At 33.8% G+C, this 144,179-nt stretch overlaps 2 protein-coding genes across 18 annotated transcripts; one reads left to right on the top strand and one right to left on the bottom strand.

Annotated features, from left to right (window-relative positions):
* Window positions 1-25,185: 25,185 nt before the first annotated feature.
* Window positions 25,186-51,836, top strand: Znf711 (zinc finger protein 711). Of its 13 annotated transcripts, none has more exons than XM_074063324.1 (12): window positions 25,186-25,355; window positions 25,604-25,796; window positions 27,072-27,123; window positions 28,246-28,334; window positions 28,699-28,803; window positions 35,790-36,335; window positions 42,733-42,888; window positions 43,523-43,660; window positions 45,829-45,966; window positions 46,825-46,872; window positions 48,586-48,729; window positions 49,154-51,836. In XM_074063324.1, exons 5-12 carry the CDS (start codon window positions 28,725-28,727, stop codon window positions 50,329-50,331), a joined length of 2,427 nt encoding a protein of 808 aa, XP_073919425.1. In that variant the 5' UTR covers window positions 25,186-25,355; window positions 25,604-25,796; window positions 27,072-27,123; window positions 28,246-28,334; window positions 28,699-28,724; the 3' UTR covers window positions 50,332-51,836. The 13 variants fall into 13 exon arrangements, with proteins under 13 accessions (XP_073919425.1, XP_073919421.1, XP_073919420.1 ...); XM_074063320.1 differs by having other exon boundaries at window positions 28,079-28,334; XM_074063319.1 differs by having other exon boundaries at window positions 27,072-27,162; window positions 28,079-28,334.
* Window positions 51,837-55,108: 3,272 nt separating this feature from the next.
* Window positions 55,109-136,030, bottom strand: Pof1b (POF1B actin binding protein). 5 transcript variants are annotated; one of them, XM_074063332.1, is made up of 17 exons: window positions 135,943-136,030; window positions 135,500-135,829; window positions 121,057-121,131; window positions 116,352-116,432; window positions 106,086-106,187; window positions 100,010-100,192; window positions 86,279-86,409; window positions 83,155-83,182; window positions 81,798-81,872; window positions 75,193-75,285; window positions 74,243-74,356; window positions 73,279-73,431; window positions 72,736-72,855; window positions 71,310-71,438; window positions 70,452-70,534; window positions 59,319-59,433; window positions 55,109-56,967 (listed from the first exon to the last, which is right to left on the bottom strand). In XM_074063332.1, exons 2-17 carry the CDS (start codon window positions 135,788-135,790, stop codon window positions 56,962-56,964), a joined length of 1,779 nt encoding a protein of 592 aa, XP_073919433.1. In that variant the 5' UTR covers window positions 135,791-135,829; window positions 135,943-136,030; the 3' UTR covers window positions 55,109-56,961. The 5 variants fall into 5 exon arrangements, with proteins under 5 accessions (XP_073919433.1, XP_073919434.1, XP_073919435.1 ...); XM_074063333.1 differs by having other exon boundaries at window positions 83,155-83,179; XM_074063334.1 differs by having other exon boundaries at window positions 100,010-100,147.
* Between the last annotated feature and the right edge of the window lie 8,149 nt (window positions 136,031-144,179).

The raw sequence follows: 144,179 nt of genomic DNA, 5'->3' as shown, positions 1-144,179 counted from the left end.
AATTATCTTTGTCAGGGGTTGGGGATCCTATCCACCACACCTCCTCAGGCACTCATTCAAATAGTCATTCCATAGCCCTGATCATTACCCACTCCACAATCTCAGTTTTAAACATACCAGTATCGGTTCACCATCTCCTATTACTCTACCACACTCCCTTTAGCACCTGAGCTTATATAATTCTTCAGCCTTAATAGGATTAGCACTTATTTGATACTATCAGGTTTTTATGGTACCTCATAATGCTCATGTCTTCACTCCCCCTTTATCTAATGGAAATTCTGTGGTTCATCATTATAACCACCCCTTTGCACATGCTCATACACATCTGACAAAATCAAATCCAAGTTAAATCCAACTCTTTAGCTACTTTTACTCACATCAATTCAAGTTAAGCTGTTTTAAGAAAACCATGCAAACATACCGATTTGTCTTATTCTTAATTATTGACCATGAATCACATCTGTGCTGAGTGCTACCCAGTAATCATACTAAATTTATCTAGGCCAATCACGCTCCCACTTTCTTAGATATCTATTTCATACTTTTTTCTACTCAAATCTCAACTATGTCCTCTTTGTATTCACTATAGCTGGTGAACATCCTATTTCACTGAGAATATAAAAGAAATCAAAGCAAAACTTCAAATTGTACACTACTATAACCTTATAAAGAATGCAGAGATGTTTCCTTTTTTAGATATATTCTTGCTAGTTTCAGAAATCTCTAATGAATAATATATCACAAGGAAACTCCTAAAATATCATTTTTTTTCCTTTACAAAATCAGGGAATAGGAGGGATGAGCAGGTACAATATGGGAGGTTGGTACCAGTGGGAAGAGGGGAGGAGGTGGGGAAAGAGTGTAGGAGGGTGAATATAGTACAAATACTGTGTACACATGTATGTAAATTGAAACACGATACCTGTTGCAACTATTCCAAGAATGGGGGAGGGAGGATAATGAAGTGAGGAAGAGGGTTAATCAAAGTATGATATATTTGATACATTGTAAGAACTTTTATAAATGCAACAATGTATCCCCAACCAGCACAATAATAAAAAATAAACCTACAGGTCTGGTGCAGTGTCTCAAGTGGTAGAGTGCCTACCTAGCAAATATGAGGCCCTGAGTTCAAACCCCAATACTGCTAAAAAAATTAAATAACAAAATAAATAAATAAAGCTGGAAAAATTTTTAAAAATAATCTTTAGCATCTGATGTAACAGCTTCAGAAATAAATTGGTCTGAAGGAAAAAAAATAGTAGACTTAAGCAAAAGTCCTCAATGGCCACTAGCATTACAAAAGACAAAACAAGGTATTAGGTGTCTTCTGATGGAAATATGCAACACCATCTATGAAGTATTATTTCAAAAATAGAACCCTTATGTCTTTAACTTTTGTGTTGCCATAGCAGACTATCACAGACTGGGTAATTTGTAAGCATTAGAAACTGATTTTTCAGGTTCTCAAGGCTTGAAAGTACAATGTCAAGGTGCTGGCATTTGACATTTTTGCTGAATTATTCTAAGACAGAAGGTGGAAGAGCAAGAGAGTTCTAGAGAGAAAGCCACAAAGAGGAAACCAAAATTACTTTTATTATAAGCCTGTTCTCACAATAATTAACCTACTTCTACAATAGTGACATTAATCTACTAATGAGAGTAGAGTACTCATGACCAAATCATCTTTTTAGGCCCTACCTCTACACTGTTGCACTGGGATTAAGTTTCTAACACAAGAAATTGGAGAGCATATTCAAATGATAGCACTAGGTATCATAAAAAATCTAGATAAGGAATCACAGAGAAAATAAATTAAAACTCACCAGAGAGATGCAATCATCAAGGTTTAGGATATAATGCAATTTTAGACCCCTTGCCTAACATGCATGAGGCTCTGGGTCCAATCCCTAGCACCATGTGTACACACACACACACACACACACACACACACACAAACAAACACACACCAAACTATGGGAGACTCCAGGACAAGTTTAAGTTTTTAAAAAATAATAAGTTGGAGAAAACACATGGAAAGAAAACCTACCAATCAAAAGTGACTTAAGAGGCACACAAACCAACTGAAGAACTTGGTCCTTATTTGGAACCTGATTCAAACAAACATTCTAAAAAGATAACTTAAGAATTTTGAACATTTATTAGGTATTCAGAGACATTAAGAAGTTATTTCTGGCCCCTTGGAGCTGTAAATGCAATTTTTGGATCTTCTGAGGTTATAATGCTAAAGACAGAGGTGACTGGGAAGTCCAAGGAATACTATCAGGTCACCTTCACTTCTCTCTTTCTTCTGTTACCTCCTGTCTTGAAAATGACTTTTTACTGTAAAAAATGGTGTGGGGAAGCAACTGTCCACCCCTCACATGCTCTTTTCCTCTCCGCCATCTGGTCTGTGAAGGAACGCATGGTGGTTACCACCAACTCTTGACACCCATGCATTCCCTCTTCATCAGTGTTGCCACCATGATAGGAGAGATCACTGCTGCTCTGTCTTTCATCTCCAAGTTGCTTTACTCCAAGGGGCTTAAGAGCCATAACTGCAGACCTTCAGTCAGTGCCTGCACGAGCAGCTGGCAGAACTTTCTACTAACCTACCTGCAACAACTTATACATAGCAAGGCATACCCTTTCATTTGTGCACTTACCTTCTCACCTATCTAAAGATGACATTTTACTTATTCTTTTTCTCAGCTACATTATTAATCTAATTTCCTTCTCCACTGGGTTAGTTCCAGTGCATAAATGTGCTATAATTTCTCATATTAAAATATAACAGCATAGAGCAAGAACAAAATGGTGGCCAAGTAAGATATTCCAGTGATTGTCTTCTTACAGACATGCCAAGTTGAGTAGTTATTATTGAATCAAATTATCTTCAAAAAAGCTAAGAAATAAGGAAACTTTAATGCCTGCTTTTAGTGTTTTAGTGTGTCCGAAATGGGGAAGGAGATAGAATTAAGTCCATGGATTCCTTCACAGATGGACCTTTAAGAGCTGGGGACTAATGGAAGGTCTTAGGTCATTGGTGGTGTGCTCTCAAAGGGGATTGTGAGGCCCCAGGTTCCCCACTATCACCACCTGCCCAAGAGATGAATGGTCTTTTTGCTTTACCACACACTCCCACCTTGATGTGGTGTCACAGGCCCAAAGTAACAGGGAAATCAATCTTGCACTAAAACCTCCAAAACTATGACCCAAAACAACACTACCTTTTAGAAGTTGATTATCTCAGGTGTTTGTTATAGTAACAGAAAGCTGACTAATACAAGGTTTTATAGTTGAAAATAAGTACCAGGTCTGCCACAGTGAAATCTGGTGCGAGGCAGAGCCCTATAACTCCTACTGTGAAGTTAATACTCGCATGATGAGCCACTAGAAGTGCAAAAAGGAGGCAATAAAGATAAAGACTTCACCCACTGGGGAGCAAGATGCCAAAGCTAGTATAGGACTTTCTCTTGGAACTCAGTGTCAGGCCCACTGCAGTGAAATCCATCACTGAGATGAAACCAGAGGTCCCATATGCAGGCTAGAGCTTACAAAAGTAGCTTCTAGACCTGCTCCAATATCAGGCAGAGACCTGCACATCAGCAAGGCAGACTTGACATTGGGCTGTATGAATAACAATCTTAAAGTGTGTCTGGAGTAGTTCTCCTTAGGCTGTGAAGGTCTTGTGGCTCTGGGACTCAACTGCAACCTAGCTTAGTTAGGTTGAAACTGTCTTCACCACCCATTCCTCAAACATTGGGCAGCACAGCTAACAGACAGAGCTCTAGACATGTCCTAGCACAAAGCAGAGACCCTCATCCTGGAAGTGGGCTTGTGACACAGCCCAGCATCAGCCTAGGTGGTCAAGGCACTGCTTTCACCAACACTACCCTAACCTAAGAGAGTACAATGTGGAGTAAGACCCCATTCACTAGGTGTAGGGTGAGGTATTGAACATAAGACTTACTCAGGAATGTAGTGTGGGACTGGAAACCTAACACTGAACATGTTCTAATAGCTTCCATCATTTCCACCTGCCTGCAGACAAAACCTCTGGAACAGCTCTTGTGCCAAGGTAATATACACAATCCCAGTCTACTGTACTTTCTAGTTATCATCACCTATGCCAATTTACAACCATATTGGGCCATGAGTCCACTTCACTAGTAATATCATATCAGGGTGAGCCTTGATTATACTCTACTTTGTACTGGTCTTGGTGGGCTGCAGCTCAGTGTGTGACACAGTTTGGTTGTATTGGTGGCAATGGGCATGACATAAGAGCTCAGTGCTAGTACATCCATGGTGATTCTGCCCAGAGCTAGACAGTACCTGACCACAAAGTTGTTGACTATGGCCAAGTTATCAGTGCTTGTTCTAGCCTCCAGGAGAGGCACGCAATAGGTACTACACTCTTTAGGTCCTCCCTCAATTCATGCTTTACAACACACCAATTGGAAATTGGGGACAATCATAGCCTTGGGGCAACATCTAGTGCTAAAACAGAGACAACACACTAACAATAAACTCATGGAAAATCTGGACTTAGATGCCATTCAGTGCTGAAATAATGGAAGTGACTACAGACTCAGAGAAAATAAGCAGTATTCTTAGAATTTTTGGAAAGACAGGCATAAAGCCAGATTACAAAGACTGGAATAATACCCAATCATTCAATGTCCATATACTATCACATACATTAAGAGCCTACAGGAAATAGTGAACTCACCTGATAGTCAAAATAAGGTGCCAAAAACTGACCAGATAATAATGGGAGCATTCTCAGAGATGTTGAAACATCTGTTTTAAAGAAATTCAATGAGCTTCAAGAAAACACAGAAAGTCATATCCGGGTCCTCTATTCTGTTCCACTGGTCTTCATGTCTGTTTTCACGTCAGTACTTGCTGTTTTTATTGCTATTGCTTTGTAATATAGTTTGAAGTCAGGTATCGTGATACCTCCAGCATTGCTCTTTTTTCTGAGTATTGCCTTGGCTATTCGCGGTCTCTTGTGTTTCCAAATGAACTTTAGGGTAGATTTTTCAATCTCTGTGATGAATGTCATTGGGATTTTGATGGGAATTGAATTAAACATGTAGACTGCTTTCAGTAGTATAGCCATTTTTATTATGCTGATTCTACAAATCCATGAGCATGGGAGATCTTTCCATCTTCTCTAGTCTTCCTCAATTTCTTTCTTCAGGGGTTTGTAATTCTCCTTGTAGAGGTCATTCACATCCTTTGTTAAGTTTACTCCTAGGTGTTTGAGTTTTGGAAGGGCTGTTGTGAATAGAAATGTTTCCATATATTCATTCTCAGTTTGTTCATTGTTGGTGTATAGAAAAGCTAATGATTTTTGTAAGTTTATTTTGTATCCTGTCACCTGACTGTAGCTGTTTATGGTGTCTAAGAGTTTTTGGGTAGAGGTTTTTGGGTCTTTAAGGTATAGGATCATATCATCTGCAAATAAGGATAGATTGACAGTTTCTTTACCTTTTGTATTCCTTTTATTTCTTCTTCTTGCCTAATTGCCTGGCTAGAAATTCCAGTACTATGTTAAATAGGAGTGGGGAAAATGGGCACCTTGTCTCATTCCTGATTTTAGAGGGAATGGTTTCAGTTTTTCACCATTAAGTATAATGTTGGCTATAGGTTTGTCATATATAGCCTTTAAAATGTTGAGGTACATTCCTTCTATTCTTAGTTTTCTTAGAGCTTTTATCATGAAGTGGTGTTGGATCTTGTAGAAGGTTTTTTCTGCATCTACTGAGATGATCAAGTAGTTTTCATCTTTGCTTCTATTGATGTGCTGCATTACATTTATAGATTTGCGTATGTTGAACCACCCCTGCATGCCTGGGATGAAGCCAACTTGGTCATGGTGTATGATCTTTCTGATATGTTGTTAGATTCAGTTTGCCATTATTTTATTAAGGATTTTTACATTGAAATTCATTAAGGAAATTGGCTGGTATTTATCCTTTTTAGAGGTGTCTGTGTCTGGTTTTGGGATGAGAGTTATGTTGGCTTCATAAAATGAGTTAGGCAGTGTTCCTTCCTTTTTTATTTCATGGAACAGTTTAAGGAGAGTTGGTATTAGTTCTTTAAATGTCTGATAGAATTCAGCCGAGAATCCATCAGTTACTGGACTGTTTTTTGGGGGGAAGACTCTTTATTGCTGCTTCAATTTCTTTTTGTGTTATAGATCTATTCAGGTGATTAATATCTTCTTGGTTTGGTTTTGAGTGGCTGTGAGTTTCTAGAAATCTGCCCATTTCTTCAAGATTTTCAAATTTGTTAGAGTATAGGCTCTCGAAGTAAAATCTCTGATGATTTCCTGGATTTCCATGGTGTTTATTGTTATCTCCCCTCTTGCATTTCTGATTTTACTGAGTTGGGTTTTTTCTCTCATTTTAGACAGGTTTGCCAGGGGTCTGTCAATCTTATGTATTTTTTTCAAAGCACCAGCTTTTGGTTTTCATTGATTCTTTACATGTTTTTGTTGTTGTTGTTTCTATTTCATTGATTTCAGCCCTTATTTTAATGATTTCTTTCCTTCTTCTTGTTTTTGGATTTGCTTGTTCTTGTTTTTCTGGGAGATTGAGATGTGGCATTCAGTCATTAATTTGAGATCTTTCTGTCCTTTTAATATATGCATTCATGGCTATAAACTTTCCTTTTAGGACTGCCTTTGCTCTGTCCCATAGGTTCTGGTAGGTCGTGTTTTCATTTTCATTAACTTCCAGGAAACTTTTAATTTCCTCTTTTATTTCATCAATGACCCATTCGTCATTGAGCAATGTGTTGTTCAGCTTCTGAATATTTGCATGTTTTTTACTGCTGTTTTTGTTGTTGATCTCTAGTTTTAATGCATTGTGGTCAGATAGAATGCATGAGATTAGAGGACCCAGATATGAATCCACACAACTATAGTCACCTCATTTTTGACAAAATTGCCAAAAACATATGATGGAGAAAAGACAGCCTCTTCAACAAATGTTGCTGGGAAAAGTGGTTAACCATCTGCAAGAAACTGAAACTAGATTCATGTGTATCACCTTGTATTAGTATCAACCCAAAATGGATCAAAAACCTAAATATCAAACCTGAAACTTTGAAGTAACTACAGGAAGGAGCAGGAAACACTGTGGAACTAATAGGTATAAGCAAAGACTTCCTCAATAGAACCCCAGTAGCCCAGCAACTAAGAGAAAGGATGGACAAATGGGACTTTACAAAATTAAAAAGCTTCTGCACAACAAAAGAAATGGTCTCTAAACTGAAAAGACCACCCACAGAGTAAGAGAAAATATTTGCCAGCTACACATCAAACAAGGGACTGATAACTAGAATATACAGGGAACTTAAGAAACTAAGCTCTCCTAACATCAATGAACCAATTAAAAAATGGGCAATGGAACTAAACAGAACTTTCTTTAAAGAAGAAATTCAAATGGCCAAAAAATACATGAAAAAATGCTCACTATCTCTAGCCATAAAGGAAATGCAAATCAAAACTACACTAAGATTCCACCTCACCCCTGTTAGAATAGCCATTAACAAAAACACCACCACCAACATGTGTTGGCGAGGATGTGGGGAAAAATGAACACTTGTACACTGCTGGTGGAAATGCAAGCTGGTTCAATCACTCTGGAAAAAAATTTGGAGACTTCTTAAAAATGTAAACATAGACCTGCCATATGATCCCGCAATCCCACTCCTGGAGATATAACCAAAGGAATGCAACACAGGTTACTCTAGAGGCACCTGTACACCATCCATGTTTATTGTGGCACTATTCACAATAGCCAAGTCATAGAAATAACCAAGATGCCACACTATGATGAATGGATCCAGAAAATGTGGTAATTGTACACAACGGAATTTTACTCAGCCATGAAAAAGATTGAAATTTTATCATTTGCAGGTAAATGGATGGAACTGGAGAACATCATTCTGAGCCAGGTCAGCCAGGCTCAGAAGACCAAAAGTCCTATGTTCTTCCTCATATGTGGACTTTAGATCTTGGGCAAATGCAGCAATGTGATTGGACTTGAATCAAATGACAAGGGGAGAGCACATACGGGAGATATAGGAATAGGTAGAAAACCCAAAACATGAAAGCATTTGATATCCCCACTCCAGAGGAACTAATACAGAAACCTTAAAGCGACAGAGGTTATCATGAGAAGGGGATCAGTAACCAGTGTAAAGATCAGTTAGAGATGAATTAACATGGGTCATAACACATGTGTACACGAAAGCAATGCTAGGAATATTTCTGTATAGCTATCTTCAACTCAATTAGCCAAAATGCTTTGTCTTCCTTATTAGACTTGTGCCTTTTCTTCAACAAAATTAGTGATAAAGGCAGAACAGGACTTGCCTGGAACTGAGGAGGGGAAGGGGGAGAGGGTAGGGGAGAGGGTGGGGGGAGAAATTACCCAAACAATGTATACACATGTGAATACATGAATAGTTAAAAAAAAAAGAAAACAGAAACAATTCAATACTCTAAGAAATTTTATAAAGACAGAAAAGCAATTTTTCAAAGCCCATCAGAAACCCTTGAGCTGAAATATATACTAAGTGAAGTTAAAAACACAAAAGAAAGAATTAGTAAGCTGGAAGACAGGCTGTTCAAAATCCACAGTAAAAGGAGAAAAAAGAAGCAAGACAAATGAAGAAAGCTTTCAGGAACTTTGTGACAATATTAAAAGAGAAAATATTTAGATTATTGGTGTTCAAGAGGTATTTGAGAATTCTAAAGAAGGAGAAAACTTATTCAAAGTAATCATAACAGAAAACTTCCCAAACATAGAGAAGAATACAAATATCCAGAAACAGAAAGATCAAAGATTACCAGTCAGATTTGATTCAACCAACTTTATTCTGAGACATCTTCTAATCAACCTCAAATGATCAAGAAAAGATTCTTAAGGCTATAAGAGAAAGGAAACAAGCAATACATAAGTGTGTTCCAAATAACTTAACAGGAAACTTTTCAGACAAAAATTCATAGGCCAAGAGAGAGTGGCATGAAATTTCACTTTACTTAAAGAATAATTTAACAACCAAGACTATTATACCCAGCAGTGCTATCCTTTAGAAATAAAGGATTGGTGAAGATATTTCCAGGCAAACAAAAACTGAGAGAATGTATCTCCACTAGACCCAGTCAAAAGATATGCTAAAGGAATTCCTTAAAACTGAAAGAAAGTGATATCAATGACTGAAAAGAAAATGTGGGAAGGTACAAATTCACTGGGAAGAGTAACTACACAAATAATTTCAGATTTCTATAATATTACTGGCACAAAAAAAGATATGAAGACCAGTAGAACAGAATAGAGGACCTAGATATGAAGGCACACAACTAAAACCAACTTGTCTTTGACAAAGGTGCTAAAAATATACGATGGAGAAAAAGCAGCCTCTTCAACAAAAACTGTTGGGAAAACTAGTTAGCAGTCTGCAAAAAACTGAAACTAGATCCATGTATATCACCCTATACCAATATTAACTCAAAATGGATCAAGGATCTTAATATCAGACCACAAACTCTAAAGGTGATACAGGAAAGAGTAGGAAATACTCTGGAGTTAGTAGGTATAAGTAAGAACTTTCTCAATGGAACCCTAGCAGCACAATAACTAAGAGACAGCATAGATAAATGGGACTTCATAAAACTAAAAAGCTTCTGCTCGACAAAAGAAATGGTCTCTAAACTGAAGAGAACACCCACAGAGTGGGAGATAATATTTGCCAGCTATACATCAGACAAAGGACTGATAACCAGAATATATAGGGAACACAAAAAACTAAATTCTCCCAAAACTAATGAACCAATAAAGAAATGGGCAAGTGAACTAAACAGAACTTTCTTGAAAGAAGAAATTCAAATGGCCAAAAAATACATGAAAAAATGCTCACCATCTCTAGCAATAAAGGAAATGCAAATTAAAACCACACTAAGATTCCACCTCACCCGTTAGAATAGCCATCATTAGCAACACCAACAACAGGTGTTGGTGACGATGTGGGGAAAAAGGAACCCTCTTACACTGTTGGTGGGAATGTAAACTAGTACAACCACTCTGGAAAAAAATTTGGAAGCTACTTAAAAAGCTAAACATTGATCTACCATTTGATCCAGCAATACCACTCTTGGAGATATACCCAAAAGAATGTGACACAGGTTACTCCAGAGGCACCTGCACACCATGTTTATTGCAGCACTATTCACAATAGCCACGTTATGGAAACAGCTAAGATGCCCCACTACTGACAAATGGATCAAGGAAATGTGGTATCTATGCACAATGGAATTTTATGCAGCCATGAAGAAGAACAAAATGTTATCATTTGCTGGTAAATGGATGGAATTGGAGAACATCATTCTGAGTGAGGTTAGCCTGGCCCAAAAGACCAAAAATCGTATGTTCTCCCTCATATGCGGACATTAGATCAAGGACAAACACAACAAGGGGATTGAACTTTGATCACAAGATAAAAGAGAGTGCACACAAGGGAGATATGAGGATAAGTAAGACACCTAAAAAATTAGCTAGCATTTGTTGCCCTCAATGCAGAGAAACTAAAGCAACTGAGGCCAATAGGAGAAGGGGACCAGGAACTAGAAAAAAGATAGATCAAAAAGAATCAACCTAAAAGGTAACACACATGCACAGGAAATTAATGTGAGTCAACTCCCTGTATGGCTATCCTTATCTCAACTAGCAAAAACCCTTGTTCCTTCCTATTATTGCTTATACTCTCTCTTCAACAAAATTAGAAATAAGGGCAAAATAGTTTCTGCTGGGTAATGAGGGGGTGGGGGGAAGAGGGAGGGGGTGAAGTGGGTGGTAAAGGAGGGGGTGGGGTCAGGGGGGAGAAATGACCCAAGCATTGTATGCACATATGAATAATAAAAAAATAAAAATTAAAAAAAATAAAAAAATTAAAATCTCAACCAACAAAAGAAAATAATAATAATATTGTAAAAATGAGTAAAATCATACATATCTTTAGCATGAAGGCTAAAAATAAAATATTAAAATAATAACTATATTAATATATTAAGTAATAGACACTACAGAAGACATAAAATGGGATATCAAGAATTAAAAATGTATAGATAATTGCAGTGAAAATGTAATTTTCTTATTAATGTATTTTCTCCCTTTTTGTTTCTTATATTTATAATCATGTTAAGTTACAATCATTTTAAAATAGCTTGATATAACCAAACAATATTTGTGTAAACTTCATGGTAACCACAAAGCAAATAGAGACACCAAAAATAAAAAGCAAAGAATCAAAACGCATTATCAGAGGAGGATTTTGTGAGAGGGAGATAAAGAAGAAGAAACTAAAATAAAACTAGAAATTAAATTACAAAAAAATGTCTGCAGCAATACCTTATATATCAGTAATTATCTTAAATGTAAATGGAATACATTTTCCAATTAAAAGACCTAGAGTGACTGGGTGAATAAAAAATAAGAACCAACTATATGTTGCATACAAGAAATTCGTTTTATGTCTAAGGAAACTTACAGGCTAAAAGTGAAGGGATGAAATAAGATATTTCATTCAAATGAAAGCAGTATAAAGAAGCAAGGAGAGGCTGGGTGTTGTGGTACATGCCTGCAATCCCAGCACTTAGGAGGCTAAAGCAGAAAGACTGTAATTTTGAGGCCAGCCTCATCTACATAGTAAGTTCAAGGTTAGCCTGGGCTCCATAGTTATACCCTGTCTCAAAAACAAAACAAAAATCAAAACAAAACAAAAACAAGCACAACAAAACACAGAGAGAGAGAGAGAGAAAGACAGAGAGAGAATCAAGGAAGCTCATTATTATCATATGATAAAGGGTAAAGTCAGTCCAGCTACAGAAAAATAACAATTCTAAATATGTTTGCACCTAATATAAGAACACCTAAATATATGAAGCAAATACTAATAGACCAAAAGGGAAAGATTGACTCCAATACATAAGAGAGTTACACTGCACCTCAGGCCAAATAGATCAAGCAAATATCTACAGAACAGCCCTTACGATAGTTGCAGAACAGACATTTTCCTTAACAGCATGTGGAACATTCTCCAGGATAGATCATATGGCAGGCCGCAAAACTGGTCTCAACAAGTTCTTGAAAAGTGAAATGATAGTGAAAATCTTTTTTGATCACAATGCAATAAAACTGGAAAAATAATAGTATAAAAATATTAGAAAAACTATATAAATACATGGAAAGTAAACAACTTACTTTTGAACAACCAACATATTAAGGAAGGATATTTAAACAATAAGGATATTTAATAGTTCTTTGAAACAAATGAAAATGGAGACACAGCATATTAAAACTTATGGGATACAACAAATGTAATACTAACATGAAGGTTTATAGCAATCAACACCTACATGGGAAAAGAAGAAAGATTTCAAATAAACAACTTATCAATGAATTTCAAGAAACTAGGGAAATCAGAACAAACTAAACACAGTATTAGTAGTAGGAAATAAATAATAACATTCAGGGCAGAAATAAAGAACAAAATAATACAAAAACAATGAAACATCTGTTTTTTGAAAAAATATATGAATCATTAGGTAGACTAGTAAAAGGAAAGAGAAGACTAAAACAGCAGAGATGAAAAGATAAACCTTACAATTTACACCACAGAAATTGGAAGGATCATTGGAGATGGATGTGAACAATTATATAACCTAGAATACATGGAAAATTCATAGACATATACACTTTATCACAATTAAATTATAAAGAAATGTAAAACCTGAACAGACCAGTAACAAGTATTGAGGTTGAATTCCTAGTTTAGAAAGTCTCCTATCAAAGAAAAAACCCAGAACAAAATGGCTTCACTGAAGAATTCTACCAAGAAGTTAAAGAACTAATAGCTATTTTTCTTAAATTACTTCAAAATTAGAAGACAAAGCAATTTTTCCAAATGTATCCTATAATGCTAGAATATCCTGATACCAAAACCAAATGAGAAAACAAGAAAGATAACCATAAGCCAATATCCTTGATGAACATAGATGCAATATTCTCAACAAAATACTGACAAACCAAATCCAACAGCACATTAACAAGATTATTTGCCATGAAGTAATAGGATTCATCCCAGGAATGCAAGGATGTTTCAGCATGCCCAGCTCAATAAATACACCATATAAGCAGAATGCAGGACAAAAACCATATGGTCACTTCAATAGATGCAGAGAAGGCACTTGATAACATTCACCATATCTTCATGACAAAAATGTTGAACAAATTGCCTAGAGAAGGAACATACCTCACCATCATAAAATCCATTTATAATAACTAAAAATCTAATGTTATACTGAATGGGGAAAAGCTGAAAGCTTTAACTCTAAGATCTGGAACAACCCAAGGACAGCTACTTCCACTACTGTTATTCTGCATTGTGCTGGAAATGAAAACCTGAGAAATCAGGCAAGTGAAAGAAATAAATGAGAAACAATTTATAAAAAAGGAAGTTAAATTGCCTTTGTTTATAGAAAACATGATCTTGTATGCATAAACCCCCAAAGATTCCACCATGAAAATTACAAGAAATAAAAATAAATTCACCAAAATTGCCGTACACAAACTTAACACACAACATCAGTACCATTATTATATGCCAGCATGGGGTTATCTTAAATAAAATTTGAGAAAACAATCCCTTTCATAATAAGTACAAGAATACACCTGGGGATAAATTTAACCAAATAAGTGAAAGAGCTCTGTAATGGATCTTATAAAAACATTGGTTAAATAAATTCAAAAGAACACACACACAAAAACTGAAAAGACATTCTGTGTTCATGAATTAGACATATCAACATTGTTAAAATTAGTGTACCTCCTAAAGCAGTCTACATGGTCAATACAATCCTTGTCAAAATACCAGTGGCATTCTTCATAGAACCAGAAAACAAAACAATCTAATGACTTTAAATGGAAACACAAAACACCTCAATTAGCCAAAGCCATCTTGAGCAAAAAGAACCAAGCAGGAGGCATTATACTACCAGACTTCAAAATACACCTATACAACTACAGTGATCTAAACAGCATCATGTTGGCATAAATATAGACAAAAATATCAGTAGAACAGAATAGACAGAATACAGGTAAATTCATACATGTGCCACAAACTGATTTTCTACAAAGATGCTAAGAGCACATATTGAAGAGAGAAAATCTTTTCAATAAATAGTTCAGGAGAAATTGGGTATTCACATGCAGAAGACGGAAAGTAGAATGTATATTTCATCAATTACATTAATGTAACAAAAATAATATAAAGACTAAAGTCATTAATGTAAGAAATGAAACTATGAACTATTCAAAGGAAAGGTAGGGAAAATACTTCAGGACACTGAAATGGAACCAGGTTAAAGTACAAAACTCACAAGCAGAGTAACATATATATGGACACATACAGAATATTGTGATTCTGTAAAGGTGGTGTGCAAATCAATTTTAATCTTAATATGAAAGTTAAAGGACAAAAGTATTAAAGATAGCTACAACCAGAAAAATATGCTAACAGATACATATTATAAAAGGTATAAATTGTGACATCAATAACATAAAGTGTGTGTGTGTGTGAGAAACAAAGGCATAGAGCTGTTATATATAGTTGAAGTTAAGCTGCTATCAGATTAAAAGATTGAGCAGTGTTATGTTTCAACAACGTTTAAATGGGTGACAAAGGAATCAAAGCTTATTACTACAAAAATAAATCAATGATTCACCAAGGAAGAAAGCAAGAGAGGAGCACTTGGCAAAAGAACTAAAAGATAAGACAGGAAGCAATTAACAAAATGATGATATCAAAATTTTCCTTATTAATAACAAATCTAAAATCAGTGAATTTCCCCACAACTGATGAATGGATTATGAAAATGTGTCATATATACATAATGGAGTATTATTTAGCCATAAAATAGAATGAAATTGTGTTGTTTACAGGTAAACAGATAGAACCGTAGAACACCATGTTAAGAAAATAAGCCAGGCTTGGAAGGTTAAAGGTTATGCAATCTTTTCCCTCATATGTGGAAGCTAGACGTAGAAGGTAAATGTAGACATAAATACATGTGTGAACTTGTATACATATGCATCTTATATATATACATGTATATATAGATCTTATATACATATACATATATATATATATTTAGAGAGAGAGAGAACACATGAGTATTAATGGATTTGTCTGAGGTGACTACAGGGAGTCAGGAGAGGGAAAGAGAATGTTAGAGAATAAAAAATACTGGAACACTGCATTTATGTATGAAGATAATGTAACCCAACGAAGCTGCTGAATAATAGGGGAGCAAGGAGATAAAGAAAGAGTAATATAAGGGGTCAATCATGATATATACATGTTTGAAATAACAAGGCAAAACCCCTTTGAACCATCAATATACACTTAAAAAATGAAGGACAGGAAGGTAAAACAGATCCTGTCTGGGGGTAGGTACCAGTAGGAGGGGGAGGGCAAAAATAAGGGTGAAGAAGGGTGAATATGGTGGATGTATATTGCATTTGTGTATGAACATAGAACAAAGGAATATCTTGAGATTGTTCTAAGAAGGGAGTAAGGGAGATGAGGGACAATGATGGATGGGGTGAATCTAATTAAGATATATTGCAAGCACATATGTAAATGTCACTATATATCTGCTCTGTACAACTATTATATGCTGATAAAAAAATAAAAAAGAAAAAAGAAATGAATTAAAGCTCCCAATCAAAACACATAAAATGGAAGAATTGATTAAAAAATAAAATAAATTAAAACAAAATTTAAATATCTAACTATATGCTGACTATAAGAGATTAACATTTATTTGTTTATTTATGGTGGGACTGGGGCTTAAACTCAGGGCTTTGTGCTCGCAAAGCAGGTGCTCTACTGCTTGAGCCCCACCTCTAGTCCACGAGAGACTAACTTTAGATTTAAGGCTACACATAGGCAGAAAATGAAGGAATGAAAAAATATACTCTATGCAAATGAAAACAAAAGGAAAACAGGGGTGGCTACACTTATATCAGACAAGATAGAATTTAAATAAAAATTATTGTAAGAGATAAACACAGTTCTTACGTAATGATAAAGGGAAGATATAACAATTATAAATACGTATGCACCCTACCTCAAAGCACCTAAATATACAAATCAAATACTGATAAAATTAAAGGTAGAAATACACAGCAATATAATAATTGTATAAGACATCAATACCTCACTTTCAATACTGGGTAGAACTTTCAGACAAAAAATCAATAAGAAAAAGAGGACTTAAATAACATTATTGATCAATGTACCTAACAGACAGAGAACATCCTACCCAAGAGCACCAGAATACACATTAATCTCAAGTGTCCAGAGAATAATCTCCAGGACAGAACACATACTAGATCACAAAATAAGTTTCAAAAATTTAAGAGAGACTGAAATCATATGAAATATCTTTTCTGAATACAATGAAATAAAAACAGAAATCAATAACAGAAGCAAAACCAGAAATGAACAAATATGTGAGAATTAATTAAACAAAGCCATCTTGAACAAATAATGGATCAAAAAAGAAATCAAAAAGAAAATTATACAGTATCTTGAGATGAGTGAAAATGAAAACACAAAATACAGAAACTTATGGAACACAGCAAAAGAAGTACTGAGAGGGAAGATTATAATGATAAAAATCTACATTAAAAAAGAAGAAAGATCACAAACAATCTAACATTATATTCTAAGGAATTAGAAAAAGAACAAACAAACCCAAAGTTAGCAAAAGAAAGGAGATAAAAAAAATCAGAGGGGAAATAAATAGAACAGACAACAGATAAGCAATAGAAAAAAGTCAATGAAAGGAAGAATTGCATTTTTAAAAAATATATAGAAATTGACACACTGTCAGGCAAATTAAGAGAACAAGAGAGTGAGGACTCAAATAAATAAAATACAAAACAGTGTTTGGGGGTGTAATTCAGTGATAGAGTAATCTTGTAGTATGTTCTATCCCCAGCACTGCACGAAAAAAAATCAAAAATAAGAAAGCAGACACTACAATTAATGCCATAAAAACAAAAAGTATTGTAGGAGACTACATGAGCAATTTTATACCAACAATGTGGATAACCTACAAGAAATAAATTCCTAGAAACATACAACATGCCGAGACTGAATCATGAAGAAATAGAACATTTGAACAGATCAAGATGTACTTGAATTAGTAATCAACTACTCCCAACAAAGAAAAGTTCTCGATAAGTTAGTTTCTCTGGTGAATTCTGCCAAACGTTAAAGGAAGAAACAACAAAACTCATCTCATATTTTCAAAAAGAATGGAATACTTCTAAACTCATTTTGTGAGGTAGCATTACCCTAATACCAAAGTCAGACAAAGATACCACAAGAAATAAAAACCACAAGCCAATATCGCTAATGAGTTTAGATGCAAAAATCCTGAACAATATACTCACAAGTCAAATTCAATAGCATACTAAAAGGATTACACACCATAAATAAATGATATTTACCCCTGGTATGCAAAGATAGTTCAACAGATGCTAATCAATTATTGTGATGCATCACACCAACTGAATAAAACATAAAAATCTTATGATAATCTCAACAGGCGCAGAAAGAACATTTGACAAAATTGAGCACCATTTCATGATAGAAGCTTTCAATAATTTTTTTAGGAATTTACTTCAGCATAATAAAAGCTGCATATGATAAGCCCATAGCTAACATCATAATGAATAGTGAAATATGAAAGTTTTTCCTTTAGGGTCAAGAACAAAGCAAGAATACCCACTCTTAGCACTCCTATTCAATACAGTACTAGAAGTAGTAGTCAGAGAAATTAGGCAAGAAAAAGAAACAAAAATTATCCAAATCAGAGAGGAATAAATAAAATTACCTGTTTTCAGGTAACATATTTATCTACAAAATCCTAAATATTCCACACAAAACCTGTTCAAACTAATAAATGAATTCTGTAAAGCTGAAGGATACAACATGAACATACAGAAATCAGTTGCATTTCTATACACTAAAAATGGACAATTTTAAAAGTAAATTAAAATAGTAATCCATTTAAATAGCATCTAAAGAATGAAACACTTAGGAATTAACAAAGCAGGTGAAATGTTTTTCAACTTAAAACTCTTAAACAACGATGCAAAAAATTGTAGGAGACACAAGTAAATAGAAAGATATCACATTTTCATGGAATGGAAGACATAATATTATCAAAATATCCATATTATCAAAGCAATGCTTGGATTCAAAGAAAATGCTATCAAAATCTCAATGAAACCCTTTTAAAATAGTATAAAGATTTGAATAGACACTTCTCTAAAGAAGACATAAAAATGGCCAATAGATATATGAAAATATTCTTAATATCACAAATCATCACGAAATGCAAATCAAAACCATAGTGAAAAAATCATCTCATATCTGTTAGCATTGCTGTTATGCAAGATGCAATGTGCTGGGGTGTAGCCTAAGTGGTATAGCACCTGCCTGGCAGCCACGAGGCCCTGAATTCAAGAAAAAAAAAAGCAAATGATAAGAAGTGTTGACTTCTACACTGTTAGTGAGAAAGCAAATTGGTACAACTGTTAGGGAAAACAGTATAGTGTTCCCTCAAAAAAAAAAAAAAGAACTATATATGATTCACAATTCCACTTTGGGTATGTATCCTAAAGAAGGGAAGGGAAATCTGCACTACCATGATCATTACAGCTCTACTCACAATAGCCAAGATATGAAAACAAGCTAAATGTCCACCTCCTATAGAATGGGTAAAGAAAGGGTGGTATCTAGATACAATAGAATACTATTCAGTCTTGGAAATGAAGAAAATCCTGCCATTTGTGATAACACATTGGTATATGGATTTCATTCAATGTGACTTTCCATATAAACTGTAGTGTCAACTTGTGTGTATGTACAAAAATCCTGCTGGGATTTGAAAGCCAATTGGAATAAGACAGATACAGAAGGACAAATATTGCATGATTCTACTGATATAAGGTATCTAAATTAATCAAACTCACAGAAACAGAGTAAAAAAGTATTTGGCAGGGGCTGGAAAAATGGGAAGTAAGGAGTTGATGTCCAATGGATATAAAATTTCAGTTAAGCATGATGATTAGGTTCTAGAAATATTCCATATAGCATTGTACCTTTAGTTCACAATAGTGTATTACACAACTAAATATATTTTAAGAGAGTTGGTCTCATGTTAAATGTTCTTACCACAATAAATAAAGTAAAATAAAATAAGCTTAGTGGATCCTAAATGGGATAAACCCAAAGGAATCTAAGCCCAGACATATAATATTCATCTAAAACTAAAAAACATGAGGCCCCCATGGCCCAGGCCTGTAATCCTAGCTACTCAGGAGGCAGAAAGCAGAAACAGTTCAAAGCTAGCCTGGGCAAATAGTTTGTGAGACCCTATTTTGAAAAAAACAATCACAAAAATATGGCTGGTAGAGTGGCTCACAGTGTAGGTCCTGAGTCCAAACTCCAGTACTGCAAAAAACAAAACAAAATAAAACATATTTTTAAAAAACCCTAAAAACAAAGGAAGAATATCAAACTTAAGTTTCAGAAAAGTAACATTTTCAACAGATCCCAAACCTGAAATATTTAGGTGTAAATGTAATAAAGTATGTATAGACTGTTTATGTTAAACATAGCAAAATGTTAACGAAATAAATCCAAGAAGACTTAAATAAATGGACATGTCATATTCATTAAATGAAAGATGTTCATTTTCCCCAATACATCTATACATTAATACAGCATAAATTCAAATTCCATCAGTATTTTTGTAGATATAGACATATACTAAAATTCATATGAAAAGCCACAGGAAATAGAATGGTTAATATTGTTTTGAAAAAGGAAAGCAAAGTTGGAGGAATTCCACTACCTAATTTCAAGAGTGGCTGTAAAGCTAAAGTAATCATGGCACAGTGTGGTATTAGTGAAGGGATAGATACACAAATAAATAGAACCTACTAAATAGAACAGATATATGTTACATGAATATGCCCATATGGCCTTTAAAAATTTTTTTTGGTGGTATTGGAGTTTGAACTCAGGGCTTCATGCTTACTAGATAGGCGTTCTACCACTTGAACCACTTTGCCAGATGGCTTTTTTTCCTTTACAAAGGTATGAAAGCAATTCACTGGAGAAAAGATGATCTTTAAAAATGCTTTTGGAACTTTTAGTCATTCATATGTATAAAAATAAGCCTCAACACAAATCTCATATCTTTTATAAATACTAACTCAAAATAAACAGTAGAAGTAAATGTAAAAGCTAAATACAAAACTTTTACAAAATAATAGAATATTTTTGTGAGCTGAAACTAGGCAAAGACTTCTTAAAATTGACCCCAGAACACGATGTTTACAAGAAAACATTGACAAATTGTACTTTATCAATTTTAAATATGCTTGCTCTTCTCACAACACTGTAAAGACAATGAAAAGACCAGATAATGATGTGTAGTGAATATATGTGAATCACATAATTATTAAGAGCTTTAATCCAGAATATGCATTTTTGAAATGATCAACACTGAACAATAAAGAGGTACCATATTAAAAGATTGGCAAAGAACTTGAATAGACACTCCACTAAAAAGCCTCAGCAAATAAACTAACAAAAAGGTTTTTTATAAACATCATTAGTTATTAGATAAATGGAAATTAATCCAATGAGAAATCACTATATAGCTAATAAATCAGATGAAATAAAAAAATTAGTGATAATACCAAATTCTGGTGAAGACACTGATGAGATATTAGAGGATCCAGATGATGACAGTCTGAATTCCATAAAGTTTTTTCTTTTATGTTTTTTTGGGCGGCAGTACTGGGGTTTCAACTCAGGGCTTCATGCTTGCTAGGCAGGTGGTTTACCACTTGAGTCATTCCACCAGCCCTCCCTTAAAATTTTCATTAGTTTTTCATTTTATATTTCACCAAATCAAGATTGTTGCCTGGATATGTTACTTCAGTAGATATTTAAAATGGCGATCTTGAAACACTTATTAATTGTACTTCATGGAAAAAAATGTTTTTCTCAATAAACTAGTGTTATTGAGTTGTGCTAAAATTGTTTATGCAGGACAAAAGCAGAATAAAATACTGGGTTCTTTTCTTTTTATTGCTAATTGTCAGAGAACTGAGGCTGATGTTCTACATTTACAAGAAAAATGGCATCCAATGAGTTTTTCTTTGGGAGTTGGAGGATCTCTTTATTAGCATCCTTACTCAATTCATAAATATCTATCTATTCAATGGGTTTCCATCATTCACAGTTACAATTATTTTTTGAGGCTGCTGAAAACTCCTGACATGATCACATTAGTCTTTGATGGTTTCCTTGCTCTTTCACACAACAAAATCTAACTCATTTCATATCTGAAACCTGGAGTTAGCTAGTTCACTAGTTCACCCAAGGAGTACTCACATTTTTTATGTAAGATAGTATTTAGACTTTTATTGTGTGTGATTTTATGTTTTTAATTGTACATGATTTTTAGAAGAAAATATGTATTCTTTAATGTTAATTTACATTAGTTTTATTATTATGTTACTTAAGTATGAACAACAGTAGAGCAATGTAGAAATATATTATTTGGGCTTATGATACTTATAAAATTATAAAGCCAACCAATAAATTACAAAACTAATAAATTAAGAGCATTAATTGAATATTACACATTATATTGCTTTACTGAAGCTAAAGTGCAGCTTACTATAGGAATATGACTGCAATGGTATATTGAATGTGGTTTGCCCTATTGTATGCTCTGGGAAGACTCACTTCTCTCTCCACTCTACCTACAAAGAAATTTAATTATGCATAGCACACTTGATACAATCCTATAATTTGCAGATGGAGATTAACTCCTTTATTTTAAATCATGCCAGAACAATTAAAGTAATAGTATTTGGTGTCAGTGTGTACTTGTAAATACACATATGAATGTGAGTGTTGAAAATGTATGACAGTACATCTAGAAGATGACTTATATTCATTTATTTTGTATTATTTCCATGGGGATTGCCTAGGTTACAGTGACAGCAAGAAGGGGAATTGAGTTTTCACCGTTGAGACTCAGATTAAAGAGAGTATAGCTAATGACAAACTATGACTCCAGAATTATATGAGGAAAAAGAGACAGCAATATTTAGGCTTCTAAATGTACCATATAAATCCATTATTAGTTGACTAAGATTATTGGGGGAAGCAGAGGGAGTGAACTGAACAAGCTGCAAACAAGGCAAGCAATAAATTATGGATTTATAGCAACTAATTAGCATTATTGGTCTTAGAGCTAATATGAAATTGTGCAAACGCTAAAGTATGGATATAAAAACAACACTAATTATTTTTAAAATAACATAAACAGAGATTCTTAACATTTCTTCTTCCACATAGTAGTCATTTTCTGCCTTGAAATAATTAGTGACACACTATCTATAGTACATATGTTGAATGGTATCTCCCATTGTTGCCCAGCTACGATTATCACAGCTCTCCTGTCTTTGCCTGGGTGTCATTCTTGAGTTCTAGTGGTAATTGAAGGCGATGGCAATATTTAAGCACAATAGTGAGATAATCATTTTTATTTGCTTTGTTAAACACATGAACTCTGTGGCTTAGACTCTACTCTGTAAAACATATTATGCGAAGTAGAGAGACTTGCAGCATAGAAATTAGTTAGAAGGGTATTGCAACAGTCCCTCAATTGCAGGGCAAATGGAATAGGGAGGCTTCATTTGAGATATCTTCCTGATTTGCCAATTTTTAATTTTGGGACTTGGTTAGTAGATGGACACAGAGTAACTAGTTAGTTGTAATGCCAGTTAGAAGGAATGTGAATTTAAAGTAATAATGTTAAGAATGGGAGGAGGCAAAAAGGATGAATTCCACACTTATTAAGAAGGTAGAATTTTCAGGATTTTTTTTTTTTTTTTGCGGTATGGGTTTTGAACTCAGGGCCTTTACTTTGAGCCACTCTACCAGCCCTATTTTTGTGAAGGGCTTTTCAAGATAGGGTCTTGCAAACTATTTCCCTGGACTGGATTCAAACCATGATCCTCCTGATTTCTGCCTCCTGAGTAGCTAGGGTTACAGGTGTGAGCCACCAGCTCCAGGCTAGGATTTTTTTTTTTAATAGACAGTGTTTGGAGAACGGGGAGCAAGGATGATGTTCATGGTTAAAATTTTTTCTATCACAGTGTCCCATTCGTAATGACCAATGTAAAACATCAACATCTTTTGTAAATAGAAAAAAGACCATTACATGGTGTTTAGAAGGATATATGATACAGAAAATGCCATCCATACACTCATAAAAATGCATTTTTTCATCTAGAAAGGAAAAAAATGCAAATAAATGATAGCTAAAGGGGTGGGCACACTACCACTCACAGGTCAAATGGAGATGATGCCTATTTATTTTTTTATGAACTGCAACTAAGAATGCTTTTACATTTTTAAATAGTTGAAAAGATCAAAGAAATAATCATTTTTTGACATATTAAAATGAAATAAAACTCAACTGTCATATACATAAAGTTCTATTACAACACACTTATGTTCATTTGTGTACTTATTATCTATGTTTTTTGTTGTTTTTTTTTTTTTTTTGGTGGGACTGGGATTTAAACTCAGGGCTTCACAATCACAAAGCAGGCAGTCTACTGCTTGCCATACCTGCAGTTCATTTTGCTCTACTCATTTTGGAGATGGGGGTTTCCAGAATTCTTTGCCCAGGCTGGCCTCTAATTGTAATCCTGCAGATCTCAGCCTCCCAAGTAGCTAGGATTACAGGCATGAGCCACTGGCGCCAAGCTTTGGCTGCTTTGGGACTACAATAGCAGTGTTGGGTGTTGTGATTGGGACCTTTTGGCCCTCAAAATATTTTATTTGGCTGAAGATGTATCTCAGTGGTAGAGCACTTGTGTAGCTTGCAGGAAGCCGTGGTTTGAGCCCCAGTACCACAAGAAATATGACTATTTAGCTTAAAAAGTGAAGTATTTACTACCTGATCCTTTACAGAGAGGGTTTACCACCTCGTGATCTTCTATGAGCCAAATACTGTAGTAGGAATTTCACATTTTATCTCCTACAATGCTTCTCAAAGTCTCTAGAAGCATATTAAATTACAGAGATCTGGCAAAACTATCTCTATGATGTAGGACAATAACGTGTTTTAACTGCAAATATTCAAATTGTTTACACAAACATAGTATCAGGAATACTGGTAAAATACTGCTATAGATCCCAAACGACCATACAATTAAAGCTGAAGTCCTGGAACATAAATTATTTTCAGTATGCAATCTAGTCCCCACCTCCTTTTTTCCACATCTACGGGGTTTCTCCCTGTTCTCTTACCTTATGCATGCAGAAGCTCAAAGTGACACATTGAAGAAGTGTTTAGTGTTCACTTCATTTAGGTCCCTTGTGTACCTTTGCCTTCCATGCTTTTCTTCATTCTCCTTTACTTTCTTCATCAAACTACCATTACGAAATAAAAAGAAAGAAACAAACAAATAACAACAATAACAACAACAAAAAACCGGGAACGAAAGGAGAGAGGGAAGGAAAGTGCAAAAAACACATAGGTTTTATTCTTATCTCTATGGTTAAATTTCTCACATCCTCTAGGGTGTGTTTGTGTGTGTGTGTGTGTGTGTGTGTGTGTGTGTGTGTGTGTAGTTTAATGCCATCCAACATCTATTAGAGGTTCACTGAATGGTCATTCTGTCATTGATTTCCCCTCCTTCCGGTCTTCATCTCCCATGGGAAACCTGGAAAACAGAAAATCTTCCCACGGAAACTCCTCAGGGGCGCCCCAAGATCTGGATTTGCGCACTTGCACTCCGCCGGCGCTGCAGCCCTGGCTGCAAGTCCGCGGGGTCTCCAAGCACAAATCCAGCTCGAGATCCAAGAGCTCAGTCGCGCGCGCGTGCGCGCGCTCCCCTTTTGGCCCCCTACCCTGCAGCAAGGGTAGCGTGACGTAATGCAACCTCAGCATGTGAGCAGCAATATAAAGGAGCACAAGGCGGCGCGCCTCCCAGACGCAGAATAGCTTGTGATTGGTTCGGGCTGCTGAACCTCGGAAACCCGAATGTGAGGACCTTACAGATGTACAGCTGCCGCCCCCCGCAGCAATCCCGAGCGCGGTCTTAGCCTGACTGGCGGCGGCGACGGCGGCGGCGGCGGCGGCGCGGTGACAGGTAAGGAGACTCCTGAGGAGAAACTACAGAGACTTGGGTCCGCCGTGCTCAGTGTCTCTCCAGGGCGGAGAGGAGAGGCTCACACCCAGTATATAGTATAGGATGAAGGGAACAATGGAAGTGGCGTCTAGTCCCTAAGCCTTACCTCCTCCCCGGGGCGGACAGTTTTTCTCATTAGCGGTAGGCGAGGGTGGAGGAATTGAAGAAAAGTAAGGGTTTCCCCCTTAGTCAAGCCCTTCTTCCCCTAGGCCAGAGCGCCGGGAAGCTAGAGCCGTCGTTGAGGCCGTCGGTGGTTTAGGGTGACAGGAAAATGGCGGAAAACAAAACGGTGAAGTGAAGAATGCGGCGTCCCCTTGGCATTTTCTCACAGCGACCCCCGCGTATTCCTTTCACTCGCATCCCTACCGCCGCGTCGCCCCTGTCCCCCTCCCGCCGCTAAAGGTAACCTTTGGAATTCGCGAGGGATGGCAGTGTTTTGTGAGGAAGTGGCATTACCGAATCGGGCATTTTAGGGAATAGGGAGCCTTCAGCGCCTGGGTGTGTGTATAAGGGGGGCGGGTTGCTGTGTGAGGCAACTGTCGCCTCCACTAAAACACCACCATTTTGGTTCCCAGCCGTCTCCCATGTAGCGGGGCAGAGGGAGCGGGAGAAGGCTGAGGGGCTGAGCAGTGGGTAGCAGCGGTGGTAACCGCTGCACCAAGTGACAAGAGGGAGGAGGAGAAAGGGTATTCTTGTCTTGTTGGTCTCTTCTTTTCCATTGCGAAGGTTCGCTTGTTCGGTTTCAGATTCAGTCAGATAGGTAATATCTGAGAGGGCACGTGTGTGCGTTCTGCTTGAAATGATTGAAACTTGGCATGGTCGTGGGAAAGGGAGACTTCTGCGGGAAGAGGGCTGCGTCCAAAGCTGCAATACTGCTACTTGCCAGGGCTCCTTTGTCTCCTATCTCTCAAATACTACTTTCGGGTTCTCTTGCTCGGCTGTTTTACCGTTTCTCTTCTACCCTTTATCCTGTTGACATCACTGAGAATCTTAGTCCTGAATGAGCTGATTAAAGGACACAGATTCGAGTTATATTTTATTTTACTGATTTCTGCTCGCCGTGCATTGATGAAAAGATGTTTACCTGAAGCTTACTTGGTAGGTTACCTCCATTTGAGTGTGATACACTGTTCAGAAGACTAAGAAGCCTAGCTACTTATTAGTTATCAAATACTTAACACACTGCTGTTCTCTTATTTATTATTGATCTTTTAATGTAAGTTCCTATATGAAAAAACGGCTCCAGTTTATTTATTTGGTATTCATACAGTGTGATACTTCCCATAATAGTTGTATTTTGTGTTATAATTTTTACATTTCATGCAGGGATAAGGCAAATTTTTTTCTGTACAGTGCGATTTGGCAAGGATAAACATTGATGGTTCTTCTTTACTTTGCAAAATGGTGTTGCTACTAATCTTTAAAATATGATTTACAAAAGATTTTTTAAAATCAAGTGGTCAAATCTTAAGTGTAAAAGAATTGCTTTTGTTGCAGTAATTTTTTTCTGTTGGCATCCCTTTGATTGCTTTTCAGATAAATACAGATTTGAGCATATGAGTCCTTCCCAATCTCACCCTAGAAGTTCAAGTGTAAAGGGAAACACTCCTAAGTTGTGTAAGAGATTTAGTTGAAATTGTCTTAAAATACCTAATGTTGACTGTATTTTTACCATAGGTAAAGAAAACGTTTGCCGGAAGAAAATGACATAGTTTGGAAGTTACAAAATGTAAGGAAATCTACAATTTTCTTCAAATCACTTATAAAGGTGATTAACAAATTACTTAACATTTTATCTTACTTAATATTTAGACTAAATAAAAAATTAAAGCATTTTAAAACATTTGTGGTTGTTCTATTAGTTATGTGGTAAAGGGAACAATTGGTCAAATTAAAGTTCAAATAACACACTGTTTTAAGTGTCAAAAATAAGTCCTTATGGTATTTTAATTTATCTTGTGTGAACATACAGGTAATTTATTGTGAACTCTCTTGGCCTCTTGACCTTATTTTGCATAACAGCAAGGCAGAAAACAATGTGGTTTTTGAAAAAATAAAATGCAACTAAGAATTTCTACCAAATATCTATCTACTTTTGGTCCCACATAATTTTTCCTCATTTCTTTGATACATAGAAATGACAGCCACACAGATGTAGCATACTTGCGTTGATGAGGAGTTACTTGTGAAAATTTTCTGCCTCATGTACATGTATAGAGCTTTATGGCAAGGAAAGAAAAACAAAACAAAAATCCTTAGACATCCCCCAGTACTTAAAAATAGCTTTCTTTTACACAGAAACTTTCTAAAAACTTCATTAAGGATGTAACCTCATCTTTTGTGCAGTATAGCCCATTTTATTAAACACTTCAAAGTGAGAATGAGATAAATGCCTTATGCAATTAGCACCTTTTTGGTTGATTTACTTAGAATCTTATGTTTGTACATATGTAATTATAAATGATATATTGACAGCATCTGGCTTTTTGTTTCATACTATCTGATGATCTTAAATATAGGATCTTGAATTCAGGAAATGAAACAGGTTTGAGCCTTTGCTTTAAAAACTCTCATGAGTTAATCACTACTGAAAAAAAATCAGTTGTACAATTGCAAGTGATATGCTGAAAGAAACATTTTGCTAAATGTTTGTATGTGATTGATCTTATCTTTACCATATTTAGGAAACAGTCATGTTTCATGAGTCCTCAAAACTGTGAGACAAGAGAATGTAGTACAGTGAGGCCAGAAGTCCTTTCTGGTTCAAAGAACTCCAGGGAAACTGGGATAGAACATTTTACATTATAAGTAGAATCCCAGGATCCAGAGGTGAATACAAGTTTATCTGCAGAGCTCCGCTGCAGGGCTGATCTGGGTCTGGAAGAAATGGATGAGAGCCACTGGATGAGATTCACTAATACTAGACATCTGAGTCCTCTAGTAATGTATAAAAATATCCCAACTATTGTCTGTTGTCATCTTGTTCTTTTTCTTCTTTTATAACTGGAACTTCAGTGCTGCAGTTTTGTTATTTTGCTTGTTTCTATCACTTCTCTATGGCTTATCACCCTAACTGTGTCTCATTCTCCATTATTTCTGTTTTACTTCCACCTACTCCTTCTTTTATTTATGGTTGTCACATAAAGCATCTAATCAAGGTTTTGGTGGGTTTTGTTTTTGTTTTTGTTTTTTGGTAATGCACTTTGCATACCTTGTTGAGAAGCATATTTTCAATTGCATTTTTCTCAGAACAACAGACTTTAGGCTAAATATTTAATTATTTTAAAAACAATTTCTTTTACAGATATTGGTGAATGAACTTTGCTAAGTATGGATTCAGGTGGTGGAAGTCTTGGATTGCACACATCAGACTCTAGAATGGCCCATACCATGATTATGCAAGATTTTGGTAAAGCATTTTTTCGTTGTATTTTTTTCAAGTGAAAATATGCTAAAACTCAAAAATAAATTAAGGAAGGAGAATTACAATAAAATATTATTCTCTCAGTTGGAAAATAAATTTGTAGAGTTTATTTTATTAAAACAAAGATACACATCAGTGATCTACTTGAAATCATTCTTAGGATTTGTGGGAAAATTGAAATAAAGAAACAGAATATAGAGGTGATATGTTACAGGAAAAGAAAAAATCACTTTACATAAGTAAGTCCGTAATTGTATTCCATTTTGATAGTATTTATCAGTTTCCACATGCAGGAAATGTTAAAATTTCCTTTCTAAATTACATTTAAGTTGCATTGCTAAAAAGATGGGAAAAGAAATGTTTCCATCAATTCAAAGGCTCTAGATGCTTATAAAGTTATATAGGCAAAATCATATACTTGGTAATTAATTGTATTCTGATGCTATTTATTTAGAAAATTGTCACCAATAGTACACATCTCTTTTCCTTCCTTCCTTCCGTCCTTTCTTTTTTCCAAAAGAAAAGACTCCCTACTTGTGTCCAGTGATTTTGGTAGTGTCTTTTTTTGATGGTACTGGGGTTTGATGTCAGGGCCTTACTAGACAGAGGCTGTACCACTTGAGCCACACTCCAGTCCTTTTTGCTTTATTTTTCAGATAGGGTCTTATGCTTTTTGCCCCAGGGACTTGGCCTCAGACCTGGATTCCCTAACCTATGCCTGTCACGTAGCTGGGAGTACAGGACTCACACTGGGCTTTTTGTTTGAGATGGAGTCTGGATAACTTTTTGTCTAAGCTGGCCTTAAATTGTGATCCTCTCGATCTTCACCTCCTCTGTAGCTGGGATTACAGGCATGTTTAACCATGCTTGGCTCTTCAGTAGCCTGTTAACAGTAGTCATTTTGATGAAGATACTAAGACTCCACTGATAGTCAACAGAGAAACTGAATTTGGATTAAGTTGATCTGAATTGTAGGGGAGACAGATATCTGAAATAAAAAAGGCAGGGACAGTATCATAAGAGTTGAAGTTGTGATTGGAGTGAAAGGATAAAAATGGCAAATTGTGAAAAAAATAAACAGGATATATAAGATGCTATGGAGTAATAGTAGTAATAGGGACCTAGAACTCATTAAGAAATGCTCAATTAAGAAAATGCTACTACTGTTCTAACATAATGTGACTGAATATGTCACTTGGTCCCCTATTTTAAAGCCCATAGTAAGAAGAATCAGAGGAACTGGATTCTTGCCTTGGTTGTGCTGTTAACTAGCTGTTTAATAAACTTGGGTAAACTACTGAATCCACTTTTCTAATGAGGGGGCTGGACTAAATGACATTTAAGGTCCTCTCCAATTCTGTGATTCTTTGACATTTCTGATGGATGAGTAAAGTTGGGTGCATCAAGAGTGAATGTGAGTCAGGTGGTAGTGGTTCATGCCTATAATCCTAGATACTTGGAAAGCTGAGATTGGGAGGATTGTGGTTCAGGGCCAGCCAGGGCAAATAGTTCACAAGACCCCCATCTCCAAAATAACCAGAGCAGAGGCTGGAGGTGTGGCTGAAGTGTGAAGCCCTGAGTTCAAACCCTAGTTCTACCAAATAAATAAATAAATAGGGATTCTTTCCAAAGTGTGAAAAATATCTGATTGGTACACCTTTCTTTTTCATTGCTCCTGCTCAGTGTCCTGAGGTTTGATCAATCCTTTATTACATTTGATGTTTTATTTCCTTTTAGTTGCTAAGGAAGTAGAACATGCATATTGAGCTGTTTTTATATACAAGTTTCTTTTTTATTGAGACATAATTCAGTACCATACTATTCACCTATTTTAAAGTTTATAATTCAAATACTTACTAGAATAGAGAATTGTGCTATCATCATTACTGCCTAATTTTAGAATTTTCTATCCTAAAATAGCCCATCATTCTCATTAACAGCTATCCCCATCTTCTTCCATCCCATTAACCCTAGGTATCCACTAATTTATGGATTTACTGCTTTAAATACTTCTTATAAATGAAATGATATAATGCATGCCTTTTGTGTTACATTTCTTTCACTTAGCATGTCTTCAAGTGTCATTCATGTTGTTGCGTGTGTCAGTACTTTGTTCCTTTCTATGACCAAATGATAGTCAAAGAATAGGTGAATCACATTTTGTTTATCCATTCATCTGTCAATGCATATTTGGGTTGTTGAAATATTTTTCACACTTCAGAACATAAAGCTCTGCATCTTAGATCCCTTTCCTTTAAGCATGTAGCAATGTGCCAGGGCAAACTTAAAACTACAGGATAAACAGCACTTCTTCTTGGGGTACCTTTCATATATTTACACACAATTACAGTTCCATAATATAGTATGGGCTGAAGGAAAATTTCCATTCCCTAGCTCTTATTGTTTTAGGAATAGTAAAATGGAAAAGTCTGGGAATGACTTCCAGTTTTTCATGTTTTCATAGTATTTAAATCCTTTCCTGCAATGAATTTAATAGGGTAAATACACTTATTTATGCTAAAAATGTATAGCCACTGTTTTTTGTTAATACAGTTATTTAACTTTGTGTCCATATTTTTGTTATTTTAAAAGATATATTCTTTTAAATTCCATTTTATGCTCTCTTAATTTGAGGCATGTAAATCAATGTCAGCTAAATTGTTTTTATATTTTGATAAGATTGTTTTTCTTAATTTCCAGTTTAATCAAGAACAGCTAAAGTGAGTAGTGCTCACTGATTTGTAGTTTGTGATGACGTTGACCTAAAATATGTTAAGATTCCATTTATCCTTGGTAAATGTATTTTGAACCTTTAGAAATTAGCAGCTGTCTCTATATTTGATGTATAGTTGTAAGCAAAGCTTCATACATAGGTGTTTTCTTTTTGTATGATATTTTATGAAATGCAAAAGTTTCAAACTGGTCCAAACCTAAAAAGACCTTTATTGAGAAGACTCTTGGAAATTTTAATTCCAGTAGCTTAGATTTCTTCTAAAGCAGTGTTGTGTACTTAATTTATCCCCTTGTTAAACTTTCTAAAATCTAAGATTTCTGTAGAAATTAGATATATTGTCTTTGAATTTCTGTTCACATTAAAACTTAAATGTTTGTACCGCATAAATTAGCAGTATTTGTGAAACAGAGTTTAGCACGGTGCAGGTAGAGCCACCCAAATAAAGTACACTATATGTCATAAGATTTTCAAATCCTATAAGGTTTCTGGTTGGGAGTATGAGATATCTACTGTATAGTGAATCTGGAACATTAATCTAGACTTACCAGATCAATTTCTTTTTGAAGGTAGTTGAGGTTTAAACTTTTACAACATTTTGCTTTATGTGGTAACTTTATTGGTGTCTAAGAATAATGATTGCCCTTGGAGTCTGAGAAAATTGTAATGTGTGTTTAAGATTTTAATGTTGCAAAAGTCTGCATTGCCTTGGGACTTAAATAGCAAAACATCTTTAGATAGTGGTCCAAGACAGACTCACCAAAAGCAAATTTTATGCTGTCACTCTAGTGAAGTTCTAGATACTCACATTTTAATTAAATAACTTCAATAAAATGGGAAATACTTGAAATCTGATTTGTTTCTTATCATTATGTGGTAATCTCATTGATTTTACACTTTTGAAATAATTTTTCTTATCATTTATAATTCCCTATGCTAGTAAGATAAATTCTAAATGCCATTTTGTGCTGCTTACTAAATGCTTTAAAATTCAAATGAGTTCCTGTGTGATAGGACTTTTTTGTGGTGCTAGGAAAGGATCCCAATTCCTTGCACATGCAAGGTAAATGCTCTAATACTGAGCTGCATCCCCAGCCCATGATATGTCTTTTTATGCTTTTCCTCAAACTATTACTTTGCTAGTGCCCCACATGGTTCATCCTATAAATCTCTTTTAAATTTAGTCTCTAGAGCAAATAAATGAATTTCATCCTGCTAGGCAAGTAGAAAAAAGACAATCTGGAGTCAATGCATTCAAGTTTCCAGATTGAGCCTTGGGCAAGCTTATTTAACCCTCTAAACTATAATTTCTCCATATTTAAAGTGATAATAGTAATACTCACCATATATAGTTGTTCTGAGGATAATATATATATAAATATATATAATCAGATTGACACATTATTAGTGCTTAATAAATATAGCCAAATAAATGGCTCTGTTTAGGAATTCAATAGACTCTAACAGATAAACTTGTAAGAGAAAAGAACAAAATTTAATACATGACATTTTGCATCTTGGTCTGAGTAATCTGACAGTACTCTCATTCATCAATTCTTATTCTAGGATCCTTGAGATCATTTGGTTTAGGGTGAACAAGGTTTAACAAGTATGTTCATGTTTGTTTTTGTTTAGAGCTGATTGTCTTTTAAGTTCCTACCAGAGGCTAGGTGAACTTACAATCACTTATTCTATCTTTATAGAATTCACCAGGCCAGGTTAATCTGAACACAGGCCAGCACTAGCACTATTCTGTCTTTCCATCCTTCTCTGTGGTATACTCTGAGGAACCAAACCAACCTCTAGAAGTGCTCTAAAGTGAATGGTGTCTCATGTCTTTTAAATCTTTTATGGGATTTTTGTGAAATACTAATTTTATTGTCAACATAAAAAGGATTCCAGCACTGTGAATTTTACAGGCTTACTATTTAATTTTCCTTGCTAAAACCCATCATATTTTCAGTCTGGTTAAATGCTAAATTTGAAACCGCATCCCTGACCAATGGAGGATATATGAATACAAAGTACTTGTTTAAGGACAGGTACAGTGGCTCACACCTACAATCTCAGCTACTCAGAAGGGGGAGATAAGGAAGATCATAGTTTCAGGACAGTCCTGGCAAAAGTTAGTGAGACCACGTCACAAGAAGAAGAAGAAAAAAGCTGGTCCATGGTGGCTACCATGCTTGTCATCCCATCTACACAGGAGGTGTAAATAGGCGATTGCAGGCCAGCCAAGGCAAAAAACACAAAACAATACCTGAAAAGTAAATAAAGCACTAAGGACTGGGGATGGTGCTCAAGTAATAGAGTGGCTGTCTATCAATCACAAAGGCCCTGAGTTGAAACCCTAGTACCTCATACACACACACGCACACACACTAGTTCTATACATACTACATTTGTCTACCAGTTGTGTTCTTTTGATGTAAATTTGGTGGTTTAGGTGAGAGTTTGAGAATGGTGAAAATAATTCAGAAGAATTAAAAGGAAGATAATCTCAAGAGGTCTGTTGAAAGCTCCCTTTTTACCTTATTCTTTCAATGTGTCAGCTAGTTTTCATCCTTAACTCAATTCCTAATGAATGGGTTAAAAATAGACAACATTCTATAACTCTAATAGTACAATAGATTGCCCACTTGGCAGTCCTTCAGGTACTACTTTATAGAAAGTGATCATTAGTTGAAAAAGACTTTATATTGGATAATTTCATGTAGATAATTTATTATAGTCAGCCCCACAAACTTTATTGTTTACCACCTCAGGAAGGCGGAATTTAAAAGAATTCCCCATGAAAAGAGTTTATTCTCATATAACATTTATAAGGCAGATAGAAGTTGTTGTTTACTCTGTTGCTCAAGAAAAACCTTAACGTTTTGTTCCTGTTTTATGTTTACTATTATCGAACTAAATCTTAGCTTAAAATAAGGTGTTAAAAATGTTTTTCACTTTGAGATGTAATTATTCTTATTACTTAAAAGAATTTTAAGGACTTTCATGTTTATAATATTTTGTAATATATTTTATTAATTCACTTATTTGAACATATTAGTATTCTTTTATGTCTGTATACTTTTGTTTTCACTTTAAATGTTGTGAAATAATTATAGCTTCATAGAAGTAAGAAAATGTAGTATATCGTGTTTTGAGTATACTTTACTCATGTTCCCTCAACGGTGGCATCTTATGTAACTGTAATACAATATCAAAACCAGAAAATTAACATGGGTGCATTATAGTTTACTAGAACTACAGATCTCATGCAGTTTTCATCATTTTGCCATACACTTTTGTGTATATGTGTGTGTGTAGTAGCTACACAACTTTATTCCATGTGTAGATTCATGTAAGCACCACCACAGTGAAAGTACAGAATTGTTCTGTTACTATATTTATGCCACCCCTGTGTATTCATACATATTTCTACGTTTGGAGGCCACTAATCTGTTATTCATCTGTATAATTTTATCACCCTGACAATGTTTTATAAATGATTCCATTTATACATTATAAAGTATCACGTCTTTATAGATTGGCTCTTTACACACAGCATAATTTTCTGATTCATTCATGTTGTTGAATATATCAGTAGTTTATTCCTTTTTATTGCTGAGTGGTATTTCCTGGTAAGGATGTGCAGAGTTGGCTTAATCAACCGTTCACCTGTCGAAGGACATTTGGATTTTTTCTAGGGTGTTTTTTTTCTTTATATGATGAGTAATCGTTACTGTGAGATCTTTTGAATATTTATGTGCAGTTTTTGTGTAAAAATATGTTTTAAGTTTTCTAAGAAAAATGCCCTAGAGTGCAATGGTTGGTTTATATAGCAAGTAAATGTTTAGTTTTATAAGAAACTGCCAAGCTATTTTCCAAAGTGGCTGTTAACTGTTTTACATTCACATCAAGAACATATAAGACATAGAGTTTCTTCACATCTTCATAAATCTGTTTTATATTTTACTTGTTTTAATTGGGGTTTAGTGATGTCTCATTATGACTTTTATGTTTAACTTGGAATTATTTTTAAGGTCTTAATTTAGATTTTACTAACATTTTTCACCCTCGTCTACCCCAATTCCTAGTTACTGATGGTTTCTATTGTAGTTATGCTGCCATCAGTGTTTTGAAAATGATATATTTTATGAACTAGTTAATATTTAAGAAGCATTTATAGCATTTTGTATGGCACTTTTAATTAATAAAATAACTTTACCTTTTTTGATAATTGTTTGTTTTATAGTGGCTGGAATGGCTGGTACTGCACATATCGATGGAGACCATATTGTTGTTTCAGTCCCTGAAGCTGTATTAGTTTCTGACGTTGTCACAGATGATGGGATAACTCTTGATCATGGTCTTGCAGCTGAAGTTGTTCATGGGCCCGATATCATTACAGAGACTGATGTAGTAACAGAAGGTGTGATTGTTCCTGAAGCTGTACTTGAAGCTGATGTTGCAATTGAAGAAGATTTAGAGGAAGATGATGGGGATCACATCTTGACTTCTGAACTAATTACAGAAACTGTTAGGGTACCCGAGCAAGTTTTTGTGGCTGATCTTGTTACTGGTCCTGGTGGCCACTTGGAACATGTGGTCCAAGATTGTGTTTCAGGAGTCGACTCTCCCACAATGGTATCAGAGGAAGTTCTTGTAACTAATTCAGATACTGAAACTGTGATTCAAGCAGCTGGTAGTGTTCCTGATTCTACTGTTACTATAAAAACTGAAGATGATGATGATGATGATGATGTCAAGAGTACTTCTGAAGACTACTTAATGATATCTTGTAAGTGAAACACAAAGTCCTCAAATCACTCAGGAGATAATGTAATGTAAAGGTTTTCTGGGATGTGGGATATATTTAATGAAAGTTGCGGGGGTAACATGTTTGAAAAATAATTTTTTACAAAATCGTGTTGTTGAGATGCTTTTTGACTTTACCCATGTTTCTAATTTAATTAGTGAAATTTTATAGCCAAAGTGGTGTAAAATAAGACAATGTATTAACATCTTAGAATAGAAATACAGATTTGTAAAGTTCAACAAGAATTTTAATGATATGTGTGTATACAGATACATATATAGTTCAAGGTGGGGACTCATGTGTATAATCCTAGCTACTTGGGAGGCTGAGATCCAGGAGGAATGTGGCTTGAGGCCAGCTTGAGAAGGGAGTTCTTGAGACCCCATCTCAACCAATAGCTGGATATGTGGTGGCACACACCTGTCATCCCAAGCTACATGGGAGGCTGCAATCCTAGCTACTTAGAAGACTGAGATTTGGAGTATGGTGACTACTGGCCAACCCTGGGCAAAAAAGTTTGTGAGACCCCCATCTCAGTGGAAAAAAAATTGGGCTTGGTGATGTGCACTTGTCATCCCAGCAATGATGGGAAGCATAAAATAGGAGATTTGTGGCCCAGCCATCCTGGGCAAAAAATGAGACCCTGTGTCTAAAATAAGGGCTGGAGGCATGGCTCAAGCATTAGAGCACCTGCCCTCACAAGTGCAAAACCCTGATTTCAAACACCAGTACTGCCCATGTATGTGTGTGTGTATTTGTGTGTGTGTATACACATATACATTTATATATTTTTTCAAAACAGAAGTAACATTTTGCCACCACTGTTTTCTTTTTCAATGTGACAGGCACTGGAGTTCTCAATTCACCTTTGTGTTGGAATTAAACATAACGCATTAAGAAATGTCTTAAGAGATTTTCAAATGCTTGAGACAAAACTCAGTTCAGTTCATGGTCTCCAGTTCTGTTGGGTTTCTGTTCTGTTTGACTGTATGTAAATGTATGTGTGTGTGTGTGTGTGTGTGTGTGTGTGTGTGTGTAGTCTACACAATACTGTTTAACACATTTATTTCAGACTGCTTTGTGAGATTCTTAAAACATTTCGTCTGAAGAAGAAAGAAATATTTTGTTCTCATTTTAAGTGATAGGTTTGCCAGAGCATCAGAGATAAGTCTCAGGATATGTTATTGATGGAGTTTTAAAAAGAAGTGAGTCTATACTTTATAAAATTTAAAGGGATCATGCTACAAGTAGTAAAGACTAGGTAAAGACTTTACTTTCCCAGGGAGAATTCTGTTCTTCTTTTTAAAAAAATACAAAAAAATGATTGAGAAAAGAATCTACATTTAGAGTGTATGTGTGTGTGTGTTACTGTACAAAATGATTGTATGTTAAATGTGTGCTACTGAATTTAAACTAAAAACAAACTAGATTTATTTATTTATTTAATTTGCAGATATTATTCTAAAGTCTAGCATGTTAACCTTTCTTCTATCAGCACTTCTGAAGGCAAATATTTACATTTTTTAAGAGAATGAGTTAAGCCACTAAAAGATTATGCAAACATTTTTATCTTTTAAGAAAAAAATCCACGTGGATTACCAAAGCAACTCCATATTTACATCTTAACCTGACATTATAACAGCATAGTTATCATTTAAAACATTCTAGTAATATTTTATATTCTCTCTGTACTAAAAGTCAAGATGCCTTTAATAGGGTGTCCTTAAAATTAAACTGTTTGGTACTAAAATGGTCTAAATTTTAGACATCACATATTGTGAATAGTCATGCTTTACATTATCTTCTATGATTTTTCTGTAAAAGTTCTTTTCTTCCAAAAAGCATTTCTGAAATATTTTAAGTTAGAGTATTTATCTTCATAATTACCACATATGTATCAAATGCAAGGAATTCTGTCCTTCTATTCTAATAGAAGTAGACTGAATATTAAAGAGAACATTTTATTGTTCTATATTATTGGAAGAACTATGGAGTAACTTTAGGGGAATCTAGGCTTGGAAGTACTGACTTTTTAATTATTACTAAGAAAATAGCATCAATGATTTTTAAATGCCTTTTAAACCTATTTTGTGTTATAAAAAATGTGTACAAATACACAAAAACTAAGTATTTTCTCTATTATACATTATCCCAATACCCATATCCTTAACTATTTTTATAATGGTTATAATACTCAAATTGGAACTATTCACTCTTGCCATTTCTTTTTGTTTTGTTGTATTTTCTCTTCATCTCTTCCTTGATCTTCCTCTCAGTTTCTGTTGGCTGTTGAATCTTTCAGGAATTAGAATAAATTTCCTTTAAAGACCTCCATGTTAAACCAAGAGATCTTTTTCTATTTTTTTCCAAAATAGAGATGTTCTAAACATCTAAGAGTTAAAGTTGAGGAATTTAAACCGACCCTTGTCTTGTTCCAAAATTCCTAAAAAATTTCTATAAGGAATCTTTATCAATAGGTGAGTTTCAGAGTTAGGGATTTTATCTTCTTTCAATTTGAGCTGCATCTGAATTCAATCCACATTCAGGCTAAACCTCACATACACTTTATCCTAGCAGATGGTTAGGCTCTACCACTTGTGCTCAGTAACTTTGAATTTAATGCAGGATATCCGTATCTGTCTAATGTTGTCCCAGATGTACTTTTTAAAAAAAATGTCTAACGCCCTTCAGACATTTCAGGGTGATTATTTCTTTCATGAAAGGCTTCACTAGAATAGGAAGGTTCCTTTATAAATGAGCCACTATCATTTATTTAAATGACTTTTTACTTATAAAAATTAATTCATATTTTCTTCAGGGACATAATTTTATGTACAGTAGACTATCTTGATAAATTTCATTCAAACATCAACAGTTTTGGTGGTAAAAGAAAAATGTTAAAACTTTTATAATGCTCTTATATAACCACTTTTTTGAGATGCAGTTTACATACCAAACAATTCACCCATCTAAAAGTTTTTAAATTGCTGTTTTAGTATATTCACAAAATGTAAAACCATCACTACAATCAATTTTAAACCCTTTTCATTATCTCAGTATTAAACCCTACAACCTTTAAAAGTTACCCACTATTCCATCCACCCCCAGGTAAACGTTAACCCAATTTATAGATTTGCTTATCTTAGACATTTCATGTAAATAGAATTATTACAATATGTGGCCTTTCATGTCTGATTTCTTTCACTTAGCTCAATGCTTTCAAGGGTCATTTGTGTCATAATATGTATCAGTACTTCATTCTTTTTTATTATCAAGTCATATTCCATTACATGGATATAACACATTTTTCTTATCCATTCATCAGTTGATGAACATTTTTTTGTTTCTACTTGTTGGCTATTATGAATAATATTGTCATGTAAATTTGCATATAAATTTTTGTGGGGGTATATGTTGTCACTTCTTTTGGATATATACCTGAAGGTGGCACATTTTTGAAAATTAAATGTGACTATTTTTGGGTTTTTCTACATTATGAAATAAAGGTCCTTTGTTTATTGCTTTAATTCCATCCCTGTAGTACATTAGTACACTGTGTGGTTATATTGTGCTCATAATTTTAATAGATATAACATTAAAGGAATAAAGTAAAAAGCTTACATAGCTTTAAAAAGTAATCCCCTTGTATTATTAACATTTGCTAATTCAAAAATAAAATTAAAAATTTAAATATAATGTGTAGTTTGCTAAACTGGATTTTTAATCAAATTATGAGGATGAGCTATAAAAAATATTGAAAATTATCAAACTTTGCATTATTGACAAACAGTGCATCTTACTTTTTTGTATTTAGTGCCAGTGGAATTTTGTGGTGAGTATCAATATTATACACTTATTGAAAGGTTGAGAAACAACACTGTGGGGCTTGAATACTGCACACTTTACTATAAGCAAAGATGTTAAGTTTGAGCTGTAGACATTTTAAGTAAGGTTTGCATTAAAAAGAGTCATTGAGAGCCAGGCATGGTAGTTCATGCCTGTAATACCATCACTAGGGAGATTGAGGCAGGAGATTCACAAGTTTGAGACCAGCCTGGGGTACATAATGAGCAAAACTTAGTATTAAATTTAGTTGATTGCCTATTAAATCTTTGTTAGCTTTCTACTTTCTGTAACAAGTTGGTGGTGTACCTCTTCAAACTTCTTCAAACTGCATGTTAACATCTTTATCATCTATAACATTAAAATAAAGAACAAATTGAGTTATTTAGTTCATTTCAAAATTGTTCATTCTGAGGACTTTAATCTAAGTAGAAAATAATGGATACATTAAAGCTTGGATCTTAATAAAAGGCAGAAATGGAATCAGAAAGAATAGCAACAGAATAAGTAATGAGAATAGAAACAGTAATTTCCATCCTTAAAGCTAAAATTATGGTATGCAATTTGGATGTGTTCAAAAAAGTGTTATTTCATAAGCTTTGGTTTCATGAATTACAGTTTAATTCAGAGGGAAAATAGAAAAATATTTATCAAATGAGTATTTTTAGTGTCATTAATTTACTGTAAGTTATTTCAGCCTTAGAAATTCAAATTTTGCACATTTTTTGATGTTTTTGTGTATCTTATATCTTTACTTCCATGAATAAATAAGTACTTTTTTTCCTGAAAACAACTTTCTTTTAATTTTAATCATACTTTTTCTTTCATCTTAATTTGTGTTATTCTCTCCCCCAAAATTGCCAAAAAATATTGTTGTATAATTAGGTGCTATGGTGGAATAAAAATATTTAGTCTTTTTTTTTTTAAAGCTGTCCTGGTGTTTGAACATAGGGCCTCATGCTTGCTAAGCAGGTTCTCTACCTTGAGCCACTCTACTTGCCCAATATGTATTATTTGGGTCCTGTCTTTCATAGACACTAAAGAATTCAAACTGTAAAATAGAATGGAACTTTTATATTTAAACAGTTTAAACATGAAGTTAAAGTAGCTTTGCAAAAGTTAATGTGTATTGAATTTTAAAATAAATTAGGGAAATGTAGACTTTGACCCATTTAGATCTTCCTGAAATTTTCAAGAGTACAAAGTTTTTACCTTTTTAATGCATTTTATTCTGTTTTCCCTAGTTTTAGAATTGTTAGAAATACTTAGCAGTTTCAAGATTTTATGTTTCATATACCATGATATATGTATGTGTGTATATATATACATACATATATATATATATATATATATATATATATATGGAGGATCAGATTTTCTAATTTAGATTTAGATTATATTTTAGTTTTTATGTGAAGAGCATTGAAGTTAAAAATAGTAGGCATAGAATATTTAAAGGAAATGCATTGCTTGGATATGACTTATGGACATGGTAATGCTTATTAATAAGTTAACTGAATAGTTCACATGTAGCATGCATGTGAGATTAATGTTATCTTTAAAGAAAGTAGAGCAAAGAACAAAAATTTGTAAGTAAATTTAAGTAGTAGTCTCAAACACTGTTGCTTTATTTTTCTGTATGATTTTTTTTCATATGTGTTGAACCATCAGGTTTTTAATAAGGGAAAAAGAAGTACCCATTTAGATATTTCCTTCATATGTGAATTTTAAATAAAGCATACACTGCTAAATTTACACTCACACAAAATTTGTAGTCTGATGGCCCTAGGGACTCAACAAAAATTAGAGTAGTAAGGTTCTATTTTTATGATTCATGAAAACTCCTTTTTATAAAATCATTTAGATGTTCTCTGTGTTTCACTTTTTAAATTTTAGATGTCACATGCTAATTGGTTTTAGAAGCAATTGCTATTTAATTTGAGAGTTGTTTATGTGAGCTTATTTTATTGCTTATTTTATGAGCAATACATATGCTTTGTTTTAAATTTTTCTGTTACTGATTTTAGTGATAGGATTTAACTTAAAATGCAAAGTGTGCTTTACTTCAAAATCATATATGAAGGAAATACCTAAATGGATTCTTCTACTTTTTCAGTTATACTTACCAAATTTTATTTTCTGCTCTACAGTTTTTAAGGATGGCATTAATCTCACATGTATAGAGTACATAACCTGTGCAATGAATATGTTATAAACTTTGTCATGGTAATAGTCATATTCAAGCAATATATTTCCCCTAGATATTATGTGCCTACCATTTTAAATTTCAATGGTGTTTCTATAATAACATCATTTTGGTGATAGTATTTAATTTAAAACAGTTTCATAATGTAGTGTACCTGGTCTTATGTACTATTTTTCCATGAAATACAACATTTTTAATGACTGCATAATAGTTAATCAAATTAATATACTAGATAGGTAGTTAACACATTTTTTTAACTTTTGCAGTTATGGTTTACACTCACAAAATATCAGTGGTACATTTTGATTGAAATGGCTTTATATTTTACAGTGGATGATGTTGGAGAGAAATTAGAGCATATGGGAAACACACCGTTAAAAATTGGCACTGATGGTTCACAACAAGATGTTAAAGAAGATGAGTTTGGTTCAGAAGTGATAAAAGTGTATATATTTAAAGCAGAAGCTGAAGATGATGTTGAAATAGGTACAAAGACTAATTTATTGTTACAATAGAAATTAGAAAAAAGTTTATAGATCTTTTAGATGTTATATTTGAAAATTTTACTTGAATATATGAATATACAGCAGGAAGATGGGCTATATCATTCTTAGATTCTTTCAGACATCAGTAGAATATTGTAGTTAAAATATCAAAACAAATTAGAGGATTTGATTAAGAGTAAGAAACTGTAATGAATATTTAAGAGCATGTATTCTAGTGGCAGGCTGTTTGGATTTTAATTCTAGTTCTGCCACTTAGCTGAGTGACACTCAGTGATTTCCATAATCTCTGTCTTCCTCTATTTCTTCACCCATAAAATGGCCATAATGAAAGTAACTACCTAATATGGCTGCCCTGAGAAATAAATGGGTAAATGTATGCAAAAGATTTATATAGCATTTGGTATATAAGTGTGATATATGTGTTAGCAATTATTGTTATTTCTCTGAGCACCGAAAACTTAAAATGCAACTTACATGAACATTTTTATTGACACTTCGCAGCTTTTTTGGATTTTAAAAAAAGTTTCTAAAAGAAAATATTTCTTATGCATCCTTACTAATTTGGGGTTATTCCATGATGCTTCTCTATTTTGATATGCATTTTAATTTTTAAGGTGGAACAGAAATTGTCACAGAGAGTGAGTATACCAGTGGACATTCTGTAGCTGGAGTGCTTGACCAGAGCCGAATGCAGCGAGAGAAGATGGTTTACATGGCAGTTAAAGATTCTTCTCAAGAAGAGGATGATATCAGTAAGAAAAAAAAGGGTTGCTGTAGTAACTTATAGGTAGCAATTATACAATTTTAAGAAACAAGCAATCTCAAAAGATCAAAGCACTGTATAAGAATAAATGTTCAATAAACTAACATTGGGAAGGGTCCATGTATACATGATAAATGATTATTCAGATCAGCAAACATGAAATCTATATCTCAAATAATTTCTTATCAGTAGAGAGATGAGCAATATATAGGCTCTGACTTAATAGAGCTCATGAATATACCGAAAATTCAATATTGCCGTGTATGTTGTTAGGTATGCTGCGTATATTATCTCATTTAATCCTCACAATTCATCTTCAAGGTAGATGGTATTATCCCTGTTTTATAGAAAAAAAAGACTTAGGGAAAATAATTTACCCAAGATCAATCTAATATTATGTAAGAAGTCATAATTTGAACTCATATCCAACTCTGCTGCCAATGTTATTCCTACATGGCAGCAAGCACTGTTAGCCTCTCTTTGGATTTAGCAGTGGAAAGGCTAACTGGTTGTTCTCTATCACTGAATAGTTAGATGGGTAAGTATTCATTCATTCAAGCTAATCTGCCAGGATTCTGATTTATTATGCTTTCAATGGTCTCTGAGTAGTTGTGTCTTAGGGTTTCTTCAGTCTGAGGACCATAAGGTAAAAAAGCTCCTCAGACTTTCCTTCCTGTCATGTGTCATGTTTCTTTATGAAGACATTTTACTCTCAATCTACTTTCTCTTTACTTAAGTGTACAGTTCTTATTTAAGGCTACTTTTGTCTCCTTGCGATGCTGAGAAAACACAATTTTGTTTTGCCTTAGAAAGGCAAGAGCCTCCATTTCACAGCATTACCCTGAAAATGTTGTTCTTTACCTTATGCTGCACTTTGGTAGCTATTCCTCAAGTCTCCTTCTCTAGAAGCCATGGGGAGGTAAAGTCTACCCCCCAAACATGAGTAGTATATTACAGCTGAAAATATCAAACAAATGAGTAACAACAACAAACCCCCTCCCCCCAAAAAAAGAAAAGTAGAGAGGACTTGGGTTGAGAGGAAGAGTTCAATGAAATAATTTCTATTTGGTTTCTAAATCCTTTATTTTTATTAACTAGTCAGGAAATGGAAGACTGAGGCACAGGTTACCTGATGCCAGCATTCTGCGAGGATGTGGAAAACGTAGATCTACTGTGTCTTTTTCTGATTAATAGAGAGAAGAGGATCTTAGTTGAATAGGGACACATTTTTCCCACATTTATTTTCATGTATCTTCTATAATAAACAGAAGATTTCAGTATTTAAACCAAAAGAAAAGCGTATATTAAACCAATTTTATATGTAACAGGTTAAACATAAAACTATTTTTCACATAAAGTATATAAAGTGGCTCTTAGGTTTAAATAGTTTTTTGCCACGTTTTTAAAAAATGAGACTTACTACATCTTTTTTCTCCTCAATAATAGTCTTAAAATCCAGCTTCTTGAAAGGTGGCCACAGATTTCTTGTACATCAACATTTAATACTTAGAGTATTATAAATATATACAAATATAAATATTTTTAATTGTTTTTGTTTAACTTTATTCAACTACTAGTATTTCGATTAGTTTGCATTACACATGTAGTATTACAAATAGCATGTGGGATAGCATAAATAATTTTCTAGTATTGTTTCTATAGAAAATGTTTGCTGAGTTCCAAAGAACTCAGGCAAATTTATGGAATACAACCCCCTTTATAATTTTATAATGCCCAATGGATTGTAAAATCAGCCAATATATTTCAAGTGCACGTTTTATATAATTAAAAAATCATTTTGAGACTGGGCATTATGGGACATACCTATAATCCCAGCATAATCCCAGCACCCAGGAGGCTAAGGTAGGAGGATTCCAAGTTTGAGGCTGGCCTGAGTTACATAGTGAGACCCTCTTTTAAAAACAAAAAGCCATTTTTATAGGAATTGATTTTAGGAAGAGGATAAGAATTTTGGGAAATGATTTTCTCTGAGTAGCACTAGCCTCCAAAGGTACCTAATATAAATTTAAATTAAATTTATAAATTTTTAAATTAACCAAACAAATTCTGAAAGTTAAAAGATTTAAATTGTTTGGAATTTTTACCCATTTATTAAATATTTAGGGTAATAAACAAGCAATTATTTCTAAAATTTAGGTTGCGCTGAAATAGCAGATGAAGTTTACATGGAAGTCATTGTAGGGGAAGAGGAAGGAACTTCTCTCCCTGAGACTCAGCTTGAGGACTCTGATGTTAATAAAACAATTGTCCCTGTTGTCTGGGCTGCATCATATGGTAGGACACTGGCATTTTTTCACCTGATAAGTACATAACATATGTATTTACTTGGCCTTTAGGCCATTAAATATGCTTTGCTAATGCCACAGCGAGTTGGCTAATATAATAAAATGTTTTGCTACAGACTGATTCATCTCTAGTTACTTTACATAATTTTTCTATCACATATGTTATACTATTTAATATAAACCTTGCTTAATGCATTTCTCATTAAGATCTATATTAATCCTACCGGTATAAATGAGTGCCATAAAACATTTTATTTTCCTAAAATAGTAATATCCTTCCATCCACTTTGAAAATCAATCCTCCCCCTTTGGAAAAATTTATTTAAATTATAATACCACAAATAATAAATTTTTAGCTTCTGAATGGAAACAAATTCAAGTGTGCTATTTTAGAAAGTATGTAATGGAAGGTTATTTATCAAGTTATTTTTTCCTATTCTGTTTGTTTTTATCTCATTCCTAGTCATGAACAAGATGGACCAGGTATACTCTTTACTTTGAAAACTTTTGGTATTCAAATATGTCAATTTATCCAAACACAGTTCTCCCAAGGCTTCAGTCATTCAGCAGTCTTGTACTGAACATCACCAATTCTGGGATACTCTGAAGAAATAGCTACTTAGTTTTTATTTAAAATTTAAATTTGCTTTAGATATTAACAATTCCAAGGATGCTGACAGTAGCCTTTATTTTCAATGTATAAGACTTGTCTATAGGAGTAGAAGAACAAAACAAAAATTTTACTTAACCCAAGGAATGGTGAGAATATAAGATTGTATATTAAGATATGATCTGCTAGTAATCACTATAATCAGTGTATCAGTTTGTAATCAATCTTCTTTTCTAGGAGATGAAAGAAGAGTTTCCCGAAGGTATGAAGATTGTCAAGCATCAGGTAAGAGAACATTACGCGTGAGATGTCAGTTAAATATATGATTTTATATACTTCTTGGTAAGCAAAGAGTAGTTAGGTTGTATCTATAGACACATTTGTTGGACTGTTAGTTGCCTGATCATAGATGCTTCATAGGAGCTTGCCTCTTCATAAGCAATTAATTTATGCATAGAAATAATGTGCATTAATCTGTAAATGCAGTTCATTTTAGATTTCCCTGAAAAATCTCAGGCACTTTTCCTTATGGGCTATAAAAGATTGCTATGGAAAAAATTATAAAATATAAATTATTTGCAGAAACATAAAATTTGCTCATGATATCACCATTTATTAATGCCTTTCTTGAGGTGCAACTCTTTTCTTAATTTACCTGGCAACTAGTTGGTTTATATATACAAAACTTACATAAAATCTATGTGTCATTTTAATTTCTTTTGGTTTTAATGTACTCTATATAGTGTTATTCCATGGTTGATCTGATTTTTTTTTGGTGGTACCATGGTTTGAACTCAGTGCTTTGTACTTGTTATGCAGACACTCTATAGCTTGAGCCATGTCTCTAGTCCTTTTTTTTTTTTTTGCTCTGGTTATTCTGGAGATAAGGTTTTGCTTTATGCACAGGCCGCCTTGGACCACAATCCTTTGATTTAAAACTTCTCAGTGTCACTTGGATGATAGGCACACACCACTAAGCACAGCTTTTGCTTTTCCTTAGTTGAGGTTGGAGGTCTCAAACTATTTTTCCCAGGCTGGCCTGAAACCAGGATCTTCTGGATCTTGATCTTGGCCTCCCACATAACTTGGGAATGACAGGTGCATGCCACCATGCCAACTTTTGGTTGAGATTGGGTCTTGCAAATTTTTTGCCCAGGCTGGCCTTAAATCACTAACCTCCTGATCTCAGTCTCCCACGTAGCTAGGATTATAGGTATGAGTCAATGGCACCCTGGATTGATGGATCTGTTTTTTTTTGAGCAAGGAGACTTTTTGTCATGACAAAGTATCTGATTGTTGTGTTTTTACCCTTGGGAAGTATGTGGCTCTCCAACTTAATCTTAAATATAGATTTCATAGAAATTAATAAGAGCACAGCATATATGCTTAGTCAACAGTTTATAGGTATCATTTTTAAACTACATTTTATAGCAAAAGATTTGTGAGAACCGGAGTTTTATTTAGAACATTATTTTGTATGAACTGATCCTACTGAAATGACAGTAAATTTTCTGCCACATCTATTTTAGTCTCTAAAATTAATCTAAATACCTTATATCTTTCACATCATGTATATTATTCTAAAGTATATTTATATGATGTCTTATTTTTACATTTACACATAATAAACATGACTTTATTGTTTCACTGATATATGCATGTCTTTTGCTAAATCCCTTTAATTTCATCACCTTCAATTGGTCAGAAATTGGTCTGATGCCAAGATTTTATATAGGGTCATAAAATTTTCATATGTTAAATTTATCTATCAGTTTATTCACTTAGGATGATCACACTGAGATATTTTGATGTAGATTTAATATGATATCCTAGTCAAAGTGTTTGCAGTGTACACATCTGAGAGAGAGAGAAAGAAGAGAATTAGAATTAACTACCACAATGGCAATGTGGTAGCATGTTATCTGCAGTATTTCATCTAACGAAACAAAAAAAGTGTAAGTTTATGTAGTTTAAAAAGTATACTGATATTTTTTTCAGGAAATACTTTGGAATCAACATTAGAAAACAGAAGCAGTACAGCAGCACAGTACCTTCAAATTTGTGATACAATTAATACAAATAAAGTACTTAAACAAAAAGCCAAGAAGAGGAGAAGGGGAGAAGCAAGGCAGTGGCAAACAGGTAAAATGCTCTGTTTTATCAATATTATAATTTGTAAAATTACTTTTATAACTAAAGAAAAAATCATTCGTTTATAAGGTCATTGTATTCCCCTTGTACCTCTCTGTGTATTATATAGATAATTCTGTTTTCTTGCAATCTATAACTGGTACTTTAAAAAACTAAGCTTGTTTATTCCTTATACAGAATGTGATGATAGCATTTTGGCAAGTGGGTAACTACCATTCATTACTTTTTAGTGAGACAAAAAGTACCATAAATTGTTTCATAAATTGTTTTTATTGTGCATTTTTATCTTGTAGGATTTTATTCAACTAGTATAGTTTTCACATAGTGAATGTCAGGTAGTTTTGGCAACTTGTTGTAAAATCCTTTAAAACATTCTGACCACATGTCGCAATTTCCTTTATTTTTTTTTATTTAGCTGTTATAATAGGTCCTGATGGACAGCCCCTGACAGTATATCCTTGCCATATTTGCACAAAAAAGTTTAAATCCAGAGGATTCTTAAAAAGACACATGAAGAATCATCCTGATCATTTGATGAGAAAAAAATATCAGTGTACAGATTGTGACTTTACAACTAACAAGAAAGTAAGTTTCCATAACCACTTAGAAAGCCATAAGCTTATAAACAAAGTTGACAAAACCCATGAATTTACAGAATACACACGAAGATACAGAGAGGCTAGTCCACTGAGTTCAAATAAACTTATCTTAAGAGACAAGGAGCCGAAGATGCACAAATGCAAATACTGTGACTATGAAACTGCAGAACAAGGACTGTTGAACAGACATTTGTTGGCTGTTCACAGTAAGAATTTTCCTCATGTTTGTGTTGAGTGTGGGAAGGGTTTTCGACATCCTTCTGAACTCAAGAAACATATGAGAACCCATACTGGTGAGAAGCCATACCAGTGTCAGTATTGTGTCTTCAGGTGTGCAGATCAATCAAATCTGAAAACTCACATTAAGTCTAAGCATGGTAACAATTTGCCATATAAATGTGAGCATTGTCCCCAAGCATTTGGTGATGAGAGGGAGCTTCAACGCCATCTGGATTTATTTCAAGGACATAAAACACACCAGTGTCCTCATTGTGATCATAAGAGTACCAACTCAAGTGACCTTAAGCGGCACATCATATCTGTCCATACCAAGGATTTTCCTCACAAATGTGAGGTCTGTGATAAAGGTTTCCATCGTCCTTCAGAGCTCAAAAAACATAGTGATATTCATAAGGGTAGGAAGATTCATCAGTGTAGGCACTGTGACTTTAAAACATCAGATCCATTTATTCTTAGTGGTCATATCCTTTCAGTTCATACTAAGGATCAGTCATTGAAGTGTAAAAGGTGCAAGAGAGGGTTCAGACAACAGAATGAGCTAAAAAAGCATATGAAAACCCATACTGGAAGGAAAATTTACCAGTGTGAGTATTGTGAATACAGCACTACAGATGCATCTGGCTTTAAACGACATGTGATTTCAATACATACAAAAGACTATCCACACAGGTGTGAATTCTGCAAGAAGGGATTCCGAAGACCATCAGAAAAAAATCAGCATATTATGAGACACCACAAGGAGGTTCTTATATAGTAAGATCAGTATAAAGAAAGAAGATATTTAGAAAATAAGATATGCTACTTGGGAGGAAAATTTCACTGTTTCATCTGGTTTCAAGCCTTGATATCAAACTATAACTTTACATTTTTTTGTGTTAAAGATCTTAAAATATTTGAATTGATAGGGAAATCTCTTAGCCCTTTGACTATTATTTAAAGAATTTAAGAAGCACCATAGAATGGATGCAGAAAAACATAAGTGTCTAATAGTCTTAAATGTATAACTAAACTACAGAGGAGAAAAGTAAAGACAAATATCTTATTTGTTTGTTCAGACTAGAGACATGTTTCTGAAAAAACTACATAATTGAGGGATTTAAAATCAGCAAGCAAGTCTCACTTTTATGCAATTTTAGAAATAGGGTGAGAAAATAAAATGCAGTCATTCATCAGTTACTAGTCATGGAGCCTTTTATATTGTATCTGGACATTGAATTCCAGAAATGGCAAAAGTTTTGTGTACTCATTTAAAGAAATCTTACAGGAAAACAAGTTAGATTAACTCAGTGCTATTAAAAAAAGAATTTCAGAGCTGCGAATATTTTATCACAGAATAGAATGTTTAAAATATAGCATTCTGTGCTGAAATCTGAGGTGAAATCTAAGAACTAAAGTTCCCTTTTTTCAGATGTTCATGTAGATTGTTCAGTATGGTATAGATGACAAAAATATATTTGAGGCAAATGTGGCTTTCTAAAATGGATGCAGCTGTAGTGTTGCAAACAAAATCAGCACTATATTTCTTAATGATCTAAAGATTAAATTGAGAGAACACAGTTTTCCTAAATATTACAATGTTTAGAATTTTTTAGGACAGTCTTAACAAGTATGATTGTTCTAGTCTTACTTGCTCTAATGTTTAAAGGTGCAATTTTATGCCATTATTGAAAATTTTGATTTTTAAAATCTATATACCATATTATTAACATGAATTTTCAATATGAGGCAGTATTTATGTAGTGTTTAACAGAACAGTATGCTGCCAGTAGAGTTTGGAGGTGGATATTCAGTTTACAGTGTATAAATTTAAAATATGCATCCCTTTAACAACGCTTTGTGTTAGCATGCTGCAAATCAAAATGGCGCTTAATATTAAAAGCTGTTTTAGGGAAATTTAATGAAAATCCTGTTCATAAATGTAATGCATATGATGGGTACTTTTAAGTTTTAGTTTAATTTAGTTTACATTCATCTGTTCAACACAATTAAAACGTAATTTTCTTTATGCTATATTGTGACTTTGTGTTTTAAATACTCACTTTTCTGTTTTTGCACCAGGTAAGAATCAGTTACTTGAAAATAAATTTTTTATCTTTCTTAACTTCTGAATATTAAATTTGGGAAATCTACTAAAATTGTGTGTTATGTGGCTGTAAATGATGTACACGCTGTAAAATAAGATTGTCACTGTTATGTGGAATTATTATTTCTAAATGTTACTCATAGAAATGAGCATACAATAAAAAAGCATTTATTGCACTTCAGGGTTTTATGACTTTATTTAAAGTTGTGTTGTAATGTTTGCTCCGTGCTAAAAGACATTTCTCTTAAAATTTCTTTTAGGCAGTTTAGTTCTTTTTTAACATCTAGGAATTTAAACAGTTATGATGACTATGACATGTTTGTTCCTAAAGAATGTACATTGCTTGCTAAAAGAATGAGGAAATACTGTAAATAAAGGTGCCCACTTTAAGACCTGAGATTTAGTATTATGGAGAAAACTAAGGAGTGTTTAAGCTGTTTTATGTAGCACAGTCCACAGAAGCAAACACATCTAGTTATATCCCCAATATACATTCAGAAAGGTAAGTGTTCAGGTATTTTGGAAACAGTTCTAAAAGTAAGCATAATAACAAGTTGCTATTTCTCCAACTAGTTAGCATTTAATAGTATTCATATACCTCAATATATAGCACTATTTGTTAAAACTGTCACTTGAATTATTATTCTTTAATAATCATTAATGGAAAAAATCTATTAGCTTTACATGTTAGACCAGTGCTTCTCATATTTAATGTTCAGAAAATTCAATTAAGAAACTTGTTAAAATGCATATTCTGATTCAATTGTGGGGCCTATAGTTCTGTATTTCTAGCAAATTCCCATGTGTTTCCCCATGTGAGTAGTAACATTAAAGAAAAGCAGCCAATGTAATTCTGTCATACTTTGGTGTCCTTGCTGAAGCATAACTATGGATAAGTGAATAGAGGGAACCCTTATTAGCAACATGTTATTTGAGCTGAGACATGAGTGGCAATAACCAGTCATATATCCTCTGAAAGAGCAAAGGAAAACTTGCAAATGCAAATAATCTTAGATGTAAGAAGCTTTGGATAGACAATGGTGAGTAAGGAGGACTGAGTTTTTTGGGTGTTTTAAGGGAGGGAGTAATGTGCTATGGTTTATGTTTTGAAGATCACTTTGGAAGCTGTGTGAGGGCTATATCATAAAATTGCTAGGGGAAGCAGAGAACCATGTTAAGTTATTACAGGGCTGGAGGTGTGGCTCAAGTGGTAGAGCACCTGTCTAGCCAGCACAAGGCCCTGAGTTCAAATTCCAGTACTGCCAAAAAAACCCAAAAGAGGTTCTTCCAGTGGTTTATGACTCAAATGGAGTTGGAGAAAAGTGGATAAATTTCTTTTACTCATAAATTGGGTCTAGAAAAGTTCATCCCAGGTAAAATAGATAAGAATTCAGCCCATGTTACAAATGAAAGAGTATCTTCAATGGATTATTACTGGTACAAGGCTTTCCTATATTACAAAACAGATCCCATCTAAAAATGGACTTCTTTAGGTCAAAGTACATTCACAAGAAAAAGAAAAAGTGGGAATTACTGAAAAATTAGTTTTCTCTAACAGTTTGGGGCCTTTGTGTACAGGTGAATTTGTTCATCTGTCACTTTTAAATGGCCTATGGTTTGGTGTAGAAAAAAGTACTTAAGAATTGTTGCCTGGATAGGCCCATTAAATTCAACTCCTCATGTCTCATATAGGACAACCACCAATTTCAACCTTGAGCTTAAAGATGTGCACACACACACACATAATGAACCTCTATATAGCCATCATGCAGCTTCCAAAGTTATCATTTCATGACAAATCTTGTTTGATTTATAGTCTTCTTATTCTCTTCACCCACTTACCTTTGATTGGTTTAATTTGAAGCAAATTCCAGGCATCTTTTAAAGAATTTTTATAGAAGGTATAGAAAGCAACTCAACTATGAAGGTAGGGCAGCAAAAGAACCCTCTTTTTCATCTCAAGAACCAAATAGCAAAAAAGCTGGCTAAACTTGGAATTTTATCAAGTTGTTTCTTAGAATTAACCCGGCTTCAAATAGAGAAAATGCAGGACTAGATTAGAACCCTAAAGTTTCATTGAGTTAAAGAATCTTCCCAATCTTCCAACTTTGTGCAGCCAAATCTTACCCTTCTAAAAGAAAGTGGAAGTGGTTGTGAATCTGGAGCTGCTTGAAAGCGGTGCAGTAGGTTCAAGGCTCTAGCTTTATCTCAAACTAAAACTGCCTGTTCCAGTTATTATGCCTCTCTTTGAACATTACCCAAGTAGCTACATTTTTTAATCTGAACCAATTCAAAATATTGATACTCTGCCATTTAATCTCTAATGTAAATCCAAGTTACCTCTATGATTCCCAAACCTTGTCATACTATATTTAAATATCTCCTGCCTGTCATAGGATGACTGGCTCATCAGACTCCTTTAGGAAACTGCATCAAAAGCCCTATATAATCTCTCATTTAAAAAATTGGTTTGCTTTGTTGGATCTTGGCACATTAACTAGAGTATTCAACACTGGTTGTGTTAGCATACCAGCTATAAAGTCAAAGCATTACATTGCAAAGGCTATAACTTCAATGATGTCTGGAACAGGTACTTCAATAACAGAGTATTATTTTCAGTGTGGTAGTATGAGAAAACAAAGACCATGGATTTAAGAAGATGAATCTAAGGCTATTGTGTAATTATGTCATAAAACAATTGCAATGCTCATTTTTAGACTGAAAATGGGTATGTTTTTGTCCTTGAGTAAATACTGTTAAAATTTTATTTATAAAAATGTGTTTATTATACTCTTAAATGTTTTCTGTTTACTGTTTATCTTAGGATGAGCTTAGATACTTTGTATTTTCAACTAGACCAAAATTATTATAGAAGTCAAAAAAATTAGTCATGGCATGTGGTGGGGAAGATGTATTATTTGAGAAAATGTTTTCAAAAGATATCATTTAGTATAAAAAGAATTTTTACTTTCAAAAGAAACATGATATCTTTGTAAATTGCAATAATCAGAAAGAAGTGTGAGGATGGCTTTTTGTTAAGGTGATCTAAATTGAGTAGAGAAATAAATTTTTAAGATTTATTGTGTACCGTTTCTGCCCATGTAAAGTTAAAGCACCTTAACAGAGATGGGAAGATTATTTTATGGAATCATGTTTGAAACAAGTGTCTTGGGTAACTTAGAAAACTAGATTTGTAAGCAAAGTAATTTTAATTTGATGTAGAAACTTGCATCAGCTGGAAGTCGAACTTGTGTTAAAGTGACATCTTTACTAGTCTACATTGGGAAAACTTTTTTTGAGTCTTTTTGTTGTTTTATTTTAATTAGAGTGGTGCTTGTTTGTTCCAACATAAACATTCAGATGATCATAACTTCCTGACAAAAATATTAAGCTAAGCTAAAAATCCTTCCTCCATATTTCCTATTTGGACTTCCATAAAGGCCGTACAGATATTTAACATATTTTATTTTGACACATGAACAAATGACTTTGCATTCTGTTGTACAGTCTCCATTTTATTTGACAAATCTAAAGTGAAATAGAAATTAAACAGGCATTTCATTCCTCACCTGACATCTTTGCAGTTTTCATAGATAAGCTGCATGAAATCAGTAAGAGGAAAACATATCACTCCTACTTCTATTGATCTTCACAAATTTGAATCAAAATATATTTTGAAGTATAAAGAACTACTTTTATATTAGAGTCTTAAAATTGTTAATTATAATAATGACCTTTTTATTATACCCATTCACTATCCCTAGATCAAGTGAGCCAAGTAAGTGCTGATTTCTTAACTTCTCCCTAATTTTGGATAGTATTATTTTTTAGTATTTTGGAAAAACCACACCTTTTCTCATTTTCAAATAGTAATGGTGGCAGTTTTCTATCAAGCTTGTAAAAACTTGCCCTTATATAATTTGTAATGGGTGAATAACATAATATACTTTTATTAGTTATATATATGAGTAGTAAGCAGAGGAGAAACTACTCAGTTGTTTCTATACCAAAGGAAAAAATGTAAAAATATGAAGAGTATTCATATTTTATTTCATAAAATAGTGATAAAATTTGAATTTTGTTATTTTGTGTTATGGAACTTAACATTTGGCCAAAGTATTAAAATAACATAAGTAAGACTTTTAGTTTCATATCAAGACCTATTTGAGTATTTCTGTTAAAGAATATTAAAAGCACTTTTCCTCATAGTTTCACTTCCTATATATTGCCTCATCTGTGCCAATCCTAACAGTTTCTCAGTATAATGAATAATTATTAGAATATTTTTATAAAGCATTTCAGAACTTTATGTGAATACTGGCAGGTATTTTAGTGCAAAACTTCATTCACATATAGCCCAAATATATTTTCTGCCTTGATCTAAACCTTAACGAGTACAAGAATTTTTTTGTTGTCTTGTCTTTAGCCAGACGGGTTGAAATTTAGAAATTTAGCTCTTAGTTAGCAACACTTCTGTTCACTTTCTAAGGTTATTAAACTCCAGCTATCACACAACTTTAAGTACATTACAATAAAGTATTTGTTGTTTCTGTTTTTATTCCCTAAACATTTTTTCTATGCAATATTTCAATTTTATGTTTGCACACCACTATAAAATCTACCTTCTTTTGGCCCCATTACTATAATACAGTGTTACATGTTTTTAAGGAAAAGTGGCTCATTTGGCAAGAATATTTGAAAGAACAGATACGCCCAGGTACTGACACATACTTAGAACCAAGTAGCTAAGTTATTTAGAAAGGTATTATCCCACATCCTTGCTGAATGAAATTAACTTTCACCTTTGATTTAGTTATGTTTCCAAGAAGTACAGTTAGCATGTTCTAAAGAATCTCTTTTAGTCAAAAGTTCAACGTTAGAAAAGCAAAATAAAGCTGTATATAACATGCACTAGTTAAACTAATTTTTAAATTTAATTGTCCTTTTCAAAACAATATTATGTCTTGTAGCTAAATTGCACATCTAACATCAGAGATAATCTAATAAGATAACATAAAATCTATACCCCTCTAATTGTTCAATATCTAGGAAGCACCCTATCTGAAAAATTCTACAGTGTCTGCAATCAAGTTTAAACAAAGTTTCTTCCTTTTGCATGTTGTGTATTGAATACATAAATAGCTGGAAAACCTATCTGCAGAATTAAGTCATACCATTAGAATCATTTGGTAGTAGCATCGTTCAAATTTTTGATTGGCATTTAGTTGTGGAAAAATAATTAAATACTGATGCAGACGTGGAAAATCTCCATTGACTTGTAATATTTTAAAGTTGATTCATTCATGGCTAAAAAAAGAAAAAACAGTTATCTTACAATTGGTTTATAATTAATTTAAGATAATAACAGAAAGTTACATTGATATTTGTAAAACCCAAAGGAAAGTTTCAAATAACTCTGAGGAAGAACAAGAGAATATTGAGATTTCCTCCTTTATGCCATATTTAAAGATTAAATATGTACCCAAATGTATGTTAATAAATATGGATCTATCATTTGTGAACTTAGTTTATGTTTTTAACTTGCTATCAGTCTCTATATCCACTTCAGACATCAACTGTATGTTTATTTCTATTTGTTTTGATAGAGAAGGAATGCCTGCTGTTCCAGACTCTTTATCTGGTAGGTTCTCACACTCTTGTCACCTCTGAGGCACATATGGATAGTAGCAGCAATTGTTTCTTAAGCTTAACTTTCAGCATCAAATTATACTTGAATGACAAATTTTAAATGTTGTGCTGACCTTCTTTTGCTACTCATCTAGGTCTTGAATCACCAAGTACTTTAATCAGTTGATAATTAGTAATAGGTAATTCTCAATATCCTAAGAAACACAACTTTTTAAATTAAATTATGCAGGTACTTTTATTTTAGTATTCTTAAATATTGTTTGCTTCCACTGGTGACAGACAAAATTGGTAGCTTAAAAAAGGGCTTCAGAGCTAAAAAAAAAAAAAACCTGTCTCATTTCTTGTATACTCAAATATTTGAGCTTGTTTGACCAAAAGGTATTTTAAAAAATGAGTTAAAAGACGCTTAATTTTATTAGCAACATATCTGAAGTGAAGTTTTAAGATTCCTTCAAAAACTTCTCCAGAAAACTTGATTGTTATTAATATACTTATCTATTGAATGGCACAGTACACTTATTAGAGTATAGTAAACATATAGAAAAAGTACATATTTGATAAGCACTTGACAAAATGAATTTTCAAAGCTGAACATCATCATCACACAACATCACCCAGTTCAAGAAACAACATTATCCAGATGCTGTCCTTATACTTACTCTCTTGCAATCAATGTTCCCCTTCTATGAACAACCAGTTCTTGACTTTAATAACCATACAGTAGTTTTGCTTATTTTTAGTACCTAACCAGCTTGACAGGTGGGGAATTTTAACCAAACCAAGAAAAGGTAATTTTCACAATGTTGTAAGTCAGACTGTATGGTTTAAGAGCTTAGATTGCCAGTCTTTTCTGTTTATTCCATCTGAGTGATGGTGCACATTCTTATGTTCACTGTGAATGGATTACTTTTTGAATATCTTGCAAGACTGTAGAAGTTGAGTTTCTGAACCTCAGAAGTCCCCACTGCAGAGGAGCTAATACAGCAACCTTAAAGCCACAGAGGTCAATATGGGAAGGGGATCAGGAACTAGTGAAAAGGTCAGGTAGAGATGAATCAACTTGGGATGTAACACATTTGTACATGGAAGCAATGCTAGGAATCTCTCTGTATAGCTATCTTTATCTCAACTAGCAAAAACACTTTGTCTTTTTTATTGTTGCTTATGTCTTCTCTTCAACAAAATTGGAGAAAAGGGCAGAAGAGGTTCTGCCTGGAAGCTAGGAGGTAGGGGGGAGAGGGAAGGGATGAGGGATAGGGGGAGAAATGGCCCAAACAATGTATGCACATGTGAATAAATAAATAAAAAAATTTAAAAGAAGTACTAACATTTGGGACTGGAGAATTATTTGTTGTGAGGGACTGTACTGCACAATGCAAGATGTTTAGCAGCACTCTTGGCCTCTATCCACTAGATGCCAAAAGCATCTCCACCCTCTAGTGAAAACCAAAAGCATCTCCAGGTATTGCTAAATGCCACAGAAGAAACATTGCTACAGGAGAGAATTCTGTGCTAAGAAAAACTCTTTGATCACTATTTTAAAAGATAACAAGTCATTCAGCAAAAATTTTATTAAAGTATCTGTCAGTGCTTTATAAGAAGAGAATTTTAATAACCAGCTTCTTAGCAATGGATTGAACTACTTAGAAAGATGTTGAGATCTGTGTTGTCTAGTCATGTTGATGTTGTACAAGGTAGATATTAGAGTGCGTGACATTTAAAAGACTGTTTAACCTCACTATAAACTATAGGATTTAAAGCTAGTGGATCTTCTAATCTAGTAAGAAAAAAGAGATGTTTCCTCTCTTCTGCCAAAATTTAAAAAAAAAGCTTGTAATCTACAGGGATAGGTACCTATTCAAGATCACAATCCAGATTATTTTATAGCATGCTCCTCCTCATCTTCCACTTGCCTTCATAATAGTCTATACATTTGACATTTCAACCCAATTATTGATGGCTATTAAAATATAGTCACAATATGGCTAGAAATGACCATGTAAACTTACACAAATCCATTTGTCTTCTGTCTTCTCAATCACAATAGTCTGTGTGTCACTACCTGGTGGTATATATTCATAGTCATCATACAGGAGGCCTAGGATTGGATATTGTGTCCTATACCTATACACAAAAAGAGTTTACAGGTGGCATGAGAAAAAACTTTCATATTAAGTCACTACTAATTTTAATCACCTGATTAAATCAATTTGACTCTAAACGACTTTTAACTTTCAAAAAGAGAAAACACTTTTTCAGTGGACAAAAATTTACTACTACTATTTTGAAATACTATTCATATATTTCCAAATATATGAATAAATAAAGCCAAGGAACTTATGCTTCTGATCATGATGAATTACTAGCAACATAGGACAAGAACAAGAGAAGGGATACAAATGACCTGAGTTCTACAAGTGCTTAACTCTCTGCATAGAGAGTTTCTTGTGTACAGAATAAGGAAAGGGAAACTTAATGGATTTCTTTAATGGATTAAATAAATCTCATAAAGTTTAGGTGACAGATCTTAGAGTTAAGACAGGCCACAGCAACCAATATCTGTGGGACAGAATATTAGACAGGAGAATGCTACAGTGATAGAGTTTAATAGACCTCTACAGACGCCTTATAACTGGGTGAGTATAGATCAGTGTATGCATGTGAAAACACTATCAGGGCCAGGGAAAAAGATTGGAGAAAACAGGCTGAAAATCCCTGGAACTTGCATAAGGATGATCATTTTTTTGCATTCTAATAACCATAGTTGAAAGGCCTTCCAATATAGGAGGCATCCCATACATAACATAGAATACTGATGCCTTAACAGTGGGATGAAATTAGTCTCAGACAGGGGTTGTTCTGACAGAATTTAAAATAATTACATGAATGTATTAAACTGTTTCCAAGAAGCATAACATTAGCTCAAAGTAAATCCCCAAATATTTTAATACCAAAAAATATAGAACTCAACAATGTAACATCCTAATGTTACATTAAAAATTCATTAAATTCACTACTCATTAAAATTAGTAGTTATGCAATGAAACAGGAAGATATGACTAATTAATGAAGAGAACAATAAATTAGTGGAAGCAAACCAAAAATAACACTGATAAAATGAGTAGGAAGAGGTACATTAATTAGAAGCATTCAAAATATGCAATGTATATTTAAGAAGCCAGGAGAAAGCATAAGCAGAATGAGAAAGAAATAAAAAAGATCTACATTGAACTTCTGAAGGTCAAGAATACAGTGAATGGGATTAATCACAGATTAGGCACTACAAAAGAAATGACTGGAAAATTTGAAAGCATCAACAGAAATTGTCCAAAATAAAACATGAGAAAAAAACACTGGAATGATATGTATGCAGCATTAGTTACCCATGGAGACTATCAATTTCTATAGTTGAATAAATATTTCCAAATTTGATGAAAAACTAAAACATGCAGATCCAAGAAGTTCAGAGAACTTCAAAAAAAGAAACTTAAAGAAAACCAGAGAGGTACAACATTATCAAATTGCTAAAAGCCAGTGAAAAACAGCCAGGTATAAAAGAACACCACTTGAAGAGCAAGAAAAACAAAGCCTCTTAAGATTGACATAAAACTTCTCATCAGACATGATGATAGCCAGAAGACAGTGGAGTAGAATCTTTAAACTACTTCTTTAAAAACCCCTATTAGCTCACTATTACAGTCACAGTAAAAATTCAATACTCCCCCCTTTATTGACCCATGGTCAAACATGTTCTAAAACATTAAATGAATAATTTCAGAAATAAACAATTCTTAAATTTTAAATATTGTACTATTCTGGGTAGTGTAATAAAATCTTGTACTGTCTTGCACCACTCTGTATGTGAATCATTCCTTTATTCAGTGGATCCATGTTGTATATACTATCCACCTTCTGTAACTTTATAGGTCTTCTCTGTTATTAGATTAAATGTGATGATGCCACAGTGTTTGTGTTCACATACCTACTTTATTTCATAATAGTCCCAAAAGCATAAGAGTAGTGATGATGACAATTCAGATATGCTGAGAAGATATGCTTCCTTTAAGTGCAAAGGTGAAAGCGCTCTACTTAATAAGCAAAGAAAAAAGCAATATGCTGATGTTGCTGGGATTTATGCCAAGAACAAATAGGCATAGAAGGTGCTATATATCTATATCTATATCTGTATCTATATCTATATCTATATCTATAACCTATCTATCTATATATGAGGTACTATTCTATCTTTGGATAATGAGGGCAAGATCAAGACTGTTTTTGAACTTAAAAAACCAAGAAGAGTTTTTGCCAGAAATTATTTAGACACAGAGAAAATGATACCAGATAGAAATTGGAATCTAAGCAAAGGAATTAATAATACCAGAAAAGATAAATATGTGGTTAAATATAAACCATTGTTTTTGTTATTCTTAACATGTCTTTAAAAGATAGTTGATGTTGAAAATGAAAGTAAGTTATTTTGGGCTGTTACAGTGTATATAAAAGAAAATACACATGGCAAAAATAGCAAAAAAATCATCAAGAGGAAATGGAAGTATATTATAAAGTTATGTCACATGTGATGAGGGTATAATGTTATTTGAAGGTAGACTGATATGTTAAGGAAGAATACTACAAACTGTATAGGAATCATAAAATGAAGTATACCTAATAAACTAATTACATAGATAAAATTTAATCAAAAAATAATCCAAGAGAAAAAAGGCAAACAAAAGATGTAGAATAGAAAAAATAGCAATATGATAAATTTAAGCACAGCATTATAGACAATCACATTAAGTATAATTGGTTTAACATTCCAATTAAAAGGCAAAGGTGATTAAATTGCATAAAAAACTCAAAAACCAAGTGAATATGCTATTTCCAAAAACAAATAAACGTACAAAACCTTCAAGCATTTAAATAGATAGAAACTAAGAAAAACGGATGGAAACATATGCCATCCAATCTCTGCTACAGCTTGGATAAGTATCTCTGATAGCCTGTGTGTCAAATTCTATTGGGAGGTGTTAGGAGATAGGTGTTAGGTGAAACAAAGTGAGGCCATTGAGGGTGTGTCCCACAAGAAGATAATGGGACCCTAGTCCCTCCTCCCCTCTCTTTACTTCCTGGTTGCCACGAGGTAAGTAGCTTCATCTGCCATATGCTCACAACTATGAAGCTCTGCCTCATAACAGACCCAAAGGCAGTGGAGCCAAACAAGCATGTAGTGAAACCTCTGAAACTTTTGGGCCAAAATAATATGTTGATTATCTCAGGTATTTTGTTGCAGTGATGGAAAGATGACTATCACAATCTTTAGTTAAAAGAATGTTGGGGTAGTTAATATAAGATGAAGTAGCATCCAGAACAACAAGGTGTAACAAATCCTAAATGTTCTTTCATAAATAGAATATCACAATTCAATTTATACACTTCCTAGCAGAAATCCAAAGTATGCAACACAGATACAGCTAGAAATGAAAGAACAAATAAACAATTTGAATTGGAAACTTTGTCAACCAAGACAGTTGGTATAAGAAGTAGAAAGGAAACCTGGATATATATCCAGAAGACTCAAAGTCAGTTTAGTATAGATAGAGTTATAGTATAGCCATGTTTATCGCAGTACTATTCACAATAGCCAAATTATGGAATCAGTCTAGGTACCCATCATTGGATGAATGGATAAAGAAAATATGACATATGTATATATAATGAGTTTTACTTGACCAATAAGAAGAATTAATTGAATTAAATGAAAATGAAGCAAAAGATATGAAAAATTTTGGATAAAGCAATAATAAGTGATAATTTATTATTACAGAATTAAAAGCCTTTATAATTGGAAATGCCCACTATTCAGCAAGAAATTATAAGACATGAAAAGGATAAAGAAATTGTGAAATATAAAGAGAGTAAATTCGGGTAATATAAACTAGTATGAAGAGGGCCACATGATAGACATAGAAGACAAAGTCTTCAAAGAATTACAAAAATATGTTCAAAAATTAAAAAAAAACAAGATTAAAGAAGTAAAGGAGATGTCAGTAAAAATTGAACAGTGACAACCTCCAAAAATTCTCTCCTACATAGAAACAACAAGAAAACTGGCGAAAAAATTATTAAAATGAACATTTTCCAGACCTCTGAATGAACAAGCCAAGTTTCACAGCAATCAGATCAATTATCTCTGATTCAGGAAAAACAGTTGAATCTTGGTTAAAACATCCATCCTTCTGGTGTTTGAAATTGTCCTATTCTCATCAGTGTATTTCCAACTATGCAATGGAACTTTTTTTGGTGTTGGAATCAAACTCAGTGCCTAATGAGTGTTAGTCAAGTTCTCTGCCATTAAGGTTTACTCTTAACTGAAGAAAAAAATATTTTTAATAAACTACAAACATACTGACATCAAAAAGTAACAGACTTCAAAATAGGCATGGCGGCTCATGCCAATAATCCCAGCTAGTCAGGAGGAAGATTGCAGTTCAAGTCTAGCCCAGGCAAAAAGTTAGTGAGACACCATCTCAACAGCAACAAAAAGCTGCATATGGTGGTTCACATCTCTAATCCCAGCTATGTGGCAAGCATAAGTAGGAGTATCATAGTCCAGGCTGGCTGGGCAAAAACATGAGACCTTATTAGAAAAATAAATAAAGCAAAAGGGGTTAGGAGGATGGCTCAAGTGGTTGAGTGCCTACCAAGCATGAAGCCTAGCGTTCAAACTCCAGTACTACCAGTACACAGGATTATCTAAGGATCTCAACAGCTGATTTGAGTAGCAGAAGAAAGAATCAAATTGAGGTTACCTTTGAGGTACAGAAAGAAAAAAATGAAGAAAAATAAACAGTCTCAAATAACTGTGTAATACCATAAGTACAGCATATTCACATAATGAGAACACCAGAAGGAGAGGAGAGAAAAATGGCAAAGAATATCTAAAGAAAATCCTTACAAATTCTATGAAAACAAGTAGTTAAAAAATATATCAAAAAATTCTAAACTTTGATAAACAATAATCAAATTTTCAAGGGCCAAAGGAAAACACAAAATCTTGGAAACAGAAAGCAAACAATAATGTTTTATGTAAGAGGAACTCAGTAAAAATACAAACTGATTTCTCATCAGAAAACATAGCTGTAACTAGGCAATCGAGTGGCATAAATAAGTGTTGAAAGAAAAAAAGTCACAATTTTTTTTTAATCTAGCAAAACTATTCTTTACAATAAAGGAAAAGTAATGTGGTCCCATACAAAAAAAGAGAATTTGTCATTAACAAACCTGTCCTGCCTGTAAGAAAATCTAAAGGGAGTCCATCAGCTGACATGTAAGAACTCTAGAGTATACCAAATTCAAGTGAAGAAATAAAAATCATCAGCAAATAAACATAACTATACAAGTATATATAAAAGCTAGCATACATGTAATTTTACCTGTAACTCTTTTTATCTGATTTAAAAAAAAATCTAATAATGCAATAATTATCAGCCTTTGTTAATAGTCACAATGTATAAAGATGTCATTTTATGACAAAAGAAGATAAATTAGGACAAAAACAACAGGTTTATATAAAAGTAAGTTTTCTGTATAATACTGAAATTAAGTTTCGATAATTTAAACTAGATTGTTACAAGATATTAATTAAATTTCTAAGTAAATCTAATGGGGAAAAGTAAAAATTATATAGTCCAAAATGACAATTGAATTTAAAGATCGTACTAGAATATATTTAACACAAAGGCAATGGGTGATAGAGGAACAAAAAACATTCAAAGTATGTAAAAAGCAAATAATAAAACAGCAAATGTAAATCCTAACCTTATAAACTATATTAAATATAAGTAAATTAAACACTTGAAGGGAAGGGAAGGGGAGGAAATAAAGAGAAAGAAAGAAAGAAAAGAAAGAAAGAAAGAAAGAAAGAAAGAAAGAAAGAAAGAAAGAAAGAAAGAAAGAAAGAAAGAGAAAGAAAGAAAGAAAGAAAGAAGAAAGAAAGAAAGAAAGAAAGAAAGAAAGAAAGAGAAAGAAAGAAAGAAAGAGGTGGGAGGAAAGGAGGGATGGAAGGAGAGAGGAAGGAAGGAAGGGAGAGAAAGAAAAAAGAGAAAGAGAGGGACAGAGGCAGAGAAAGGGAGAGAAGGAAGGAAGGGATGGAAGGAAGAAAGGAAGGAAAGAAATGAAAGAAAGAAGATACTTTGAGCCAAGTACAAAGGAAAATACAACATGCTAAAATTTATTCAACAATGAAAGCAGAGCTCAAAGGGAAATTTGCAGTCATAAAAGCCTTATTTATAAGAGGACAATCTCAAATCAGTAACCAAGTCTGTCATCTTAGCAGATGGACTAAAGACAAACTAAACCCAAATAACAAGTAGAAAATGAAGTTATAAAGACTAGAGAGGAAATACATGAGGAAATAGACTAGAAAACCAGTAAAGAAAAATCACATAAGCAAAAAAAGATCTTTAAAAATTTAGTCAACAAAATTGTTAAACTTTCATCTAGATTGACCAAAAAAAAAAAAAAAGACATTGGACTCAAATTACTAAAATCAAAAATTTGGACTGACAGAGCAGCTCAAGCAGTAAGAGCACCTGCTTAGCAAGCATGAAGCCCTGAGTTCAAACTTCAGTACTGCCAAAAAAAGAATCAAGAATGAAAGAGGGAAGATCACTATCACTGACCTTATAGAAATAAAAGTAACCACTATGAAAATCTATGCCAATAGATTAGATAATATAGATCAAATGAACAAATCCCTAGGAGGACATAAAGTACCAAACTATCTCAAGAACAAATCTATAAAATCAAAACCAACAAAATTTTCACAAAGAAAAGTCCAGGCCCAAATAGCTCCAATTGGCATACTCTATCAAAAATTTAAGAAAGAATTAGTACTAATCATTGGAAAGACTTCCAAAGAATAGAAAGAACACTTTCTTTTTCATTCTTTGAAGCTCATTTTACCTTGATATTGGAACCAGAAAAATGCACCACAAGATAAGAAAACTATAGATCAGTACCATTTGTGAATACAAAAAGAATTCATAACGAAATACTAAAAAATCAAATCTCATTACATATAAAATGATTATATAACATGAACAAGTAGGCTTTACTCAAAGGATCTAAGATTTTTGTACCATCTGAAAATGATTTAATGTAATACATCATATTTATAGAATAAAGGAAAGTCTGAAATAGGTATAGAAAAAATATTTGAAAACTTCTGACACAAGTTCATAACTTTAAAACAGCAACTCCATGAACTAAGAATAAAAGGAAAAATTCTCAACCTGTTAGAAGTCCACAGCTAACATCATACTTAAAGGTTACACACTAAATGTTTCCCCCTAAGGTCAGGAACAAGAGAAGAATATCTGCTTTTGCCATTTCTATATAACATTGCACTGGGGGTTCTAGGAAAATTAGGTGAGAAAAAGAAAATGTATCCAGACTGAAAATGAAGATGTCAAACACTATTTATAAAGACATGTTCTTGTACATAGAAATTTTTAGGAACTTAGTTAGAAAAAAAGACGATTAGTACTAACAAATAACTTTGACAAGGTTAAAGTTTGCAAGATAAATAAAAAGTCAATTATAATATTATATACTTGTAATGAACAACCTGAAAATGAGCTTAAGAAAGTTTCCACTTATAATAGTATCAAAAATAAAATACTTAGGAATAAAATTAGCAAAAGAAGTGTAAGACATGCACAATGAAAACTACAAAATGTTTTAAGACTGTAAAGAGGATCTAAGGCTGATAGTGTAGCTCAGTAGTAGAGCAGTTGCTTAGCTTATTATGGCTCAATTCCCAGCTCAATTCCCTGGGCTCAATCTCCAGTACCACAAAAAAGGAAATAAAAATACAAAAGAAAAAATATATTAAAAGTATCTAAATAGAAAGGGTCTTAAGCTTATGGATCAGAAGAATTAATATTACAAAGATGATAATGTCATACGAAATGTTTACATATTCAACAAAATTCCTATAAAAAAATCCAGCAGGGTTTTTTGTTTTGTTTTCTTGTGTTTTTTTTTAATCAAGAAACTTACGAACGTATCCTAAGATTCACGGAAAGAAAGATCAATAGTAAAAAAATCAATCTAGTAAAGGATACTTTGAAGACTCTCACTCCTGATTCCAAAACTTACTAAAAACTTGTATAATAAAGACAGTGTGGCACTGGCATAAATATGACAAATAATCAATGAATAACACTGAGATTCTAAAAATTTACACTTATATTTATGGCTATTTGATTCTAGACAAGAGTACCAAGTCAATTCAGTGGGGGAAAAAAAAGTGTGTACCACAGATGGTGCTGCGACAACTAAATATACCAGTGAACAAGAATGAACTTGGATACCTGCTTCACATCATATTAAAAAATAAGACAAAATGGATCATAGATTGAAATGTAATAAATAAATTATTAAAAAGTATTAGAAGTTAATGTGTATGTAAATTTTTGTGACCTTGGCTTAAGCAATAGTTTCTTACATATATGTCAAAAGCATAAGCATGAAAAGAAAGTGAGATGAATTTAACTTTCTTAAAATCAAAAACTTTTGCTGGATGGTACTGGCACAAAACAGACATGAAGACCAGTGTAACAGAATAGAGGACCCAGATATGAAGCCACACAACTATAACCAACTTGTCTTTGACAAAGGCACTAAAAATATACGATGGAGAAAAGACAGCCTCTTCAACAAAAACTACTGGGAAAACGGGTTAGCAGTCTGCAAAAAACTGAAACTAGATCCATGTTTATCACCCTATACCAATATTAACTCAAAATGGATCAAGGATCTTAGTATCAGATCACAAACTCTCAGGAAAGAGTAGGAAATACTCTGGAATTAATAGGTATAGGTAAGAACTTTCTCAATGGAACCCCAGCAGCAAAACAACTAAGAGATAGCATAGATAAATGGGATTTCATAAAACTGAAAAGCTTCTGCTCAACAAAAGAAATGGTCTCTAAACTGAAGAGAACACCCAGAGTGGGAAAAAATATTTGTCAGCTACACATCAAAGGACTGATAACCAGAACATATAGGGAACTTAAAAAACTAAATTCTCCCAAAACTAATGAACCAATAAAGAAATGGGCAAGTGAACTAAACAGAACTTTCTCAAAAGAAGAAATTCAAATGGCCAAAAAACACATGAAAAAAATGCTCACCATCTCTAGCAATAAAGGAAATGCAAATTAAAACCACACAAGATTCCACCTCACCCCTGTTAGAATAGCCATCATCAGCAACACCACCAACAACAGGTGTTGATGAGGATGCGAGGAAAAAGGAACCCTCTTACACTTTGTGGGAATGTAAACTAGTACAACCACTCTGGAAAAAAATTTGGAGGCTACGTAAAAAGCTAAACATTGATCTACCATTTGATCCAGCAATACCACTCTTGGGGATATACCCAAAAGACTGTGACACAGGTTACTCCAGAGGCACCTGCACACCCATGTTTATTGCAGCACTACTCACAATAGCCAAGTTATGGAAACAGCCAAGATGCCCCACTACTGACGAATGGATCAAGAAAATGTGGTATCTATACACAATGGGATTTTATGCAGCCATGAAGAAGAATGAAATGTTATCATTTGCTGGTAAATGGATGGAATTGGAAAACATCATTCTGAGTGAGGTTAGCCTGGCCCAAAAGACCAAAAATCGTATGTTCTCCCTCATATGTGGACATTAGATCAAGGGCAAACACAACAAGGTGATTGGACTTTTATCACAAGATAAAAACGAAAGCTCACAAGGGAGATATGAGGATAGGTAAGACACCTAAAAAAATTAGACAGCATTTGTTGCCCTCAACGCAGAGAAACTAAAGCCGATACCTTAAAAGCAACTGAGGCCAATAGTAGAAGGGGATCAGGAACTAGAGAAAAGGTTAGATCAAGAAGAATTAACCTAGAAGGTAACACACATGCACAGGAAATTAATGTGAGTCAACTCCCTGTATAGCTATCCTTATCTCAACTAGCAAAAACCCTTGTTCCTTCCTATTATTGCTTATACTCTCTCTTCAACAAAATTAGAGATAAGGGCAAAATCGTTTCTGCTGGTATCGAGGGGGTTGGGGGGAGAGGAAGGGAAAGGGGTGGGTGGTAAGGGAGGGGGTTGGGGGAGGGGGGAGAAATGACCCAAGCATTGTATGCACATATGAATAAAAAAAAACAAAAAAAACTTTTGCTGGAAATGACATAGTCAAGACAGTGAAACTATAACCCTTGGAGTAGAAGAAAATATTTGCAAATCATAAATCTGATAAAGTATACAGAATATATTAAGATTTGTTTTAATTCAACATAAAATGCTGCCCAATAAAAAATTAGGAAATTACATGATTTGACATTTCTCTGAAAAAGATACATAAATGGACCATAAGCACATGAAAAAATGCTAAACGCAACATTAGTTGTTTGGGAAACAAATCAAAACTAAAATTGGATATCACTTCTTGCCACCTAGGATGGCTACAATCCAACAGGTAGACACTAACAAATGTTGACAAGAATAAGGAAATGTTGGAACCTTCATCCACTGTTGGGGGTATTGTGTACATACCACAACCGTTTTTGGAAAGCTGTATGGCAGTTCATAAAAAATTAAATACAGAGTTACTATATTACCAGTGACAACAGTCCTAGATATACACTCAAAAGAAATAAATGCATACTCTACACAAAATTGTACACAGATATTCACAGTAGCATTACTCATAAGTCAAAAATGGAAAACAGCTCAAATATCCATCAACTCATAAATAGAGAAAATGTTGTATATTAATAAAGTTGGATCTTGTTTAGCAATAAAAAGAAGTACTGAGCTAGGCCAGAACATGGATGCATCTTAAAAACAGGCAGAATAAAAGACTACAACTTAAATTATTGAATTTATATGAAGTATCCCAAACAGACTTTTGCCAAAATTGCTTGTTTTCAGTTTCTATTTGGTATTGCTAAATTGCTGGAATATAATCTGTAATCATGTCACTACAATAATAAGATACTCTCCGAGAATGATGTCCACACAGGAAAGTGCAAATCCAAAATATACAGAAAGACAGATTTAAATTTTATTTTAAAATACATTACTTTTTAGTGGTAATAGTAGTCCTTCCACCACTGGAGAGTTGGTTATGAGATGAATATATTTCTTGCCTCAACTTTGAGAGCTCCTTACAAATAAAAAAATCATTTAAAGAAAAGTATAAGCATGAGGCAATAATTATGTTTGGTCATTTAATAAGGTTACAAAACCTCTTCTTTTTTTGTTTTGATGTTAAAATGTTCTGATTCTACTTGTTGAATATCACATAGTGTTACTTCACAGTACTCAATACGTTATGTGCTTTGCAGCAATCCACTGAGGTAAGAGGATATCTATATTTGGTAGGTAACTTGAGATTGCATGGGCATAATTCTCAAGATGAGGATGTGAAATTTTGTGTCATAAAAAGCTTCCAAAGTATATACAATGAATAAAAGTATTGAAACTTTAATATGAAAGCAGATGCACTTTCCTAACAAAAACTTTATCTGTGAGTATTACCATTTTTTCAATAGCACCAGTATGATATTAGCTGCCATTTTTCTAGGTTCTTTACTACATATTGTATGTAGCTTGTACGTAGATACTTCCTAGGCTACATGCTGCAGGTACAAGGAGGAATATAACAAAGTCCCTTGATGAAGGAACTCATAGGCCCATGGGGGAGTTTTACTGCTAATCAAATATAAAATCAATGTCTTGAATGATTAAATGTAGAGTATCACTGTCCTTATTTTTTCTTCAAATTTAGCTTTGAATTATTTTTCCTAAAATATAAATCTTCTAATTCTTCACCTGCACTTATGTGTAATAAAATATGTCTTGGCAGTGTATCCTTTTCTAGTCTTATAGCACTACATGTATTAGTCTTCTACCCCTTCCTCCACCTTTCTTTTCTTTACCTCTGACTGACGCTTTATAAGGGAATCCTTCTCTTCCAGCAAGCTTGTCAGTTCATGAAGCTTGAATTGGAAATCACTACAACTTCCTTCTCTTCTTGAAACATCTTTCTGGTACTGGTTTAATTGGGACTAAGGATTTAGAAAGAAATAAGTGTTATTATAACACTCATTTATGAAATTAGTAATTAAGTTCTATTGTGGTTTATGTACACAAAGTTCCACAGCTAGTTATGAAAATAAAAGCAAAATACTAATAGTTACAAATTTCTACATAGTTTTATCAATATAAAATATGAATTGAAATGCCAGTTAGGAACTTCTCATTTTGTAAACATGCCTTTGCTATTTAGGACTAAGTATTATCTAAGCAACATTCTTGGGCAACAAAAAAGTAAAATAATGTTAAGAAAACAGGCACTTCAGATTCCTTAAAATACTAATTAAGGAACTTTTGATATTAATGTTGTGACTTTAAATTCATAAATTATTCTTCTTGCATATTTTATCTTGGTATCATTGTATCCCTGTGAGATAAGTATTGTTATAAGAAATAAATGAATTCTAGAAGTTAAATGACACAAAATCACATACCAATAACTGCAACTCCAAGGCAGGTCTACAGACATCTTGTCTCTTTTCCTCTTTACCATATTTATGTGTATACACACACACACACACACACACACACACACAGATGGCTGTTAGACTAAAGCGCTATTACTAACATTGAGATGGAGAAGAGTGGAGGAAATCTGATAGAATGATCAGTAGGCCTTTAAACAAATTGTTTTGCATCATTTTGAATTTTGGTAAAGATAGTACACTGGCATTTGGTGAGAAAACCCTGTAGGTATTTTTCCATTAAAATATTTAAACATATTTAACCACATTTCAGGAATCAATAAATTAAAGGCAATTCAATATAGAATTATAAGGTAAAGACATATATTTACTTTTACAAATACTCTAGTTTTAATGCCAATTACAGGTACATAACATTCAACAGCTTTTATCTGTCTCCTTGAAACATCCTTGATATATATCATCTCTCATAGTTAAGTGAGGATTATTATGAATTTAATGATGTCTTTGCTGAGTAATCTTGAATTCTGCTCTTGACTGTATAAGCATTCTTTAAGGAATTTCATAAAGGATCCCCCATCTACCCCCCAAACCACAAATTAATAAAAACAAAAACAATGAAATTAATATTTTTTTACATCTTAGAAGAATGAGCTAAATTAGAAAAAAAATTAACAATTAGATTTTATACACTTTTATGTATTTAACGTAAAAGTTTTTATGGTATAACCTAAAACTTTACTTTAAGTACATTTTTCCTTGTAGCTTTAAGCTTTAAACTGTCACTATCATATTAAAAAGATTGTGCTGACCTGTGTATTTATGTAATATAGGATCAACATACCCTTAGCTTGCAGATCTCTCTATCTTTCTCTAGTCTCAAGTTTTTTACCATCTCCATATAATGGTTACCAATCTCATCCATTTTAGCCTGCAGCATCGGGCCTGTGCAAGTCTCAGAAACCTTCACACAAAAATACAACATTCCATAATTGATTATTACAAAATAAATACATGCTATGTTATAAGGTATATGATTACATCATTACCATAGAATTAAATAATACATCAAAATAATGACAGTAATTTTGAGGAACTGTTTATTTTAAACTCAAATGTCAATATGATAAGACCTATGTGTGAAATCATCAGAGAGCAGTCCATGTACTTTATCAGAATAACTTATATCTATTTATCTATCTATCTTCTATATCATATATCTATATTATATATAGATATATAATGGTATATATCTATCTATAAATATATCCTATATATAGTACATATACTATAGATATCTATCTATAAATATATGTATATATACTATTAGCAATGTATAACTATGTAACTAAGGCAATACTATATATTTAGAACAAACACTTAATACCTGCATTCTAAGGTTTTTATTCTCTTGCTCTAAATTATGTTTACAAAATTCCAGTTCTTTCAGTCTGTATTCCATGTCTGATAGTGTATGTCGAAGAGAAAGATTATTTTCTTCCAATGTTTGACATTTGGAGCTTGAGTCTTGAAGTCCTTGCTGTAAAGAAGACAGAAATACATTAAAAAAGAAAACATTTCACTTTTTGCAGGGGAGTATTCTTTTAATTGATTCATTCAGACAAATCAAACAAATATTTTTCAAGCTCAGTTTTCTCATATTCTTGCCTTTAGATGGTATGTTAAGTCAGCTGTGTAAAATATTCATCTTGCCCTTAGTTTTACTTGCCTAACACAAGTGGGAAGATATCAAGACAAATTTTCAATGTCCCAATTTGGTAAACAGATTCTTGCTGCTCTGACAATACTGTATCTTGCCTTCTATTCTTCACCAAAGTGATCCTGTGCCTACTTATGTGACAACTAGCAACTTAGTAAGAAATTGTAACAGTCCTGAGAGCAGAGATTAGAAAGCCAATGAGCCTAAAGCTCATTGCAATTGCTTATTACAATTGCCTAGGAAACATTTCTACTCAGAGGTCTTTAAATCTCCTCTAGAGTTCATTCATTCAGTATTCATTTCACAAGCACAGGATCTGCAAATGCTGTTTTCATTAACACATTAATAGATAAAATGAATGAATGAACCTAGACTTTTAGTATTTATAGAATTCTGGTCACCCAACAATATAAATAATTGTGCACTATATACATTGCATAATATATAAAGTCTGTTTTTCTGAGGAGACAGTCATTGGAAATATCCAAAGCCACTCAATTCTCATATGAACAAATTGTTCTGTTAGCATTTTAATTCTTCCTGGGTTGTATCTCAAAACTTTAATATGCTAGTAATAATGCATATGAAAAGTTATTCATCTAGTTTATCACCAAGAAAAGCATTAACTTACTTGCTGCTGGCGATTATTTGCTCTCACTGATGCCAAGAGTTCTTCATACTCTTTTATTTGTGTTTCTTTGAATGACAAGTCTTTCTCAAGTCTTATCTTGTCATTTTCCAGTAACTAGAAGCATAAATTATTTATGACTCAGAATTACAGAAATTTGTCAACAGTTACATAGTACAGAGACTTATTTACATTGGAAGATTTAAATAAACACTTATTTCATTTGTAGTTGCTTAATAAAGCAGAATTCTTAAAAGTTTAGCAAAATAAGAAATAGAAAATGGTTGAAACTTTAAAAACCTGTATTGAAAGAGACATTTTGATGGATTGACTCTGAGTGCAATGAAGCAGAATCTTCTGAATTATTTTAATGTTTTTCTCCATTCTACAAAGACTCTTCTTTGTTAATCCCAGCAGGTGGTGAATTTCCAAATTAGAGTCTAACTGCATTCATCAGAATGCAGTAACAAACAAACAACAACAATAACAACAAAAAATACTCCAAAGTCCTCAAGCAGTTATTCATTGTATGGAAAACATTCTGCATGTATCTACTTGATGGCACTAAGAACACCAATTAAAATAGAAAAAGGAAAAGGTTAAGTTTTTGGAGAAAGAAGTTTTCAGGTTGTTATATTTCAGGAGAAATTCAAAGTATGCTTTATTATTACAGAAAAGAAGGAAATGCCCATTCACTGAGTCAGAGTGTTCTAATTTTGTGTGATACTCCCTGGCTTTCAGCATTAAATCGCCTTAATGGTAAACTAAATGTGATGAACAATTATTTTATCCTCTTTCAACTCTGTTTAACTATTTTAGGAAAATAATTTAGCTATGTATGAATATGCAAAATATTGTTTTAAAATTTTTAAAGGTACATTGAATGCCTTCATTTGTAGCTTAAGAAGGTAGGAATTAGAAACGATTGGAAGAAAAATCAAAATAAGTCTTACTGTCAAGTCATTTTGAAGATGTCCAAGCTCCTCTCGTATATTGCTAAATGTGGACAGCACTAGATGGAGTGACTTATCTGACATACCCCTCATCTAGAGGAAGAAAGCAATTGGTGGTTTATTTTTACTAACATTTGAAAACAAGCAATATAAGTTAAAGTAATTTTATTTTTCTGTTACTACCAGCAAACTTATTTGCAATTCTATTTTTGATAAGATGATATTAGAATAGGGACACAAGACATTTTTTCAATAATGTGTTTAAGCAAATCTAAGCAATATTCCTAAAAAGATCACAGATATGTATTTGAAACAAGGGTTTATTATTTTGTACATTACAAGGTATAGTCTTTTTCATAAGACTGAATTCTATCAACAAATTCTTGATTTTATTTTAGCACTTTACTTAAAAGATTAAAGAGAGGAGATGTGACACTGAACTTTCAAGTAATAAAATGAATCCTCCTCAGTTCATCCCAAGCACATGGATTTTGCCTGAAGTGAGAATTTAATACTAGATATGATTGATTTTGAAGTATAAAACGATCTCAAATTTTAAAGAACAGGATGAAAAAAGTCCTTTGCATTAGATTAGATTATTCTCATGTGTTTAAAGAAAAATAGTTTTAAAAAGGTAACTTCAGCTTCTGGAAAGATGGAAGAGATAAAATTTTCCCTAGTTTCTTGCTAAATGCAGATAAAATTCCTGGACATTATATCTGAAATAAATATCAAAAGACCCGGAATGGTGAAAAGAAAGAAGACTGGTTAGGATCTTTAAGATTAAGAAATGACACAAGAGTGGGTTACTGGGATATTCTTATTGTTCTATATATCACAGACTGCTGCTATTGGGAAAGCTGGTAAACCAAATACATCCATGGATGCAGGCATCGAAATTCCTAAGAAAGTCCTTCTCTCTCTAGGCAAAGCACCATAAAAGGGGCAGCCTAGCAAGACAGCAAACTTTTAGGCAATAATAACCACTCTACTTTAGGCACACATCACAGAAGAAAAAAAACCTGCAACTCTAACTAATCTCACCCAAGCAATAAAAGGATGAAAGACGAGACTAGACTTCCCTCATCATCCAGTTCTAAGGTGAAGCACTACCATTCACTAGGTTGGTGTCAGAGTGGAGAGATGGGGCTTTCATCCTAATGGGGTAAAAATGAAACCCCAAGGACTGTAGTGTCAGTTAATACCATGAAGGGAGTTTGGCTTTCATCCTATTTTATCAAGAGGTGATGAGTAGGGAACTTCTTCCACTTCTACCTGGCACTAATATACAATGCCCCAGTTCCTCTGATGTTTCAGTATCAGATTTGAATAATACCCAGGGTGTCACAACATGATGCCAAAAATATCCAGGACTCAATCAAAAATCACTGACCATACCAAGAGCAAGGAAAATCTAAATTTGATAAGAAAAAACATTTAACAGATGTCCACATCAAGATAAAAGAAATGTTAGAATTATATAACAAGGGATTTTTAGCAACCACCATAAAATGCTTCAGAAAAAAAATAAAAACAAACTTGAAACAAATATAAAGTACAATTATCTCAACAACTGTTGCAGGATACTCAAGGACAGGGAAATGGGACACCAAAGCAGTTCAAAAGGAAGCAAAGTTTAATTGTTCCAGCACAGACTCAGTGGACTTGTGTTCAAAGGCTGATCCCCAAGAACAAAGGACATTAGATCAAGGACAAACACAACAATCGGATTGGACTATGAGCACATGATAGAAGCGAGAGCATACAAGGGAGGGGTGAGGATAGGTAAGACACCTAAAAAATTAGCTAGCATTTGTTGCCCTTAACGCAGAGAAACTAAAGCAGATACCTTAAAAGCAACTGAGGCCAATAGGAAAAGGGGAACAGAAACTAGAGAAAAGGTTAGATCAAAAAGAATTAACCTAGAAGGTAACACACACGCACAGGAAATCAATGTGAGTCAATGCCCTGTATAGCTATCCTTATCTCAACCAGCAATAACCTTTGTTTCTTCCTATTATTGCTTATACTCTCTCTACAACAAAATTAGAAATAAGGGCAAAATAGTATCTGCTAGGTATTGAGGGGGTGGGGGGCAGAGGGAGGGAGCAGACTGGGTGGTAATGGAGGGGGTGGGGGCGGGGGGGGAGAAATGACCCAAGCCTTGTATGCACATATGAATAAAAAAAAAAAAGAACAAAGGAACCTTACCTTATATGCCTTGCAAGCAAGCTACAGAAGCAAGAAGCAAGGTTTAACTCATATATGGTTGCATGCAACTCTATTGGCTACTTCACCCTGCAGTGTTACATGACTTTCTTCACATTTATATTCTTTAAGTTTTATTTCCCTGTTATGCCATCCTCACTCCCTGCTACATTATCAGAACACAGACTTGCTTGCTTCTTTTCTGTCCCACCTCCCTGCTATACAGAAAACTAGAAAGTCTGAACAAAGAAAAAGAGGCCAAAGAATAACTAAATAGAAATTTTAGAATTTAAAAAAATCTTAAAACTGAAACAATAAAAACCAAAAACCTCTCATTGGATAAGTTAAAAGGTAAAATGGAGAGGACAGAGAAAGAATAAGTAAATGAAAATAAAGATACAAAAGAACATATATAATCCAAGTAATAGATAAAATAGATTAGAAGACATTAAACACAGCCTAAGGACCAATAGAAGTATTATACATATCTAATATTTATGCTATCAGAGGGAAAAACAGGGATGGAACTAAAAAACTATTACAAGAAATAATGGCTAACAAATTCCTCAAATTATCAAAACCTACTTAGACATATTCAAGAATTCAAGCATGCCCAAACAGGATGAACCCAAAGAAATCCATTCCCAGACAAAGCAGAGTCAAACTTCTTAAAGTAAAAGACAAAATAAAATTTGAAATTAGCAAAAATTTGAACGCAGCAAAAACACTTAATTGTTAGTAGTATCATTTAAAATTTTGGTAGGTTTCTCATCAGAAACCATGGAGACCAGAAGGAACTGACACTCTATTTTCTTAAGTGCTGAAAGAATAGAACTGCCAATTCAAATTTTGTATCTAATTGAACTCAATTCCCATTAGGAATGAAGAGAAAAATCACATTTTCAGATGAAGGAAAGTGAAGATAATTTGACAAAAGCAAAATAGTTAAAAGAATGGGTAAAGGAATTTCTCTATAGAGAAGAAAATGATAGAACAAGGAATTTGTAAACTTATAAAGGAAAAAAAGCACGATAAATAAAAATATTGGTAAATATTTTTATTTATATATATAAACATAATTTTATATAACAATATATAATATGCAAAAAATATATAATATATAAATATATGTTTTTATATAAAAGTATAATACATATATATACAAAGCTTTCCTTCTCTTAAGTTTTCTAAATTATGTTTAATGGTTGAAGTAAAATAAAACCCTATAGAATTTCCTAATATATTTCTTAATGTATACAGAAAGAATACTTCACACAATAAGAATATAAATATGGAGGGTAACAAAAGATAAAGGAACCAAAGTTTTCTACAGTTTATTGAAGCTGGCAAAATGTATGCACCAATACACTGGAATAAGTTACAGATATATAATGTAATATCTAGAGCAAGCACTAAAAATATGCTAAGAGATGTACTCACAAGCACTAGTGTCAAATCAAAACCAAAATATAAAAAGGGAATTCAAGTAATCCACAAGAAAACAGGGTAAAGAAAATAGGGAAATAATATAACAGAGAAAACAAAAACAAAAATGGCAAATCTAGCCCTGATACATTAATAATTGCAATTTCTTTTTCATTTTCTTTCTTTCTCATTTTTTGGCAGTACTGGGGTTTGAACTCACAGGCTTGCACTTGCTTGGCAGGTACTCTACCAGTTGAGCCACATACCAAGCCTTTTGTTTTAGTTATTTTTTGGATAGGGTCCCCTGTTTTTATCCAGAACCAGCCTCAGATCATAATCCTCCTACCTATTCTTCCCAGTAGCTAGGACCAGATGTACATGCCACCGTGCCCAGCTTTTTGCTGTTGTTGTTGGTACAGGGCCTCAATAACTTTCTGCCTGGACTTGCTTCAAACTGAGATCCTCCTGATATCCATGTACCAAGTAGTTGGGATTATAGACATGCACCACCACACCTGGCCCACAATTTCTTTAAATACACTAATTAAAATACATTGATTGACAGAGTAGAAAAAGAAAAAAGCATTATCTGACTTTGTCTATAATAAATTCACTTGAAATATAATGGAAGGTAGATAGATATGAGAGAAAGAGAGAGAGAGAGACAGAGAGAGAGATAGAGATAGAGAGAGAGAGAGAGAGAGAGAGAGAGAGAGAGAGAGAGGTTGGGAAAATATACCCTTCAATACTTAATCAAAAGAAAGTTTGAGTGGCTATATTGATATTAGATAAAATTGACTTTAGAGCAAAGAAAGTTACTGAGGGCAGAGAGAGATTAATAAGATAAATAAGTTGATTCAACAAGAAGACATAATACTCAATGTTTATGAACAAAATTACAGCTATAAAATGTGTAAAATAAAAAGTGTTAGAACTGAAAGGAGAAAAACAAAAGTCCCCAGTCATAATTGAAGACTTCTATACTCATCTCTCAACAATTGATTGACGTATTTGGCAGAAACAGAGGAAGAATATAGAAAAAGCCAACACAACAACCAAACATTCCAGTTGACACTTACAGAATAAGTGTCAACAGCAGCATAGACATTGTTTTTGAGTACACATGGAATATATCCTTAATTATAAAACAAAACATAACCATTTTAAAATAATTGTTCTCAGACAAAATATGTTTTCTGACTACAATGGGATTGAACTAGAAATCAATGACAGAAAGACAACAGCAAAATCTCGAAATACTTGGAAACTAAACAATATACTTTTCAAAAATCCATGAATGAAAAAAAGAAATCTAAAGGGAAATAAGAAATACATAGAAGTGAAAGAAAATGACAATTCAACACCATAAAATTTGTGGGACACAGTGAAAGTTGTGTAAGAGGAAAATTTAAACACTAAATGCTTACATTAGAAAATAAGAATGATCTCAAGTCAGTAATCTAAGTTCATAGGTCAAGCAACTAGATAAAGAAGAACAAAATAAACTAAAAGCAAGCAAAGAAGGGAATAATAAATATGACAGTAGAAACATCATTTTATGGTGAAAATATTAAAAATTTATTATTTAGCAATTTTCAAACAAATCAATAAAGGTGAAAATGGGAAAACATTAAGAAGTGTCATTAGATAATAAAATTTGTTTCTTTGAAAAAAATCATAGAGTTGATAAACCTCCAGCAAGATTAACAGAGAAGAATGAAAGAAAATATTAATTGTTTTTATCAGGAACTAAATAGGGGGTAACAATACAACACTGTAGCCATAAAAACGATAATATGGTGATATTATAAACACCTAGACACACATGGTTTACAACTTAGCTAAAATGGACTACTTTCTTGAAAGATACAAGCTACCACAGATCACCCAATATAACACAGATTATTTGAATAGCCCTATAAAAGTTAATATATTGAATTTATAATCCTTAAAAAATTCTCCAAGCCAAATTCCCAGAGCCACATATTTTAACTGGCAATTTCTAACAACTGTTAAGGAAGAACTAAAAGCAAATCAGCAGACTTTTTTAGAAAACAGGAAAGTCAGAAACAATTTTTAATTAATTTCATTTATAAAACTACTATCATCATGATACTAAAACCAAAGAGAGTATAAAAAGAAAACTGCAAATCAATGTCTCTCATGAACTTAGATTTAAAAAGCCTCAGAAGGTGTTGTCCACAAAAATAGACCTCAGATGCATTTAGATGGAATCTCACTGTCAGAAACAATGACAAGGATATTTCCCAGATATGGGTTCTTTGCAGGGTATGTATTCTTCCCACTATTACCTCCTTATAATACAGATTGTGAGCCACTAAAATTAATATTTCATTTCACTTTCACTAATATATCACCATGGCCAATATTTGGGTGATCAACAAAGGTCTAAAATCAACTATCAAACTTAGACACTGGCCTCACCAGATAAAACTAGATTATCTTCAGAATCCTTCCTTGCAAATACATGTACTTTTCTTTTTAGTCATATTTTCTTAGCATCTGTCTCAATCTGTGCTCTCTTTCTGCACCATAGCCAAATTTATTGCTCCAGTGGTCTCTACCCTTCCATAACAGGAAAAGCAAGACTCTGGCCTTTCCTTCTCTCCCTGTCAGTGGATGTAGTAGTGAGAGGTGAGGTAAAGGATGAAATGGAGAACAGAAGGGCAAAGACTATTAATTAGGGACAAGTTGTGCTAAAGCAGTGAGGAGGGAGTAAGGACATTCCACAGCAGTAAACACTATTTCTAGAATGATTTGCTAAATGCTAGTCAGTCAATCCTAGTTTTTGATGGTTTATTAAACTATAGGCAACCCTTGCCTAATTAAAATAATCAATCCTTGTGAAATAGGAAATTTATTTGGCATTTCCTGTTCTTAATTAAGAGAGGCATTCTAGACAGTAGTTTGTTAGTGTTGATTTCACACACCCACTCCTGACCCCATCTCACCTGCAGAATATAGCGAATTTGCTGTTTTGTAAACTCTGATAATCCTGTAGGAATCAATGATTCGATGTCTTCTGACTGTAAGAAAATAGGTATTTTAGTCTTAGTATCAGCATTCCACAGATTTCTATATAGTGAAGCACATTGTTTTACACATAATAAAAGATTAACTCACTTACTGAAGAATAGTTTCTACAAACTTCATTTCTAGCCTTATCAGCCCTTACTTTAAAAATCAACTATATTACACAGACATGGAAAGAACACTGAATTCCTCACATTTTAGGGAAAAGATTTGGAAAACAAATCAAACATTCCATGTATGTTTTTAAAAAGCAATGCAGAGCTGGATGTGGTGAAGTGTGCCTATAATTCCAGCACTTGGGAGGCTGACACAGGAGAATCATGAATTCATGGCCAGCCTGGGCTACAAAGAGTGAGACCTTGCCTTAAAAAATGACAAAATGCAATTTAGGGCTAGGGATATAGCTCAGTGATGTGCAAGGCCCTTGGTTAGATCCTTAGGAGTGAGGGAAACAATGGTCTTTAGCCGGGAATGATGGCACAAGTCTGTAATCACAGCACCAGAGAGGATGAAGCAAGAGAAAGCTAAATTTTTAAATAATGAAACTTTGGAAACTAGAAGTAAAGGTGTTGCAGTATTTATTGAAAATTTACATAAAGCTATAGTAACTTTTGAAAGATTATGGTGTTGTCACAGCAACACTGAAAAGCTTCAACAAATTTTAAGAGAGAAGTTAAATTGAAGTAAATGCTTTTTAAAGCAATTTAGGACTTACTGGATTATAGTAATAAATGTACTATAGCAGTACATTGGAAATAAAGATAACAATGAATACAAAAGAGATGATTGTACTTTTTATTCATTAAAATCAGTTCTTTCTCTATTTGATTACTTATTCCACTAAAAGAAATTATTAACAAAATTGATATGTAATAGAACTAATACTTGCAAAAATTTACTTCAAGTAAAATATATAAGCACATATAAGGTTTTGAAGCATATTAGAACCAAATTTTCTATTTAATTAGTTATTTGTATAGATTTCAGTTTTGTAAATCAGAGTGTGTGGCCAATTAAATTTTAAATGCTCTGATAAAAAAGACAATTTAAATCTGAAAATGACAGCTGATAAAACATTTTTGTGATTATTATTTTATAACCATTACAAAGATATAAATGGTTATATCATCTTAAAGACAAAATGATAATTATTTCTTTCACTAACCTGTGTTTCCAGTCTATAAAAGAACTAATTTAAAAGAATATTATTAGTGCAAGTATCAGAATATACCTTGTTAGCTACTATATTTGGTTTTAAATTATTTTTATACTTACTTTATCTGTAGATTCAATGTCCTGTCTGCTGAAAAAGTAACAAAAAGGATAGATAACCTTAGCAATTGATCATACATAAATGCCACTGCGCAACTTATTTTATATTTTGTTTTATCAAAATAGTACTGGTTCAATTTACAATCATAAATGAAAAATTAAAACAATGTAAAATGGTACTTTCAGTTAGTTTGACTAAAATAACTTTCCCAGACTTAGTTGACCTGTTGAAAATAAAAAAACATCTGAGTAACAAAACCATAAAATATTCAGAATTGGTTAGTATATCATTCATTAGCAATGGTCCATTTGAGGCAAGATATAGAAGTCCTTGATGCTTGGCAATAAATGCTACCTGGGTGAATAACGTAATAATAATAGTTTTTCTCTCTCTGTTTCCACCTCATTTTTCTCCTTGTTTTGATCCCTTTTGATGTTAATTTCATGTTCTTTCTACATTGTTTTTATCAAAAAAAAACTTGGAAGATAGAACCAACTCATTTAATCTATATTATGCATGGCAGTGATGAGGCTTGAAAGGTATCTGAGTCTTTATAAAGCCTTAAGCAAAATGACCAAAATTCTGGTAGTATAACAAAATTTCCAGAAACAAAATGATTATTTCGCCTTTTGCAGAGCCATGTTAAGTAGGCAAATGCTGCAAAATTGTTAGTAGTTATACCAGACTTGTACTTACTCCTTTGGAAATGATGGAAAACTAGAACAAATACAGTTTTAATATTGTTAGGAGTAACAGAAAGGACTTTCTTTACTTCCTCCCTCTGCTCTTAGTAGAAGAATTGAATCTGAATACATATGGTAAGCACACTTCTCAAACACACAAAAAACAGTTACACATGTTCTGTAGGCAAGACAGAATATGTTAAATTAAGATGATCTTAGGATAATAACACCTACATTTACCTCTTAAGTAATTATGAATAATATACTGCTAATACAGAGAAATGAGCCACTCACTGAGCAAAACCACCTGCACACATTTATAAAAACATACAAGTTAGTGTGGAGAAAGAGAAATGAAGTTTCCATTTCCTAAGGCATGTCTAATATATATGCAATTGTCTGCATGTATGTATGCTATATTTCCCGTGTGGCCCAAAATAGGAATGTGGTAAAGGCCTAGTAAAAATGAAATATCTTCTAGTTTTTAAATGCTTTATCAAAGTAAATGCATATATATATTTGAAGCTAAAGCAAGTTAAAATATGAGTCATAATGCAGTTTCAGTAGCCTTACATTAATGTTAACTAGCATTATGATACTTATTAATAAATGACTTTGTGTTTAAAAAAATACTAATCCTTTCTATCAGTTCCAATGTCAATTTAGTATATATGTCCCTAGTCACTTACTTCTTTCTATCTATAAAGAAAACAAAACCAATCAAGACGGCCAGCAATAGACAGTGTACAATATTGGAATCATAGCAAGTAGTCAGAATGGTTGCACAAGACAACCTTGTTTAATTCTGACCATGCAGCCCACTCATTGCTGAATTGCATTTTGGAAAGAGAAGAAAAAGTGGAGACAAAAGGTGAGGGAAACAGGCAGAAAGTGGAAACAGAGAGCAGATCAAGGAGATGGAAAGGTCAGTGTGGATTAAATCTCCATTCAGCACTGGGGGATGGTGGCTGGAATTACATGGGTCCAAAAGAGAAACAGAGTGACACTACATGGTATTTCAACTTCTAGAAAGGTGGGAATACAATAAGGAAAAATAAGAAAGGAACTACAGAAAGATACTAACAACTGACAAATGAAACTCTTAAACACAAAAATTTTATGAGATCTTATGTATTCTGGAGTGTTTACTAATTGTGAAATAATTCAACTTTCTTTTCTCAGTTATTTCTTTGTCTGATTTTTTTAAGGTAAATCTCCTTATGTAGCCTATGCTGGCTTCAAACTCACGATCTTCCTGCATTATCCTCCTAAGTGTTGAGACTACAGACATGTACAACTACTACCCCTGGCTCTCTACTTCTAATCAGTATGAGGCAATGCATGTGGAATATATTTAACTTATATTGTATAAATTTTATTGAGTAGCTACTTTATAAAGGCCATATAATCTGAAATGTTCTTGGGTGATATAAAACATGAATATTATCCTGTCCCTATACTTTATACAAACATTAAGTGCTCCAAAGCTGGTTTTTTTGGGGGAACTTGGGTTTGAACTCAGAGCTTTGTGTTTGCAAAGCAGAAGTTCTACCACTTGGGCCACAGCTCTAGTCAATTACGATTTGGTTATTTTTTGGAGATGGGGTCTTGTAAACTATTTGTCTAAACTAGTCTCAAACCATGATCCTCATGATCTCAGCCTCCTGAGTAGCTAAGAATATAGATGTAAGCCACTGGTACCTGGCTTCCAAAGCATTTTTACGTGATGTAAAAATCAGCTTAAGGCTTGTATTGTTCTTAAATTTCATGATTCAAACAATTTATAACTTCCTCAACTTGTCTGTACTGTCTTAAGCAATCTGTTTGACATTACATGTCTATTTTTGAAGGTTAAGCGATTTACCTAAGAAAAAAGTATTCAGATATATTAAATGCTAGTCTCTATAAATCGAGCACACATAAATAGAATAAAAACAATGGTGAGTTGGTATGGGACTATGTCTTCTATCATAAATCATAAATGTAATATTTTAAAACAAGTCATAGTATACCATGGATTTTTGTAGTTGACACATAAAGCTTGTACATATTTATGGGGGTATCATGTGGTGTTTCAATACATGCATACGTTATGTTATATTAAAATCAGGTTAAATATGTCTATCTTACAAACATCTATTATTTATTTATGGTAAAAATACTCAAAATCCTTTCTTCTAGCCTTTTGAAATGTGCAGTTCATTATCATTATCTATCCATAGCTACTACGCTGTGCAACAGAACAACAGCACTTTTTGCTCTATCTAACTATAATTTATTATCCAGTGATCATAACTTCCCTCTATTACAACTCTGTACTATCACAAGCTTGTGGTAACCACTATTCTACTCTAAACTTCTATAAGATGAACTTTTTAGATTTCACATGTTAGTAAGATTATGGTGGTAACCACATCAAGGCAAAAAATCATGTTTACAATACCTTCCTCCAATTCTCTGCAAATGTTCTAATAAGCAGTGATAGAGATCTGTATTCTTACGGCTTAGGTCAGCAAGCAACTCTCCAAAATATTTGGGGTCCAATTTTTCAGGGCCATCATCCTGAAGTATCATCTGAAACAAAACATCAATCACAATTATAAACAATACGATGTACTTCTAAGTTCATAGATATATTGATGTGACATGAAAAAAAGTAAAATTATCTATTTGTCATTACATGGATCAAACCACTAAATTTTCTTTGCACCTCAGGCATATGATTTTCAATAGGGGAGGAATTTAAGGGAAAAATCAGTATTGAAATAGCATTTTCTATTTCATGTCACTCAAGTCTAAGTGATTTAGCAAATTCAAAACTTGAATAACATAACATAGGGACTTAAATAGAATAGTAAAATAATAAAAATCTCTGAATTCCCCATTATAACACATGGCTTTCTCATCTGCCTCCTGTGGGAGAAGAAAATGTGAATTTCTTGAATTATACTGACTATAGGAGAATTACTTTCATTCGGACTTGCATATTCTCAATGAAAGTCAGTTTAAGCTAATAAACCTCCTCAATTCACTGTATTTTACATATTTCTTCTTGGAATCCCTCCATTTATTATGTGGACAAATAATGTCCATGGATAAGATGGGTTAAGGGCCAAGTGCAGAGAATTCATAGACCTAAGAGACATTTGAAATTCTAGACATAAATTATTATGAATAGTGTCCTAAATAAGAAACATTTTATTGACTTCATATCCTTTTGTGGCAATCTTTCAACATTGTTGGCCACATTGCTTCCCATCCCTAAGGCACACTGCCCAAAGAATAATAACTTAGCCCATACTCTATACTACCTATAATACTGCATGGGGACCAAGTGCCCTAAAAACACATTTATTCCTAGGTGTACAGATAACAACAGTTCAAATTTGACCACTACTACTTCCTTTTCAATCTGTCTTCTTAATGCAGATCCTAAAAATCCATGCTTGCTGAGGTAAATGGAAAGATCACAAAGTCTGTGAAGCTGAGCTCTGTAACATGAAAATCATGTTTATAAAATATAGGTCAGTGAAGCTATCAAGTATAGTGTAGTATCATATTTTTATTAAAATATGCATTTTAAAGTCTGGCTGACACAATATTATCTTGTCCATACACCCTTTGGAATGTTTTCCCTAGTGAGGTAATAGTTGTCTCCTAAACAGTGTAAAGACCATTAAGTAGTTGGGTAAACCTGTAAAGTCATTATCATCATACAGTATGCCTAAATGTCATAGAACATATCAGTACTACATATAAATACATAGATATAGACTCTATATGAAAATTGACATAGAAATATCTATTTATGTTTTTATTTTTAAATTTTTCTTGGTGATACTGGGGTTTGAACTCAGAGACTTGTACTTGCCAGGCAGGCACTCTACTACTTGAGCCACTGCCTCAGCGCAATAAAGCCTTTAAACAGTTGTATAAATAAATATAGTAACAGTTTCTACATCCTAACATGCTCTCTGCTCTAGCCACTTCAGAATTCACTATTCTGTGCACACACAATGCTATTTCTTGTTCTTGGGTCTTTGCTCACATCGTTCATTACTTAGACTGCCATCTTTCCCTCTTGTTGTATGTTCAAATCTTATCTATCCTTCTAATCCTATCTCAAGATTTATTTCTTGTCATTCGCAAGTAAGTGGATGGAACTGGAAAACATCATCTTGAGTGAAGTAAGCCAGGCTCAGAAGGTCAAAAATCGTATGTTCTCCCTCATATGCAAACTTTAGACCTAAAACAAATGCAGTATTATTGGACATGGGACACACGCTAAGGAGAGAACACATACATGAGAAATAGGGAAAGGTAGGAAACCCAAAACTTGAAAGTGATTGATGTGTCCACTGTAGAGGAGTTAATATAGTAACCTTAAAATGACAGAGGTCACTATGGGAAGGTGACCAGGAAGTAGTGAAGAGGTCTGGTTTAGGTTGTAATACACATGTGCATGGAAGCAATGCTAGGAATCTCTCTGTATAGCTATCCTTATCTCAAGTAGCAAAAATGCTTTGTCTTTCTCATTATTGCTTATGTCTTCTCTTCAACAAAGTTGGAGAAAAGGGCAGAACAGGTTCTTCCTGGAAGCGAGGGAGGTGGGGGGGAAGGAAGGGGACAGGGAGCGGGGAGGAGAAATGTTCCAAACAATGTATTCACATATGAATAAATAAAAACAAAGATTTATTACATCCCTGAAAACAGAAACTATACTAATGAATAGAGCTAATTTAATTTAGCTTTTTTTCAATTGTCTTGAATTGTTTTCATACTATTTTATAGATATGTCTTATTCTCTCAGTACCTTCTTCCTACCATAAAAGAAATGAGTAAAAGATGAGTCATACTTTTGGTTATCCCATCCCATTGTCTCTAGCACAGTATGGATTGAGCTCTCTATAGCTTACTCTAAGTAAGTACTTGCTGAATAATAAGAAATCATCTACTGATTAGAACTGACTCCAAATGCCAGCTGATTCTGGAGGGGATTTTCTAGCAGGTCTGTCTCTTAAAGAAGTAAACAAAGAATGGGCAAGAAAGTGAAAAATGGTATAGGCAGCACTTTCTCAAGAGTATCATAGAGATCCCTGTACCTGCTTTCTACACCAAGAGGAGGAACAACTAAATTGCAGCAACTAAATTTCACTCCTTTATAGTTTAGGAGGCTGACATTTTCAGTTCTACCTAGAATTAGGGATCTTGGCCATTTGTTGATTAGTGATAGGCTTCTCTCAGGAAATTAAGGTCACAATTATGAAAGTCACTATTCAGAATAAGTACAAATACTTAAATGTTGATTTTATGTTTCACTCATGCATTCTCCCCTTATGAACCATCTATATGTTCATCAAACTGGGAGTGGTCTAAAACACAGTTTCTAATATGAGTTTTAAAATCAACATTAGTTAGGTAAGAATCTATATTGGGCTATCTTCTGTTACACAAATTAATACCTGAATTGGGTATTTTGTAAAGAACAGGTATTTATTTGGTTCACAGTTCTGGAGGTTCAAGGGCATGGCACTGGTATCAGTTCAGCTCAAATGAAGGCCTCATGGCAGATGGCATAAAAGTACTGGGAATGTGTGATAGAGACAGAAATCACATAGCAAGACAGATAGGCAGAGCAGGGGAAAGGTATAGGTTTTCTCCTTTTATAATAATTTTTTTATAAGAACTAACTCAGGGTCATACAAGAACTACCTTTATCCATTCAAAGGGCAATGACCCAGAAGATCTAACCAACTCTCATGGGTTCCACATATTAAAGGTCCCAAAATCTCTCAACATAATCACACTGGGGAATAAGCTTCCAACTTATGAACTTTTGGGGATAAACCACTTCTAAACTGTGGCAGTGATGGAAATCTAGGTGTAATGACAATGTCTGTCCATTGATCTTGATTATTTTCTTTGCTATAGATAATTTCCTTCCTTCTTCATCTCTCAGCATGTGTCTCTTCCATGATGACAACTTTCCCAAGCAAAATATGATATTTCTTTTGCCAAGGATGTTCAAGTGCTAGTTCCCTGCTAGAATTTCCAAACAACCAATATAATATGTTTAGTGTTTTGCATATTTTTCTCTATTAACTGAGAATTCTCTCATAATGTGAAAACCATGTTTCTTTTCCTTCTGGTTTGATCCATTTAATAGAGTAATTTCTTAGATGCAAATTGTCTTAAAATGTTAACTTTTTGCATAAGTATACTCTTGTCATTGTGCTGCACACTGATAGACCTTTCAGGTGCATTATTCATTACCCTCATAAATCATTACTGCCATTAATTAAATGTTTGTTTATGTGATTTCTGTGTGGTGGATTTAAGTAAAGGAACACAAAGGCTAGCAAGGACATGGTATGATTCAGATCAACACTGTGTTTATGTTCAAAGTTAGAAGGAGGTTTTAGAAGCTTCTAAAAAGAAATTATTTCATCCTGTGAAAAAAATAACTAATATTTATTTAGTACTTACTACATGCTACCAGGCACTTCCATGTACTTCACATAAAAATTAAATGAGGCAATCCTGTCTTACTGTACTACATTACATTGCCCCCACACTATATTGACTCTCTAAATGACTCCTATTTGTTTTCTTAGCTACTTTAGAATTATACTGCCCTATGTGTACTTTGGAGATTAGTAGGTTTAGGACTTGACATAGTAAGTTTTATTTTCTTATTGGAAAACTATGCAAAATACATCTAAAGTTCAGGTAATGAATTTTACATTGCTAAAGAAATAATAGGATTAAAATTCATTTTTTCAGAAATCAGTACTTTCTAAAAGGAAACCATGGATCTCACCTGACTACTGCCTTGAAATTTTTCCCCTAATTCCAATTTAGGATTTTGTTTCATATTTGTGATCTATGAAATTCTAGGAGTAGTAATTGGCATTAATCCCTTAAAAAATACAGCACATTTTAAGTACAGCATCATGTTAATAATTGGGTAAGAAATAGTTGGTCTCTTCCTATTTTATACTGTTAGTATCAAGCAACCCTAGCAAGGGAAAAAGCATAAGAATTTTAGGTTCTGAAAACATTCACTGTTATTTTGCTCTCCATAGATATTTTAATAAAGAAATGATGTATTATATAGTATCTGATACATATTAAAATAAATTGCTAACTTTTATGAAATTCTCTTAGTTGTATAAGAGTGAAGATATGGTCTTTATATCTTTTTAAAAATCCCATCACCTAGCATATGCCTGAATATAGTGTTTAATAAACACTTGTTGGATAAACAGATTGGATATTTTCATAATAACAAGAATAGTAATAATGCTGATTCTGTATCAACTTATCTTGTTAATCAAAAGATATATTAGGGACATTGCTTTCAACAGGCTAATCCTGTGGGGTAAGTGGTGAGGAAGTTTTAATCGAAGGTGAATTTGGGGCTGCATATTATGGAGAATAGATAGAAAAGCACTGGTTGGAAGAGGTGCTTTAATAAAACACACTGAAATGTGTTATAGTAAAATCTAATCAAGGCTGTTCTGACTCCCTTTTGGAGTATGGAAGTGTGTGTGTGTGTGTGTGTGTGTGTGTTTTGACCTTATGTTATAAAATATAGTGATTCTTCTCACAACAAATGAAAAAAACATGTGGGTGGTTTGGACTATCATTTTATGGTGAGTAAAGGTAAGTGAATAATAAGATCTATAGAAATTTAAATTACCTTCCTGACAGGAATATTAAATTTTTGATATTTTACTATAATACAAATTGAGTATCAATAATTTATAAAGCTTTTCCTCATGGATCATGCTAATTTTGCAATACATCATGTTTTCCTGTTGTTTTTTTCCTATGGTTTTCAGGAAGCTCAGAATTAATCTTTTCACTCAATTTTATTGTCAAAACTTTATAGCCTGCATTTCTGTGTACTTTTCCTTCTAGTATTATCATTTCATTATATTCACACTGTCAACAACACAGTTCTTCTTCTCTTCTGCTGTGTTTTATTTTTTTCTCATCGTAAGTCCTTCCAAATCTTTTTTGGAATGAAACAGGAGGTATATAAATAGATAAATGTACTTATGTAAGTGTCTACATTGAAGAAATTAATTTTAAGCTAATATCTATTTTTAAATATTAACATTTTAGTAATAATTTTGTTGTTACCTTTTCCTCCTCTCCACGTGTCTATCATTTTTTCTTCTGCCATTCTTTAGCATAAAATTTATTCAAAGGATGGAAACACTTATGTGACAAAATCAAGACTTGTGGAAGAACTTACTACACACAAACACCACCACTTCTATGTTATTTATCTTGTAATCTGTATTTTTTTCTTTTCCTTTTAAAAAGTTTTCTCTTGATATAGGTTTTTACTATGTAACCCAAACTGACCTGGAACATGCTTTGTAAGCCCAGGCTGGCCTTGAACTTGCAAATCCTCCTATCTCCGTTTCCTAAGTACTAGTATTACAGGCATACACCACCATGCCCAGTCTATTCTATCTTGTTTTTCTTAAACCTATGGCAAAAGTCTATACCCAGAAACCAAACACAAGTTTTACAGGGCTTAGTGGAATGAGTCATCTATTCATTTAGCAAATATTTTATTGAGGACGTACTAAGCACTGTCTTAAAGTACTATTCCAAGCACCACTGGAAACAACAAAAACAACAACAACAAAAATCACTCAAGATATTTTCTCCTTCCTCAAGGTCTTTTATGGCTTTTAGATAAACTAAGATGTAAACATAAATAACTTTAATTTGAGGAATAAACTAATTGATAAGAAATATAAATACATGTACACATCAAATACTGAGAGTTCCAAGAAGGAAACCTAATTTTCAGATGTATGAGAGAAACTTTATAAAATCACTAAGTTATGACAACTTAGTGTGTAGTGGCAAAGTAGAGGGAAAAGTTGAAAATGATGTTAAATTTTAAAGATGACTAAAGCACAGGAGAGATCATTAATAGGGGACACAGAGTAAAAATCTGGTATGACCAGCTTGAAATGACTGTGGGACATAGAAGTAGATATATCATGTAGGCAACTAAAATTATGAGAAAGTTTTCAGTGTTGTTCATATAGAAGTAATAGTGGAAGTCAAAATTTTAGAACATATTGTCATGATAGAATAGAGAAAGTAGAAGGGAGCCAGGATGGTTTTCTGGTGAATGGAGGGAGAAAAACCTGCAAAGAAGATTTCAAAGCAGAAGTACAGTATATTGAGATAAAAGAATATAAAGAATAGAATGGATGAACAGTGTCAAATGCATAGAACTGGAGCAAGATGAGACTTGGTAAAGGAAGCTGAATTTGGCAATTTTGAGGCCAATAAAAAGTTTCAAGAACATAGTGAAACTAGAATCTAATTGTCAAAATGTTAAGGAATATGTGGGCAGTAAGGAAATGGCACTGGTGAACATGCTTTCTTTGGAAATTTTTTAGGCAAGGGAAACAAAAATGATGAGATCATGTCAATAAAAAATATATAGTTGTCAAGGGAATCATCTTGGAGGTAAATTCTATGGTTAAAATAAAAAACAGCAAAATTTTTATGTGAAACAGAGCATTGGAGGAGTTCACACAGCGAACACAAATTGTGGTCCTTGAAACAGCAGCATTAAAATAACCGTGAAACATGGAAATGCAAATTATCAGGCACCAGCAATGTCCATTTAAAAAACACTCTGAATGATTCTGGTGTACACTAAAGTTTGAGATCCACTGCCTATTTTCAGTAGAAGACAAGGCGGTACCTTCAGAGAGGAAAAGAGCAACACTGGAACTTTGCAGGGTGGGAAAGAAAAAGGCTAGACACTAAATACTGTGGCAGCAAGTCAATTAGAATTAATTAAAAGGACTATCTAGCAATGGAGAGAGTATAGAAAGACAGAGATAATTTGTCTTAGATTAAATTGGTCCAGTTTGGGGTCTTTCATTACCACAAAATTATGTCAAAATCTGGGGACAGAGAAAGTAGACAGTTGTCTAGCCAAAATTTATTGACTTCTACCAAGAAGATTGTTGAATTGGCTAACAAATGGAGACCAGCATGGTTTGAAATTGAGGGCTGGAGACCCTGATCAGGGCAAGGTTAAGTAGAAATGAGAGATTAGGAGATGAAGTAATGATGATGAGGTAATGATAAGGGACACATTCATAATTTCAGGTTAAACAGGTTCAAGTGATGATAAAAGTTGAAGGAATGTCCAGTGTCTATGTGCACTAAAAACACAGAAATGAAGAAATTAAAAGTGATGTAGAACCATGAAAACAGAGAAAGATCTGTTAGTGAGAAAGATCACTAATATGGATTGTGAGGTTCTTATGGGTGATTCCAGGGCTGGGGTCAGTGGAAGTGGTGAGAGGACTGTAAAGCTGGTTGATGACAGTTGTTTAAACCAAAAAATGTTGTATATGGATTGCAGCACTTTAAGGAGAGAAGACTGATGAAAGATGCTTAATCAATAAACACCAGAACATTTGATTCTGTTTAAAGTTGTATTGAGAATATAGTTAGCAATAGACACAGAAAACCAAGCAAATGATTTGCATTTCCTTTTAGGCTAAGGATCTTGAACATTCTATCTCATCTCAGTCAGAATGGCTATCATCAAGAAAACAAACAAGAACAAATGTTAGTGAAGTAAGTATATTACATGCATGTATGAAAATAATGAAACTCATTCAATAGTAAATGCTGTTGCCACAGCAATAATAATATAAACACTGAATATCGATTTAGCAAAAATATATGGTGACTTAAATATACTAGGATGATAGAAGGGATGAAAACAGGTGGTTAGGGGATTTAACAAATAGTAAATCTCTAAGTATCAGAATTATCAACAGATAATGTATGACATTTATAAATCAAGAAGTAGCACCATAAGTATATGCACAGTATTTATCTACAGGGAGGTAGATAAATACCTGATCCGGGGATCAGGTATGGGAGATGAACAGGGGTGGGACAGTGAACTGCTTTTTCTTATATGTTATTGAATACTATTTGCCCTTTTAAGTTATGTGCATGTATTATTTTGATAGGAAAAACCCACTAATTTCTAAAAGAAGGAGACAGGTAACACTTTTCTAAAGAAAAAAAAAAGTGAGTTTGCCATGAAGCAAAAGTTCAAAAAGGGCACCATAGCAGGAGGTTGCAAGAAACAGATAAGGTGGTGTTGGGAAAAGTTGGATTCTGAAAAGACAAATTAAAATTTTGAAAAGAAGTGCAGGGAAGAGAAGTTTGCACAAAAGGCACTCAGTTTTAATAATAAGGATAAAGATGGCAGTAAGTATGGAGAAGGAATTGTTATTGCGCGAGGATGCTGAAGTTTAAACTAACCAGCCACCAAATCCCATCATTAGTGAACTACTGTGAAAAAGCATCCGATACTAAATCTTGTGCTGTGTTGATGTTAATAAGAACTGAGTTTTTTATTTTATCATTTTTACATTTACTCACATGTGTATACATTGTTTGCCACCTCCCCGCCCCCGCCAGCTTCTGGGCAGAACCTGTTCTGTCCTCTTGTTCTCTGATTTTGTTGAAGAGAAAACATAAGGGATAATAAGAAAGACATAACATTTTTGCTAGTTTGAGATAAAGATAGCTGTACAGATAGAGTCCAAGCATTACTTCCATGCATATGTATATTGCAATCCACATTGGTTCATTTCTATCAGACCTCTTCACTACTTCCTAGGGCCCTGCCCATGGTGGCCTCTGCCAGTTTAAGATTACTATATTCGCACCTCTAAAGTGAGCACATCAAGAACTGAATTTTTGAATGGTAGAGAAAAGGCACTAAGTTGGAGTATTTTCCCATTAGCAAAAGCACTATTCAAATGAGCAAGACTGTTCCCTTTTCCATCTATCTTACCATATTCCAAAAGGTTTAGTGGGAGCCTCAGGCAAGTGGAAGAGAGTTGTACACACAATATGCACAATTATTCCAGTCTTTCTTACAAACGCCACCTGTCTAGCAACTTCTAAAACGAGTTCATGAGCTTTTCCCTACTATCAACTTGCGTGAACTTAATCTGCTCCTTGCTAATGGCAGGAAAATGATCACATTGTGCTATTCTTTATTTCCCCAGGGAATAATACATAACTGGAGAAATTTTGAATTTGGAACCAAAATAATGCTACTAGAAAGAACCATGGAAGACATGCAAACTTAGTTTCATAAAAAAAAGTGTGAAGCCAGGTTTTTGGATGCATGATTTTGACAAATATTTCAGTGTGTTTTTCTTTGGAGAAAACATTTTAAAGGTAATTTAGTTTTATCTAAAAATAGTATTACATGGACAGAGGCTATAGCTCAGTGGTAGGGCAAAGGTTTAGCATGTGCAAGGCCCTAGTACCACAAAAATCATATTACAGTAAAACCAATTTCTTATATCTATACTTTGAAACATCTGGGGTCTAAGTTTGGTAGAGAAAGAAGGCCAAGAATCAAACATTCAGGGGTCTTTGTTCCCATTTCCTGCATGGGTAACAAGAAATGTTTATCTCCTCTTTTCTCCCCCCTATTCCTCTCCTAATAAACTTTACTGTTACTTTTACTTAAAGAAAAAAAAACAGAATCAAACATTCATTTGAGCATATACTATGTGGCCAGCACTAAGCTAGGTGCTATATATGTTTTATCTCATTTAATCCTCTTCTTACAGGATACATTGTACATTAAAGTATGATTCTTTTCCTATTATAGATGAAGAAACTGAGTTTCAACATAGTTAATTGCTGAAGGCCATGCAGCTCAGCAGAATCAAGTTTTATACACTCAGATAATTGAATTGAAAACTTACATCCTTTCCACTTTACCATGCTACCTCCAAATTACAACTTTAAATACAAACTTTAAAAATGGGCCAATACTTAGTTTTAAAAGAGCATCTTTTACATCTGTTATACAGATTTTTAAACATATTTTGCTGGTCATGTGTTGCAGCTACAGGGGACATGTAAACACCAAGAAGACTAGGTTAGAAAACTTCCTCCTTGTCCACCTTTGTCCATGTATTCTTTGTACCTCAACATTATCCTCATAAAATACAGAAAAAGCAAAAAAAATGTATCTAAAAAAACTTTCCATACTAAAGGCTTAACAAGGCTTATCAAAGCTACAGAGGAATCTCTGGGTTGGCAGAATGGCTCAAGGGATACAGCACCTGCCTAGCAAGCAGGAGACCCTGATTTCAAACTCCAGTGCCACCAAAAAAGTCTAGAATAAACAAAGCTACATAGGAGTCTAGAACTGCAGTATGAATAGTAAAATTGAAGGTTATATATTAGTCACTCAATTTTGCTCATTTTCTGAGAGGATAATAATGTCTAGTCAATGCCCACCCTCACTACCTATCCTGTCCTTCTCATCTTCCTCTGTGTTTGTTGTTGGAAGAAATCTTTGGAAGACAGGGAAACTCGAAAAGATCCACTTGGTCACAGTGAACCTATTCTTACTGTACATCTAATAAATCCTTCCTTCCTTCCCTCCTCCCTCCCTCCCTCCCTCCCTTCCTTCCTTTCCTTTTTTCCATCCTTTTTTTTTGTAGCAGTGCTGGTGTTGAACTCAGGGCTTCACAGTTGCTAGATAGGCACTCTACCATTTGAACCATGCCCATAGCCTCTTTTTACTTTATTTTTCAGATAAGAGCTAGTATTTTTGCCCTGGCTGCCTTAGACTGTGATCTTCCTATCCATGCCTCTCGTGCAGCTGGGATTATAGACATTAAACACCAGACCAGCTTGTTAGTTAACATGCGGATCTTACTAACTGTTTGCCTGGGCTAGGCTCAAACCACAATCCTCCCAATCCTAGCTCCTGAGTAGCTAGGATTACATGTGCATACCACTATGCTCAACCTCAATAATCTCATTTTTTGTCTTAATTTCCATTTCTTTCAAAAAACTTACATTTTTAAATCCTAAGGTTTTATCCTACATGTATCATGGAGCTCCTAGTCTGAAGATGACTGTAGCTTTTACAAGAGTATTCTTAGGGACACATAATTTGCTCACATTTATTAAAAATATTAGGCATCTCAAAAAATGTGTAGTCAAATATATTATTAGATGTGCTGAGCTAGTGAAAGGACATTACAGCATTACTGTTGCTTCTCAACATTACCATTACTGTTGTTTCCATCCCTGATAATTGTCCCACATACCATCCCTACTGTCCATATCCTAGTGTAGGCTTTATTCCCTTCATACATCTTTCTCTGTGACATTTTTCATGTTGTGTTCATTATAGTTTATGAAAAAGTTTTCGACATATATTTATTTTAGTTATTACATCAACCCTGTGTGGGATATATCACTACCCAAATTTTATGAATGAGAATGTTTCAGAGAGATTTAGTATTATTAAAACCAATAGTTTAAAAGGGACAGAGCAAGAACTGGAACTCAGATCTTATACTGAAAATACTTCACTTTCTATTATATCACAATACCCCCCACTGTCAGACTCTTCTTAATTTATGTATGAAATCTGGCTCCATTATATACTAGCTGTATAAAACTTTGCAAGTAACTTAATCACTTCAAACCTCAGTTTGAAGAAAAATGATAATACCTTAGTCTAATCATTGTGAGAAGAAAATTAATCAATACTAGTCTACCTGGAACAAAATATCTCAGGTTAAACTTTTAAAGCATGCCTATCTGTATTTTCCTACTTGATACCTGTCACTAGCTCTTCATGCCTACTAAAAACAGTCCAAAGTTTTTAAGTTAACAGTTAAGGACCTTATGACCTGGCCTTAATGAATCATGTTAACACTACACTCTAGTATTTTCTTCACATATGTCTTCCTTTCAATACAAATCAAACCACTACCTATTCCTGAAACCCAAAATGTATTTTCCTAAATTTATGACTTTGTTCACATAATTCCCACAATATCACATGTGGAAATTCTGCCTGTTTTTCAAAGTCCAGGTCATTTCCCACCTCCTCAATGAACCCTTGATCTCCCAACTGAAATTTCTTCTCTTTTTTTTCCCGAAGCATGTTGTTTGTTCCTCTTTAGTGATATATTTTATGTGCTTGCCATTTTTACCAGTAGAGGAAACTAAGGCAAAACAATTTAAGGATTAGACTGAACTGTATCAAATTATTGCTATTTGACCAATTTTAAATTATTTAATGAAAATTTCAAATGATTTAATCTAATAAAATGGCTGTTTTCTAATACATATAATATAAAAGGTGTAATATAAATTCAACACCTTTTGGATTGTATTTTAGAGATACTTTAGAGGCAAGTATATCCTTGCAGACATTCAGAGGAAAGATGATTTCAGGCTTTTTTTTAAATCGAAAAAACATGGATTTTAAAATCATTTGTAGTTCTTTTTGACCAATATTGCCAAGGTGTATATTTCAAAGTTTCAGACATTAGAAGTAATCTTATGTATATTTAAGATCAAATAATCTAAATTCTTATATTGGCAGTCTCCTTTTTAATTTTTTCTTATTCTTTTCTTTTGTATTCTAGTAAGAGTTGCCTATGAAGAGTTCAGTTTTAAATCTGAAAAAAACGCAAAAGGTGTCTGATTCTCCACCATTCCAGTTATTATTGTTAGCTTTACCAGATACAAGAAAATCTTTTTTTTACAGCAAACGTTTACAAGATTCTCAAGTCTTTATAACATAAATTAGTCACTGAAGATTGTATCCCAGGGGATTTCTCCATGGGAACAAAGTTTTAGTTTTTATTTTGTTGTAACATACAATAAAATATAAGCATATTCTGATTTGACTTAGTGTAACATTCTCAAAGAAGACATACAGGAAGCAATTACCAGCTTGTGAAATGTGACCATTAATATCACCTTAGATAATATCATTCCCAAATTATTCTTTAAATAGCATAACACATGAAAATATTTAATTTTGCACAACTATTGGGCTCATTTTAGAACTGAGGATCAGTATGAAATTAAGTATTCACTAATCAAGTCATTACTTCATAGACTTAATATATTAATGAATCTTAATTGTTTTGTCTTTTGAGAGGAGATAGGAATAATTTGTTTTTAAAATTCTGTAACAAAATACAATATAATATTTTGATGAAAATTTAATATGAGTACTTGAATAGTGGTGTGAGAAGTATTCAAGAATGTTATACAGTTTGATAACTCATCAGCCGATGGATCTTACCTGCTCATGAATCTGGCTTGTTCCACCATGGCACACTTCATTTCCAATGTGTGTAGAAGTTAAATCACTTCCTGTGATGCTTTGAATTTGTTGACTACAATGAGATTGTTGACAGTGTGGAGAGTGGATAACCTGCGGCTGTTGGAGAATTTGATGATGGCATTGAACCTGAGGATAGAATTCCTAAAAGGCATACACATGTCAAAACTAGCAACTGAGAATAAAAACTACTAACCAAGGAAAATACTAAAACCATTTAGAGACTTAGATGTGTTCATTCACACAATAATTTAAGCCCTAAAATTTGTAGTTTATTTTTATTTATTTTGGCAGTACTGGAGCTTGAACTCAGGGCCTATACCTTGAGCCACTCCACCAGCCTTTTTTTTTAGATGTTTTTTATCGAGATAGGGCCTCACGAACTATTTGTCCAGGCTGGCTTCAAACCCCAATCCTCCTGATCTCTGCCTCCTGAGCAGCTAGGATTACATGTGTCAGCCACTGGCACAGGGCTAAAATTTATAGTTTTAATGAGTGCTATACTATTTTTCAAGCCATCCCATTGGGAAAATATGTATGGAATTCTATTTTTATTTGATTGGGTAGCTGTGACCATCCAAATATTTTCTTACCTAGATAAGCCAGGGAATTGCATGTCCTGATTAAATTAATATTTCAGTTACACTTAACACTAAAACTATAATGAATATTAATATTAATTAATCTTTCTTTGATAATTCAACAGGCACTTCAATAAATAATTACAGAGTAATACTGTAATACTAAAGATGTAAATGGATATAAAATTAGAAAATAATATAATGTAGAGATTTTCAATGTCAGGAAGCATATTAGAGTTACAGTAGGGGGTAAAATTCTTATGCCTATAAAAATTAAGCATAGATTTTAAAAAAAGATTGAAAACCACTGATGGATGCTCCTGATCCAGAAAAATGTGGATTATTCTTCTTATTATTTTTATTGCTATTGTGCTCAGTGGGTGCACATTGTAGCATTTACAAAGGTTCTTGCAATGTATCAAAAATATCATAATTGAATTCACCCTCTCCACTACTCTCCTTTATTCCCCTCATTCCTGGAACAGTTTCAGCAGGTATCATTTTTGCATTTACACACATGTGTACACATTATTTGCACTATATTCAGTCTCCTGCTCCTTTCCCTGCCACCTCCCCCCTCCCACCACTGCAAACCCCCCTCAGGCAGAACCTGTTCCACCCTCCTGTTCTTCTATTATGTAGAAGAAAAAACATAAAAGATAATATCAGAAACATGGCCAGAAAACAAGGATTCTAACACTAATTCAACCATTTACTCTTATTCAGTGACCTTGAGAAATATATATATTTCTTACATATATATATAAATAATCTTTTATGAGTCTCAGTTTTCTCACTTGTACAATTAGATGTAGAATGTGGGTTTCATTGGGTGGCTTTGAGGAGTAAATGGACTAATGTCTGTACATTACATAGTACAACATAGGTGAGTAATAAACATTTATTACTATCATTACCAACTTCATAATCATCTATCTCATTAATTTTGAAAGTAAAAAAAAACCTTCAGGTAAAGACAAGTAAGTAGATTTATTTGTAATGACATAGGTGATTAATGGTAAAATTGGGACTGGAATTCATGATTTCTATCTTAGAGTTCTTTCAGGGTATTAGGGTGAATTTATACTGACCTCAAAAAATTTTGGAATTTGTTGTCTTTAAACTAAATCTTTGTTATCTTCATGTTATATATTATGACTTTTATCTTAACAAGCATATAGTACAAACTAAAAAATGTATCTGGTTACATCAGTTTTGAGAATTTCAGGTGCACTTGCATTTACATTGTATGTTATCATTATTCTACATCTAAAAGCCTGTTTTCAAAGAACAAATACTTATTTTGAGTGATAATGCTACATTCATGAATATAAAGCCAACTTTGAAAATGTAAATTCGATATACTATTGCCTTTTACTGTGGAAAGTTGACCTGTATAAAATAGTAAAATACTTCAACATTTAAAATCTTTATATGAAACAATTTTCAAGCCATATTAAATGAAAAAGCAAAGTACAAAAGATTGAATATGGTATGCTCTCTCTGGTGTAACTTATAAAATAATGTACAAAATGATATATTTAATACATTGTAAGAACCTTTATAAATGCCACAATGTACCCCACCCAGTGCAACAACAAAGGAAAATAATAAAAAAAGTACACATATATATTTACAAATATACATAACTTCTTTCAGATGCATAGACCAATAACTTCAAAGAGAGACTACTTCTGGAAGAGTAGCTAGGAGCCAGAAGCTCCAGATAAAAAGCTTGGTTTTTTACCATATACCTTTTATTACTCTTTTTTGCTTTTTTATATTATTTTATATTCTGAAAATTCTTACCATATATTCAAATTACCTTTTCATGTGTACAAAATATTTTGAAAAAATATATATAAAGAAGCACATTTTATGAATAGAAGTTGACTTGGTATATGTATAAATGTCATCAATCAGTTATGGGAATCACTTTCTCTAGATTCTTTTAAAAAATGACACACTTTACAAGAATGCTTATACTAAGATCTTTACAGTTTAGGAAACTAGCCACATGCTTTGATTAACTTTTGTACAAATTTTGAGGGCAAATGCATTATCTGTTCTTTTATGTTGCCAAAAACCACCTTGTAGTGGTTTAGGATAAAATCACATTGACAGTCTCTTGTCAGTGAGGAGCCAGAACACTAATGAAATAGAATCTCTTCTGGAGGAAAAACAAGTGCCTCAAAAAGTAAGTTGGAAAACCTTTTAAAGACACATTAACAAAGAGCAATAAAGAAAACAAAATCTATTCTTTAATCATTTTCCTTTTTTAATGTAACAGTTCTCTCTCTCTCTCTCTCTTTCTCTCTCTCTCTCTCTCTCTCTCTCTCTCTCTCTCTCTCTCTCCCTTCTGTGGATTCAACTCTGGGCTAGTGCTCTACCACGTGAGCTACACCCCTAGCTCTGTTTTGTTTTGTTTTTTCCATACTGGGGTTTGAATTCAGGGTTCTGTTTGCAAGGTAGGTATTCTACTGCTTCAATACACCTCCAGCCCTTGGTGCCCTGGTTATTTTGGAGATAGTATCTCACTTTTTGCCCAGGGCAGCCTGGAAAATCCTCCTACTTTAAGTTTCTGGCCATCACTGGGATGACAGATTCATGCTACTACACACAGCTTTTTTTTTTGTTGAGATGAGGTCTCAAGAATTCTTTGTCTGGGCTGATTTGAAGCCACAATTGGAGCCTAATCTCAGCCTTCTAATTAGCTAGGATTATAGATGTGAGTCACCAGCTCCTAGCTTGGCTTGTTTTTGAGATAGGGTCTCACTAACTTCTGCCTAGGCTGGGCTCGAACCTCAGTCTATCTGTGTATACCTCCTGAGTAGCTGGGATTGTAGGCATGCACCACCACATTTGACTTTTCAGTTGACTCTTGAGTAGAACACTGATATCTCATCATTTAGGATGACTTACAGTTTTCCTGAGCTAGTCTCTGAACTACACATTAGGATCACTGAAATATTAGAGGTTCTCAATTTTTTGTGGGGCTTGGGATGAATTCCAAAACTTCACACATGCTAGGTAAGTGTTTTACCACGGAACTACACACCCAGACCCATTTTTTAAATTTTTATACCTGACTACCAAAGTGTTCCTAAAGAAAATTATTCATGTTAATCATATATTTGAAGCATATAATAAGCTGAACATTCAAGGTAAAATATTAAACAGTGCTGATTTCTCATGGATTGTTCCTCTTTGATGGAGAAAATATAATTACACAGAATACAAATTATATGAAACACATAATTATGTTGCAACCAGCAACATATCCTTATCACCCTTCCACTACAAAGGCCTCTTTTTACTTGAACAGGTCCAACCTCCTAAGTGCTAGTGCTATATGATTTTGTCACAAGTGACAGTAAGTAGTTTAATCCAGACTCTGGTTTTATCCAACTTGTCCTAGTGTATTGTCCATCACTTAGGAAACCTAACTAAAACAAAGGAGTTATTATTTGTTTCATCTGGTTGGTTCCATTTACTTTGGGCAGTTTTCAAGGCAGGTCTAAGCCTCCAAAATCATTTAAGTCATAAAATAAGAAAAAGTGAGCATAATCAAGTAAATATTGAAGTTAACAGAAAGCAGCACTCTTTTACACAAACCATTTTTTTAGTTGTTGCAGCTTCAGAGGTGATATATAATGTACAGGATAGTCAATCTTTTATTTTAGAGACCATGTGCTATCAGAGTTGTCTATTCTGTTCAAAATAAGAATCTGAAAGTGGCGTCAGGTGATACACCTCAAAATTCCTTACTATTTAAAATGTGTGAAACTTATTGTTTGGTAGCTAAGTTGGATAAATGTTATAATTTGGTATGTCTAGTAAAACTTCCTTTGGAAGAACAGAGATATTTTGTGAAACTTTTCTACTTGGTATCATAATGTCCAGAAATATTCTGTTCTTCTGCAAGGTATGTGTTCAATACATACCCTACCAAAACCTTCAGAATATATTCAGTTTTTTTAAGCAAAACAAAATCTTAGATTTTGGTATTTGTGATTCCAAGAGTTTAGTCAATTTCATTTCTACTGAGCATCAAATAAGTAATAGTATGTTAGTTTCTACAAATGTGGTAACAAACACCAATAAGTGCTTATAAAAATAAAATGTGTTCACATGCCAAGAAGTTTAGCAAGCAAAATCTAGTAAATTTCAGTCTACTTCACTTGTCTATGCAAAAATGATTTTGTTAATTAAAATGATTTGATATTATTTAATGTTTATTATGGATTGAAAAGTTACCTTCTCAAAGGTATGTTAAAGTTGTAAACCCCAGTAATTTAGAATGTGTCCTTATTTGGAAATAGAATCTTTAGAGATGTAATTATTTTAATTGAGATCATTAGGATGAACCCTAATCCAATATGACTGATTCCCTTATTAAAAATGGAAAATTTAGATGGAGAAACATGCACAGAGGGAAGTCAATATGATATGTATATGAAGGATGTCATGTGAAGCAGAGGATTGTAGTGGGGTATCTGCAAACCAAGGAATGTTTGAGGCTACCAGAAGTTAGGAGACAAGTATAGAAGGGTTCCTTCCCTGGGGTCTTCAGAGAGACCATTGCCTTGCTTGCACAGCAATTTCAGATTTGTGACTTCCAGAACTGTGAGACAATACATTTCTGTTTTAAAACACCCAGTTTAGGGTTGGGGATGTATCTCAATGGTAAAGTGCTTGCTTGCATATGCAAGTGTTCAATCTCAGCAACGCAAAAAGAAATGGTATTTTGTCACAACAGCTGTAAGAAACTGATTCATTGCTGTAGATCAATAATGTCTAAGAGATAATCCCAGGCTTTAACTAGGTAGACATGTTTGTATCCATGGAAAAGAGCAATGTAAAACCTCTTGGGGTTACAGTAACAAGTACATAATCGACCTGGTGCTCTAGATGTCATTGAATTACATGGCCTTGCTGCAGTTTTTATACTGTATGCTTGGTCTCTCAATTAAGCTTAACAGAATTTTTTAATGTGACTTCAAACTTTAGATTCTGTTATCTTTCATGGTATAACATTTTTCCTATCTGTTTATGCATATTGCTTATTTAAAATTCATCTTACATAAAAATGAATTAAGACATAATTATAGCCCCTTAAATTATTACTTTTGTGAAAACAGTTTAAAAGAAAGCATACAAGGCATTCAGGTATGTACATTAAGTTCAGATTCTACTATTAAACTTCTATGTGACTTTCCATTATTGACTTCAGTTCTCCTTTTCATAAAAATGGAGACAATAATGCTTCACATGAAAAAATGAATATGAAAGTATTAAGAATGATATGAAAAGCTGTAGACACAGTTACATATTATTATAACTCACAGTCGTCTTGTCTGATATGTGACTATTGAATATCATTTTGGCTCTGTTAAAATATTCGTAATTCAAAATTTTACACCTATAAAACAAGTTTTAAACTAAACATTACTTACCTGATCTGTATTCAGTTTCTCCACTTTTCTTATTGTTTTTTCATAAATAACATTGTTTCCTGGGAAGAAATGGCCTCCTCTTAGGAACGGAGAGAGTGGTTCCTAAAAAGGCAGTTAAGAATATATTTTGCTTTGAAAGGTAGCTTTTCAGAGGAACCTTATCTTAAGGAGATACACAGTCTGTTATGGGTTTTGAAGAAACAGCAGATTATAGGAAGAAGGTGGAATGATAATACAAGGTTTCTGACAGATATGAAGAAATAGTAATAAAGGTAGCCTATTTTAACAAAGAAAACAGTTTGAATTTCTCCTACTACTTTTCACTGGGTCTTTTGAGGAGATTGAAAGCAAGTAGAAAGGTATAGAAAGGGTAATATTTTCTGTTCTTCAGAAAAAATATAATGAGTTTCCTCTGAGGTAAACAATCATGAGGTCAACATTTAAATTGGGTCTACTGCCAGGTTTCTTTCTATACAAAAGTATTATCATAGAAATACAAAGGAAGTATAATTCAGCACTACTAAGCCATAAAATAGGTAAAATTATAATAAAGATTTTTTCTTTAATGCCCTTGAAGGATACAGTTCTTACTTGTGATCATAATCAAGGCTAAGAATCTCAGTACAACACATGTTTTGAATACTGAGAACAGAGTAGAAGCTTTAAGAACCACTATATCTCCATATAATTAACTAAATTGCTATAGGATTAACCAAGTATTTAGGCTGGTGACATGTCCAAGATCTGAAAGAAACCAGAGAGTGACTAATAAGAATCAGATCAAGATTCTAAAGTAAATGTAATGTGCATTACATTCTTTTCCCTTCTTTTTGTCTTCATTTGAGTCTTTATTAGGTAGTGAGATCTGGGGTAGTTTTGTGATTTGTCACAGAACAAAAATTACATTTATTTATTTTTTAATATGGGAGAATAATATGGAAGTGGAGATGGCCAAACCTATGACCAATTAATGCATTTAGGAACATTATTATATCAACAAAATATACTAAAATTTTTGTTTTTATTGTAATCATCCTTAGACCAACTGAACTAAAATGCTGACTGTTGAGATGGAAAGACATTCTTGAATAAAGAGCTATGTGCTTCTGGTAATCAAGTTTGAATAAAGGGTGTAGTCAACTAAAGTTTGTTATAAGTCCTAATGAATAGCCCTTAGATGCTGTGATAAAACAAATAACATAAGTGACTAAATGTGACTAGTTGATGAACTATTAAATCTAAATATGGATTACATTTAGAAAGATTCCTCTATAAGCTATTTTTTTAAAGAGACTTTTTTGGTAGTTATGTATAATGATGTAACATGTTTAAGTGCTTAGTATATACAATGAACTTTTCTAAATGCTATGAGGCATATGAACATGAATCAGACTTATTATCAGGAGCATTTAATATTGATAAGGGCTCATCAAACCATGGAGGATGGCTTTCCTTGTACTGTCTTCAAGCTAAGAATGTCGTTTAGATTTTTAAAGATCTACAAATAAAAACAAATAAGATCTGAGGCCCTATGTCTTTAGCTAAGCCTAAAACTTTTATCATCTGTTCCTTTATAAGAAAACGTTATCATTCCCTTATCTACATAATACATGAAAACAAACACCTATAATAAAGGTAGAAAGTGACAAATGCTAATAAAAATAATATAGAGAAAGGATTTATAAGATGACATTTAGAGTAGGAAAGCCTAAGTTCTATCTAGTAGTGCTTGGATCAGATAATATTTGAAAGAAAGTTAAGGTGAATATAAGGTTATGGAAAAAATGGTATTCCAAATGAAAGATACAAAAAAATAAAGCCCAGGCATGGTGTCTCATGCATAAAATCCTAGCTTCTTAGGAGGCAGATAAGAAGATCTAAGTCAGCCTGGACAAAAAGATAGTGAGACAATGTCTCAAAGAATAAGTTACACATGATGGTCAGCACTTGTAATACAACCTGCATGGGAGGTATAAGCCAGCCCTGGGTAAAAATGCATGATCCTATCTGGAAAATAACTAAATAAATAAATAAATAAAGCTGGCAGTATTACTCAGTTGGTAAGGGATTTGCCCTAGCAATCATGAGGCCTGGAGTTCAAACCCCAGTACAACCAAAAAATAAATCATGGCTCACACCTATAATCTCTGTAACTCAAGAAATGGACATTGAGAGGACCAGGGCTCCAGGCCAGCCTAGGCTAAAAGTTAATGAGACTCAAAGTCTACCAATATGTTGGGCATAGTGGTGTGCACCTGTCATCCCAGCTTCTTAGGAAGTATAAATAGGAGGATTATGGTCCAGGCCATCCTGGGAAAAAACGCAAGACTATATTTGAAAAATAAGTAAAGCAAACAATGGTTGGAGGGGTGGTTCAAGTGGTAGAGCACCTGCCTAGCAAACTCAAGGATATGAGTTTGAACCCCAGTACTGCCAAAAACTATATGCTTAAGTGACCAAGTTTAGAAAAGTGTAGGTTATATGTAGGGAACATATTTATGGAGAGAGAAGTGTTTAAGGGCTTTAAAAAGGGTATGTGAGTGGATGTGTACTTCAGGAAGATTAATTAAAGACGGAATATGAGTTAGAAGACCAGGTCGGGTGTTATCCTAATAGTCGAAGACGGAACATTCCCAAAAAAGAAAAGCCCAGGACCTGATGGATTCTTTGCTGAATTCTATCAGACGTTTAAAGAACTAATACTAATACCAACTCTTCATAAACTGTTCCATGAAATAGAAAGAGAAGGAACACTGCCTAACTCATTTTATGAAGCCAGTATTACACTCATTCCAAAACTAGACAAAGACACCTCCAAAAAAGAGAACAATAGGCCAATCTCCTTAATGAACATCAATGAAAAATCCTCAATAAAATAATGGCAAATCGAATCCAACAACACATCAAAAAGGTCATTCCCCATGACCAACTCGGCTTCATCCCAGGGATGCAGGGGTGGTTCAACATATGCAAATCTATAAATGTAATACAGCATATTAATAGAAGCAAAGACAAAAACCACTTGACTGTGAATAGCCAAGGCAATACTCAGCAAAAAGAGCAATGCTGGAGGTATCACAATACCCGACTTCAAACTATATTACAAAGCAATAGCAATAAAAACAGCATGGTACTGGCACAAAAACAGACATGAAGACCAGTGGAACAGAGTAGAGGACCCAGATATGAATCCTCACAGCTACGCCCACCTTATTTTTGACAAAGGCACCAAAAACTTTCGATGGAGAAATGACAGCCTCTTCAACAAATGTTGCTGGGAAAAGTGGTTATCCATTTGTAGAAAAATTGAAACTAGATCTATATTTATCACCCTGTACTAGCATCAACTCAAAATGGATCAAGGACCTTAATATCAGACTCAAAACTGAAGTTAGTACTGGAAAGAGCAGGGAATAGTCTGGAAGTAATAGGTATAGGCAAGGACTTCTCAATAGAACTCCAGCAGCTCAGCAACTAAGAGAAATGATGGACAAATGGGACTTCATAAAATTAAAAAGCTTCTGCACAAGAAAAGAAATGGTCTCTAAACTGAAGAGACCACCCACAGAGTGGGAGAAAATATTTGCCAGCTATACATCACACAAAGGTCTGATAACCAGAATATACAAAGAATTGAAAAAACTAAACTCTCCCAAAATCAATGAACCAATAAGAAATGGGCAACTGAACTAAACAGAACTTTCTCAAAAGAAGAAATTCAAATGGCAAAAAAGCACATGAAAAAATCCTCACCATCTCTAGCCATAAAGGAAATAAAGGAAATGCAAATCAAAACCACACTAAGATTCCACCTCACTCCTGTTAGAATAGCCATCATAAAAACACCACCAACAACAGGTGTTGGCAAGGATGTCAGGGAAAAGTAACCCTTGTACACTGCTGGTGGGAATGCAAGCTGGTGTAACCACTCTGGAAAACAATTTGGAGGCTTCTTAAAAATCTAAACATAGATCTGCCATTTGATCCAGCAATCCCACTCCTGGGAATATACCCAAAAGAATGCAACACAAGTTTCTCCAGAGGCACCTACACACCCATGTTTGTTGCAGCTCTATTCATAATAGCCAAGTTATGGAAACAGCCCAGATGCCCCACTACTGACCAATGGATTAAGAAAATGTGGTACTTATGGACAACGGAATTTTACTCAGCCAAGAAGAGTGAATATTTATTGTTCTCAAATAAATGGATGGAACTGGAGAACATCATTCTGAGCAAGGTTAGCCAGGCTCAGAAGACCAAAAATCGTATGTTTCCCTCACATGAGGACTTTAGATCTAGAGCAAAGGCAGTAATGTGGTTGGACTTGGGTCACATGCTAAGGGGAGAGCACATACAGGAGGTATGGGGATAAGTAGGAAACCCAAAACTTGAAAGTGTTTAATGTCCCCACTGCAGAGGAGCTAATACAGAAACCTTAAAGTGACAAAGGTCAATATGGGAAGGGGATCAGGAACTAGTGAAAAGGTCAGTTTGAGATGAATCAACTTGGGATGTAACACATTTGGACATGGAAGCAATGCTAGGAATCTCTCCGTATAGCTATCCTTATCTCAACTAGCAAACACGCTTTGTCTTTCTTATTATTGCTTATGTCTTCTCTTCAACAAAGTTAGAGATAAGAGCAGAACAGGTTCTGCCTGGAATTGAGGGGATGCAGGAGACAGGGGGTAGAAATGGCCCAAACAATGTATGCATATTTGAATATATGAATAAAAAATTTTTTAAAAACCACTGACATACTAGTTGTACGTACTCCTATATAAATCTAAATCTGATTGTTGTTTATTTCTCATAACATATAGTAATTCTTTTAACATATATTACACTTTTGAAAAGAACTGCCAAAGTATACCTTGTATACTGAAGTATACTTCAGATACTGAGAATCAAAAAAGAAAAAATATCATAGAAATAAAGAAGGGAAAATTTCAGGAAACAGTGAGAAGTCAAATGTATAAATGCTTCAGAGAGGTCAACAGGTAAGAACCATGAAATAGATTGGGTTTTGGCTACTATTAATCTGCTTAGTTTGACTGTTAAAATCAGCGGGAACAGTTCTAATGGGAAAAAAGTTATGGGGTCATAAAAGTGAACTGAAAAGTTCTTCCTCCCTCATCCATACACTATGGAAACTTAGGTAAGTCACTAACCTTCTCAGAAGTTCAGTTTGCTTATCATAGGGATAGTAATGCAGTGTATGGTGTATCAAGTAAAATAATGTATTTAGGGTACCATTAATCTTAATGTATAAATTATATAATAATATTTAATAATATAGCATCATAATATTTTAAATCTACATTGCATTTAAAACAACTTTTGAGAATGTTATGATGGTTCTAAGTTAAAAATGTATGTAAATAGGCTTAATGAGGGCAAGGACTTTATTGACATTGAATGCCCCATTGCAAATAAGCAGATAATTTAGTGAGAAGGAATGATATAAACATTTATCTTAAGGATATAAGTTTCTTTTAAGAGATAGAAAAACAAATTTTATAAAAATGAAAATTCCTTCTTTATGAAATAAAGTTAATTACAAATCATGAACAATTATTACTACTTTAATAGAATAAAGATGCTTTAAACATTAACATTGTTGATTCTCCTCAGAATATATGTTGTGCTTATTATCTGAAGTGTTTTAATTTTAAAAACCCTCCAAATTTAGATCTCCTGAATCTAAAAGAAGGCAAACCCAAGTATTAATATGAATAAATCATTCTAGCAAAAAATCAGCCAAATAACTTCAATCAAAAGTTTTAGATTTCCCAATAAAAGAGCAGCTAGGCAGTTTTACTGTTTCGGCAACTTCTATTGTTCAATCTGTGCATTTGGTTTTGTGCCAGATCCACCCTTAAATTTAACGGGTATTTTCAAAATGGCTGATCATATCATTTTAATTGTTACTTTCAGAATCTTTGGCAGTAGTCCTCACATGTAACCAAGTATATAATCCTCAACAACTACTTTACTATTCCCAGGCCACAAAGTGTGCTGAAGAAAATTTTAAAATAAGGAAAAATGCTCATTTCAAGTTATCTTACTTCAAGTATGCCCTCCAACCTTTGTGATCATCTTTATATTCATCAAATTCTCTATAACTATGGCTACAAATCTTTTTATTTCCCCAAGCCTCCTGTACTCATGCTCCCTCACTCTCCTTTTACTTATGGAAAAAATCCAAGATAATGTATCCAATGTAATCTCTCCATGTTCCTCCATAATTCAAAAATCTCTCTTCAGTTTCTTCATGCTATTAAGGAAAAAGACATACTCTTCTTGCTGTCCAGAAGTCACTTTTCTTTATGTGCATGGAATTCTATCCCTTCTGTTTCTTCCAGACTTTTATCTCATTTGGCTCCCTTTTCTGCTTCATCTTTGGCCTTCCTTATTGCTGGTTCTTTCCTTCTATCTAAATTCTCCCAAGATCTCCAAAATTCTGTTCTCTCCTTTAGCTACCATCACATCTCTCCTTCCTTTGACCAATATCCTTTTTAGCAGAGCAATCCTCCATCATTTCCTCCACTTCCTCTTGATACACTCGCCCATTAACTTCCTGCATCTGGATTTTACCTCCACAAGTGCACTGAAACTGTTCTCTCTAAAAACATTATATATATTTATTACATTACATTATATTATATATCATTTTCTTAATTGTCAACCCCATTCTCAAATCTCATTCTCCCTGGACTCTTTGTCTGTGTGTTTCAGTTACACTGTGTTTACATCCTTGTCTGACAATATCACTTCCTATGAACATGGTCCTTCTATCAGTTCCCTTAAAGTAGACATTTCTCAAAATTCTCTCCATTACCTTCCAGTGATTACATTTATTCCCATACGATTGATGATAACTTTAAGAGGACTAACACCTTTATCTCTATCTCAGATGTGACCTTTCTTAGTAATTTTAACTGCCTGTTAACTTCTCCTATGTGCATCTCAGATGCCACTGGTTCAAACATCTCACAACTAAACTAGCTTCCTAACCTAGCTTCTCCTCCCCATCTCTTCTAAATCTTTTAGTTGAGCCACCATATTCCCAGTGTCTTGTTGAAATCTTATGGTTATATTTGACTCTTCTTTCAATCTCCATATCCAATAAGTCTGCAAGTCTTGTTAAAGCTATCCTCAGAATAACCGTTAGAAAAGGGACAAGAATTTAAGAAGACTTGAGCACGTCACACCTTATTTCAATGTTAGTTGCTTTAGTAGTAAAAGGATGCTAAAAACAATGTTGAATCATATCAATACTTAAAAGTCATAATAAGTCCTTCCCTGAACCTGTCCCCCCATTGCTAAAAATGTATCATCTTCAATAATTGAACCCCAGTAAGATTTTATCTGTATTTTTCTTATGGTACCTGACATTCATCCCACCATATATTTTATGTAACTATTGGTGGATATGTCGTATTTCCTTTGGTTTGGGAAACCTGTGTTATTTTCTTGTTTCTACTTAAAGGCTCTATGGGGTCTTCCCATAGTAGGAACCTCACAACAGGAAAATTAATGAAGCTGATAAATATCAATTTCATTCTATCCACCAATGGAGCAAAATATTTTTTTCATTTTTTGATTAAGTAATAAACCAGAATACATAAATCCTTTGACTCAAATGATGATGAATGGAGAATAAGGAAAATCAAGAACAACCAAAAGTAAAATGATTGAACAGAAATAGAAGGAAATCATGAGAGAAGTGGGTTAAAATCAGTTTAATTACAAGGAGGAGAAATAAAGATTAGACAATTTTGGAGGTAAAGAGGATAAATTTGCCACTTAGGAGGCCCAGCTTATTATAAATATTGTAATTAAACTGGAGTCTTCTCATGGGGGGATTTAAAAGAGCAAACAAAAAAGGAATATATTTAGAAATAAAATGGTGAATATATCTAGACAGGATTTTCAAGCTGTTGTGAACCACCAGATAGATTATTTTTGTTTACAAAGCATGGACTTGTTATTTTCCTCAATAAAGTAAAAAAAAAACTTTAAAATGACTATTTTTATTCAATCCTCTGCTGGGTATGCCTGAAAATTTTTTGTAGTTAAACAAAGCCTATAACAATGAGTCTCTTACAGAGGCAAGCCCAGTGTTTATTATAATGCTCTGTACTTTTATACTTACTTCCAATTTGTCTGCCTTTGTAAGCACATGGTAGGTATGTGGTGACTAATTCACCTCCATCAACAATTGTCCTTTTGTATTTCTCTTTTATTTCCTTTTTCAATTGTCCTTAATTTGCTAATTTTTTCTCCCAGATCTGCATTTTTCAGTATTACTTCCAACTTTGTCAAGTCATAACTGAGTATTTTTGCACTAGTTAAGAACTTAAGTTACAAGAAGGTTGGGACCTTAATTTTATTCACTGCTTTATTCTCAGTTCTTACAGCAATTTCTGGCACATAGTAAGCAGTTCATAATTATTCACTGAATAAATAACTGGATGTCTCTGTATTTCAATCTCTTGCCTTTTTAGGATTAAATGGAATACAATATGTAAATTGTCTAGCATGGACTACATAGGCAAAAAATATTAGTTTTTCTTGTTCCCTATTAATTAAAGAATATGGATTTATCCTAAGTCACATAGGAAGTGCTGGCAAAGTGAATTGGAATCCAAATGATTTGATATTTAAAGTTTCTGAATATATGCTAGGCAAGAAAAACAACTTTTACATTATGAAAAAAAGTCATTGAAAGTCAGAAATACCAGGGGATCAGGCATTCACATATACATACCTCCCAATTTATGTATGAAAGAAAGAATAAGAAAGAGGAGGCTAAAGATGAAGAAAGTGTAAAGAGATGGTCAAATGAGAAAATGATATATTCTAGCTTGGCATGGTGGCTTACGTCTATAGTCTTAGCTACTACAAGGGCTGAACCAGGAGGATCATTTGAACCCAGGAGTTCAAGACCAGCCTAAACAACAGAGATATCCTTCTTTAATAAAAGCTGAAAGAGAAAGGAGAGGAGAGGAGGAGAGAAGAGAGGAGAGGAGACTCTCCTTTCCCAGGATTTCCTCATCTTTCCCCCACCCTCCTTGATTTGTTGCTTAAATATTTGATTCTGCATAAGCAGAATCTGCTAAAGCAGGCAACTGCTTTAGCTATAATCACATCCTCTTTCAATGTTTACACGAATGTATGAAAACTCAAACAAATGTCCAAAGCAATTATCCCCCTGCTCAGATCCTGCACAGAGGTTCACACAGACACACATGCATAATTAGTAGCTTCCTTAGCTAAGGAGACATGAGATTTAAAATAAACAAATATATAAATTAGGGGGAATAAATACTAGTAGAAAACCAGTGTACCATCCCATACATCTAGATTAGTAGCAAGCATGGTACCCTAAATTAACTCTTTATATTTTCCACAGATGAAGTGAACAATTTATTTTATCTTATAGGATAGGGCAGGATTACTTTCTGTAATAGTGGAGAAATAAAATAAAGAGGAAGACCAAGAATGCTGGGTCCTTATTTTAGATCACACTATTTCATATTATAAAACTGATGTCCCTACAGCCTTATAGAATTTCTTATTGCAACTAAAGTTTTGTGTGTATATATATGTATGTGTGAATGTATATACACACTCATTACTATGGAAAACAGTTTTCTAATTTTCTCCTCAAAATGAGACTAAGCTTAATGTTCTACATTTTGTAGAAAATAAAGTTATGTAAGAAATATAAGATTTAGTGTAATTTTCTAAACAGTTTATTTCTAGGCAAATAAGTTCACTCATTATAGACAACAAAATCATGACTAGTTGTGAACTTTTGACTTTTAATTTTCTTCTTCCTAGCCCATATCTCAAAGGCAAATCTAAATAGGCTAAAAACCTACAACTCTTGATGTAACCGTTGATAGAGTTTTTATGAGAAGGCTGTGAAAGAACTTTGTCCCTTTTCTCTTTGGTTCAAAGTGCATGAAAATTCTTTGTTGTGCAAGGGTGGAGCTACTAAAATAAAAAGCTTTTACAACCCAAGAATCTCTAAGCTGCTTGAAACTATTGCATGTCTGAATCCGAATGTATAGGTGCATGGTTGTCTGAAGTTAAAAATGGCATTTTTATAATAATAATTAGAAATTCTCTTTATAACTGGAAGGAAGTCCAACAATCTGATTTTAAGATCTGGTAACTGACTCACCCTTCTAGTTTAAGCTATCAGCTTCTGAGGAAATATATGGTGTGAAAGGACATTGTATGAGATCTTACCTGTTCGGGATTTTTTACTATATATCTTCTAATAGTGGTCTGTGGATATGTAGTGACTTTTACTGTTGGAGAGTGAATTTCCTATGAAGAAAAGATAAAAAATGTATATAATTAGTTATATATTCAAATTATAAACTTGGAAACATTAATAATAATAGAGTAATAATTTTCATAGTAGGTTTTAGAATCATTTGCATGAAGGATGATATATGGATTGATTTTTTAGTTAACTTCAGTCTTGGAAATATTTATGAAAAATGTGCTGTGTGCTCAGCACAGGTGATTATATTATACTAATTTCATGGTATTTTACCATACTTTCTTTTCTCACATTATATTATGATTTTATTATATATTCTCTTTTCCTGGAGCTGGACCAGTAAAATATTGAATAAGAACCATTTATTTTTCCTTAAGTTCTATCCTAGAACCAGGTCATTTTACAATTGCTTGATGCACAGCTCATATCTTAGTAAATATTTTATAAAAATAATATAGTTTTATTCTTTCTTAAAGTATAAAATAATTTGGATTCCTTAGACTTCAGCTCTTCCTCCTTTTTATATTTATTTACTGGAAATACATTGGCTGAGAAGAAATTGTTAAAATAATATTAAAATACAACAGATGAAATGAAGTCTATATTATTTTCCCATTTACTTTGCTTTTTTTCTTTATGAAAAAGTGCTACTCCTTGTTTTTATGTCTGAACTTCCTTCATTCTTCTATATCTGCTAAGATATGAGAAGAAAATAGAATTTCTGATTTAGTAGAATCATATGCTAATATTTGTGTTTTATTTTAATGCTCATTTAAAACCAGGCCTCAAATTTGCCCCGAAAAATTCTATCTTGCTGCCCCATACCCAGTCTGAATCAAGACAATTTTGTAATCTGAGACTCCAGCAAGGTGCCTTATGACTAAATAACATTTGGTGTAAGGTGGGCATTTTCTTGATTTGACAATTTCCTCTGGCTTATTTATTTTTAAGGTGATTTCCTTAAAATCTGCAATATTCCCTCTCTCTTCCACTTTCCTAAGCTCCTATTTTTCTGAACATTTAGAAGTGATTACAGTTTCACAATAATTCTCCAAAGAAATTGGTTTAGTTTTAAATAAATTCCCTATAAAATTGTTAATAATATTTACAACTTCAGTTTCACTCTTTCTTCCCTTCTCCTGAATCCAACGTATACTGAATCACATTCACTATGCCTTCCAGGGTCCTCTTCTGAATTTTTTGTTGTCCCCATCACCCTGCCCAGATGACCCCTAGGAAGACTTCCAAGGAGCCTTTTCTGCTTTGTACTTGCAAGGGTGGCATCACATGGCAGTTACTTGAGCCTGGTGCAGTCCCCTAGAGTATTTTATTAAAAAGTATTGATGTAGTTGGGGGACCTGATCTTGGGACTCCCTTGACACGACTCTGGGGGCTCTAATCTTTTCTATCTCAATAAACTCTCCTGCTTTACTCACAAAAAAGTACTGATGTAGTATATACAAACATGCACGTATGTGAACAAAATGAACTGGAGCCAGTCTAATGATCAGTGCCACACATTTGTGTCCCAAAATCAGAGGTGGTATATCTTTCTACTTCATCCCAGTCTCTAATACTCCTTGGCATCTTGGAACTATTTGATGTAGTCGTCATCCAAAGGGCTCTTTGTGCATTTCTCTTCTTTCCTGGGAGTCCTGGCCTCATTATACCTGTTCTAGTTGCCCTTGCAGAAAATCTTTGCTTCCCATAAGCAGAATTACTTAAGTGGTGGTTGTCTTAAAGTGTCTTCAATTTCTAGACAGTTTGGATGGTCACAGATTCTGTTGCAATGTATGTATTGACACCAGACCCAGCCCATTTGTGGTTGCCATTCTGCCATATGACATTGAAGACAGATCAGTGACTCCAGTCACCCTCACCATCTGTGGAATCGTATTCTGGCCTGAGGCTGGTACTATCATACCTCAGAGAGCTGTTTGCCTTTATCAAGGAAAAGGAACTCTGCCACCAAGCCCTCTAGTCAGATGAGACTGACCATCTTTATCAACTTCAGAGTCAGGACAATTGATCACCTCTATGATGACCTGGATATATGGATTCTGTCTATTGATAGTAGCTTTTGAAATATCTGGAAAGTTTGATAGATGAAGGAGACAGAAACTAGGCCATTTCATTTCAATGAAGGGTGCTTAGCATCTGGTGGGATTCTCTGCTTTGGGAAGAGTTGATGTGCAGCTGGTGGTCTGGATGTTTCCCTAGAGCTTCTTTAGAACTGGTTTCTGATACAGAGTCACTTTCCAGGTGAGTTTGTTCTGCAACTGGAACGAGCTGGCTTTGTCAGTGGCCTCCTTGGGTCCAAATCCTGCAGAACTGGGATATGCAGCATAAGCAACAGCATCCCCAGCAGCACCAGCAGTAGCTGCCAAGCACTTTATCATGCTTTCTAAACTATTGTTTGATTAGAATTTCACAATATTTGCTTCATTGCAAGCTTCTCCACATGATTAGAGGAAAATATAGCTTAATGTTTATTAATTAAATCATCCTACATTTTTTTGGCAGTACTGGAGTTTGAACTCAGGGCCTCATGCTTCTTAGGCAGGCACTCTACCTCCTGACTTACTCTGTCAGCCCTGTTTTGTGTTGTGTATCATTGAGACAGGATCTTACAAACTACTTGCCTGGATTGGCTTCAAACTGCAATCCTCCTGATCTCTGCCTCCTGAGTAGCTAGAAATACAAGTGTGAGCCACTGGTGCTCAGTATCATCCTATATTTTAAAAATGAAATAAGATATAAAGAAAGTATGTATGTGTGTATTTAAAAATTAAACTTTCAGTGTGTTGGAAAGGGTGGGCCATAAATAACATTAAAAGGGAGAGAAACCACTAGACAAGGTCCTTTGTAAACTTTTGATGGAAGAATCAATATCGATATAAAGTGAATTGTACAAATCAATGAGGAAACATCTTTAAACTAACACAAATGAGCAAATATCATGTACAATTTATAGAAGAAAGTCAAACGGTTAATAAACAGCATCTATTGTTCAAACTGGGAATTAGGTAACAAAAGAATGTATCATATATTTACCACAAAATTTTAAAAATAATAAAATTTATGAGGATGCAGTGAGATGAACACTCTCTTGAGGAAAGGAGATAAATAATCCTATTTTGATTAACACAAATTTATGTGGAAAAAAGGTCATAATATATATTTAAGTGAGAAAATAAGGATATAAAGTTGCATATATGGTATGATCATAACTTTATGTGTGAAGAGAAGAAAACAAAATAGAGTAGCATCGCTGGATGAGAGATAGAATCAAGAGTGATTTTTATATTCTTTTTTACTCTGACAGTCCTCCAGGGCTCCATTTCCAAGCCAATTTTACCCTTTATCCCACCATCCTATGGTTTTGTCTCCTAGGTTACCAATGCTGATCTAAAAGCTTCTTGAGACTAGTGATTGGGTCGAATTTACTTTTGTGTAATACTGGCAAAAAATTGGTATTCTAGAAATGTTTGCCTAATGAATGCCTGATTTTATTTGACCCAACTCTAGTAAAGGCCAAATTGAGAAGTGGTCAGAAAACTTTTCTTTGATAATATTCTTTTTTATTTTCCTTTGGCATCACTGGGGTTTTGAACTCAGGGTCTCACACTTGCTAAGCAGTTGCTCTTGCTGCTTGAATCACTCTGCTGGCCCTTTTTTTGTGATGGGCTTTTTCAAGATAAGGTCTATCAAACTATTTGCCTGGGCTGCCTTCAAACTGAAATCCTCCTGATCTCTGCCTCTTGAGTAGTTAGGATTACAGGTGAGAGCCACCTGTGCCCAGCCTAATATTCTTATTCATTCTGAAAAATGTCACATTTTCCTTATTGCAGTCAAGGTTCAGAGACCAGTTTTTGTCCATTTGTTTTCTCACTGTCCATGTTCACACTCTGGCACCTCATCAAGATGGGACTGTTTTCTTGAAATAGCATCTTCTCTCCCTCTTTTTCTCTAAATCTCATACCCTTTTATCTCCCCCAATGCACAACATAACCAAAAACTGTGTGTTTTATGCTTGTTTTATTAGGATTTACTTTTTTATATATGGCAACTAACTAAACACATATTTGTTAATATAGTATCTAACTATTATTTTAGGTATTTTTTGGATACACAATGACTAGGTTAAAAAAATCCTAAAAATGGGATTATTAGGCCATAAAGGGTAAGGGATATAGACCCTTGTGTGTTTTTCAAATCATACACTTTTGAGAAGGGCTAGATCTGACCCTATAAGATGTTCTTTCTGAATTAAAGTTAAACTACAGTCAATCACAAAATCAGTTCCTTACACAATCCAAAGTTCTTTAATCAATCCAATGTCTATATAGTCTATTTGAGCTCCAATCAAGGGCCCTTAAAACATCTATACTCACTAGGAGATTCTTGGCTACAGTTACACTACACTCAAATTAAAAGCAGTTAGGTTGAATAAAGAATGAAACAGAAAACTATGGTTCATAACACTTGTTGCACATTCCTTACTGTACTGAGCTGGTATCTGAGAATCTCCTTTTTTGTTTTTGGGTTCTGGCATTTTGTGAATGTATAAAGTCTTATGAGGAACTAAGGATTGCTTACATATATAAATGAGAGTTGCACAAAAAAAAGAAAAACAAATCTAATCTAATCCATAACTTCTTTTACCTGTTCAGTATTTTGGGTTATATGTAGAGTGCTTGGTGCACATGTAGATATTTTCAGAGTTGGGGAATGGAGTTCCTGTTGAGAAACAAAAGGATCAGAAATTGTTACTGAGCAATGTCCTTTAAAAGTCTTACATTCCCAAAGTATTATTTTTATAATAATCTTATTAGTCAAAAATAAAAGCATTAATAGGGCTTTCTTAAATGACGTCCATCTTGCTAAAGAGCACATTACTGAATTACTTTGCCAGCTTTGCAAGAAACCTAATGATAGACCCTTTCAAAGCAATTCATTCTTTTTATATTGTTAGGTTATATTATTTTTATAGTTCTTTGAGAACTCTGCTAACATAACCCTAATATTATTATATGTCTGTGAATAATAAAATGCAATTTTATCTAGCAAATCATTAAATATAAAAATTAACAAAATTGACATAGGACACCACCTTTGAAAACTGACTAGGACTGTTGCCCTTAGCTTACGTCAAGCTGACTCTAGTTTAATTCCAAAGAGTAGGTCAGAAAAGGTGCATTGCTTTATTAGTGTGAACAGCTGGTTTAAGGGAGCTTTGTTTCTTTTTATGGTGGTGTTAAGGATCAATTCCAGGGCCTTGCACATGCTTTAACACTGAGCTATATTCTCAGCCTTGGTGTGCACAGTTGATAGCACTACTTAATCTTCCTATACCTTACTAAAATTTAAAATCAATTGACATGAATTCAGGGCATTTTCCCACAAAGAGAAAATATTTTAAAACAAGGGAACTATTAAAATCAAAATCATAGATTTGTAAGAGAAACACTGACAGACTCATACACAAGCCTAGCTACAATGTAAGTGTAACTATTTTTTTGTTTGTTTGGTTTCTGGCAGTACTGGGGTTTGAACTTGACACCTCTCACTTGTAAGCAAGCACTCCTTCACTTGAGCCACACCTCCAAACCTTTTTGATATAGAATTTTTTTTTAGGCATTTTTTGAATATGGTCTCACATTTACGCCCAGGCTGGTTTGGACCACGATCACACTATGCATGGGCTGGCTTTAAACCTCAATCCTCCCAGTCTCTGCCTTCCAAGTAGCTTGGATTATAGGCTTTGGCATCTCATCTGGTTGTGAATATATTCTTTAATATAAAAATGTATACATATAAAGTAAAAGAACTTCCCTTAATTATTCTTCCTCTACTCTAGTCATTTACCCAGAAATAATCATTTTTGTCAATGTATCTTTATATAAATATGCATGTATAAATAGCAATGTTTCTCACTTTTATTATTCACAACTTAAACTAAACACTATCTGTGCAATTCATAGTAGATATATATCAAAATTCATTATTATATGTCGTAATCCATTATTTTTAATTAATAGTGTGTCATGATGTTTGTTTGAAAGATTATTGGTATATTTCTCTACTGATCAGTGTTTAAATTGTTTCCAGGTTTTCACGACAATTCAATGAGCATTCTTGTGCAATGTAAGTGATTCTTGAGAATTTCACAAAGAAGTAGGATTTCTAGGACATAGATTATGTGCATTATTCATTTTAACAGATGCTGCCCAATTGATTTCTCAAATTTCTTTGCCAATTATACATCTATCAGCAATATATAAAAGTACTCATAGCTTGAGGTTACTGTTTACAATTGTTTGGTCTGTTTAGGCTGGGGTTAATACTAGTATTCTGAAAAGACAAATTTGTACATACAGGTAGCACCTAGTAGGTGTGCTTCTAACCAATTCAAATCTAATGTCACCAGCAAATGAAAAGTAATAAATCTTACTAGATAAATGGAGTAACCTTTATGATAAGAGTTTACTAAATTTTATAAACTTGCAGACATTAACTCAAATAGGTGGCCACATGCACACACACACACACACACACACACACACACCTCGCACATCAAAACACTTATTAGTACTAGTATAGGCAGGGTTATTTTATTCAGATGTTGGGATACTATATATTTAAAGGAGAAGTTAATGTATTTGAACAGTGTCTAGCCTGATCTTCAAATGAAGAAGTTCTTTAATCTTCTTATATTTGGAAAGCTGGTACATTAATTCCACAGATTATAATATACTTACTTATTTCTAGCTCTACTTGAGTCCTCATTTTTAAAACTGATCATCCCTACAAATGAGGCTTTTCCCATACAGCCCTCATAGGAACACTATAGGACAAATGGAATAACTTCAAAAAGTAAAATATCTGAATATAATTTCAAAGAACTTGTTATATAAAACCCCAATTTTTTCTGGAAAACTACAGAATTAGGTAAGATGATCTGAGTGAATGTCCAAAATGAACAATATCTTGATGATAGAAGGTACTTTCAGTAACATCTAATTCTAGAGTAAACTGCAGCAAGTCATCCTGCAAATAGCCATTGCTTGTTCCATTATAAGTGATAAAAAAAAAAGTATCTGTAAATGAATGAAGAGGATATCTTAGTTTTGTTTTGCTTTTCATGGCCCTAGGCTTTAAACTCAGGACTTTACACTTGCTAGGCAGGCACTCTTACCACTTGAGCCACTCCGCCAGCCTGAGGGTATCTTAATTTTAAGGGAACTTCAGGAATAAAGATCCAAAACTCCCTTGCAATAATCTCTATCTTAATTTTTCAGTATCACACTCATATGTATACAAGTTACTAAATCCCTCATGTGGAAATAATTACATTCAATGAATAGTGACAGTTTTTGTTCTTATGCCCTCTGTCACAGCCCCACATTCATGATAACAATTTAAGGCAGGAATAGGGTGATATGGCTATCAAGGTATAGTAGAAACATTTCTGAACTTCAAGTCAGGAGTTCTTGGTTTTACTCCTAGTTACACGAGAATATGTATGATATTGGACAACACATGCCATCTCTGTGAGCTTTAGTTTCCACATGTGAGATATATAATATTGGTGTGGAAAAGTGTAGATTAGAAGATCTTTAAGGTCTTTTCTATTTCTGACATACTCTGATTATCATTTCTAACTTATTTTTCCATATAGACAAAAAATTTTCAAATCATTTAAACTTATCAGTCTCATTTTCCTTTAATGATGATGACAACTAATACATATTAAGAGTTTCTTATGCCAAACATGTTAGACAAATTGTATTGTTCAATATTATGAACAACTCCATAAGGAAAGTACCATCAATCACAACCCTACTATATAAATGAGTAATGTTAAACATATATGGGTTAATTAACTATATGCACAGCTAATACTAGGTGATGGAATTCCAACTCAGGTAGCATGCCTCCAGAATTCATAGTCATAATCACAACACTGTGCCACATGTCTGGCTTGCCTCCATATTTTCTGTTTTTTGAATTGTGGAACCTAATTATATGCTTAAGTTTAACTAGTTCTAATAATAAGAGACTATATATTTGCCTTTTTTATTATTTTCTGCCAAAAGTAACTTTTGGGTGTCTGAAAATAAGAGACTCATCCAAAAGTGACTATGTGAGAGAACAGCCCTGATTAAATAATCTAAGCTTCTTTAATTCAATAGAGGTTTTTTACAGAATACACGACATATTTACAGAGTGTAGTCACAAAGTCATAGGCTTCTAAATTCAATAAAATATTGAATTTTTATTCAATACTTACATCATATAAGCCCTTCATCTTTTCAGGAAGACCCTACTTTTTCTGATAAAACATGCAGCACATTATTGAGTCATTTATTCCTGTGGCTCAGAACTATTAACTACCTAAATATTACCTTGTCAGCAACTTGCATTAGATAGAGTTCTGTTGAAAAATAATTTTACACATCATTATGTGGGCTTAGGCCTGGTATATAATCCAGGTCTGTTTTTCCTGTGCTGCCTCAGGTAATGATTTTCAATTTTGGCAAATTATAATGGCACTCTCCTTCCTCTTCCCCATTTACTTTTTATGAAGTACATATGGCATTGACAATTTTAAGATCAGAGTGAATTAAAATCAGTTTGCTTTTTGAGATAATTTTACTACATCACTTGAGATAATTGCTGAAACTTACCACATACTAAATCATAGCTGGGAAACTCTGGTTTCCCTAGGGAATTCACTATTCACAGAAATGTATCTTATTTCCAACTGTTAAAATAGCTATGTTTTTCAGAGTTAAATCAGTTAAAATGTAAATGGTTCAAATTTCTCAGTTACTTACATAGTAAGAGTGCTTTTGAGTGACACAGAACAATGGAGAAAGAAGGAAAATCAGAAGCCAGAAAGATGCTGTTCTCCTTTAAGCACAAGGAAAACCCTAAAACTTAGGATATATTCTGAATTATAGAATAATTTCAGTAAAACATCATGAATGTCAGAATGGACACTATTTTTGTCTTCCAATATACTTTTCATGTTTTCTAGGATGAAAAAAATATAGTAAAGGGAGTTATCAAATAATTTTTTGAAATAAAAATATATAAACCTGTTTAAACTGAAAACACCTAAGTATCTCTCTAAAGTCAATGAAAGGAGACAGCCAAAGTAATGGAAATATTAGGCACTGACTTCTAAACTCAGCATATTTATTAAACTGTCTGTTCTAATTTGAGTAATTTTTTGAGCTATTTGAATATTGGTTTCTTCATTTGTATAATGGACAAAAAATATACAATGAATGTTGTCTTTATTTGTATACTATAGAATTTATCTAATGCACACATAATACAAAAGAGTTTTTAAAAACACTATATAAGGAATTATTTTTACTAGATACATTATCAAAGTTAACTTGTACTTTGTTCACTCCTTGTTTTGTAATACTGTAGAGATATATGAAGGGTGGATAGAATATAATGTATACTGTCACCAAAATTATAATCATGTAATGGGGTAAAAGCTATTACAAATAAGATTTAAGTAGACCAAATAAGAGCCATAAAGACTTTATTATGGGAATTTGAGGGCTAAAAGATAAATTTAATGTAGGACAATCAGACATTTGATAACAAGGTTAAACTTGAGGAAAGTCTTCAAAATTGGTATAATTTCAGCATGTCTATATTTGTGAGAATGGCAATGAGTCATTTTAGGCATAAGGGCAACTTTAGCAAAGAACATAGTTGTGAAAAATTAGGGTTTATATTTAGAAAACAATGGCTTACATTTTGACTAAAACACAGGACATTGGAAGAGAGTTTCAATAAACTAAGATCGATAGGAGCCAGATCATGACAGGCCTGAAAATTACACTAAGAAATTTATAGAAACTGAGTATTTCTGAAGGTTTTATGAGCATAGGGATATGAGATATTTGTAGGGAATTTACATAACATTTCTGGAGAAGATGTTCTTAGGTGTAACTAAGTTTATGAAGATTTTAAAATTATTCTAGGCTGAAACCTATGCATCCAAGCTGAAGTTTGTGTTAGAAGACAAATGAGTAAATACTATGCTTGAGATAAAATCTTTCCTTAGAAAGTTCTAAACGTGTATTGGTGTGTGGATGAATACTGAGCAGTATAAGTAGTTTTTATGAGGAAATGTCTGGACACATATCAAATAGGTTAAACCATTAGAGGGTAGCTGAATGAAATTTAATAAATGAAACTATCACCTAGACAAAATTTCACCAGCAGGGGAGATGAAGGAGTATATCTATAAGCAAACTAATCAACAGTTTTGAGATTATTTGATTAAAGGAAGTATCACAATAAGAATCCAGGGAAGTGATGTGATGACAGAGCAAAGTAGTTACCCCTTTAAGATTGTAGTATATATATGCATGAAAAGAGCATGAGGAATCTCCCTGTATCTTTATCTCAAACTAGCAAAAATGCCATGCTTCTCTTATTGCCTTTTATGTGTTTTCTTCTACAAAATTGGAGAACAAGAGGGCAGAACAGGTTCTGCCCCAGCAGGGGATGAGGTGGGGGATTGGTACAAGTGAGAGGGGGAAAAGGGTAGGAGGATGAATACAGTGCAAATAAGGTACACACATGTAAGTAAATGCAAAAATGATACCTGTTGTAACTGTTCCAGGAATCCAGGGAGGGGGGATGAAAGAGAGAGCAGTGGAGGGTGTGAATTCAAATATGATATATTTGATACATTGTAAGACCCTTTGTTAATGCTGCAATGTACTCCCACTCAGCACAACAATTAAAAAAGTTTTAAAAACATTTGCCATAATAAGTAAGATAAATATTTGCTCACAGGAAAAAAGTACAAACCAAATAGAAACAGTCAAATCCAGATGCTTAATCAGGTCCAAGAACTAGAATAGAGAACTAATTGACTCATTAAATAGCTTCCTTATGTTTATGTGTTGTTCACTTTTTAAAAGAGTCAATCTGTGTCTTTCCATTTTCAGTTCAAAGAGAGGACATGAAGAGTGAAAGCCTCAAATAGTCCCAGTTAAGACACACATCTTTACTAAAACCACTACTGGAAGCCTTTGTCAGGCATTTTTCGAAGTCACAATCACAAAAATGAAGGGAAAAACAGAGAGGAAGAGGAGGTTAAAGGAGAGGGTGGGTGAGAGAGGAAGAGACAGAGAGAGAGGGAGAGAGAGAGAGAGAGAGAGAGAGAAACTTATAATTTTCAGTTTCATTCTTCTTCCCCAAACACTTATTTTTATTTGTCTTTGAGTCTTGATTTTTTTAAAAAGTGTCAACCCTCAAGAAAGTATGCAGTCAAAGGTGGTGGAGAACAAGGACCACAGAAGAATTATACTACTCAATATGTAATTTCATGGTTAAATAGTGTAAAGTGATATTAGTTCTAAAAGGAGACCACATCTAGCATAGAGATGGGTAAAGAGAAGGTAAGAAGATTCAGGGTTGAGAAAAACTTAAACCAATTTTCAGGTGGATTTTTGAGTAAGGGTGGTATTCCAATAGAGTTGTGAGGGAAGGGTGGATATTTACAGGCCTCAAATGGAATGAATAAAAGTCCAAGTTGGGAGAAGGGCAAACTTCTCTGTTTGTTCAAGAAACATCAGTACAGCATGTGAGAAGATAAAGAGGAAAAACGTAGATAATGGGAGGTAGAATAAAAGTAGGATAGAAATGTCCTAAAGGGGCCCTTTAACAACATCAAGGTAAGAAGTTTGAAAATACCTTTGGAACCTGATCATAAATTTCAAATCAAATGTCATTATTTTTTGTTTGTTTTTGTTGTTGTTTTGGTACAGGGGTTTAAACTCAGGAACTCACGTTTGTTAGGCAGGCACTCTACCACTTGAGCCACTCTACTAGCCCTTTTTTGTGATGGTTTTTTCAAGATAGGATTACCCGAACTATTTCCCTGGGACTGGCTTTGAATGGCAATCCTCTTGATCTCTGCCTCCTGAGTAGCTAGGATGACAGACATGAACCACCAGCACCCAGCTGTCATTTTGTTGTTGAGATCATAAATTTCACATTAAGGTAAAAGCTGATTTAATTTCTTCATAATATTTCCATCAAAATTCTTGCAAAGCATTTGAACTCTTTAAATAACTAAAAATTAGTCAATTTACATTATTTATTTGTGTTCATCTACGTAATTTATTTATATCCCAGTTTATGTCCCAAAGGATTTTAGGTGATTCATAATGAGAGCACATACAAGACAATGATCATGACCTCTAACAATGAATCATACAGCAGATATTTTATAATGTAAATAAGAGTCAAATGTGTAGGCCAGGAATATACAATATAGCTTGGTGATTATAGGCACAAACCTAGAGCTAGACTGCTGGATTTAAATTCCAGGTCTACCATACACTAGTTGTATGAACTAGGGCAATTTACATAACATCTCTATGCCTCCTCTACCTCATCTATAAAACTGGGAATCATATTGAACTTTACTTATTAAAGCTCAAAATTAAATCATTAGGGTACAGAAAGTAAGAGGCAGTTACAGGGAGGATATGAAACCCAGATTATGTGCCCGTAAGAATGGAAGAAAGCCTGGGCACAGTGGCCCATGCTTGTAGTCCCCGCTATACAGGAGGCTGAGAAAGGAGGATTGTTTGAGTCCAGGAGTTTGAGGCCAGTCTGGGCAACATAGAGAAACCTCCTCTTGAAACAAAACAAAACAAAACAAAAGAAGATGTCTTATGCTTAAGGAGGGTGGTACTTTTCATTTTCCTCCTGTTCTTAATCATTTTCTCTGTGAAACAGTGAGCTTCTGCAAAAACAATTGTATTGATAGAAGAAAAGATATATGTATACATACATAAATCTTCATTCATTCCTTCTTTGACAGGTTTTTGAGTTTAATTCTTTTATTGAAATAGTCACTAGGTACATGTGGTTTTTGAGCACTTAAAGTGAGACTAGTGACTGCAGAACTGAATATGTAATTTTAATTCATTTAAATTTAAATGTAAATAGTCACATAAGGTTAGTGACTATCTTATTGAAAGTATATCTCCTGAGAAAACATTAGGTAAGCAAGCAAGCTTTGATGATTGGTGTTATTTTACATTTATAAAAGGAAAAAGAAAAATACAACAAATTAAAAAAAACCCTCTCAAATATTGACGTTCAACTTTAAAGACTTTACAGGAGAACTTTAAGAACTTCCAAATTACTCTTTTTATAGGATACTTATGATGGTAAACATTACAAATATGTTCCTACTGATTCAGCCTTTTGATAATACGCAACATATTTTTAAAAATTGCTTTAATGCTTTCTGTCCTTAGTCCTTCTTAGCTAGTGGAGCCCTAATAAGCATTTCAAGCATGTGGGTTTACCTAATGTTTGCAATGTATTCATTTAGATTATTTTCTTGCCTGCATAGGAAGGGGCTTTTGTTGGTCTATACTTTTAGAAATCAAATATAAAATAAAGAAAATTATTGAGCACTAATTCCATTCCACACTTTGTCCTGGACACCTTCACAGGTTATCTTATTCAGTATTTACAAGAATCCTAAATGAAGTCATTGTTTCCCTCCCTACAAATGAGAAAACTGGGGTCCTGACAAGTTAAGTGACTTATTCAAGGTGATACAGAACTTAACACTTTGTGTCAGGCACTGTGCTCTGTGCTTTCCACCTTATATAATCACATTTTACAGATGAGACAAATGTCACATATAACAAATGTCTGCACCAAGAATTAAACACAAGAAGTTTTAAATCCAAGCATACAACTAGACTGCTTCATAATTTTGTTCTGCCAGGGTTCATTTTATCACTGAACATTTATCTTCAGCTTTCCCTAAGACATTCCATACAGACCTATTTTTATGGGCATTTTCTCTGTTACTGCTCCTTAAGCTGCAACATCTGCATCTTCTTAAGCAATACCTATTGGCTCTTATTTTCCTATTAATAGCTCTGGTCAATGAGCTCAAGAACTTTATGCAATACATACAGGAGAGTCTGGTGAGAATTAGTTAACAGAGGACATTATAAGCATAGTTCAGGACTTTGTTCTGTAAATATTTGGAAACATGTTGAAATGAACATGGAAATTTTTCATGTTGTTTATTCTGAATTTTAAATCTTTACTTAAAAACTAATGTCATATACTGTTTCAAGAAGGAAAACCATGAGAGCCTGTGGATACTACTGTCAGTCCCAATGACTATAAGGATCACTGAAAATAATAATAATGAGTTAGGGTCAAGCTACACTAAGCAGTTTCAAAAGAGGCAATATCTGTAAAAGCTACCTGACATTTATGCTGACAGAATTTACCAAGGCAAACAGCCATTTGAATAAAGTCCCTGAATACTATGGGAAATGTTTTTGTTTAGAACCTCTCAAAGTCAGTAACATGGTTAAACACTTGCCTTAAGTGAATTATTGTTGAGATGTTATTCTGAACTTTATACAGCAAGAAACATGCAAATTACAATTTTCTATCTTTAGATGAAATAAATATATCCTTCATTTAGGGTAGATTCTATGATTCTCTTTTTTTATTGTTGTGCTAGGTGAGGGTACCTTATAGTATCTACAAAAGTTCTTATATCAAATATATAATACTTGAATTCACTCCCCTCCATCATTCTCTTTTATCTCCCCCTCCCCTGATGCCTAGAGTAGTTTCAACAGGTTCATTTTTCCATTTATGTACATGTGTACACAGTATTTGAAGTATATTCACCCTCCTACACCCTTTCTCCACATCCTCCCCCCTTCCTCTGGTACAGGACCTGTTCTCTTGTCATGTGAAGAAAGTAATAGATCATACTAGTAATAGAACTATTTCCCCTCCCTTCTTTTTCCTCTCCCAAATCTCTCATTTAAGAAATTTATTCCTGTGTATTTTCTCTTCATTTTGGAAGGAACGTCGTAGATAGAGAAGAAATAAAATATAGAGTCCTTTTGGAGTTCATATTTTCGGGCTTTAACTATTATAAGAATGTATGATCCATTGGAAGTCAAAATAGTACCTCTGTTAGGCTACCTCCTGGTATGAATAAAAAATTGGCTCAAATATATCTATTCAAAAAGGTTATGACTTTCAAATGAGTTTAATAGCATGGCAAATCTCCCAGTTGTTTCAAAATGAGTTGTCAAGAAAAAAAATTTCCACCAGAACAATTGAAGAAAAGTTGCCCTTTCTTTCTCTTGTGGCACTCCCTGCCCTTCCTTGCCTTCCCACAAAAAGAGTTTGTGAGTACCTTTGATGGAACCAACAGGCCTGGGAATTTATCAGACCTCCCTTAAAGAAGAAACAATTGCCATGGGCACTTTCACCCAGCAATTAGTTGCACTCACAATTTCTACAGCTTCATTTCACTTCATTTCATGCAAGCACAAAAGTGATAACCAAAACTGAAAACACCAGCTCCTTTACACTATGACCTCATTCTGTTTTCAGCCAGCTTACTTCCCTGAACAATCATTTACTTTAGTGACCACACCCTTGAACAACAATTTATCAAAGCAACACACACCTCCTCCAGAACAGGAAAATTTTCTGAAAATTCTAACACAGTAGGGGAGCAATCCACAATCTTTGCAACCAAAGACAAAAAAAAATAATCGTGTAAACAAACACAGCCCCAGCTGAATAATTATTAAAAGCAAAGGCCATTTTAAAAACGTATTTTTCCCTAGACTGCTCAGGAGAGTTAGATTTGGTTACAAGTTTCAAATTCAAAATAAGAGTAAACTTGATAATACATACATTAAGAAACCAGTATTTTATCAAATAAGTAAAAGACAATTTATCAATAAATACTATAGCCATGATATGAAATAGGTGTATGGATTATCTACAGACTAGGCTTTATGTGTTTATCCTCAAAGTGGACTCTTCTTGGACAAGCAAATGGTATTTATTCTGAAAATCACAGTGCTTCCTACAAAATAGGCACTTAATAAGCATGTATTTGTTCGGTGAAAGCCTGGAATTAAAAGTGTTTTATTTTGATCCTTTTCTCTTTCTCAAAACAGAGTCCTTAGCATTCATGGAAAATATCTTGAACTGTATGAAAGCCTAAATTAGTAGAAGGAAAAAAATGTAAGTCCAATGAGTAATTCATGTCAATACTGTTCAATTAAGGTAGTATTTCATTGGATAGGCTAAGTACTAAAGATTGAGTTCTAAGGATATTTCTTGTTTTAAGTAACTTCTGGAGCACTATTCAATTATTTACAAGACCACATGGGTTCTGAAATTCATATATGACTTTGATTACATCTGTGTTTGATAATACTTGTTCATTTGGATAAACAGTAATTTTAATTCTATCATTAATTCACACAACTTAGAAGCAACTGGTCTCCACATTTAATTTTCTCTGACAAATACCCTATCAGTCAGAAAAAAACATAACTGAGCAAACCTTAAAATATATCTGATTTATAGTCAAGAAACAAAACATCATGTAGCTAGAGAAATTTTAAATATACTTTTGTCCATAAATACCATTTTAGTGCACAAAAGAGTGATAAGGAAAAACATGTTCTAAAAGGTCAGAAATAGAAAATAGTAAATTGTTTCAAAAAGCATTTGTTTAAATCTAAAATGTCTACTACATGAGCTAAAATTAAGATTCAGGAAGCAAAGCAGAGTGGCATCAATTTCAGTTTCTCAAAGAGAACATATTTTACTATTGACAATATTTATTTTAAAATCTCATGAATTCTCTGAATGTCATCCAAACACCAAAATGCTAAAAGTAAAGTAAAAATTTAATTGAATTCTTGATAACTAGCAATTGAATGCAATGCTCATTTTTCTAGCTGCCAGGGTCATGAACTCTGGCATCAGAATAACTGCTACATAAGTCAGTTCATCTGAAGCATGGCATGTTAAAGAGAGAAAATTTCAAACAGAAGGTTTTTGAGTAACATGTACTGCTTACTTGTGCCTGTCACGGTGCATAATAATGCTGCTGTCATATCTCTATCCATTTTGTCAGCATGAAGGCATCTTCAGATTAAATTTAGGTATTACTTTACATAATGCCACAATGCCACCCCACTGAATCAATAAGCAGATAGAAAGGGAAATAAAAAAACAGAAAAGGTTTCTAGTCACATTCTTTATAGCAATTATGTAAAAGTTGTTGTGCCTTATTCCCTTATACTGGGTTTGACATTCAACTCAGTTTGAAATTTAGTGGTTAAGTTTACTATTTTCTTGTCCTAACAAGGGAATAAATTTTTTTTCCTTTACCACATAGCTTGAAATTCACCTTTCTCATCTGCACTCATCCATTCCTTTTCTTTCTTTCTTATCATAAATAACTTCAGACTTCACAACACCCTTCAATCCAGTCTCTTATATTAGCCCCTTTTTTGGCCATACTTTCTGTCCCTAAGGATCTTTACATACTTTTCTATGGGGAATAATATTTTAGAACGGAGACAATCGTGTAAAGATCACTCTGGCAAATAGCAAGTAAAGAAGGAAAGTCTTATAAAATTTGGCTGGCTTGGTCCTGGTATTATTAAAAGGGAAAGTTGAACCAAGGAACAAACAATAATACATGATTCTAAAAATTATTCTATAGTGAATATTTGCAATTTGTTATATTTCACCTTTAAAATGTGTATTTATTTACTTTTTACTAGCAAGTTCACACACGAAGATACTAAATGGATTAAAATAACTCTATAACAAGTAGAATGACTTTAGTATTCCTATGATATTAGTGATCTGGATTTTTTAATCTTCATTGTTTTTGAGCCACAATGGAACAAAGATGACAGCCACATTGCTGTGCATTAGCATCTTAATGCTGAATGTTGGACTATACATGGCATTATTATTATGACTTACACAAATTAGTATTCTTACCTTTATATTTTTCTTCTTTTTGACCTCAATACAGATGGAGTTTTTTTCTCAATCAAGAATTTTTGGCACAAAATCCCAGAATTTGTGTGTGTGTGTGTGTGTGTGTGTGTTTTCCCTGAAATTAAGCTAAGTGTTAACTAAAAGAGTACAATTGTATCATTTGGAGTTTGAGGATTATCTACAGTTTTGAAAAATTCTTTACAATAGTTTTACTATACAATTTAGAAATGGGACTTCATGTCCTACTTAAGTTCTGGGTTTTGGGAAAACAATTCATACTATTCACAACTGATATGATAATGTAAGATGGGGTACCATTTCAATGGTTGCTTCTGTAATATTCACAGTACAAATTGTATCTTGAAAATACAATTTCAGTTTGGATGGAGGTTTCCAGAAAGCATAAATATATGCAAGTTTAATGTAAAAGGAGTCAGAGAATCAAAACAAACATAAAGCTGTTCATTTTATATAATCTTGCACTGTTACTTTTCAAGTATTAGCAAGATTACTAGTATAGATATTGATGCTAAAAAATAACTCTTAGAAAAATTTTGTTTTATTTTCAAGGGTTACTTTGAATTCATCTTTTCTAGCTTTCATTAATAATTGCTTACCCCTTGCCCTCCTCAGGCTTATATTTCCTCTTTCAGTATTCCTTCTACCAATATTCCATAAATTATCCACCTAGTCTGTACAAGAATCAATGTGTCATTTTCAGATGAAACCTATATGATGATTCTAACAGATATTTGCACCTGTCAATTATCCTGGAGCAGCATACTATTAGTTGAACACAAATAATTGCTTGTCACTCCATACATGCCACTCTAGTCAGTACCATTCTATTCAGTACAAAAAGACCTGCTTGCTTCTGATGTGAAGTGAATCAGTGGGAAGCTGTTTTAAAAAAATACACTACTATATTCAGCTTAAGGACTGCTTTGTGGTAGACACAAAAGTATATCTCACTCAAATCAGATATTCCAATCAGCTCTAACAGAAAATGAGCGTTCCTATGCTCTGGTTAGATTATGAAAATCACTGGGACTGATAAACAACCACAGGTACTAGTAAATGAAAAAAAAAAACAGCCAAGAGAATTTCCCACACATATATAACTGCAATCCACCAGGGATATTCTATAGAATCAAGGCAAAGAAGCAGAAAGGAAAAATGAAGTTTGAGACTTCTGTTTTCTACAATCCTGGAAGAACTTTGTTACCTGGGAATGGTCGCTCCAAACTAAGTTTTGGTAGGAGGAGGCAGTTTTGAGAGGGGAGAGCACTTCCCGTGAGCCCAGGGAGTCCAAGGCCTGCACCACCTTGTTCATGGGTCCACTGTAGGTCCTCACTCGCTCATACACTACATTTTTTTCAGGAGGCTGCTGGGTTTGGCTTGACTGATGGTAGCAGTGGTAATGCTGGGGCTGGCACTGCAGCACCTCTGGGGGCTGCTGGGTCCCACAGCTGCTGCTGCTGCTGGTGGTCTCATTCCAATAGCTTGAGTTCATCATTTTCTTAGTGGTCTGAAAGGGATTCCCCAAATGCTCTCCCTAAGGAATAAACACAGAAAGACAATGAAAAAAATACAGACAAGCAGGCACATGTATTGAAGCCATTTATCAACCACCTCTGCCTATAGTGGTGCCAGGGAGAGATAAATTACCAGAGCAGCAGCGGGAGGAGGTCTGGCAGCTGCACAGCAGTCAGCAAAGTATTTGAGCTCAAATGGAATGTGGAGCCACCCTGTGAGATTGCTCCAGGAAATGGTGCTGACACGCCCCTGGGGGCGGATTCACTTGGCAGGTTTGGATGCCAGGAGAGGCCGATGCGCCTTGCCACAGAGATAGCTATAAGTCTTCCCAGTAGGTAAAAGAGTCTGGATTGAGAATAAATGCAGAATTTCAGGGTAAGAGCTCATGGGATTGGAAATTTGAAGACAAAGACATGCCTATGCCAAAACTTACTGGAGAAAAACATCACAAATGTCACATGAAAGTGGCTTCCTCATGGCTCATATGTTAACAAGCTTAAGTACTATCACTCCAAAATTCCAGTCCCAAATAAGGGGTATTAGCCTAGGGACATACTAATTTTCTGAGATAAATTTGCATTCTTTGCAAAACCCAGTAGATAATTGCAGATAAAGGAGATTGCTATGGGATCTCCTCCTAAAACTCTAATTTGTATACCTGTTTATCCTGCTCCAGTCATAGTATGCTTTTCTAACATGTATTGAAAGAGGTTTATTCAAATGATAGAATTTCTGTCTGGAAATATGGGCCATTTGGAGTAGGAATGGCCAAGAAAATCTAGCCATTCCACAAATGCTTTGCATTTTGGCATTTATATTCATTGTTTTGCATTCTTACAAATGACTTTACCGTGATTTTATTTATGCCCTAGGAAACACTAAGTTTGAGTGCCTCTTTAATATCTTATTGTTAAGGGAGCTATACATCCTAAAATGTGTCTTACCTGACAAAATAAAATTTAAATGTATTCAGTGCTTAATTTTTACTACTTGAAATTCCAATCCTTACCCACCAGATTTTTTGCCTTGCCAGGTACTCCAGCATCATTAAACTCCAAAATACTCACTGAGGGTGCCTTCAGGAAAGGGGCAAGATACTTGATGATGAGTATATTCATTACAGGACCTGGCATACCACCACTATTGTGTGGCTGTTCAGCCATTTTTGGTTTTGTTTTTTTCTGCTAAGTGAATAAAGGGTAATGATTTACTTGTCACTATGTGCTGTGTATTCATGTCATGCTTTACATGAATTACCTCACTCTCACAACTTTATAAGGATATAAAGGTGAGAAACTGAAGCATGATCTAAACTTTCCAAAGTTGTATAACTAGCAAATGGTGGATCTGGATTTGAAAATGAGGAGATTCCCTTTGAAATCTAAGCTCCTATGCACTACATTATACTGCTAAAGAAATTTTCAATTGTTCTGTATCTGTCCACCTAATAAATCTTCTAGATTGAAAAATCTAAACCCATTTGAGAAATGTTAGCTTGTATGTGACTTTAAAAGGAATCTTTGAATTATTATGGGGGAAGTGGTATGCAAAAAGCTGAAAATCAGCCTTGAAAACTCTTTAAAATAATTTACATTTTATTTACATTTATATTGTGCGCTGTGTGCAGAGCTTTCGGATCCAATCCTTATTTATTTTAATGCCATTCCTCAATAATCAATGAAAATTCAATTAGAAACACATGAGTTTCCAAACAATCTGATAAAATATTAGATCAATAATTCACTAATATCATTAGCAGTATCATTTTGAATAAAGTTTCTGTGAAGAGGGAATGGGTGTTAAGTGGGGTCATCTAGTTGGCTCTGATTATTGAAATCTGAATTTAAAACACACATACACACACACACACACACACACACACACACTGCTGTTAGTATATGCTTCTACAATATCTGTCTTCCACATTTCACAGATATATGGTATTTTGAGGCAGCCCACTCTGATGCAGTTGTACTAAAATGAATGTGTGTAAATGATACTGTCACCCAACCCCTGACAAATCACATCTAACTACAAAGTAGATGTTGACTACCCTTGTCTACTTCATAGAGGGTTATCAATCATTCTTAAGAAAGTTTATTTTCCTTCTCTGAAAATTCACTTATGCATTCATGATCTGTATCTCTAATCATTTTATTTTTCCTTTATGAAGAGATGTTAATACTAACCTATTTTATTAGTTAATAAATATAAGTATGTCTGATTAATAATATTACCCAGTTATACACTTGAAAAGTCAAAGGATTGATACTGTATTCTGCAAGCCTCATGATTCTTCTATCCTTCTAACATTGGTTGATGGGGTAATAAGACTTGATTACTTATTCTTAGCACCAAACTGGCTCAGAGAATCCTTAATTTCATTTCTAACAGCCTTTTGTTTCACTCTGTAGTATAGATATTTTATGTTTAATAGTAAAAATTCATTTATGATGATGGCTTTGGGGAGTAGAAAAGATATCCCCTTTGAATCTAATTAAGTTCCAACAAAGTTAAAAAATCTTCATTGCTTCCTATTATACAAATAATTTATTCTTTAAAAATTCAAATAAATAAATATAGAAGTAAAGTATAAAATGAAACTCATATTAATGACTGGACTAATGGATAGAGTAAGGATCAGGAATGTCTGTTGCATACATTAATGGTAATAAAAAAGTAATTTCCCTTTTGACTTAGCTGTCTTGAGGGTATTGAAAAAGTTCTACTGAAGATACTGAGAACAAACTTCAGTTTTTTCTTACTCATAAGACAGAATACTTCTATGATCATAGATATGTGGGGTTCTCCCCCTATGCCAAACAAGCAATCACTTCTGCAGTGGATACCAGCTGGGTGTCTTCTAATTCAGTTTTGAAACTATCTACCTGGAGATTCCACAGATTGGTGGCTCAATCCCACAAGACTGCTTCCCACTTCAGATGACAATCACAAACTCCAAGTTATTTTACCTATACTTCTGACCAACCAATTACAAATCGGGGTTCCTTCAACTCCCTCTATGGATTCGATTAATTTACTACAGTAGCTCACAGAACTAGGGAAAAACTCACTTGTTTATTATAAAGGATATTACAAAGGATACAAATGAAAAGCATGCATGTGGGAAGGAACACAGAGCTTCCATATCCTATCTCCTGACACACTCCCTCTCCAAGACCTCCATGTGTTCAGCTACCCAGAAGCTCCCTACACCTAGTTCTTTTGGGTTTTTATGGAAGCTTCATTATGTAGGCATGATTGATTATATCATTTGCCATTGGTGATCAACTTAGCCTTCAAGACTTCTTCCCTAGAGTTTGAGAGATAGGGCTGAAAGTCTCAACCCTTTTATTATGCTTTGGTCTTTCTAGTAACTAGCCCCCATCCTGAAGCTACCTAGAGGATGCCAGCCATTGATCAATTCATTAGCATCCAGAAAAACAAATCATTTTAGGGAAAGGGGAAGTAGACCAAATATATATTTGTGCACATATATATATATAATATATATATATAATATATAATGTATATACATAAATTAAACAATATCATATTTATTTAACAATATCATATCTACCTCATAAATGTGTTATTAGTATCAAATGTAAAAGTGATTGCTAATTATAATACACTTTCCAGGTATAAGATTTTAAAACATATTACTCACATATAGTTCAGTGTGGTTTTTGTGAAATGGGCTCTGAAAATCAAATTGAATGACCCAGAAAGCTATGGGCCAGATTTTTGAAAACTTAGCTAACTGAAATCATTCATATAAGACACAAGAGTAATTTATCAAAATTGGTGTACAGAACTATCTTAGACTATTAAACAAAAAAGTATAAATTTGTCACCAAATACATGTCAACAGTATCAACAGTTTTTATGTGTGTAACTAATCCTGTACTTCACCTCTTATTTTATTAGGATGATGCTCAAACCTATCTCTACCCCTGGCTCATAGCTTGGGACTACTCAAGTCTTTTAACTTCTGCTTTTTCTATGATCAGGAGAAGAATATTCATACTGCAAAGTGTCAACAAGCTTTGATATGAAGGAGTTGAAGACCAAGGCATATGAGATGATTGTGTGTTTTAATAAATGAGTCCAACTTATTTGATCTGGCAAAACTCCATTATAGCCTAAAGTTGATTGAATTTAACTGCTATTGGGAAAATTTAGACTCAGCAATGTTTCAGGGCATCAAAAATGGAAAAAAAAATGTCTTGGTTTGAACAAAAAGAAGTGGAAGAGCTTACAAATTGGGTTATTTAATATGACATCAATATATATGTAAATACATATATATATATATATATAATATATATATATATATATATACATCATCCCTTGAAAGACCTTTCATATAACTCCATCATGGTCTTTGATTCTCTGTTTTTTTTAATTTTTATTTTATTCATATGTGCATACAATGTTTGGGTCATTTCTCCCCCCTTCCCCCACCCCCTCCTTCTCCCCCCCACCCCCACAATACCTGGCAGAAACTATTTTGTCCTTATCTCTAATTTTGTTGAAGAGAGAGTATTAGCAATATTAGGAAGGAACAAGGGTTTTTGCTAGTTGAGATAAGGATAGCTATACAGGGAGTTGACTCGCATTGATTTCCTGTGCATGTGTGTTACCTTCTAGGTTAATTCTTCTTGAACTAACCTTTTCTCTAGTTCCTGGTCCCCTTCTCCTATTGGCCTCAGTTGCTTTAAAGTATCTGCTTTAGTTTCTCTGTGTTGAGGGCAACAAATGCTATCTAGTTTTTTAGGTGTCTTACCTATCCTCATACCTCCCTTGTGTGTTCTCGCTTTCTCATGTGATCCATGTCCAATCCCCTTGTTGTGTTTGCCCTTGATCTAATGTCCGCATATGAGGGAGAACATATGATTTTTGGTCTTTTGGGCCAGGCTAACCTCACTCAGAATGATGTTTTCCAATTCCATCCATTTACCAGCAAATGATAACATTTCATTCTTTTTCATGGCTGCATAAAATTCCATTGTGTATAAATACCACATTTTCTTAATCCATTCGTCAATAGTGGGGCATCTTGGCTATTTCCATAACTTGACTATTGTGAATAGTGCTGCAATAAGCATGGGTGTGCAGGTGCCTCTGGAGTAACCTATGTCACATTCTTTTGGTTATATCCCCAAGAGTGGTATTGCTGGATCCTATGGTAGATCAATGTTTAGCTTTTTAAGTAGCCTCCAAATTTTTTTCCAGAGTGGTTGTACTCATTTATATTCCCACCAGCAGTGTAAGAGATTTCCTTCTTTCCTGCATCCTCGCCAACACCTGTTGTTAGTGGTGTTACTAATGATGGCTATTCTAACAGGGGTGAGGTGGAATCTTAGTGTGGTTTTAATTTGCATTTCCTTTATTGCTAGAGATGGTGAGCATTTTTTCATGTATTTTTTGGCCATTTGAATTTCTTCTTCTGAGAAAGTTCTGTTTAGTTCACTTGCCCATTTCTTTATTGGTTCATTAATTTTGGGAGAATTTAGTTTTTTAAGTTCCCTGTATATTCTGGTTATCAGTCTTTTGTCTGATGTGTAGCTGGCAAATATTTTCTCCCACTCTCTGGGTGGTCTCTTCAGTTTAGAGACCATTTCTTTTGTTGAGCAGAAGCTTTTCAATTTTATGAAGTCCCATTTATCTATGCTATCTCTTAGTTGCTGTGCTGCTGGGGTTCCACTGAGAAAGTTCTTGCCTATACCTATTAATTTCAGAGTATTTCCTACTCTTTCCTGTACCAACCTTAGAGTTTGGGGGTCTCTGTTGTTAAAAGTAGTTTTGCTTGCTACATGTTTTTGCCCAGAACTGATTCCAGTACTCCAAGAGTCGTACTAGAGAAAATACGATCTATATTCTGGACAGAATACATAAGTCCTTGGTATGATTTGAATGCAATGGAACAGGCACCAAGCTTCTATGATTGTGGGAGATTTGTAGGGATGCCTGACCTCTCCTGTTAAAAAAAAAGAATTGTTTTAGAGTAGCATTTCTTAAAGTGTGTCCTCAATAACACTAGTTATACAGGGTACTACACCAAGAAAGTTTTTTGTTATTATATGAGTTTAAGAAAACCTTGTTTAAAATTAGAGATAAGGGCAAAATAGTTTCTGCCGTGTAGCGAGGGGCTAGGGGGAAGAGGGAGGGGGCGGGGGTGTGAGGGAAGGGGAGAGAAATGACCCAAACATTGTATGCACATATGAATAAAAAAAAAGAAATCCTTGTTTAAATATGATTTGAGAAGTAGCTTTATTGCCCTAGTTCTTATATCCTTTCATAGGATAATGTACACAGGGAGCTTCCAAATAGATCATGGTGTGTAGTGTTTTTCAGGCTTTGTTGGTGATAAAATATATTTTGTGTACAATAAATCTCCAAAATATTATGTGTGTTCTATTTTGTTTTTTGATTTTTTTTTGTAGCTTTTTCTTCTGTATGCTTTAGATAGTACTCATACGGTAAGTAAGACTTCTTATGCAGTTTATAATTCTACCTATATCATGAAAACATACAAGACCATTTGATGCTCTACATAACTGCACCAGTAGTTTTCAAAGTGAGGTCTGTGAACCAGAAGCATCAACCTTACATAGGAAATTTTTATAAATACAAATTTTCATGATCCACCCAAAGCTACTGAGTCAGAAACTCTGGAGACAAGCCCAATAATCTGTCTTAATAAGCCTTCCTGTTAATTGTGATATGTGTAAGGTTTTAAAAATCTCCATACTATACCAATACATTGGAGGCAGTGTTGGACAAAAGAGAAAGATAGTAATGGCAGGAAAATAAGACATTTTATTGGGTAAGAAATTTTAAGAAACACAGTAGTAGTTGAATAGAGTCTGCAAGGAAGTAGAGGTGAACTATGCCCTTGGGTAGAGCCAAACTGTTGTAGGTTAAAATGACAGTGAACAATAAATGTAGTACTTTAGTTATAGCTATCTAACACATTTTGATATTAAAAATAGATTAAAGGGGGGAGAATATGACACAATATGTCATAATGCTGTGTAATACAATGTTGATTATGGATTTGAGTCAGACCAACATGGATTTAATTCTGGCTCTACTGTTATACCAGCTACATAGGAGGGGTAGGTAGAAGGATCATTTTCTGAGGCAGCCCAGGCAAAAACTGAGACACCCTATTTGAAAAGTAACTAAAGCAAAATGGACTGGAGTTGAGGCTCAAGGGGCAGTGTTCTTGCCTAGCTACTAGAAGACCCTGAGTTCAAACTCCAGTACCACCAAGTGATAAAGAAATAAATATAAATTCTGGCTTTAGTAATAGTAGCTCTATATCCTGAGAAAACTTGTTACTTTTCTAAATTTATGTTGCTTTTCAATGAAATGAATAAAAGTCCCTAACAAAGAGATTGGAGTATAGATTGGATAAAATGAAAATGAACTATTTTCCATCAGGTCTGTCACTTAGTAGTTGTACAATAAATGGCAACCTGGTACCTAGTAGCTGTATAATGAGTGACAATGCTTACCAATATCCTCCAGGTCTGACTTAGGATAAAGGAAGAAAGGGCTTACTGTGCCTTTGCAGATAGAAGTTGACTTACAGCACAAAGTATCATGTAAGGCAGGCCTGACTTGTGAAAGAGGAAAACAACAAAGGTGAGAAATGACAGATGGCATAGTCATAGGGAAGGCTAAATCAACTTACCCAAAAGGATAAGGCAGCATGAAGCTTGTGTGCAATATAGTCACATAAATTTTAAATGTTTGGCTAGGTTGGAAGACTTTTACTGAATGCAAAATCATGTGGTATCTGTTCTAGGTGTCTGTGTCACAATGTAGAGAAATTATAAGAATTTACTTTAAAGTAATAAAATAATTTATAGTACATATGCAGCTGGGTGCTGGTGGCTCACGCCTGTAACCCTTGTTACTTAGGAAGCTGAGAGGCAGAGGATCACAATTTGAAACCAAACTGGGAAGGAGGCTCATGAAACCTTATCTCAAACAGCAGCTGTGCACATGTCACCCCAATACCAAGCTAAGCTGGAGGCTGATAGAAAGGATCAGTTCCAGGTCAGTGAGATGCAATCTAAGTGGAAAAAATCTGAATGTTATGGCATGTGCCTGTCATTCTAGCAACAAGTGGGAAGCATAAAATAGGAGGATTAAGGTCCAGGACGGCCTGGGCAAAAAGCGAGACCTTATCTCCAAAATAACCAGGTGAGGTTCAAGTGGTAGAGTCCCTGCCAACAAAGTGCAAAGCAAAAAAGTTCAAATTCTAATACTGTCATATATATATATATATGACAGTGTGTATATATATATATATATATATATATATACGTATATATATATATATATAAATGCAC

This window comes from Castor canadensis, chromosome X, assembly GCF_047511655.1.
Source record: "Castor canadensis chromosome X, mCasCan1.hap1v2, whole genome shotgun sequence".
Classification (NCBI taxonomy): Eukaryota; Metazoa; Chordata; class Mammalia; order Rodentia; family Castoridae; genus Castor; species Castor canadensis.
The sequence above is the reverse complement of the archived record's forward strand: the minus strand, read 5'-3'. Positions and strand labels throughout refer to the sequence as shown.

Coding starts and splice junctions, on each gene's coding strand:
- Znf711 (XM_074063325.1), top strand. CDS start 28,725: ATGGATTCAGGTGGTGGAAGTCTTGGATTGCACACATCAGACTCTAGA. Junction 28,804..35,789: donor CATGATTATGCAAGATTTTG/GTAAAGCATTTT, acceptor TTTGTTTTATAG/TGGCTGGAATGGCTGGTACT. Junction 43,661..45,828: donor TCAAGAAGAGGATGATATCA/GTAAGAAAAAAA, acceptor TCTAAAATTTAG/GTTGCGCTGAAATAGCAGAT.
- Pof1b (XM_074063331.1), bottom strand. CDS start 135,790: ATGATGAACTCAAGCTATTGGAATGAGACCACCAGCAGCAGCAGCAGC. Junction 116,433..121,056: donor TAACCCAAAATACTGAACAG/GTAAAAGAAGTT, acceptor TTTTCTTCATAG/GAAATTCACTCTCCAACAGT. Junction 81,873..83,154: donor ACATTGAATCTACAGATAAA/GTAAGTATAAAA, acceptor ATTTTCTTACAG/TCAGAAGACATCGAATCATT.